Below are 141752 nucleotides of genomic sequence, written 5' to 3' on the forward strand. Positions count from 1 at the left end.
GCAATCTCCCAAAATGCCTCATCACACGGTTTGGCAAATGGATTTCAATAATGAAGAAAAAATAAGTGACAGAACAGAATGCCAAAACTCCATATCCCATGTGCATAAAGGGCTAAGTCCCATGCCTAGGATCTCTTGCCGGTTATATGGCTCCCACGTCACCTAAAAATGAATAGCGTATAACAACGACATCAACTGACATGTGCAACTATTTCAACCAAAAATGACCATCCATTTGCACTCACGTGGCTTTGCATGATGCAGTCAAGCTCGTTGGTGTAGAAGAGGTATTGCATCCCTACGTTGCCAGTCACGGCCTTGACGTTTTTACAAAGAAAAGCAACAGTCGGCATCAAGCCCTCATCCTCGAACTCCCAAACCTATAGTTAAAATACAGCATATGACATAAATAACAATCTAAGCAGAAATAACAATGCAAGCAGAAATAAAAATAACAATGTAAGCACAAATAAAAATACATAGCCCGGGATGGAATCGATCGGGTCTACCAACAGGCAGCCGCTCCCACATCCAAACTTGCAGCAGGTACGCGCATCCTCCAAGGTTGTCATGGTCCCCACTGCGCCTGGATGCATCACATAGCTATTGGTATAGCCATGTGAACGTGGCGGATCTCCAACTGTACAGTCTGATATTCTCCCAAACCTCGCCAAGTATCAGAAAGAACATCCAAGAAACTATGTTGCCACTCCCATCCGGAAACAAGTAACCACCAACAAGGTACCACAACCGCGCGCGAGCGTACCTCTCAATGAACTCCTCTGCTACATCAGGAGTGCACTCCCAGAAGTTTGCAGCCAGCCAGGTGGAGTTGACACTAGATGGTTTCTTGTATTTTGTATCTTGCTCTGGCTCAGGAGATCTATTACCAAGGAGCGCCTCCACCATGTCGTGCCATCCAGCAGGTTGAACATTCCCGCACATAAGCTGCCCATCCACTGGTAGCCTGAGTATCATGGTCACATCCTGCAGCGTGCCCGTGAGCTCACCGCAATGGAGGTGGAAGGTGTGTGTCTCCGGCCTCCAGCGGTCCACTAGTGCAGTCAGCGCTACGTTGTCGACATTGGCAACCCCGCCATGACCAACCTGGCCAACGTCAAGAAACCTTTGCGCTGAATGTATGGAACGTACCTCTCATCCCACCAGAGAGGACTGTGCGTGCGTATCCGAAAGGGTTTTAGTACTTGAAAGATACAATTTAAATTGAAATTGTTATTTACACCTGAATATTACTTAGCAATTATACGTAGCAGTTATGGGCAAATCATACCTCACCGTTGTCGACCATCAGGTGTGCTCGGTGATCCCTGTCGTAGTACGTCTCAAGGAGTGGGTAATCGGGGTGCGCTATCACCCTGCAATATGAATCGTCACACAGTAGTTAGATAACGAAAAAACAACAAAATTGCCGGCATATATAAAAAATTTGACATGGAACAAAATAGAATATTGAATAGTTCACCTCTATCAAACAGTAATTTAATGCACCCCTTCTAGAATTCCCCTTTTCCTACGAATTGGCTGATTCCTCGGGCCCTCCTTGTGTTGTTCCATCCTGTGGCCAAACCTGGCATATGGCGCAACGTATTTTAATAGGCACCTCATCAAAGTTTCCACCTTCGTACATGTCATCACCATAACCATTATTGCAATCATCCATCTCATTCTGGAGATGTTTTCTCTTCCTCCTCCCTGATTTTTGTTTCAGTAGACCACAATTTGGCACATATTCATCACCATTGTAATTAGATCATTGTGAAGAATCAAGTAAAGGCTCGAAGGTGGACTCCCAAGTCTTCAGAGTCATTCTCTTAGAATACGCTGGGGTCAAATAGTCAGGGGATGTGTGATCCACTCTTCTCATCTAGCATGCTGTGATAACATGAGAGCATAGGACATGCAGCAACAGCGGGGTCATGCACGTGCACTCTGATGTAGTTAAGTCTACTTTACATATCCTACCACCAGAGCTCTCACCCCCGACGCTAGTTCGAAATGCAGATGTAACGGTGTAAACATAGTTGTTTGGATCAAAGAGCTGTGCCTCTAAGGTAGTAGATATTTCCTCCTGCTTCATGACGTACTTAGCGATAGTTTTTCCCTACACCTCACCAGCATCAAGTCCATTGTGTGTTTTCTTCTACCGATCAACAAAATAGAAGTTGCATTTGTGGAAGGTGTACTCCATGATGGCAAATACCGGCATTGCACGGATACCTTTAAGGACATTGTTGAATACCTCTAAGATATTTGTGGTCATTGTTCCATACCTAAAACCACCCTCATCATATGCTAGCACTCATTTGCACTTATTAGTCATTTCGCTCTTCAACCACTTTGTCGCAGGCTCGTTTAAGACCTTCTCCAATTCTACAAGCTTTTTGTTGAATTGTCTCTCCTCTTTAACTTTGTAAAGTATCTTCAGTTTTTTATTACCTCCTTGCTCTTCTGTCTTCTCTAAATATTTGCAGCAAAATGACACATGCACCACCGGTGTACAAGAGGAGGGTAACCCTCCATTTGTTCTGTAGCTGTATTAAGGAGACCCTGGTGCCGATCTGATATCATATAGACTTGGCGTGCCACTCCAATTATGTGATGGTGAACCAGGTACAAGAACCAAGACCAACTATTGTTCCTCTCTCCCTCTGTCAGCGCAAATGCTAGGGGTACCAACTGATCCTCCACATCAATGCCAACAACAATCATCAGTGCACCCTTGTACTTTCCTGTCAAAAAGTGGCATCGACGCTAATCACAGGCCGACAATGCTTAAAGGCCTCCACGCATTGACGAAAGTACCAACACACACGCTGCATGACAGACTTCATGACACCACTATCGTTGTCCATCATGCCACCAGATGAAATGAACCACTTAGTCCTGGGGTTGAAATGTGAAATTACCTCCAAGATCCTAGGTACCCTCGCATATGCCTCCTTCCAATCTCCCCATAGTATTGCCATGGTATGTTACTTTGCCCTCCATGTCTTGTCATACAACACGTAGTAATTGGTAAACCTAACTATAAACTCAATTAGAGATGTCACAGTCATGTCTGGGTTTGCCCAAACGATAGGGGCGATGCATCGACCAAGGTACATCGTCATGCAATGGGAGTGCACTTGTTCGGGCCTCGCTGACCCGTAAGTGTGACGTTGTCGAATATTTGTGACCTTTCATCATCGCTTATTGCTTGGAATAAGATGGACCTATACACCCCATCTAAAACCTCTCTAGATTTGATAGTGCACCTCTCCTTCGTATAAGAATGAACTACGTTGTACGGCCTGTGGTGTCGCACTAAGTTATCCCTGAACCAAAACTTTACTTCCTCAAAACTATCAAATATCATCCCCTTCTTAATCAATTCCTTCTCACTGTCTCGTTCCTCCTCCATAGACATTAAGTCATTATCACAAAGAGCATTCTTGATCAATGAAATGTCCACATAGCCCGACACCTTGGGCACATCCACATGTACAACCTTAAATGTCCTTATCTCCTGCCCTATGTAAATTCCATCCTACCAAGCCTCCTCATCCTCGTCCGCTTCTCCTTCCACCTCATCACCCACGTGTCGTTCCTCAACAACAGACACATGTTCCACTTCTTCTACCTCATCATCTTCATCTTCGTCCTCACTGTCCGACAAAAAGATTGGTGTATCCTCAATATTTCCTTAGGCCTCCATATCTAAAAAAAGGAATAAGTCCATTTTACTCCCTCAAACTATCACGTTTGTCCGGATAACCCCTTGAATTTTTACACTGTCCATTTTACTCCCTCGAACTATCAATACCGTCTATTTTACCCTCCGAGTGGTCTTTCTCGGTGGTTTTGATGATGTGATGGCGGTTTCGCCACGTGACAGTCCTAGTAAGCGTGTCCAGTCAGCGTGCTGACATCAGCGTTGCGCAACAATTCAATTTTTCTTTAGAAAAATAATTCATAAAAATAGATTATTCCAAAAAATAGGTTTTATGTGAAAAAAATCCAAAAAATATAAAATGATTTAGATAAATGTTTTAATATGTTTTTAGCTCTATTTTTATTTATTTAAATAATATTTAATGTTTTTCTACTGTAAAAATTATTCCAAAATGTTAGAATAAATGTTTTAATTTGGAAAATAGTTTTAGAAAATATAGATTAATTCTGATAAAGTTTAAAAATATTTCTTTGATAAAATAAATACTTTTAATATGTTTTTTGTATATAAAATTAGTTTTAATTCTAGAAAAATTAGGTTTAATTCCAGAAAATAGTTTTCGTCATTTTTTGCCGTAGTTTTTGCGTCATTTCTAGCCGTTTAAAATTAGTTTAGCCGTACTTTTTGGACATATTTTGGGCACATTTGAGCACATTTTGAGCACATTTTGGCATATTTGGACACATTTGGCCATATTTTAGCCATATTTTGGTCACATTTGGGTAAATTTTAGGCACATTTAAACACATTTTGAGTAAATTTTTGCTAAATTTGGGCACATTTGGCCACATTTTAGGCATATTTAGCCATATTTGGACACATTTTAGCCATATTTGAGCATATTTTTGTCATATTTTGGGCACATTTTGGGCACATTTGGACAAAATATGGCCAAATATGCTCAAATATGCGAAAATGTACCAAAATATGCTCAAATATGTCCAAAATATGGCCAAATTTGCCTAAAATGTGCCCAAATGTGACCAAAATATATTCAAATGTGTTAAAAATATGCCCAAATATGACCAAAATGTATCCAAATATGATCAAAATATGGCCAAATGTGATCACAATGTGCCCAAATGGGACCAAAATGTGGTAAATATGCTCAGAATATGCTAAAAAATGCCTCAAATGTACCAAAAATGTGCTTAAATATGACCAAAATGTGCACAAAAGTACGGCTAAACGAATTTTAAACGGCTAGAAATGACGCAAAAATACAACTAAAAATGACAAAAACTATTTTTCTGGAATTAAACCTAATTTTTCTAGAATTCAAACTAATTTTATATACAACAAAACATATTAAAAGAATTTATTTTATTAAAGAAAATATGTTTAAACTTTATCATAATTAATCTATATTTCTAAAACTCTTTTCCACATTAAAACATTTATTCTAACATTTTTGGAATAATTTTTACATAGAAAAACTTTAAATATTATTTACGGAAAATAAAAATAGAGCTAAAAACATATTAAAACATTTATCTAAATTATTTATATTTTTGGATCTTTTTTTTCTAAACATAAAACCTATTTTTTTTGGAATAATCTATTTTCATGAATTATTTTTCTAAAGAAAAATCGAATTACTGCGCAACGCTGATGTCAGCACGCTGACTGGACACACTGAGTAGGACTGCCACGTGGCGAAACCGCCTCCACATCATCAAAACCATCGAGAAAAACCACTATAGGGGATAAAATGGACGTATTGATAGTTCGGGACAGTAAAATAGACGGTTTAAAAGTTCAGGGGTTATCCGAACAAATGTGATAGTTCGAGGGAGTAAAATGGACTTATTCAAAAAAAAATCATCATCGAAGTCATTACATACCACAACCAAATCAAGGTTATTGCAACCATTAGCAGCTACCTTTTGAACAGAGGCATGAGGTACCTCTGGAACAGTAACATGGACAAGTTCAGAGACACTGGTAACATCTGGGACAATAGCGAGAATTTCCTAAGTCAAATACTTAACAGGCTCCACTTCATGGCTAATACTGCTCGGCACATCTTGAACCGATGGCATCAAGCTTCCTTCGATACCCACATCAACTACCAACTCCACGCAACAAACTTGTGAACCATTCACACAATCCTTATACAACTTCCAATCATTCTACGACGTCAACTCCATAATAACATAGTGAGCCCTACCACCCCGGTCGACATCAAACCTTTCACGTACAGTTACATTACATATATCCACATCAACATTCATAACTAACCTAACTCGAGCAACAATTTTATCAAAGCAAGGAGGGTTCCCAAATACGAACAATCCGATCTATCTACACAAACATCCAAATATTACACATGTACAAAAATATCATTGCTATAACACAGGAAAATCCTACATATTATTATCCAATTCAATCCCTACGCCTCATCATTTCATCCCAACAATTTAAAAATACTCATATATATATATATATATATACATTAAGCCTAACCATATATGATTTAATTTCCTACACTTGAATAATTGCATGCAACAAATTCCACATAATACACATGCATAACTATATATACATAGCATGATATATGACCTCCAATCTAACTCGAAACGTACAAATTTCATAGATCAACATCAACATAATCTTAAACTCTAACTACCCTAGAACTACAAATACAAGCCAAAAATCCCCAAAAAAAAAAAAACTTAAAGAGAATGGAGGAGCTACCTTGCTATGACATGTTCCCACGAAATCCCCTTCGAATCGGGCCTGATTGGTGGAGAAATGGAGGTCGCAGCCGCCGCTAAAGAGGAAAGCGTCGCTTGTGCTCGTGCGTGGCTGGAGGAGGAAGAGGAACTGTGGGAGAGAAGGATCGAGGCGCCCCCCTGTGTGGAGCTGAGTCACGCCAAAAGGATTGGCATGACAAGCGGTCGCGCCAACTCCCATAGCGTGACTCAGGGCTGCCACATCGCGACGCGTGGCACGACATCGGGGTGGCCGCCAGCGTGGCTCCTTAGTCATGCCAACGAGATTAGTGTGACCAAGACAGGAGTCACGAAAAAGAGTCAGCGTGATCAAAGAGTCTACTTCCTAAAATTTTAGATTCCCATGCCAAAGAGTCTGACGTGACCAAAGGCACACTGGCGAACCTTGTGCTCCACCAGCAGCACCATCTACCCCTCCCTTCTCACTGCCATGGCCTGCAGGGTCCCTCAGCATGCAGTGGTCATGCGGTACCGCCTCGCCAGTGTGCTATCCTCCACGACGATGTCATACTGCACGTACCCGAGCCCCATGTCGCGCGTGAGCACCCGAAAGTCCTACATGGACTTCTTGTCCAGCCCGCACCACCACGGCCCCCACGCGAAGGAGCACTAGGTTCGCCAGCCCTGCGCCATGCACGCCCACCAGCACGTCGCACGAATTCACCAGCCGCGCAAAGGAGGGCAGGTCAGCTTGCTACTCTGCATCGCCGCCGACCACCTTGTACCCCAGAGCGGTGGCTGTCCGCGTGATGGCGCCAACGTTGGTGAACGTTCTGGTCACCTTCTGGGTGATGATGAGCAGCCTGGGTGGGAGTACTGGTTGTCGTCACAGCCGTGGAGCTGAATGGCCGTGTCTCTCGTTAGGTCGTAGGATCTCTAGGCGAGGCGGTCGAAGTCGGACATGGAGTACTCACCGCGTCGACGCTCATTTCCTTGTGGAACTCGAGGCCGACAATCACGTGAGGGTAGCAGAGCACGCTCCTGCTTCCTCTCTCCATGTCGATGATGTCGTGGCGGGAGAACCCATGGAGCATCGGCCAAAACTTGTTGAGACACCACGGTTGGGCGTCGCTGATGAGGAGATGCACGTCGCCGCCGAACCGGCGCGTCGTGATCAACAGAGGGACAAGGACATCGGCGAGGTCATGGAACATGTTGCCCGCGTAGTCGCCAACTGAGAAGACGACTGCAGGGGTGGCGTGCTTGGCCGTGCACCGAGGAGCAGCGTGACCGGTACGATGTGATGCGGCGATCGTAACCTCAATGACGCGGGCGAGCGCGTGGCGATCGTTCTTCCTTGCATGTGGCTTCATCCTCCATGACTGATGCCTCGCCGAGGGATGGAGGAGGATGATGGTGGAGTTGGGAAGGACACAGACGTCTTCTTTCAGCTCCCAAACATCCGACCTTGGGCTTAAGAAGTCACAAAGCTCCGGCCCTCTGTTTCTGTCTGCAGCATGAAAAGCACTTTAGCCTTCTAAATGACATTCCTAAAATTTCTTCTATTTGATTCTCGAGTGGGAGGTCCAAAATGTCATATTACTAGTATATATATTTGCAGAATATGAGCCATGAATGTAGAAAAAATTCAGATATGAATTTACAGCTTGTATATAGCTAACAAGAAGCATATAATTTCTCTGAATGTTCTGGGTCTAAATCTGATTATGCTCAAACATACCTGAAAGATGAGAGCCTATCCTACCGTGTTCCCACATTACTGAAGAAACCGAACCTACTGAAAACAACAAGCTCACTACAAATGCAACGATACAAGAAAGAAAGTAACATCACACTGGTGGAGAGATAAGCATCTCATGGGTGATAGAATGGAGCCATTGAGGGGCTCTGGCAACCGGCCACCCCCATCCTCTCTAACCCAAATCCTCTCCAAAATCCACACTAAATCTCCACAAAACTCAGCGCAGCTCCAATCCATCCTTCCTCCTCACCACCAGTTTCATCCCTGTCCAGCTCATTTTGGGAAGATGAAGGCGAGTTCGTTCCAGAGATTTCAGAAGCTATGCAAGCTGTCGAGGTGGAGAGGGCAGATCCAGCAGATCTGTGGCAAGACCCGGTAGCTTTGAACCCCCTAGCGCACCAGAACCGCAGCACCAACCAAGATGCAGTTGTTGGCTTCGCCTTCGACGCCGGTCATGGAGTTTCTATGGTGTCAAAAGGAACATACCCCTATGATTCGCAGATCTTTGAGCTTCAACCCCACCCCCACCCCTATGATGGTAACCAACTAACTCCACTACATCGTGAGGTCGTCTTGCTCCAACTTCACCGGATGGAGTCCCTGTCTGTTTGCGAAGTAATGGAACTAAGCAGCAGCAGGAACAAGGCCAAGCATGACTTCATTGTAGTAGCAGGAACAAGACCAAGCAGCGGGAGGAGCAAGACTACCCACGCGAAAGGGGAAACATGCCTCCTTCGCAAACAAGTAAACATCAAATCCAGCAGACATGCTCAACTATTTTTAATCAGCTCAAGTCTGCCCTACGAATTCAATGTCTGGCATATTGCAAGCAAATGCCTCTAGAATCTAGTCAAGCAAAGAAATCCAAGAAAGGCAAAGTGTAGGATTTCTCTATTTCAAGGAGGGATGGCAACACCTCAGAGCCAAGCCTTGCATATCATGCCCATGCTTCTACATGCACCATTTCTAGGCTACCTTGTGCAGAATCATCAGCTGCAACGAAGCGAAGGGCTCGAGGAGAACAGGATAAGACCATGAACATTGAAGAGTGTACTATAGTAAAGCCAAAATTTTGGTGGAGGAAATACTTTTCACATTCAAGTCGCTCCATGAGAGAGCATCACACGGTTAGCAGCTTACTAAAGCAAGACCACTATTTAAGAAGTTTGCATGGCAGAAGTTTTAATTGCCTCACAAGAGATCATCGTGTAGCTGAGTGCAGGGACCCAACAAAATGCTAGAAGTGCAGAGAATCAGGCCATCTTGCAACAAAATGCCTTGAAGTCTCTAAGAAAACCCAAACACCTCAAGACCAAGCAACCCACAACCAAACCCACCATCAACAAAGAAGTCATTCGTATCTTCAAGTGCTCAAAGGAAACATCCAACATCAACACTCTGTTTCAGGCAACTACTCTGCTCTTGCAAATCGATCCTACCTCCAGACACTTTTGAACAATCTGCACCAGCCCAACCTCTGCAGAGATAATCCAGGTAAGGTCCCAGCTGTGAGCTTGAAGATGTTGGCGCCGCTCTAGGGGGACCCTTCAGCTGTGAGCAAGAAGTTGTTGGTGCCAGTCGACAGGGGCCAATCTCCTAGGCTGCTTGTCCATCATTTCGGCAGACAGCTGGAGGCACGCTGGGATTGCAACAGAGACATTGAAGACAGAGATGATGACACGAGGTGGGCTCGACGGCGCAGGATTTCTTCACCCCGGTCATGTGCCACTCACTGTGACCCTGGGTTCGCAGCACCACGTAGAGAGGAGCGGGGGAGGCCACTACATTGCGACTTCGGAAGGCGTCATGCTCATTCTGGCCCATCCTTGCGTAGTAGTTCGCTGTCGTGCAAGTGGGTTCAATCCAACGTGCTGCAATCCTCCATTAAAGGTGGCTCTTGATGGAGGATCTGAGGTCAAACAAGCGCGTCAACTTCGCCTCGCCGGTGGCATTTGTGTTGAGAGGTGCAAGTGGTACGTGGGGCGCTGAGGTACTGAACGAGGAGAACAACTGCTCTTTGAGCAACAAGAGCAGCCACATGTCTGGCCTGGTGCCGGACAAGGCTGTGGGCTTACACGCTGACAAGCAAACATAGATTATCAACAATTTGCTGGCAGAGCTACACAAGGGGTTTAAGGTGGAAACAAAGGTTTGAGCAGAGCATAGACCATGCCTATCGCTGACCTGGTTCCCTGTACCACCAGTGCAGTTTGATCCCAAAGCGAGGCGGGATGGTGGGCCGCACCATGGTGGCTACCTCTCAACATGTTCATTTCGCTTCTCCCATCGCCACTTATCTGGAATCCAGAACAAGTGATCATAAAAGGAAGATTTCCACTCTGATGCATGATGCTTTTAATTTGTTTGGCCAGACAGACCACTTCCCAGTCAAATTTTACAACCCCATGCTAGACGAGTGCTGTATTTTTTCTGTGGTTCTAGGATTAATAGACTTACCTTCGAGCATCGACGGCCCTATGGTGGCATTCTCAGCCTACACCCCTGTTCTGGTGCCTCTGGAGACGGCCATAGCTTCCGGTCATTGCTCACTGGAACACGCAAGTCCCTAGGACGGCTGCGGTGATAATGGCCATGCAACAAAGGTTCATGAGACAACGGCTCCATCCGGCAAGTATCTACTACACTCGACCTTCCGCTCTTGGCCTAGCCTCCTACCTCCCCAAAATCACCGATGCCACGATCTAAAAAATCCTCTTCTCATCCATCCAGCATGGTCCGATGTAGAGATCGCATAAAACCAAGATCCAGCTCCGACAAAACAACCTTACAACTAGCAAGCGAGGTGCTCGCTAAGAAGTTGGGTGTCCTTTTCGAGCACTCCTCTGGACGGTGGTCCTACGTGTGCCACTCCGGTTAGCGTGCCCATGTGCAACGCCTCACCCTACAAGCTCTAGTGTGCCACGTTGGCCAACATGCTAGAGAGTGTCACTCCGACCGGCAACCCTGCAAACGTTGATCAAGATGATGAACCTGTGAGCGATGGCCTAGCTTGTGACCTCGTGTGTGCCATGCCGGCAAATGCTTAGATTGCTTCACCAGTCATCTTCGCGAGCGTCACACTATGCACCCCCACATGTTGTGGGTCTACTCCAGAAAGCGACGCAAGATGGGTGGAGGTGTTATGGTACCTCCAGTTGATGCAGAACCCTCCTCCCCTCGCACACCGGCCGCTGCTCATTTCATCTCAAGTGTCACCAGGCTGGTGGACTACATCCTGCCCCAACCGATCATCCAGAACTGACAAAATAAATGTCTTCCACCTGCTTTAGTGCCTCGATGCAACCAGTAGGTCGTCGGTGCTGGCCCTTGTTCTGTAGGATCAGCAATCTCTAATGCTAAAAAATGTGTGATGAGGAGCATGGTCTTTATTACTAATAGGTATCAAGTGGATCAACAATCTCAAGACGCATATAGTAGGGTGTTTGAAGGGACTCTCTCTCAGACGCATCTTATTGCGCTCGCTACCCTTTTTGGTTGGATGGCAGGTGAGGCCGAGGATGTCATGTCCACTGAAAAGGTCATAGTGTTGAGTTGAATCCCTCCTCCTCATTTGGTGGTCTCTACCTGTAAACTTTCCCAATGAATCCTTCAAACATTTTAATCTAAAATGCGCGTGGGCTTAACCAAGTGGACCAGTGAAACTCTGTTCATGATGTGGTCTTGTCCTCCAAGGCGGACATAGTTTGTTTACAAGAGACAAAGACCGCTACAATCTCTCGCCGCCTCTTGCTCACCGTGTTGGGTCTGATTTTTATCAACATGTAGCCCTACCGGCTGTTGGCACAAGAGGGGGCATCTTAGTTGCATGGAAAAGATCAATGTGCCAAGCTATCAGTATCTGGATTGATGCACACTCGGTCTCAGTCCAATTTGTCGAACACGAAGGTTACAATTGGTGGTTCACAGGGGTATATGGGCTTCAAGAAGACGCTGAGAAAATCATGTTCCTACAAGAACTCCATGATCTTTGGGCTTTATGTGATGGTCCATGTCTTGTGATCGAGGATTTCAACTTGATTTATCAGGCGGCGGACAAAAACAACACAAACCTGAATAGGGCTATGATGGGTTGCTTCTATCGTTTGATTGATGACAATGAGCTAAAGGAGATCCCTCTACTGGGTCGCAGGTTCACATGGTCCAATGAGTGTGAGTCTCCTACTCTCATTCGGCTCAACAAGGCTTTTTTTTCTGGCAGACTAGGAGGAGATTTTCCCGGATTCCATTCTACAGAGTTCAGCGTCCATGGTCTTCGACCATTGCCCTTTGATCCTAGGCCTTCAGGTCGACACACGAGGCAAAAGAAGTTTCCATTTTGAAATTTTTTGGCCTAAAGCGAAATTGGGAGGCTACAGTTGATAGCTCTTGCCCGGTCGAGCGAGTTTTCATCAAACTGTAGTGCCTATGCAGAGGCCTACAAAGCTGGAGTCGGTGGAAGGTGGGCAACATTAGAACTCAACTTGCAATGGCAAAAGAGGTGCTCCACTGTTTGGAGATTGCCTGTGACTCCCAGTGTTTGTTGCGAAAGAAGCTAAAGCATCTTTGTCGTGGACTGACCTCCCTTGAGCACACGATCGCCCAATTGCGCTCCCGCATCCTCTATATCAAGGAAGGGGATGCCAACACCTCCTTTTTTCACAAGCAAGCCAGATTTCGAAAAAGGAAGAACTTCGTGGCAAAATTTCTTATGGATGATCAAATTGTCACAAGTCAAGAAGCGAAGCAGGCTGCTATTTTCAACTTCTCTCAATCTCTTGGGTACAGCCGAGCAAAGGGAAATTTCCTTGGATCTCTCTCTGTTTCATGCACACCACCATGATCTGGTTTTCCTAGAGGAGCCTTTCTCCAAGGACAAAGTCTGGGCTACCGTTAAGGACCTTCCTTTGGATAAGGTCTCGAGCCCGGACGGTTTTACCGATCGGTTCTACAAGACCTATTGGAAGCTTATTAAAGACGATATTATGAGCGCATTGTTGGCTGTCCAGCAGGGGCGCACCTCCAAAGTAAAGGATTTTGCCCCATAAGTTTGATCCATGGTTTTACAAAATTAGTTGCAAAGCTATTGGCTAACTGGCTAGCCCCTCATTTACCTTCCATGGTTTCTACCAACCAAAGTGCTTTTGTTCAGGGAAGATGCATACACGACAATTTTCTCCTTGTCCAACAGACGGCTAAGTGTTTAAACCATCGAAAGGAGCCTCATATTCTTCTCAAATTGGATATATCAAAAGCGTTCGACTCCGTCTCTTGGCCCTTCTTACTAGAGGTTTTACAAAGTTTAGGTTTCGGACATCGGTGGTGTAACCTTCTATGCAGCTTACTAAACACCTCTGCCACTTGTATATTGCTTAATGGTGAGCCGGGCGATGTTATCACTCACCGGTGAGGACTCAGGCAAGGAGATCCCCTCTCCCCCATGCTATTAATTTTATTCATGGATGTGTTGAACTCTTTGATTTGTCGGGCCTATGAAGAACATTTGCCTCAGTCGCTCTCGATCCGTGGGGTGCAGCACAATATATCTATGTTTGTGGATGTAGTTTTGTTCCTCCGCCCAACCATTGAGGACCTAGACTTGATCAAACAAGTGTTTGGTATCTTTGGTAAAGCTTTGGGCCTCAAGACCAACATCCTTAATTGCTCAATGTCTCCAATCCAATGCTAGGATGAAGATCTGGCTATCATTCATGACCTCCTACCATGTGAGGTTAAAGCTTTCTTTGCACGTATCTTGGGATCCCTTTATCCACCAAGAATTTGCCCAAGGCGCAACTTTAGCTTTTGATTGACAAGGTGGCGGATCACCTGCCACTCTGAAAAGCTTCTCTGATGAACCAGGTTGGGAGATTGACTATGGTGAATGTAGTTCTTACAGCAACACCTATCTATTCCATGATCACAATGGATCACCCTAAATGGATCTTAAAGGCGATTGGTAAATTAAGGCGTTGTTTTCTTTAGAAGGGCCAAGAGCAAGCTCACAGCGGCAATTGCTTGGTTTTGTGGCAAAGGGTGTGTCGGCCTATTGAGTTTGGGGGACTGGGCATACTTGACCTCCCTACTCTTAGTTAGGCACTTCGTATCCGTTGGTTGTGGCTACGAAAAACAGAGCCGACTTGCCCCTGAACTGGGTTGCATTTGCATATTCATCCCAATGCAAAGGCGCTCTTTGACATGGCTGTAATGTCCACGGTTGAAGATGGCACAAATACTAAATTCTGGACATATATGTGACTGCATGGTAAGTCCATATCAGAAGTGGTGCCCAACCTAGTCGCTTTGATCCCTCGACGAGCTATTAACATGAGGACTGTGGCACAAGCTCTCCATCAAAGGAAATGGGTGTCTGACATTAGAGGAGGCGTATCCGTGCAAGCTCTTGATGACTACCTGCATCTATGGGAGTTTTTAGAAAAATTTACCTTACAGCAAGGTGTTCAAGATTAGCATGTTTGGAGGCTGAATAACTTGGGTATGTACGCAAGCAAATCAGCCTACGGTACTTTCTTTGTTGGGTCCATTAGATGGATGCCTTGGAGACGAGTATGGAAGACTTGGGCACCTCCTCATTGTAGGTTCTTTATATGGCTTGCCACCCTTAACCGGTGCTGGACAACGGACCGACTTGCGAAGTGTGGGCTACCGCACCCGGTGGTATGTCCTCTTTGTGATCAAGCCGATGAAACAATGCAACACATTGGTTTCTTGTGTGTTTGCTCAGCAAGTTTGGTTCTAAGTCCTGCAAAAGTCTGGCCTACAAGGTGTGGCACCAACACCAGACACAAAGGTATTCTCTAGCTGGTGGTACCGCACGGTTAAGTGGTTGGACAAGCAATCCCGCAAAGGCCTCAACTCACTCATCATCTTGGTGGCTTGGGAACTTTGAAAGCACCGAAATGACTGTGTCTTTAATGACGCTTCATCAAGTGTGAATGTGGTGCTGCTGACTGCGGCTGATGAGGGTGCTTTGTGGTGTGCTGCTAGAGCCCCACACCTCTGCAGCCTCCTACCAAGGTAGAATAGTGGGGCCCTACATCTTGCATAGGTCACTTTTAATCCATTGTGGTGTGAATGTAATTTCCAGTTTAACGGTGTGCGTGGGTGTGTTTTTTGTTTTTGTACTTCGTACTTTTCTTCTTCTTAATGGAATGGCACGCAACTCTCCTAGCGTTTAAGAAAAAAACATCACACTGGTGGAAAACTAGAAATAAGATTAAGAGGCCAGGGTCAGTGCAAGAACTTACATGTTTGCAGAGGAACCCACATAATGGCCGAACATTGGCACAAGAATGCATCCTGCAAGCAGTACCAATCCAATCTTGACAGTAAAATTCCTGATAATTTTCTTCTCATAAGCCATATCCTGCAATGCTAAGACCTTCATCTATAATTGGTACACAAAATGGTAAGGACATTCTCTGAGTTATTGCTATGCTTATATTCTTCTCCATCAGATCTAAAGAACCTTCTAATGTTCCTCTGTTAGTTCAAACATCTGAATTATAAAAGTGGTGTTTGTTGAAGAGAGGTTCTTCAGGAGTCAACAACAGAACAAGTAACGCGTGCCCTGATTGGGATATCGTGCAAAGTTAGATGAGCAAACTCAACGAATAAAAGAACAACAAAAAAACAAACTATGTGTCTCCCTCACCTTTTGGTTTGATAGGAATGTGGTTATTGTGCATTGATGTTGAAAGGCTCCATGTTTGTTACAGTAGAAAGAGAATTTAGCAGAATACTCACTCAAAAGAAGCAGAAAGGATCTGCAGTTTGTTTGCTTATCAAAGTGTATCCCGAGATAAAAATTTCAAATTAAACTACTGAAAATGGTTTTTTGGAACTTATAAGAGTACCACATGGGTAAATAAAATCTAGTACAGGAAACAGAGCATGATGCACAAACAAATAAGAACAAAGTAATAGCGAAATCTGAATGGGTACCTGTTCAGAATTAGTTGCAGCAGAATGATGGACACAAAAGAACCAGATCGCGATAAAAAGGTCAACATCAGTGGTTGTTAGGTGTTAGACTGAAGAGTCTGGTTCCGGTCAAGGTTTACAAAACTGTTTGGAGCACAAAAACCGATATCCGGCGGTAACCGAAAAATCGCGGTTGTCACGATGACTGCTCGAAATTCGACAAGAATTCGCTCAAAATTTACTCGGTCAAATTTAAAATTTGGCGAGAATTCGGACCGAATCGACCGAACGGTAACCGCTCGGTTTGCACCGGTTACCGAGCGGTTTCGTCGATTTATCGAGTGTATTTTCCGTATTGTCAGTAACCGCTCAGTTTTATCGGTAATGTTCAGTTTTAGCGATTTATCGAGCGGTTTTCTCGAATTTTAGTGATGTTAAAAAAACCAAAAAAAATAGTTCAGCCTTGTAAAATCAATAACTAATTCATCTTAGCTTCAAATCAAGTAAAATATTTTTTTGTTGGTTTTCTTGTAACATGATCTACAAGATAAAAGTATTTATACTTATAAAAAAAGTTGAATATTTTCTATAAGAAAATATATTTGCTAAAGCAAGTTAAATGTATAGTTTACTCTTTGCTAATCCGAATCATGAAACCAATTTTGTTAGTATTTGTACATGATTTATGTCTTTTAAAAATACAAAAACTCATGGAATAGTTATTGTAATATGTAGGATTATATAAATATATTGTAACTAGATTAATTCATAACTAAATCATCACACCTCTAAAATTAGTGAAGCTACTTTTATTAGTTTACTTATAATATACTTTATGTAGAAAAAATAATGGTAGACATGAAAAAGTTAATTACAGTGTTGTTTCTTAACATATTCATTTTATGCCTCTGAACTTTGTAAAAATCATGGAGAAATTAATAAAATTCTAACCAAATTGAAACCAATTTTAAAGATCCTCTTAAGATACATCCTGCACAAGAAAAATATGTGTTTGTATGTTAGGCTTTTTCTTAACATGAGTTAACAAATGAGTTGCGCGCTTCAAATTTTTCCTTTTTTTTCAAACTTCCTCCCTATGGAATGTGATGCAAACAACAATATTTTTGAAAGAAAAAAATTCGCAAAAGTTCTTAGAATTGTCTCTAGTTTTTTTAGAATTTTTTTCTGATTTTTTTTAATTCAAATTCAGTAACCGATCTGTTTATATTATCGGAGCGGAACGTTAAGGTTGGTTACCATGAATTTTGAGCGGTAACCGACGAATTTGTTAACCTGGTTCCAGTTAGGTAGTCCAATCCTTTGTTAGTGAAGAACTATATGGAGGATTCTGCTCATAGTCAAATCCTCCTTGCCAACATCTGAAGCAACATATGGACCGAAGAACTGAATCTCATAAACTAGTAATAAAAAAAAACTTAACCACAGAGAGAAGACATCCCTTAACTTTATTTTAAGAGAAGGGAGTACCGAACTCTTTAAAGAGATACTCACATGACTTGAGAGCACCCGGATTCGAGCCTACCAACCGAGCTATTGTTCGGTTCGCACTAGTAATGAAAATAGATAGCATATTGTGTTAGACTGTTTGGTGCAACAGTACTTTTAAGTTTTAGCATTCCCAACAAGAGTAACCTTGAATTTCACTTTATTAAAAAGCTTCTTCTGATCTCCAATGGAAATTGTATTCCAAGAGGACAAAAAAGGTTCCTTGCAAATAAATCATGATTCCACAAATTTGCAGTAACTGCAAATGTTATAAAAGGATCAGAATTTACAGATTTGTTAAGTCTCCATAATCTCTACCAACTACTCCTCAAGGATTCTTAGCAAGGTCAACGGAAAAGCAAGAGCAATTATCAGGTCCTTGCCTTTTGTTGATCTAGGATAACATTCAAGATCCTTCCAGGCACATAAATTCTCTTCCGGATGCCCTTTCCAGCAAAATATTTGGAGAGTTTCTCATCTGAGGCTGCTATTTGGAATGCATCATCCTCAGAACACGCTTTGTCAACAAGGATTGTACCCCTGGTCTTCCCATTGATTTGGACGGGGAGTACAAGCTTTGATTCCTCCAGGTACTCACTTTTTGCCTAGGCAAGAAAGAAACAGCTCAGTAAAGTTTTCTGATTTGCCACAAAACACAAGATTTCACACCCATGGGCAAGCCATTGCTGTTTATGCTTATTCAAATTAGGTTGTTTTGGTGCCTAGCAATCCATTGCTGCACAAGCAGTTCACACTTTCTGACTAAATCTTGAATCAACAACGTATGTCACTTAGCAACAAGGAGATGATGCGCCGAAGCAGGGTAGATTTAAGCTTACCTCTGGAAAGTGTTCATAGGCCAATGATTGTGAGTGTCCAAGGCGGAACCAAAGCTCCTCAGCCAAGTGTGGTGCAAAGGGTGAAAGCAGCAGAACAAAGGATTCAATAACAGACTTTGGTTGCGTTTCCCACTGTAAGAGAAAATAAGAGTTGCATCAAGTTATAAGTTCTTTTATAAATCATCGAATATACACTTTTATGCTCCCTCTATATATAAATGCAGGTCATTTTGGGCATGGCGTGATCTAATAGAAGAAACTTTGACTAGTAATTTCTATTTCTGGTAAAAATAGTAAAATATAGAGCATAACAGACATACATGGTGATAGGTATATTAATTCTACTTTCACTCGATCAATCCAGATATATTTTCTAATATTCGTAGTCAAATTTTGAAAAGTTTGGCTCCACCTTGTATGCAGCATTCACAAACTCCATCATTGCAGAAATTGCAGTGTTAAATCTTGTTTCTTGAATTTCCTCTGAGACCTACAAACCAAATAATAGTCAGAGTTGACATCAACCACAATCAGTCAATCACAACAGCACAAATTGGACGAAAAAAATGATCACCGAATAACCATGTTCTGCAGCAGGACCACACTGAAGATTCTGATAATAAAAACTTGAAATAGGAATGCAGAGCCATATGTAACGACAGAATCTGTTTGTGTCAATACCACTTGTGCATGGGAGCTTTTCAAATGGCAACTGATAAAGAAGTATAAAACTAGTCCACCTCCATATTAAGGTCTAATAACTTTAAAATAACTAAAATGGCAGGTTGCATGAGTTATGGGATGAATTAGTGCATATCCTTTACTCCCACACAGCAACCTGAATGTTGATTTTCTATCTTATTGTGTACTTGGAAGTTGGAGGACATTAGTGCTATGGCCAGGAGTTACCGTGCATGCACACTATTCACGTGAACAGTAAACGTGACAGTGTTGCAAAGTGGAGGAAATTTTCTTCATCACCAAGTTCATCTATTTCCTAAATAGCTTGATTAGTTTCTTGTTAGAGATTAGATTGATTTGATTACATTAGAAGTTCCCAAAACAAATAGCTAATACGCTCAACATTTTGCATGGTTTACAATTCAGAGTGCATGAGTGAAAAGAATGTTAACTGACCATGGTGGCAATTGTGACCTACCCTTGCAATACATTTGTGAAGAACTCGAAGCTGATCCAAGGTTGGTTCATCTCCAGTAGTCATGGTACCATCATTATATGATCCATCAGGTAATGGTGGGCCAACTATGAGTCTCCAAGTCCTTCCCAGAAACCGATGCACACCTTCAATTCCCCCGGTGCTCCATGTTTTTGAATCTCTGTAAGTATCAAATATCTCGTTAGCTTTCTATAAACAGTTGCATTTTCATCTGTAAATAATTATACACACCTTAATGGCCCCATGAACATTTCATATAAGCGAAGAGAATCAGCACCATATTCTGAAACCACATCATCAGGGTTGATGACATTCCCTCGACTTTTACTCATTTTGTAGGCACGGGCATTTAGACGAATGTTTGGATCATCCTTTAGCACATAATGATCTCCAACTTTTGTAACCTTGCAAAAATTGAAGCAGACAAAAATCAAACTCCAACCTTTTATCACACCAATTGAATAGCGAATACAAGTACCAGAGCAGACCTTATCTGCAGGTACTTTTTCTTGGTAGCAATCAATCAAACTTGAGTTCGAGTCTGCAGAAACCCATCTGCCTTCGTTGTGTCTATATGCAGTATACTCAACCTGTTACAGCATTTATTAGGAGCAATTGAAATCATTGGCTAACATGTGGAAATTCTGACAGAAAGCAGTGTCACCTACTTCTCCTAGTATTAATCCTTGATTTATCAGGCACTTGAAGGGCTCTTTAGTGGAGACTATGCCCATATCATACAGAACCTAAGAAACACCATTTAGTTAGAATAGGGAAGGCCAAACAATAATAGTGTATGGTAGAATAAGGGAGAAAAACAATTGGAAAGCAGATAGCAACCACTGGTCCCTAGATTTCGTGAGAACAGCGAAATTTGGCTAACAGGAGCCAAATTTCTGCTCTACATTGTATAACTTCAAAAATAGACAATTCAGGCTTCATGGTTGTTTTCAGGACTTCATGCACCAAAAACCCTACTCATCTTCAACCAGCAAAACCAAATAGTATTGCAAAGATGTTAGCACTCATAACAAGATATCAACAAATTAAGCTACAAGGTCTGCATAGATTGGCACAATAGATAGCAAATTTATCGCCTTTAATGAAATTCAAGAAGGGTTAAAAGTTTGTATTTTAACAAAAAATAGAACCTTATGCCAAAATCTCGCATAAAGCAAGTGCAAGACAGAATGTTCAGCACCACCAACATAGATGTCAACTGGACCCCAATACCTGTATGATATCAAAAACAGAAAAAATAGTTAGTTTCACCATACAGCACACCCCTTAATGGAGATCACACATGAAACAAGGATGTACCTTTCTTTAGCCTTATCAACCAAAATACTGGAATTTTTGGGATCCATGAATCTCAAATAGTACCTGAAATAATCATTTAACACCATAAAAGATATAAGGGTTTACAAGCCACTCAAAAACCAGAAAGTACATGTTTCAACGATTTGGGGACAGAGCTTTTCAAATGAGAGGATGATGTTGGCAATTAATGCACTCTTCCATGAGCCAGTATGTACATTGCAAAAAAGTTCCTATTATAAAATAAAACTTCTCCAAGCACTCACTAGATTATTATAGATACAGCCATTAGATTACGACAGAAGTTACCAGCATGATCCAGCCCATTGTGGCATGGTGCTTGTTTCTCTTCTTGCAGGCTTCCCAGATAAAGGATCGATGGTTCTAACCTGAAAAGGCAGTAAAACAGTTAAATAGGTGTGCTCGGTATAGGCAAGGGTAAAAGAAACTTAAATGCAAATTTTGCCAACAGAGAAAGAGGCAAACTTTTACTGACAAGCAGTAGTTTAATTAAATTTCATGACACCGGTAGGCTGATGTTTTTTGTAGCTTCAAACAATCAATGTTAACATCAACCAATTTCTTTCTGGCTAACTAAACGACACGGTGATGAATGATGCAGGATGGGCAAAATAACAGAGATGAAATGCAACTTTTGGGAACTAGGCTCTACAAGTCTTCTGTTTGCAAGTTATACATTTTCTAATGCAATTTTGGGATTCACAAAATAAAAATATAATATCATTTTTTTTTCCTTTGCAAACTTCCTTTTCTTAACTTTTGTGCAAATATTCTTTTATGGGGACTCCTATCTAACTCAAACAATGGTTGCCTCTTTCTTCCACCCTTCTACATCTCAAGCAACCATGGCTCTGTACTCCCCTTCCCCGTTTGACTTTCTGATTTGATTCCCTTTTCTTCCATTACGATTATTTTAGATTTCCACTGATCTATTAGCATTGCACAAAGGACAATATTTCTCAGTATCAAACAGCTTATACTCATACCCAATTTGTTGCTTTGGTCAAAGGCGGCTCCCCAGTACCAGTGGGAGTGAAGTCATCCAATTCAGGAAGAGTTAGAGGCAACTCATTTTCTGAAAGAGGCACCATTTCATTGGTATCATCAAGGTAAATAACAGGAAAAGGCTCCCCCCAATAGCGCTGTCTGGCAAAAAGCCAATCTCGAAGCTTGTAGTTTACCTGGTAGTTGATTCTGCTCAATTAAACCCTCATGAAAGTAGTATGCACAACATTATTATATGGTGAAGTAGGATGAAAGCACCTTTTTCTTTCCAAAACCATTACTCTCTACCCACTCAATAACTTTCATAGCAGCATCTTGGGAAAGAATTCCGTTAATATCTAATCCAGATGAAGAGTTGGATGAGTTTATCATGATACCATCATCTGCATATGCCTCCACTGGATCACAATTGCCATTGGGCGGACTTACAACCTTAATGATTGGAAGTTCATATTTCATGGCGAATTCATGGTCACGGGAGTCATGTGCAGGCACTGCCATTATAGCCCCGGTGCCATAGCTGCAACAAGGCAGTTAAAAATTAGAGAGCGCAAACAGTCAAAGACAAATTAAAAAACTAAGACTAGTCTACAATTTTTTTTATTTATTTTTCCCAGTTATTTCTTAAATTTACAGAGATAAGTCCCATAATTCATTGATCAATTTTATGAGTAGCAACAATATTTTTCCAGTTGATCAGGTATCTTACATGTATCTAAATAACAAAAACAAGTTTTATGAAAAAAAAAGAAACGATACCAACCAATATTGAAAAGAATATTCATGGAGAACTGAAGTAAACAAATTCTATCATGTAGCAAGATTCTTGCCTTTAATATTACAACAAGAAGCATAAAATGTTTACTATTTAGATGTTAAAACACAGTTCTTTACCAAACTAGTCATTCTTTCATTGAGTTTCCAGCATTTGATTTATATTTTCTTTAGAAGAAGATGAAGATAACAATTGTATTGCACAACACAACATCAGAATATACAGAGAGACATATATTGACAAACCTTCCTAAAACATAATCTGCAACCCATATTGGAATGATTTCCCCAGTTGCTGGGTTCTTAGCATAAGAACCACTGAAAACACCCGTTTTTTCCTTCTGAAGATCAGTTCTTTCTAGTTCACTCTTTCTTGCTGCAAGTTCTTTGTATTCCTCTACCTGTTTCTTTTTCCAATTAGTCCACAATTTACTTCAAAGGTTGATGATGCTTAGTTGATAAGGGCAAAAGGGCATACGTGTACTCGTTGTTCCTCAGATGTTAGAGATGACAACAAATCATGCTCAGGTGCCACAACAAGATATCTGCAGCACAAAAGGTCAGCTCTATATTGTCCATCTGGGTCAACAAACTGTAGTAATATGCACAAGGTTAAAGAAAGAGAATTCAGAGTACACACGTTGCACCAAAAATTGTGTCAGGCCTTGTTGTGTAAACTAACAAATTGGCACCTAGGTCATGTCCTTCCTGGTCAACTGCAGAAAATTCAAGCTCAGCACCTTTCGATCTCCCTATCCAATTTCTTTGCATTTCTTTGATGCTATCAGGCCAATCAAGATCATTCAAATCTTCAAGAAGTCGATCAGCATAAGATGTTATCTTCAGCATCCACTGACGCATTGGCTATACAACAGAGAGGAAAATGGATAACTGTAATATGCCTTTTCAGCAGATAGGTGCTTTGCAACCATGCATTGACAAGGCTGAACATAGCTTAAAAGGAAAAGCTACACTCGCAGCAGAAACAGTTCCGCAGATTCTACAACATACCTTTCGTATAACAGGATAACCACCACGTTCACTCACACCATCTACTACTTCTTCATTCGCCAGGACAGTTCCAAGAGCAGGGCACCAATTGACCGGTACCTCGGCCTGATTGTAAGATATCAATGCCAGCCTAAAAATCATTGAAAGCCACAAATACAACACTAAGAACATAAAAACAGAATCCTAAGAGTGAATAGTACAAAGTGGTTGATCACTTGAAATGAGGGAAGTGCGAAACAGGAAGTATAACAAATGAGAATTATATTTGTAACTTAAGGTTCAACAAGCATGACAGGAACTAGTAATTCTGACCTGATAAGCCAGTCCTCTTTTCAATAGTTGAACGAAAATCCATTGTGTCCACTTATAGTAAGTTGGCTCTGTCGTAGAGATTTCACGATCCCAGTCATATGAAAAACCTAACGATTTAAGCTGCAAAATGAGAAAACATCTTTCTAATGAACTACAGGTAATCAAAATATAATGAATAATGTTTTAACTTCTCTTACAGTAGGCACATCAACATTTCATCCATGGTTCACGGTAATTACGAATGAAGTGGTAGATTAACACTTTTTTGTACTTTTTTCTCTAAATGGAATGACATAGAAATTCTTTAGTTTTCTCAAATAAAAAGGAAGTAGCGCATTATTTGCGAACTGCTCAACTGCATAGTTGATACAAATCAAACATTGCTTCAATACTGCATCAATAATTTTCAGGCTCTAATACATGCAATATGCATGATGGAGGCTATACAAAGAAGCACCCTACAAGGATTACCAAAAAAAAAAGGAATTTTCTACAAAAGAGTTACACAGGTTACTATTTTTACATCTTAACACCTGCATGCATGGTTGTATTGCTCTAGAACACTACCAATATCTTATCAACACATTAATTTTGCTATATTCATAGTGTGGCTCAAACATCAGGGCACCCTTTTAGCATAGACTAACGCAGTGAATGACTCACACTGTCTTTTTTTTTTTTTTGCAACCTAGTGGAAAGTGCAAATCATATCTAATTAGGAATGCATAAATAAGCATGAGACCGCTGTTTACTTGCTATCATGATATATACTAAATGCTAGAAGCAAAATGCACAGCAAAGACATGTATACGTGGAGTATATTACCTGTGTGCGGAAGCGTTCAATGTTCCTTTCAGTGGTAATCTTAGGGTGGGTTCCTGTCTGTGCACAGAGTACATCAGTCAGATAATAATAGTAGCACATCATAACTCTCAGAGAAGAATTAGCTAAATGAGAACATCCAGGGAAGGTCTAAACAACCTCAATAGCGTACTGCTCAGCAGGAAGACCAAATGCATCCCATCCCATCGGATGCAAAACATTGAAGCCTTTCATGCGCTTGAATCTCGACAGAATGTCAGTGGCCGTGTATCCAAGTGGGTGTCCAACATGCAACCCAGCCCCACTGCACATCAATTTTGCAAAATCATGTAAACAACAAGTAACGTGTAACGAGCAATGTGATGCTGGATGGCTTCAGGTTACTAGATAAGCCAAATTGCCGATTCCTAGTACCCTAATTCATGAATTCAGACCAAGCATGGCGCAATTACACAGTTGCACTGTTACCAATACATAGCGCTAACGAAGAAGTCGTGATGAACTCGAACAATTGAAGCACACAAATTCGCGCGGTCCGGATACATGAATAGGGCACCTGGGGTAGGGGAACATGTCGAGGATGTAGCACTTAGGCTTGGAGGTGTCGAGGCCGTCGCCGATGTCTGGGGTGCGGAACGTGCGGTTCTCCTCCCAGTGCGTCTGCCACCTCGGCTCGATCTCGTCGTACGGGTAGGCCCTCCTCGCCGCCGCCTGCACCTTCCCCGTGCCGGCCCCGGCGCCGGCGCAGCAGCGAGCCCGGAGCGGCGGGGCGCGGCGGACGGGGAGGAGGAGGATGCGGCGGCGGCGGTGGGCCGCGGCGAGTGCGGGAGGCCGCGCCTGGAGCTGGAGTTGGAGCGGCCATTGCAGCGTTAGGGCCATCGGGTTGGAGAGGAGAGGGGGCAGGAAGAGGAGTGGCCGCGGGAGCGGGCTGTGGTTGCCAAATATAAGCGAGAGGAAGAAGACGAGTTTGGGATAAGGTTTTGGAATTTGCAGCGAAAAATAAGAAAATAAAAGGCAAAAATGCAAAAATGGACAACATATGTTCATATATTTGCTAAAATAAACTACAGATCAATGTATTTGTAAATCTAGCATCTGTATTTGGCAGCTCACATACCAAAAATCCAACTTAGAAATCTCAAAAAACGAAAAAATGATCCGTATTTGGTACCTGAGGTGTCGAATATGAGCAACAATGATATATTAGGTGCCGAATACGGCCTGTGCAAGCAATTGTAAATTCTCAAAAATGATAATTTGTTTTTTTAAAAAAATAGTCTAACAATTGTAACCCATTTTAATTGATTTGATCTAAAGACTGAGCCAATATTTAATTAAAATTTTCCAAATAACCCAACTTTATAAAATCTAAGAATATTTATTGCCTCAAATAAATTCTCAAAAATGTAGAAAAAATTACTAATACTCTTCTCATGTGATATACTAATTTATTAAAATGTTTTCAACCCTATATGTATTTGGTGAAAAAGTGAATTTTTTTTAATGCTCCACTTATATGTACTTTTATCATTTCATGTGATACTCTTATTAATTCAATGTGAATAAAAATAATTTAACATGCACAAATCCTTGGTTGTCATATTAATATTAAGCATTTGTAATATTCTATTTATATGTAATTTTTATCATTTCATATTAATATTAAACCTTGTTGGAAAGAATTATGTAAGGTAATTTTGCAGTGAATTAAGTTGGAAGGATACAAATTCTAAATTATTGAACATTAATAGTTGTGAAGACCAAATAAACCGGTATAGAGATTACATACACTGATAAATCTTACATTTGATATGAGATTTTTCATCAGTGTGTGAATGGACAGGTATAAACATTTTAATAAACCGGCATAAACATTTTAATAAATTAGTACATCACATGAGAAGAATATTAGTGATTTTTTCTACATTTTTTAGAATTTATTTGAGGCAATAAATATTCCTAGATTTTATAAAGTTGGCTTATTTGGAGAATTTTAATTAAATATTGGCTCGGGCTTTTTAGATCAAACCAATTAAAATGAGTTACAATTGTTGGACTATTTTTTAAAAAATAAATCATGATTTTTGAGAATTTACAATTGCTGTCACAGGCCATATTCGGCATCTCAATTGGACCATTTTTTAAAAAATAAATCGTGATTTTTGAGAATTTACGATTGCTGGCATGGGCCAGGTGCCCAATACGGTTGTGCCTATCTTTTTTCGGTTTTTGAGATTCCGAAATCGGATTTTTAGTATTTGAGCTGCCGAATACATATGCTAGATTTATAAATACGTCGGTATGTTGTCTATTTTAGCAAATGCACGAGCATATGTTGTCTATTTTTTCATTTTTGCCGAAAATAAAATAAAGAAAGAAATAGGGGCCTAGGTACCAAACTATCACAAGTTTTCCCTTTGCATTCCTTTTTCTCTTATTTTGGTGCCAACAACTGCACTGCCATTCAGACTAACAACTATACATATGTTTCACACACATGGTTATACACATGGAATCAATTCAAAATATAGCAACCTAAAAAAGTAAAAGAATATAGCATAACATGGTCATGTAATTTTAGGGGAGAGGAGAATGATGAGTACTTGACAGGAAAAAGGGCGGATCGTATCATCCAAAGTTGCTCGTCCATAGCAACACTGTGAGGATCAAAATGACGACCGATTTGTGAGGGGATGAAAATAATTCTCATATAGTATAATAATGTAAAGATAGCACGACAGAAGCGACCTCCATAGTAGACGACGGTGAAGGCGACGTGTAGGTCGTTGCACACCCTCTCCAGAAAGCCGACATTGTAGACGAAAGTGCGGGAGACGGTGTATCCTCTGGAGAAACCCGACGATGAATATATAGAAGGTAAATATTAGACGTGTAGATATGGAAGGTAAATAATAGAAGATTAAATGTATTTTTTGAATATATGAAAGGCAAATATTAGACGTTAGGTACGTAATACAAATAATAGGAGATTAAATGTATTTTTAAAAGGAGAAATGGGGTCCAAATTTGCACGGTGTCCGCTTGATCAGGTGGGCGATAGAGATCGATTAGATCTATCATAACTCGTGTATTTTATAGGAGTATAGATTAGAGAAGAAAATTAGACCCTAATTTTGAAAACTTGGACGAAGGGAAATCTGGTAATTTTATTACAATTTCATAGGTATGTGATACATGAGAAAGCAGAACTGCTGCTCTGCTATGACAGACACAGGATACAAGAGGAGATGTTTCCATCAAAGAGCTAACCACAAATTTTCAGAGTATTAACCAATACAGGTAAATTTATGAAGCCACTGATATCAGCCTTCTGAATCACTTAATCTTTTCCCATTCATTTCTCTGACAAGTTCAGTTCCAAGAGTGAGAAGTGCATGAAAAATCATGTGCTGATGCTGTAAGAGACTTTGGTGAGGCCTTTCTTGACTCGTATATTTGTCACCTGAAGCACAGCAGATGAGATCAACCTAAGTCCAAGACATAACATGGGACGCAAAGCAAAATGTCAAACAAGCATCTGACCAGAAAAAACATCAAGGTAAACGTGCTAATTTCCACTTAGATTTTTGCACAACAAATGAAATCATGCTTTCTAGCCTTGAAATGCCCCAAGAAAACCAACTTTGTGCCAGGTCGAGAACCGGTCCTTGGATAAGCAAGTGAAAGCACGATAGTACACTAATACTGCGAACTTTATACGCCTAGATGGTTTTCATGCTGCATAATTTGGCATGCACAAAACAATGTCAGATCAAGTAAACATACATCAAAGTTGATCTTACACACTAGAATGATACAATACACATTGACTAACACATCTAAATGTTTAACTTCCATGGCCACCACTCAAATGTCAAAACCATCATTCGCGTGATCCAAATGATCAGCATCAAAAGGAGTTATTTGATGTTTCATTAAATTTCAAGTTCAGCTATACAGAAGCCACTGTACTGTGCCTGTCTTTGTACTTCGTCAAAGTTTCTATGGCTTGTGGTTACTGGTTAGGTCTGCAGGGAATTTGGATAAGTCTGAGAAATCCACCTTGTGGGACTAACATAAAAAACGATAATTACCTTTAGGCTATTGATGATTGAGATGTCCGCAACATGAGTACCACCACAAGGACAACCAGGGTAATCACCAAATTTCACAATTCGAGGGGTGCTATCCTGAGGTAAAAAACATTAGGCCACGAACAAATGTTGATGACATACACAATTGTAGAGCCACTCCCCTCAAAAAAGAACTGTAGGGCCACCATTAAATTAGGATTGATGTAATAATGCAGCATAAAACTTGGAACAATATGACAACAATACCATCTCAGATAACATCTTGAATATTGACACTAGATTTCTTTGATAATTCAAGATAGGCTCACAAACAGAATTTTCACATTTTACATATGTTAGATGTTATCACTCATGCTTTTGCGTTGTTTTTGCCATATATCAGACAGTTACAAATGTAAATAAATCCAGAGATACAAAATATTTCTGCAACTGTTGAGAAGGAAGTAATGGAACATTAATCAGTGACAAGTCATTCAAATCAAATATACAAAAACTATCGATGACGTTAAGGGAATGTAAATTTAATACAAGCAAAGACAATACGGCTAAAAGAAGTCCACAACTTTTGCATTGTTTTTGCCATATATCAGACAGTAACAAATGTAAATAAATCCAGAGATACAAAATATTTCTGCAACTGTTGAGAAGGAAGTAATGGAATATTAATCAGTGACAAGTCATTCAAATCAAATGTACAAAAATTATCAATGATGTTAAGGGAGTGTAAATTTAGTACAAGCAAAGACAATACAGCTAAAAGAAGTCCACAACTAACCTTTGAAATGTAGCTAGGCAGATAACCACCACATAATTGAGCTGCCTCATCATAAGGAAAAACGGAAGCTAACACCTGCATCAAGGGTAAACAATTAAAGACAACAGAATGTATAATATGTATTTGAATACAGCTTGTTTCTCTACCTTGGCTCCTTCCGAAATTAGCTTATTAGCTTCTCTTTCTAGCTCATTTTGCTTATCTTGTAACTGATCTGGTGGAACAACTCCTTTATATTCAACAAAAGCTCTATAGTGAACACAGACACATAAAAATTGTTTACAATTGGAGTCCAGTCCAACTAAGATAGTAAAAGCTAACATGCACTAAAAGTGCCAGTAGTTAGCAAATCAAACTTAAATGAACGATGGTTGGATTGATACAAAGAGCAAAAGTAAAGAGCGTTCAAGAAAAGTAAGCCACACCCATCAGGAAAATGATAGCCTTTCCCAGGTTCCAGATGAGACAGGCCTACATTACGCATACAGATGTCCAACAAATGGCCTGCAGAATGAAGCCTGCAGCATTACACAAACAGCATAATGAGAAGTAAAGATTAATATGCTTGGAATTAATTTTGATCAGACAAAAACAGAGTGAAAAAAGCTAAACTGCTAATTGCAATGACCTTCTTGGGTGCCAATACAATATCATTTCTACAAATATGCATAAATGGATGGCCTTAATCTGATTGAAACTGCTAATTACAGTGACCTTCTTGGGTGCTGATCACAAGGACTTGTGGAAATACAAGCTGAAGTCATAACAAGTATGGATCATCTATCAGGCCAGGATGCCAGCAATGAATAAATGTTAGCTTTAAGTATCTTAACCAGTTGATTGTGGTTGCAAATATGGCCGATAAATGGGTGGTATTTAACTGATAGATATAGGATTTCGCCTTAGCCATTTGAGTAAACTAAAAACTCAGCTCCACGAAGCTAAATCTTGTGCAAAATAGAACACGAACATAAGGGAAGCTTTCATTCGGATTTTTCCATACGCATCATGCACCACCCACACCTGGAATTCAACGTACGCCGTTCTGCGTCGACTTCCAAGCTAACGCTTTCCCCTTCGTTGAATTCATCCTTGCATCCTTCTCCAGCACCCTCAAATCTTCCATAGTGGAAAACCTGGATAGCAATCACGAGATGAGCCTCGCATGGCCGACCAAAAAAAAAATCAACAATCCTCCAACACTCCCTTGAAGAAGTTAGCATCTTCTTTTGCGGATCATGAAAACCATCGGGTCCTCACCACTCCATCCTTTGCCCGCACATCGTCGACGAGGAACCTAGCGCCAGCGGCGGATATGGCGCCGGTGTCCGCTGGCTGGCCGCCGCCCTGCGGGTGGAAGACCGTGGCGTCCAGCACCACCGCTCGCCGGCCGCCCTCCTCCTGCAGACACCAGGAGCTTACCTTAGCCAGGGCCCGGCCTAGGGTCTGAAACCTACGGCGTCTTAGTTCATGTTCGTGTGCTGCTGTGACCCTGACGCGGAGAAGAGGGGAAAAGGGGAGACCTGGTGGACGGCGAGGACGGTGGCGGGGGAGCGGAGGGCCCACATGTCATCGAAGTAGGCGAGCCTGGTGGTGCCCGCAGCCCTCTCCGGAGCGCCCTCCGTCGTCATCTTTCTGTGGAGGCGGTGGTGCGAGTGATCGCCGGCGGCGGCAAGGGAGTGGAGGCGTTGGGCCGTCACGGAGCGCCAAGTGGTTCAGACGCCAATTGGGAAGAAATGAACAGAGCCTAACAGTCAATTTATAGCAGACCATGAGAGAAACGGCAAGGAAGTCGATCAGTCAAAGCTCCCAGATGTGTCTAACTTTTTTAGTTAGATATGGCGGATTTTGAATTGTATTTTGCATGTTCAGATTATATTTACCGAATCGAATATCTAAATTTGAGTTAGACTTTAACACCTATAGGATAACACTCGACCAAATATGATGTTAGGTTTTTTTCCTAACTTCTACTAAGTCCGTTTTTAAATAATTGATACTGTTAATGTAACTTTGATTAATAATAATTTTTAAAATATTTAAGCACGTAAAGTCAAATAAACTTACTTGTATAAATTCTAGCAATTTTTAATGCCTCAAATAAATTCTCAAAAATCTAGAAAAAAAGTCACTAATATTTGTCTCATGTGATTTACAATTTATAAAAATGTTTTCAACCCTAGGTTATTAGTTAAAAAAATGAGTTCACTTAAGAAGCATCAAATTGAATTAAAAAGAAAAAATCACATGAAATGATAAAAATGCATATAAATGGAGTATTATAAAGGAATTCTTTTTTTCACCAAATAAACCAGGGTTGGAAATATTTTTATAAATTAGTACAACACATGAAAATAATATTAGTGAATTTTTTCTAGATTTTTTAGAATTTATTTGAGACATTAAAAATTGCTAGAATTTATACAAGTAGGCTTATTTGGAGAATTTTAATTAAATATTGGCTCATACTTTTCGGATAAATCAATTAAAATGTATTGCTAATAAGCTTTAATTTGGTAATGAAAATGTTTAAATATTTTAGACTACTTTATACTTATAAATAAAATCGAGAGTTAAATAGAAAACATAAACAAACGTACAACACTGTGCTTCTAGCTTCTTTCTTTGGGCACGTGAGCGTAGCACAACAACGAGTGACCGTATTTGGTACATGAGATATTGAATATGATATTATACACTGTATTTGATATATGAGGTATCGAAAATAGCTGTATTCAATATATAAAGTGTCAAATATGGTGTACGGTACCGTAATACGATGCACAATACAATATTCAGTATATGAGTTATTGAAAACACATTTTGATAAAAAAATTGCCGAATACATATACTATATTTGTAAATATAGCTACATATTATCTATTTTTTAATATGTAATACACATATTATCTATTTTTAGATTTTTACCTGCAGTTCACATAATAAAAAACGTCTCCAACTGGACATTTCCAGAACAAAGCAGCAAGTAGAGACTCGTGATAAACAAGAAAAGCAGCCTGCCTCAACTGATCAATAGAAGCTGGGCAACTGCTCGTCGTTCCAAGTAGCTTCCGAAAAGTTCACTGATCAATACTTCCTCCGTTTTTAAATAACTGTCACCGTTGATTTCAAGTATCGATATTTGTTCATCTATTTTTCACAAATACACAATACAAATCAGTCTGGTCTATTGAGAGGTTAAAACAGGTTGCTAGTGAGCTCTAGTTTGCTTATGAAAACACTTAAAAATTTTGGACTACTTTTGTACTTTCAAATAAAATAGAAATTTAAATAAAAAATATAAACACACACGTACGGCACTATACTTCTAGCTTCTTTCTTCGGGAAAGCAAGCTCATGCCGAATACAGTACTTATGTGCCGAATACAATGCACAGTTCCGTATTTAACATCTGATGTGTCGAATACATATATTATATTTACAAATATGGCTACATATTACCTATTTTTGTAATATACAATGTGTATATTATCTATTTTTGAATTTTTGCCAGTAAACTGCCCTCCTACTCCTAGTTCCAACCACCGACGGCGCTGTGAACTTTCATGATGCTAACAGCTCCCAATCACATTAAACCATGTTTTCATGTAGTTTTTTGTAGGTGGGATACATATTTCCAGGCATGTGATGGTCCAATTTTGACCATCTGCATGCAAGGATGAAGAAGCATGCACCAGATCAAGAACAAAAAATATGGTCTGTCAAGAAACCAGGGAAAAACAACAGTGCAGAGGCATTGCTAGACTTTGATGTTTCCACAGAAGACAAACGTGCGATTGAGCAAAGCAAAGTGAGTGGTCACTGAGGTATGCTCGTATGCATTCTTTCATCTGCATTCAACTCGTTTGGGATTGTACTCTAAGACAATAGGGCAAAGTTATCAGCAAAAACACAAGTGTATCATTTCAATATTTCATCATTTGCACCTCTTTTTTCTTTTTCTTTTTTCCTTTTCCAAACAAAGCCCATATGTACCGATGAACATTAGCTATACAAACTACAGAGAGAGATTCCAGACCTTATACAACAATGACTGAAGCGAACTGAAACTTCAGGGGACGCGCTGACATCTGCACCAGTAAGCTACTCCCCCGCCTCTGCCTTGCGCGACAGCGATTTCCTCATCAACATAGAACCATACAAAGAATGGGTCCTTTGTGCTGGGTTCCCTGCCATCATCACCGCTTCCGAGGCCGATTTCCAGGGGACCAAATGGTCCGACCTTTATGCGAACCCGCTCGAAGATGAATGCAAGTATTTTCTTTTTCCATGATAGCCTCCCTTCAAAGGTTAAGCACCCAATGGGGCCCAAATACACACCATTCTCGATCCTTTTTCCCTGGAGATAATGAGGATTGCAAAATTAGACATTGATTCAATACGGGTTTGGAAAGCTGCGAACAAGAAAATTTATAATGGACCACAACAGTACACTGCAAATTTCAGTTGCACTTAAGCACATACAGTCATGTTGGTTTAAGCATAATGTTTTTAGCAGTTTAAAACATGTCTCAGTGATTCTGGCCGGTTAGATGTCTTGCTATTGAGATCGTGCATCAGGAACTCAGGATATCAGTAGTGCTTAAGCTCAACTGAGCATTGCGCAAGCGCAATGGTGGGCACGTTGCTGAATTGCTTACTTCTGACAGGAACGTGAGCATATGATGCATACCCACAAAAAAAAAAGATGTGAAGAGGTATCGATACCCAGTCCAATAGCCATGAAATAAGATGCTTACAGTGTCAAACAAGAAATGGTTCGAACAGCCATAACAATTGTCAGGTTTTCTAGCAGGGCAACTCAAGTACTCCATCATATCATAACATCTCAAGCATAATTGTTTATCCGAACTACTCCATCGTATCATAACATCAACGTGAGGAGCCAGAATAAGAAGCTCACCGCGGCATCGAAGCGCTGGACCGCAGTCACTGGGAAATACTGCCCTTTCTCCAGCCGACCCTAAACAGACATTAAACTTATTTAATCAGCCATCAAACCGAGACTTAATCCATGACACTCATCAACATATCGGTAACTCAATCCTCACCTTAGCAGTGAAGATGAGCATCCATGTTCTGCCCGGAGACTCTGTCCCACCGAGTGTCTCAAAGAATGTCGATGTGTCGAGCTTTGCCTTCTTGATCTTGGACAATGCCGAGAGAACCTCCGGTGCAGGTACCTTCTTTGTTTTGGCCGCCTCCTTGAGCAACTTCACACTGTCCGCAACAGCCTGCGCTAAACACACATCACCAAACAGGTTTTTACTAGTTCCATAAAAAAGGAACACTAGAGTTAAAAATGGTATGTCACAAAGCACCATGAAACTAGAGTGGTGTATTCCTAATTTCAGAAAATTAGGTGGCATACTCCCAAATGCTATGCTAAGTGGTATAGATATGCTGACAGCTGCAGCTTTATCATTGGGACTGTAGAAAAGCAATTTTTTGTGAGGATTATTCAAGCAATTCATCACTAAAGCTATAGAAAAGGACTAGAAATTTATGCGGCAGATATACAGGAGACAGTGGGGGTGGGGGGGGGGGGGATAAACACCAAAACTAAAGGTGCGAGTAAGGTAACAACAACTCCTGTCATCCTGTGGTACTCACCGACAAAGGGGACTCCTGCGGCGAGGGCGAGGGCTCCTTCTGGACTTCCGGCGACGCGGCCGAGGAAGCGGCGAGTGAGACGCCGCGGCGGCGAAGGTGGGGGGAGCCGCGGAGGTGGAGCAGTGGCGGCGCGGGCTGACGTCGGGACTGGAGCGGCGAGAAGACTGGGGCGCAGGCCGTGGAAGCCTGGAGCAAGGAGGCAGACGGCGCCATCGTCGTCTCCTTCGCCGTTGGACTCGAGACACGAAGTGGCGAAAGAGAGATGCAGCGCAGGCAGCCGTCAGGCTGTGTGGCTGTCGAGGAGTGAAGAACACTTGGACCGTGGCGGCCGCACAGACGTGGGCGAAGCTCTAGCCCTTGGCCAGTGGCCACCACCTGCCATGAAATGTAATAGGAGTACTCCTAGTAACCACAGTCGTTAGGATTAACCAAATCTTGCAAGATGCAATTAGGCAAACCAGGCAAGATCAACAAAAGAAAAAGTTCCAACTCAGAGCATCTAATTAGGAAAATACAAAATTTTGAACCCTTGGCACCTCCTTGCGGGGCGACGCGAGGGGCGAAACACTACCTCTAACCACTCTGCCACTCGATCCTTGTCGGTCGGCGAAGGCCTCCCCTCCCTCCCTTTCATTTTTTCAGCGTGGCGGCCGTTGATCCGGCCGGTGGTAGCCGAGATCCACTCCCACGTGTGGAGTTCGTCACCGATGAAGATCGAGAAGGTCTCTGGTCGGGTGCTACGGTTCGGCGCTGTGCCACGTAGGGGTTGTCGCCGCCGCGCTCGTGGTGGTCTTGTGGCACTGTGGCCTGAACGTGGCGTGACGGTGCGGCCACGGTGTAGCAGCGTGTGGCGGCTCGGCTACACGGTGGCACGGCAGCTCTCCTCGCTGCTAGTGTCGGAGTGATGCCGCCTCTGCACCTGTGCAACCAGGATCTACGTGGTGCTGGCTTGATGCTGCTCAACGACGTGGATGTGGGGTGGTGATGGCGCAACTGGGGTGCGGCCGCGTACCATGGTCAGTGTCTCGGTCTCCCCATCACCCATGGCAGCTATCGCTTCCGCTTGCTGCTGTTCTAGCAAGTCGGTGGCGTAGCGGGCTAGTGACGTGGCGTAACGAGGCTTTGTCCAGCTTTGCCTTGGGTTACCCTCTGCCCCTCAGTTTTATGTCGGCTCCTCCCCTTGTTGGGCTACTTATTTTTTTTCGGTCCGACTCGCGGGGAGCCTTGTGGCGGGTGGGGGGCTTAGGGGCTCCACTGCTCGCGGAGTCTTGGACGTTAGTGGGGGTGTGGGTGCACTGAGTGAAAGCTTTGCCCAGCATTTGACCAGGTCGACGATGGTAATGTCGCTTTCCTCCATGGAGGTGTTGTTGAAAGCGCCTCACCCATCTTACTCTCGTCGTGAGATCTCTCGGGTGAAAACCTTGTCCATGCCTGGATGAGCGATGACGACGTTTGGACGTTGTTTTCTCCCTGAAGACATGACCTTGGAGGATCTCACATCGCGACCTGGTGACCACCAGCTTTGTTGTGACGGGGACCTCCTTTCGGCGTTGGTTGCAACCACACCGGGCCACTGTAGGGGCAAGTTGTCAGTGAGGTCTCTATTTCTGTTGGTGCTGCGTCTGTTCCTCACGGTTGCCGTCTGACATGCGTTGGATCAAGTGGGCTACGGTGGAGTTAGAGCTGCTGCGTCGAGACGTCTGACGAGCTCGGCAACGATGACATGTTGCAGCTCTCTCCCCTGACATTGTTCTGTGGTGGCCGTGGGTGGGAACGAGAGGAGACTATGACAGAAGCTGACGTCTGTGTTGGCTGAGCTTGGCGACGATGACACAGTTACAAACTCCGTTTGGTTATTCCGATGTGTAGTAGAGTTTGACTTTTGTTTATCCAGGCACTCAAGTCATTAGGTTTTTTCTTCGGTTGGCCCTAAATCAACCGTGTCGTTGTTAAGCTTTTGAACCCGATTTCCCTTTAAACTAGGTTAACTCTCTTATTTTTTAATAACATCGGTTGTAAACTGGATCAACTCTCTTATTCTTTTAATACATCAGCATCATTGGTGCCGTCCTTTCGAAAAAAGAGAGAATCTAATTAGACTTTATCTGAAAAAGCATGGATTTTGCTTTTTATATATACAAGAACTAGCCTATTTCTTCCTAATCAAAATATTCATTTGACGAACATACGCTTTGAATTTTTTTTATTTTTTAGAAATGGGGAGCAAAATGCTTTGAATTCTGGATAATGATAAATCAAAATCATTTTGCATGGTCTAAACAGTAAAGTTGCCGCCTCTGCTAAACCCTTCTCAGAGACATCCGGCAGGCCCATGGAGCTGATCAATAATGTAGCAAAGGCCCATGGTTTATTCATCAGGAACTTCATCTGTTGCAATTTTCATTTGACATCTCATTATTTTCCCGCTGTGATCTGAACTTCCTATTTATAGGTGGTTTCTCTGTGTTTGCTGGAGTTGGTGAAAGAACCCGTGAAGGTAATGATTTGTGCAGGGAAATGATTGAGAGTGGTGCCATTAAGCTTGGGGATATGCAGGTCAGTTTATAAGTGAGATCTCTTTTCCTGATATGCGTCTTTTTTCCTCAATCAGCTGAAGTTTTTTACTTTTGACAATTCACCGTTGGCAGAGTGAGAGCAAGTGTGCTCTTGTGTACGGACAAAAGAATGAGCCTCCTGGTGCTCGTGCCCGTGTTGGGCTCGCTGGTTTGACAGTTGCAGAGCATTTCTTGAAGAACAGGATGTGCTCCTTTTCATTGATAACATCTTCCGTTTCACTCGGGTTAGCCTTCAGTCCTTCACATTTTTTGTTTGGTGTTGTTTTGGTCTATAGATAGTGACTAAATCTTCGCTACGCGGTTTTTTTAATGGAACTCGTGGATTCCATTAAACAACTGAAACAACTAAATCACCGTCCAACAAAACAGTTATATCAGATGACATACTAGTCACATTGAGGAACAATTAGTGATCATCAGCTAGAGCTATATGGCTCGCAAGTGCATGGGCGACCTTATTACATGCATGTGGGCAATGAGAAATAATAAATTCAATCAAGTAAGTAACAAGAAAATTCTTAGCCTCACATATAAGCACTGCAGCCGCTAAGAGATTGAAGGTCTTAATGTTTAGTGTTGTAACCACGTTCACTACATCGACCTCCAAGATAATGCATTGAACTCCCATATTGCGAGCTACCTTGATTGCTTTCGAACATGTTGGGATTTCTACATGGAATGTGTCAGGAATATTTTTTAGACTTCCTGCACCTCTTGCCACGAAGGCTCCACTTTTAGCTATAATAATAAATCCCTAACCACCCTTCTTGATGCATCTCAGAAAGTTGCATCACATGTTAATTTTTAGCCGTTCAGATGACGGTTTTTCCCAAGCCACTTGGTTGGTCGATGGAGGTTGATGTGATATTCCAAACAAAGCCTTGTACTCATTGATATGTTTGTCCAACTGGTAAGCCAATGCATGCATCCACGCTACTACAACATTCTTTTGCGTTCACTTTGTTTCTTTCATCTCAAAGTATCCATAACATCACAATGGCTCGTATTTGTACTGTTTCTTCAAGCTTCCACTAGTCTACAAACATCTCATGTGACGTTGGAGCACTTGCAAGTGCCTCCCATTCAATGTATAAATTATGCCTCCCATTCAATGTATAAATTAGCCGCTGACCATGTAGATTTGACATGTTTGCATTTGAATAATGTATGTCCAGCGTCTTCATCTAATCGCCTACAAACTGGGCATAGTGTATCAAGTTTAATCCCACGTCTCTTGATATTCATCAATGTTGGTATACATTATGTGCCAATCTCCATAAAAATGATAGAATCTTGTTAGGGACCTCTGAGGTCCAGATATGAGTCCATAGAAAAACTTGAGGAACGCTGCTTGAACTCAATGCATTCATATTGCATTTCTCCTCTCTTAAGGCCACGCCGAGCTTATATGCTGATTTCATTGTGAAGGCCCTTTTGGTCATAATGCCAAGCAACCCAATCTTGCATATTATCTTGAACAGGGATTCCTTCAATGATACGCAAATCATTTGCATTGAACACTTGAGTAAGTAATTTATGATCCCATTGAAGGTAATATGCCCTAGAGGCAATCATAGAGATAATTGTATCATACGTCTATGTTCATATACTGCCGAATAATGTGTTGTTCCAAGAATGACTATTAATTATATTGATTGGAAAGTATGTAACTTATTCATGAAACTCTTTGTTTATATCATGATGTTATTCTTAGTCGATCCCTAGTCGCATATCATTGTAATGATACATAAGATCAGCACATGTATTGATTGATGATTACGTTTTATATATCATAGGTATAGAAATACCAGGTCAATAATGTGGATATTTATGTTAGAGAACATGATGTTGGATATACCCATATTGAGATATTGTTGGAATTGTTGTTTATGATGTGCCATCAGTTGTTATCTCAAATAGTGTACATGCGAGATCCTTAGATTTGAGATCGTCATTGATTCCTAGAATGTGTAGTGGTATATTTTGGGGCTACCAAACGCTATTTCGTAACTAGGTAGTCGTAAAGGTAGTTTTCGGGTTTAACATAAAACATGTCATGGGGTATGAGCGATCAAGATGGAATTTGCCACTCCTTAATAACAGAGATATATCTTTGGACCCCTCGAGGTAGTTGGACTAGGAAAGTGCATGGCTATGCCAATATGATTAAAGAGTTAATCATGATGAATCCACTACTTGATCGAGTGAATGGTCGGGCTATCATAAGGGTGGCACGTACCTCGCCTTGAGCTTGACTGGTATCATGAGGTGAAGGGATCGGTGTATGTGTATATCAAGATTCAGCCGATATGATCTTTTATGTATATCGGGAGTCAACATGTCCTGCTAGGGACCGCTTTTGATTTTGGTTTGGAAAAGGTTTTCGAGTCGTAACCGTTTGTACATGAACCTAACAGGTCACACACTTAATGGGTTGGAACAAAACATATGAATCAGATTCGTATATGAGTTTTGATTGGATGGTGATCCATAAGAAGTTTGAGTCATAAAGGGATTTCAACGTGGAAGCTCATTGGCGAGCTCTATATAAAGACGTGGGTAGGACGTAATGAGGTTAAGCCACTCCGAAACCCTAGACACGGTCTTTCACATGATCTCTCAAAACCCTAGTCACGCATGCGATGCTAGCACATTGACACTCGATGTTTCTACCAATACGCGTGGATACCGTAGAGACGCTACTGCTATTGTGGCGCTGATCTTCTCGGCGAGTTGAACACCACCTGCTCGGAGTTGGTCGAGGAGCACGACCACCAACTCAGAGTTGGTCGAGGAGCGTGACCACCTGCGCAGGGCTAGTCGCGGATCTGATTGAGAAGCTGCTCGAGGAGTTTGATGCGCACGACGTTAGATCGGTCTATTCCAACTCTTCTTTCCCCGCACTGCGTGTCGAGCGGTAACGATTTATGATCTCCTACTAGCATGATTTCCTAGGTGAATGCAGTAGAAATTTTTTTATTTTAGGCTAACGTAGCCTGTCCGTTCTCCAACACCCATTGACCATCAATCGGACTAATCAGGTCATGTACTCTTTGTGATGACAGTTTGCCCACGAATTGAACTTGGTTTGATCCTCTCGGTAGCCAGGGGCCATCCCAGATATCAATCTAACTTCCATCACCAGCTCGCCATATTATGCCTTCTTTGAGTAGCTTTACTCCTTTTAGTACACTTCGCTAAGAGTAAGATATGCCTTGTCAAGCGGTAGCTTGTAGAAGGTTACCATCTAGGTAATATCGCGCCTTGAGAACTCTAGCACAAAATGAGTCCAGACTTTGAAGTAGTTGCCACCATTGGCGTGCTAGCATGACCGTGTTAAAATATATGTAGATCTCGAAACCCCATTCTTTTTAGATGTTGTCAACATCTCCCAACTGAGCCAATGCATTTTACCTTCATTGTCTTATTGACTCCATCAGAACCGGTAGATCATAGAGCTCAATCCTTCACAGAAGCTCTTCGTAAGATCAAACACTGAGATTGCATAAATCGGTATTGTTTGGGCCACCACTTTAATTAGAACTTCTTTCCCAGCCTTCGATAACAGTTTTATTTTCCAGCCTTGTATTCAAAAGCCTTTCTTCGATTTACCAAGATAAATAAGTAGACCAAGATATCTCTCCTTCTTCGCTTGCCCTTCTATTTGAAGCTCAGATTTAATAACCAATTTGATACCCGCTGGAGTGTTAGGACTAAACATGATAGATGTTTTATCCTTGTTTACAAATTTTCCAGAGTAAACCTCATATAAATTTAATATTTTCTTTAGTTTCCGAGCACCTTTTGGTGTTGCTTTCATAAATATCAATGAATCATCAGCAAAGAAAAAATGGTTTATGTGCAGTGCGCTTGGGCAAATTTTAATACCCCCGATCTCACATCTATCTTCAACCTTTTGCAATAAGGTCGATAGTCCTTCAGCGCAGAGAATAAATAAATATGAAGACAACGGATTACCCTGCCTGAGACCTCTCTCCGGTTTGATAACATTTGTATAGCAGCCATTTACCTTTATATAATATGTAACAGAGGAGACACATTGCATGATTAGCCCAATCCATCTCTTACAGAAACCCATCTTCCTCATCATGTCCCTTAAGAAATGCCAATCAACTCTATGGTACACTTTACTCATGTCAAGTTTGATAGCAGCAAGATCTTCTTCATTGTCCCTTCTTTTCTGAGGTAGTGTGTAGTCTCATATGCTAGCAGTATATTATCTATAATAAGCCGGCTCGGAACAAACGCATTTTGCTTGGAGAGATGATATCCGGTAGTATTTGTTTCAGCCGGTTGGCGAGCACCTTTGAGATGAGTTGGTACAACATGTTATATAAACTTACAGGTTGTATGTCACTGATTTTTCCTGAGTTTCTCACCTTTGAGATCAAAACCACCATTGTATCATTCCAGCCCATTGGCATTTCTCCTCCAGCACCTCTTGTTTAACCTGAGGCCCAACCAAATGCCAATTTTTTTTAATAAAAAATTGATGGCATACCATCGGACCCTGGAGCTTTCAAATTTCCAATGCTTTGGAGCGCTTCCCAAACCTCCTTCTCTGTGAAATCCTTTATCAGCTCAGAGTTCATACTCCGGGTGTTATACACCAGTTAATATTAGCCAACAATTCAACTAGAATGACCCCTGCATGAGAAGTAAACAAATTTGTATAGTGGTTAGCTATAAAATGTTTCAACTCCTCTTCCCCCTCTACGTGGTTTTGAAGAAAAAAAAAAGATGTATGGAATAAGTACTCATGAACAATTTATTTTTCGCATCAATTGATATGTATGTAATGTCTTCGGCTTTATGTTGGTTCATTTCATTTGCACGATTATGACGGTGTTTCACATTCATTTGCTATCATGATGTTATGTGGCCACTGAAATTTAGAAGATGCTAAAGCAGAAATGCATACCTGCTGTTTATTTTTGGGAAATATGTTTCAAAGTTAGTCGACTTTTAATAATATATTTGAAGTTCATTATCCTTTGATCATATATCCCAAAGAAACTACTACATTTTATTACAAACTAATTATTATAGAACATATAATTAAAATATGATCAATTTCAAATATGTTATCAAAGTTGATCAAATTTGAGATATATAATCATTTTTCCTTTATTTTTTCTAGTTTTGGTCGAAGTTTCCTTCTCTGCTTTGACGAGGAAAAGGAGAAATCAAACATGTACGCTTCACAGTTCGACAACTTCCCAACCTCGCGGGAGGCCAACGGGATCCGCCACGGCGGTTTCCCTCCCTCTCCGCACGCACGGCCGCACGCGCTGCAGATCGCAGACTGCCCACGCGGCCTCGATGCTTCTGCGCTCCCCGCCGCACCACCTCCGCCTCCTCTCCGCCGCCGCGCTCACGTCCGCCGCCCCAGACCCCCACCTCCGCCTCCTCTCCGCCGCCGCGCTCACGTCCGCCGCCCCGGCGCCGGCGCCAGCCCCGCCCCAGACCCCCACCGACTGGGCCAAGGCGCCCCTCGCCTCCGTCCGCCCGGCTACAGCCGATGCCTCGCTCTTCCACGTCTCCCTCGACCTCTCCGCGCACCATGCCCTCCTCTCCTCCCACGGCGCCGCAGGCCAGTTCCTCCCCTTCCGCCTCCCCGCCGCGCCCTACCCCATCTTCCTTGCTATCGCCTCCCCTCCTCCTCTCGCCGGGTCCTCCGCCGCCGCCTGCTTCGATTTCCTCATCAAGCGCCTCCCTGGGACCCCCTCCGCGCGGCTCTGCGACCTCCGCCCCGGCGACCTCGTCCGCGTCGGCTCCAGCGTCGTCGGCCGCGGATTCGAGGTCGCCAGGATAGCCGACGCTCGTGACGTCCTCGTCTTCGCCACCGGATCCGGGATCAGGTGCCTTACGCTTCTCGACCATCATTTATTTGTTTCTACTCCTCAATAGGGGATAGGGTCAAACCCACATCTATTACACTACTATGCGATACACAAGTGTTCTATCCAAGGTCTCAATGATCCGCAGCCTGTTGCTATTCTGAAAGGAACAATTTTAAAACTGTGCTAAGCATGTTGAGTTCCATCTGCGTTGTGTTCTATTTATTACTATTGTCTGAGCTATTTCTGTAATTAATTCAGACCTGAGTCTACATTATTGCTTCTTTAACTGACCACAGACTGCTCTTGGTCATACTCCCTTCGCCTAAAAGAGAATTTAATTTAGCGGCTCTTTCTAAAAGGCGTAAATGCAAATAAAAAACATCCCCTGGATAAGCTTCGCGGCCGGGTGGTCTTCTTAATAGAAGGGACATTTGGTGATATAATCAAAATGCGCGCATGCCCAGTGGTAGAACATGACAGGCATAAACTGTACGATATTTACTTAGGTTTTTGCTTATTCAGATAAGTAAGCTATTCATTAGATGCAAAATATTTGTTTTATGCTGCCAAATGCCGTGCCGAATTTACTGACAATGTCCTATTCTTGATTTTTTTTCCTTTATCGCCTTGGTTGCATGAGCAATTTCCGTCTCATAGATAGCTTTGTCTGGTTGGTTCTATTGGATAATATATGGAATCCTGCTCTCCAGATAAGCTGTATCTATGTTATCAAAGCAAAAAAAGAAAAGAAAAACTCTTTTCCTAAGACTGTATTTACTACACCAATTCGTGGAAGGTGCAGCTGTAGAAGACATCACAGATGTATTAACATAGGAATGTGTAGTTCTTCTCATAATATCTCCTTCATACTCACTTTTTTGCAGTCCGATTCGATCACTTATCGAGTCAGGTTTTGGTGAAAAAGGTAACATTGGTGTAAACCTCTTTTATGGGGTTAGAAACCTTCAGAGGATGGCATATCAGGTAGGTTTAAGTCAGTCTTAGCCATACAATTTGTGTTATTGAATTATGTATATAATGGTTGGTGACTGTGCACTCTTACAGGAGAGGTTTAGTGATTGGAAATCCAGAGGAGTCAAAGTTATACCTGTCCTCTCAAGACCAGATAGTCAATGGACTGGCGAGCGGGGCTATGTCCAGGTGCTGTTATCTTCTACTCTTTGTTTATTTCTAGCTGTTGTGTTTTCTTGTGCTTATAGTGTTTGTTCTGCATTTAGCAGAATGTTTTCTCAAGGATGAAGAAGGTTGTAAATCCTTCATCCATGGGAGCGATTTTGTGTGGACATAAACAGATGACTGAGGTATGCTCTTATTGCTAGCTTTGCTCCATTTCTGATTCTAAACATTGAAGCTAATTATTGGATACAAGTTGCCACTCGTAGCCCCATTTACACCCAGCACATTTTGATTGTTTGTCCATGTGTCACAATGTTTTCTTTGTTCAGATGCTATTTTGTTCTCTTCTTTGAACGTGTAAACATCATAAATGTTCCAACGTTAGAGATCAGCCTTGACATGATCACTTTAAGGGCCCGTTTGGATTCACAGCCGAATCGGGCGGAACGGCATCCAAACGCTCGGCATCGAAACGTTTCCGGGTGAAACGATCCCGTGAATCAGCACGAAACACCGAAACGGCTCGGAGGCCATTTCTCACCGTTTTTGCGCAGATAAGTTCGAACATCCCTCTAGGATTCAATCGATTTTACACGCAAATGCGACTAGTCCACATCGACTCGCCGGAGTATGGGAGAGCTCACCATGGATTTGGCTTGGACGAAGATGGCCAGCGGTTGCAGTCTTGCAGATCGACGACGTATCATGAAGCTCGGCATATGGCCGGCTCGGATGGAGACGGCGCACGCGCACTCGGCTCAGTAGCGAGAAGAAGGGGATGGAGGAGCGGCGCCAGAGCTGAGGAAGATGAGCCTGAGTGGCTTGGTCCAGCGGGGGGATGGTGGAGCAGCTCGGGGAAAGTGGCGGAGAAAGGCACAGTGGGCTTCCTGGAGCTCTTGGGCGGTGCTGTGCGTGCTCACCTGGGCTATGGAGATGTGGAGGAGGTTTGCTATGTGTTCGGCGTGGTGCTTAGTGGAGAACAGAAATGGAGACAGAGAGAGCAGCGAGGAAGAAAAAACAGGAAAGAGGTGCTGGAGTTCTACTGGGAAGAGATAAAGGAGAGAGAGCAGTAGAAGAGGGAGGTGAGGCTCCTGTTGGTCGGTGTGGACGGTGTGTTCCTGTTGTCACCACTCATTCCTAATCTGTTATTACAAATAAAACAAACAAACACCATAACAACACAAGGGCAAAATGGTCAATTGCACCACCATCCTCTCCTTCAAGAAACTGAATCGAGACAGCTAGCCAAACGGTTTCCAGGGGTGATTATAATTCACCACAGAAACATTTCTAGAAAAAATCCAGAACCGAAACGTTTCTGAGAGAAACCGGAACCCTACCAAACACACCCTAAGTTTTCTCATCACATAGCTACTTCATATAAAACACACAGTTGCATATCAGTACGACTGTGATTCGCAAATTATACTGTCCGTGCTCTGGATTTATAGTTATTAGTTTCTATTTTGAGGCGGACCATTCTGTCTACAAGTGGAAGTTTTGCAGCATAGTAAGGCTATATTGGTTCCACATATGAGGCACCAATTACCATATAAAGTTTGTATACCTAGTAATTATGGCTATATTCGTTACACATATGATGGTTGTCAAGTTGTCATTCAGGAGTAATAGTTTGCAATACTCCGCCTCGTCCTTTCTCTGCAATAATATTTCCTTCTTATAAATGTTGGTGACTTGATTCTGTACTTCCATGCTGATCTTCTATATATTTGTATGTTGCAGGAAATTATTAGAGTTCTTGTTGCTGACGGTTTGTCAAAAGATAAAATCTTAACGAACTTCTGAGTACTACTAGGGTACAGTTCTGGCCCTTTTTGGATGCTGTACCATTATTACTATACAATCCATAGCTATTCTTTCATCTCTATAGCAGTGCGATTGATGATCGCAACAGAGATACAGTTACATACTGACAAATAAGGGCTGTTCTTGTTTCATTCATGCCGCCGTATCCACTATTGCGTTTGTTGAATGTATGATGTATTAATCTCGACACCCATCGGGCACTGGAATCAAGAAGGCCTGTGTTGAGAATGTTTTGTAGTATTTTGAGACAATGCCTCTTTTGAAGGTGCTGATGTACTCCAAAGGCCGCTCCAGAAAAATAAGAGGGTATAAATAGAAGATAGTAGGATCATTTTTGGTTTGTATACCCTCAGATATGAGCGCTGCGCACCTTTTGCGCGGCTGAGATTTTGGTGTATCTGAATGCTATATAATTTTTTGAATGGCTTGAGTGGAATGATGTGTTTGTATGCATGTGTAAGTTCTGGATGTGCTCAAAGAGATATGTGCATCGTTTTGCACTGTACAGCCTCGTTCTTCTACTCCTGGCGTATTGATGTACTACTTGCACCCAGAAAAGACTACATCAATCAGGAAATAATGCAAATTTGTAGGATAATGAGTAGTATAAATCCCGTAGTCACGTAGCACTATCCTCGAGTTTGATCACCATATAATGCCTTAAATTATCAGACGAAGCTAACACGGCTCAACAAAAGAAAATATGGTGGCAGATATTGAGGTGATACAAAGGATAGAAAAGCCTGGTTTCTGTTCTGAATTCGGACAGGCAATCAAATCCATATAAAAGGTTGAAAGTATGCATTCACAATCATCTTCTAATAATCACCAAATGCGCCAAGCTAACACAGCTCGTAGAAACAAACAAGTATCTTCATAGGTTCAATCATCAACTCGGCCAAATGTATTAGTACAACAAGTTCGGAATCCACACAGTTAAACTGAAACAGTAACACTAAGAAAGAAAATCCAATTCTTTCTGCGTGCCGAAAGACCACTCAGATAGTTCCACTGGAGGATCTTCTATCCTTCAGTCCACATTGTCACCTTCAAGGGCTTTCTATTCTTCACCTTCAAGGGCTTTCTATTCATTCAAGATTTGCTTTTTGTCGTTAGGTTCAGCAGAATTACTACGGCGATCGTGATGATGGTGATGATGTCGGTGGTGATGGTGATGGTGGCTATTCTTGTGAGACCTTTTGCTATTTCTTGCCTTCTCGGATTCATCAGCAGCTCTGCCATCAGATGACTCCTCCAAGGATCGGCTTCTATGACGCTTTTTGTTGTTGGAATCCGATGGTGCATCCTCATCACTTAATCTGTGGCACTTCCTATGCCTCGACCTGACCTTGTCCTCAGTGTCAGAGTCATCTGATGATTGATGACGGCATCTGCGGCTCCAAGAATGGTCCTTCTTGGTAGATCTCCTCTCTTCATCATCACTGCTATAGTCTTCAGAGTCTGACCTTGAAGAATGTCGACGATGCCTTCTCCTGTGTGAGTGCTTCTTCCTTCGACGTTCTTCTTCAGACGCACTCTCATATTCATCACTGTCACTATCATCACTTGAGCTTGAGCTCCTCCTTTTAGACCTGTGCTTGCGTCTCCTGGCATCATCAGAGTCAGAGTGACCGTGCTTCTTGTGCCTTCTGCGGTCCTTCCTCTTCCTGTGTTTCCGATCAACATCACTGTTGGAATCACAACCAGAGTCTGAGGAAGAATCTCCTCTCCTCCTGTGCTTTCTTGACTTAAGCTTCTTTGCTTCTGCATCAGCCTTTGCATTAGCTGCTGCTTCCAGCTTCTGCTCCCATTTCAGTGGGGCTTCTTTCTTCTCAAGGATTCTCTTTTTCTTATCTTCAACCAGCTGCAGGAACTTCTTGGCATCCATCCCGAAAAATCAGATAACTCTAAACCTGTAGGGCCGTGAAATGATGCAAGGAAGTGCATCTCATAGAAGAGAGACAAAATCACTGTTAGTTTTTTGAAAATTTGGAATATAGCACCCTAGTAGATAAGTAAATCTTATCAGAAAAAGATCAGAAAATTTGGACATCTACAGGCACATACAATACAATGAATCTAATCCCTCAAACCAGAAAAAACGAGTGACTCACTTTCCCGCAATTTAAAATTAGACTCATGCTGTTGATAATTTAATATTCAATTCAACATAACCTTCAACCCTTCAAAGTTTCTAAGCTTTCAGAGCCTTATAAACTATGTCAAGCAAAGGGATTTCACAGCTCTTGTAACAATGCAATATTCCCAAATATTGACTGATGTGAGAAAGCTAAGGTAGGCAAAAATGGTTGCCCTTAATCCATAAAATAAGCTTTTCATTTGGCATTGGTTTAAATATAATTATGATTCTGAATCTAATGGTGCAGAAAATAGAGGCCTACAACTAATAATTAATATTACATCCTGAAACTTATTCCAACATGAGTAGATTACTGTAATGCAAGCTCGATACCAATTCTGATTAGAACTTCAAACAAACTACACTGCACAAGCATTAACTACTACTAGGAATAGCTAGGGATAACTGCAGCTGCCACTAACAAAAAAACAGAGCATGCATGATGATACACTTTCTTACCTTGTCCGGAATTTCCAAGTTCCCAGAAAGATCCTCCCTTTTCTTCTCTTTGCTGAGCTCTCAATTTTACCTGCAATAACAAAAACAAAGTAAAGTTACAAAATTCATGGAAGATGCAATGTAGCTTTTAAGGAACATTCTCGGAGCTGTCCCGATTAAGACAGTAACACATCTGCACGGAAAAGCAACGGAGCGTATACACAGCTCCGCCGCATCCAATTCTGATTCCCAGTACGAGCGTCCCCCACGACGTGAGGTCACGAAACTTCGAACCGATACGCCCGAGAATTCTGGAAAACGCTACAGATCTGAGCCGCACCGAAACCCTAGAACAGCTCAGAACCACCGCGCCCAAACCTTAACGGCGCTCTACGAAATTCAACCCCTGGAGCCCCTAGATCCGGCTCCAGGCACCCCGATCTGGAGCCTACGCCAACGAAACGGGGGATCTAAGCCTAAGCGCCAAACCATAGCACCAACAAATATAGAAAAAGAAATAAAATACAGGAGAAATTTGGGAGAAAAAGGCAAGCATGCGGGTCTCGGGCTGGAAGAAGAGCAGACTCACCTGATCAGGGAAGCGCAGGCGGCGGCGGCGGCGGAGCTCCTGCTGTCTCTCTCGCGCAGCGCGTGCAGGGGAGGGGAGGGAGGCTTCCGGTGGACCAAGCCCACCCCTTTTATAAGCAAAGCCCTCTCAACGGTTGCTTCCTGGTGGAGTGGTGGGGAGGGGTTCTGACAAGTGGGCCCCGGCGTCGTTTTTCTTTGTGCCACTGCCACACGGCATCTCCAGGGTATCGGAAGCTTCCATTCGGAGTTGAGGTCGGCGCGTACGTCGTAGGGCCAACGTACGTTACGTACGTACGTACGTACAGTAGAGTGTAGACTACACATCAATTCAAGTGAGATAACCTACCAATGTTCGTGTTCGACGGCCGGCTTGCCATGCCGTGAGTAACAGTGGTCACGTCCATCAACACATCAGCTACTCCCTCCGCTCATGAAAATACGAAGATTTGAACTTTGACTAGTTATAACTTTTAAACTATTAGGGTATTAATATGAAAAACCATATGTGTGTATTTGCCGTGAAAAGGTAAGTCCACGATACAACTATTCGACGGCTAGCTCTCTGTATTCGAATCCGATATAAATATCTGAGATTTGATCTGATATCTGAGATTTTTTTTAATATTCGATATTCGAGATCCGATTAGTATATAATCGAATCAAACGGATAGAAAAATTTGTCCCTTTTTACCCCTATTATTGATTAGTTCATAACTAATGGTTGAATCATAACTCGACTTCTATCGAGAACCTATGTATTGCTAAGCATTTCGTTCAACCTTTAAAGTTAGACATCAACAATATTCTACACAGGTTACAAGGATAAGAATCATCAACAAGATCAAGTTAGAAATAATACAGCAACATATGTCCTGCCTATATAACTTGACATTGAAACGCTAACATGCTGAAAGGATCGAATGGCCTAAGAAGAGGGGTGAATTGGGCAAATAAAAACTTCTATCAAAATCTAGAATAAATAGCAACCTTAGCGAAGATGAAAAGAAATGTGACTGCCCGAACAAGTTAGGAAAAGACAACAAAACAAGTAAGCAAAGACACTAAGAAAATGCGGAGTTAAAAGCTTGCAAGAATATAAATGCTCAAATTAAATTATGGAATAGTAAAGAGATGGACAAGAGAACACCAGATTTTTCCCGAGATATCGAGGAGTTGGTACTCCCCCCTAGTCCTCGTTGGAGCATCCACCAAGGATATTACTCCCCTTTGAATTACCAAGACTCAAGTGCTCTCTCATGATTATCACTTCTCCATCTCCAGATTGGCGGGCATCAAACCAAGTACATAGCTCTTCTCGGAACTCTCACAAGAACTACAAGAGCTCACTGAGACACCTCCAATCACCAAAGACCGGCTAGGTGTTGCCAACCACCAAGGGTAACAAGTCAATAGCTTCACTTGACCAGGATCAAGCCTAGACTACAGCTAGATGCACACTTGCTACTCTCCAAGCACTAATGATGTCCTTAATCTTCAATTAGGAACTTGAAAATCAACTCAATTGCTCTCTCTTACTACTTGATGACACACACAGTGTATGAACTCCTTTGGGTTGCACACACGCAAAATTAAACCAAGTGGAGAGGTATTTATAAGCTAGAAAGCCAAATTATAGCCGTTGCCTAACCACCCACTTTTTCTGTTATCACCGGATGGTCCGGTGAGTATATCCTTACTCACACCAGACAATATGGTGAGTATAATTTTCATACCCAAGTGCCAGCTATCATTAGCCGTTACTGCTGAGAATTAGTTCGATGATAAGCATCATGTGTTCAATACACTAACACCGGACCATCCGGTTAGTTGAACCAAGCCAAACTTCACTTTTCAAGCTTCTCCATTGAAAATGCTCCGGTGCTCATACATATCCATCACCGAACAATCCTGTGAGAAGTCCACTTCATACTGCCTGAAGAAACCTCTCTGCAGAAATTAGTCCGGTGATATCAACTTTCAATCACCGGATAATCCGGTGAGTTCAAATCTCTTTGGTCACCAGAAAAGCTTCTCTACAAAAATTAGTCTAGGGAGTATATCTTCCCATCACCGGATAATCCGGTAAGTTCAAGTTCTTTTTTTCCCAAAAAAAAATCTCTTTTGCTGAAATTAGTCCGGTGCTTTAAACACACTGCCACCAAACCATCCGGTGTAACACTTCTGGAAATTTTGTACATGTGCCAACTAAAAAATTATCCGGTGATACCATGGCCTTGATCATCGGAGCATCCGGTGAACATATAAGTGTTTTTCTGACTTGCAAATAATGCTCCGGTGAGACCAATAACACAACCACCGGATCATCTGGTAAGGCAAGTTTTTCTGAGCTCATCCAATTCAAACTTTCCTTGAGCTCTAACTTCTCAAGATCTCAACCACAAACTTCTATGAGCTAACTAGTGCTAGAATTTCATAAGTGTGCATCAAACCAAGTCTAGACTCAACTAGGTCAAACTACTACTCTTAGCCCCTCTTTATAGTATGGTCAAAAGACTAAGAAAGGAAACATATACTACTCTAAGTGTCCTTAATCTCATTTGTGACACTTAGAACTAGAAGATCCTTAATCTTGATGCACATGTCCTTTGATCGACCAGATTATCGTTTTAGAGACCAAGAGTACCCAAATATCATTGTATACTAAATTTTTTATTCCCTTCAAAACAAATTATTAGTCACAATGATATGATTATCATTAATCACTGAAACATTTACCAGTTACCTAGTGGTCTAAATGCTGCTACACATGCATAACTTACACAAGCAATAATTTGGCAGTTTAGACTCCACATGATTCAAATTATAAGGTGAAATATGTTTAGATGCTTGACTTGCTGCTCCGACGCCTGCCTGACACTTCATGCGCAACACTCACAAAACTATGGTGATTCGGTGTCGCCTTCGATCACTTAGATAATCAGCGCGTCACTCTCTAATAAACCAAGAATTTGTTGCATAAACCAAGAATTTGTTGCATAAACAAATAAACAACGGAAAGTGTGCATATGATGCATGTTTGAATAACAATAAAGCGTCATGTTTCAAAAACATTTGCAAAACATAGACAAACGACTCGGGTTGGAAATGGTTTGAACCTCGGATAAGACGTCCTAAGTTCATAAGGCTTCGAGCAGCTAGCGATCAGACTGACGGTATGACGGTAGTTAGACCAGCCCTAGTGGTGGTCTGACTCATGAATACATAGTTTGACTGAGATTTTAGCCTACAACCGGCGGTCAAACCGCCTTGAGTGGTAGTTAGACCATGAGTGCCTGTCAGCAGCACCTTGGCAAGGTCGCCGGCGAACCTTCGACCACGAAGAGTACCAAAGTGCTCTATGATACTAGTTGAGTGTTTTTAGAGTGGTTTAGATAATATTCACCGAGCCAAACTTGGAAAGCTCTATGGATGGAATTTAGGTTAGAGTGGAGCTTAAGTCTAAACGGAATGAGAACCAATTAGGGCTTGGGAACTCGGAAAAATGTCAAGAGATATCTCACCTTAGCATAGGGAAGCTTTCTATTAGAATCACACCAGGAAAGCTTTAATTTGGAGATCAGGCTCCCGAAGTAGTGTACGGGCTTGGGGTGGATGAATCTGTGTAGAAACGTCTTCGACGAAGAGGAGGAAGGGGATGAGATCGGGGAAGTCCCGAGGAGCTTAGGGAAGTTCTCCCCGTTGATCTTTGGTCGTCACATTGAGGTGGATCTCTCCTTCTCTCTTTAGGGTTAAGTGAAGAGTGTGAGTGAGAGTGAGAAGTGGGAGAGAGATCAAGAGAGTTGGCCGATTTCTTAAGTGAGCGCTCTGCGTCTTGGCGGTCGGATCGCGAGAGCTCCCGGTTAGACCATGGGAACGGTCTCTTTTTTCTTTTTCTATTCTTCTTCTTCTCAAAAGCCGGGGGGGGGGGGCTCTAAAGATCTCTAAACCATTTTTACTCACAAATATACTCACATTTATGTGGGAAAATGCATAAAGGTTTTAAACGTAAAACCTTTGAAATCCGATTGAAGGTTTAAAATAATAATTATACATGTAAAACATAATGCTATGATGATTATGTATACTTAATTACATAATTAACGTCTTGGGATGTAACAAGGCGTTTGGTGGGAGACCGGGTTATAGAATCAATAGCCGTACTATCAATAGGGGCGATCGAAAGTGTTGCTTGATTGTTGTGTCGAGTGCTCAAACCATGATTAGTGCGGGATATGTTTGTGTTGAGAGTTTATTTTAGGAATTCAGGCTATCTAAAAGGGTGTTTTAGATTTAACCCTTTGTGTTGTCGGCTTTAGTAGCAAAAGGTAGTTATAGCCAAGGCTTAGTGGTGTTTGGTATGTTCTATGTGGTTCCTAGTTTAATCTCGAGGTATTAAGCTTTGGAGCGTATCCTCTTGATGGGCGATTTTGATGTGAACACAATTTCTTCCCAAAGAAAATAAGCCACACTGAAAGGAGCATGATCGTTGGACATGGTAGCGAGGAGATTCCTTGAGATGCTCTGCACTGTGGTCGCATCCCCGCTCTTTGGTGCCAATGTGGGTCGAAACAAAGAGTTCAAGCATCTGTAGAATGGCCTCATTCCAGTGAGTTTTCTAAATTCGACTCGTCCGTGATTAAGATACATGAACCTGAGCTCTTCCAAGGTAAGTTGATGCTCGTTATGAATTTGATCCTTATGTATATCTCGAGTATCAAAACGGAAATGATAAGCAAAGCCTCTGAAGCTCACCTTGTACTGAACTCCCTCGGTCATCCAATGCATGAAGGGATTCTCCGATCCATCGAACCAAACTGTGGCATAGAATTGTGCGATGACTTCCTCGCACCAATCATATTTGAATGCCATTATATTCTTTACCTTCTTGCTCTCACATGCAGCTATGACTTCATTAAACACAGGGTCATTTTTCTGTGCCTTAGTGGTGTTAGGCATGTAGTTCCAATTAATCTCGAGGTGTGTGATGAACTATGAGCTCTATTTAAATTTGTAAGACTTTTCATGTTAGTGTGATGCTTGTCGTATTTCTTAAATTAAGTGTGATTCATATCTTGTCATATGTATCTTGAATACTTGATATTGCATCCCACGGATCCTAGGATATAGGGGGGGCTCTTGCAAAAAATTTCTCTTAAATATGTGCATTTGAGTGTTACTCAATCCTAAATCAATGCACACATTTAGGGGGAGCTCACCATATCTTCTAGAATTCAAAATCCTATTTCAAATATCTTTTGTAAGCTTCAATCGTGTTGTCATCAATCACCAAAAAGGGGGAGATTGAAAGTGCATCTAGGCCCCCCTAAGTGGGTTTTGGCTTATTGATGATAAAATGATTAAGGATCTAATATGTTTATCTAAGTCATGAACATGTCTAAGTCTAAATTGAGAAGACATATGACGATTGACGCCCTTCGAAAAGAAAAGACAAGCAACGAGGAGTACTCAATAGGATTTAAATTTCTCTATTTTTGAAATTGAGTCTAGGATAGTCGCTCTATTAAGAGGGTTGTATTTGATTGCTTGTTTAGTGTCTCAATGCTCAAGATATCCTTTAGAACCAATAAGTTGAGAGACACACTCACCCACAGACACTGGGATGTTAGACAGAAGTTCACTGAGTCCGGAGTCTCCGGTGTCACCGGATACTCCGGTACTCAGTATTTAGTCCGGAGTCTCCGAGTCAGACTCCGGCAGAGGGTGCTCGGTTCCGTTTTATTTTTAATTATCCGGAGTCTCCGGTGTTCACCGGACACTCCGGTAGTTGCTGAGTTTTAAGGCCGGAGTCTCCGAGGGAGACTCCGCCAGAGGTCGATTGGTTAGGCATTTATTTTTGTTGAAAAAGACCGGAGTCTCCGGTGTTAATTGGATACTCCGGTAGGAGAAAATATTTTCACCGGAGACTCCGACAAGGGTGGCTCGGTTAATATTTATTCTTTTGATAAAAATACAGGAGTCTCTGGTGTTCATCGGATACTCCGGTACCTGGAGAAGCCGGAGGGTCCGACAAGTCTCCGGACTTAGTCTGAGTAGCAGCCCTGTCAGGACCGAAGACTCCGGTGTTCACCTGAGACTCCGGTAACTTAAACAGAACCGTAATGGCTAGTTCTGACATATTTCTGTGACCGTTCTAACGCCGTTTTGGAATTGAGACCGGATACTCCGGATTAGGTCTGTCAGAACAGTAACGGCTAGTTTTTGAGAGATGGCTATATATACTTCCACACCCCATGGCATTAAAGGCTTGCTGTTGCTGCTGAACTCTACACTCCTAGAGCATTCCAAGAGCATTCAAAGTCCCTCCAACCATCTCTAGTGCTAAGTTTTGCGCAAATTTAGTGAGTTTGGGTTTGGAGTGAGATTAAGGCACTTGAGCATTGAATTCTTCATCGAGCATTCGCTGTGATCATTTCTCTTGGAGCTTTATGCTTCTAGACGACAAGGCGTCGCCCGTACAGCACTCAATCTTTGTGGAGTGCCACGGGAAGTTTGTAATCGACTTCAAATTAAGTAAGAAAATTCTAGCTTGATCTTTATGGTCGCTAGAAGAGGATAGGGTTGGAAAAGACCCGGCTCTTTGTGAGCTCCTCAACGGAGACGTAGGCACTTCTTTGTGAGGTGGCCGAACTCCGGGATAATCCCTTGTGTTCTCATTTGTGCAATTTACTTAATTGTGTAGCTTTGTGAATGTTCCATATAATTAGTCCTAGTGATCATCTTGCTAGTATTTATTGTTGTTTAAGCTTTGTGATAACTAGCAGACTTAGTATCACCTTTAGATTCTAGCTATTCACGTTAATTCTTAGTTATTCTCGAAATCCTGTATAGACCGGAGACTCCAGACTAGATTGGATACTCCGGACAGACCGGACCGGAGTATCCGACCTTCACCAGAGTATCCGGCATCTTTTAATCCGCTGTTTAGTTTTAATTTTCAAAAAAAATCTATTCACCCCCCCCCCCCTCTAGGCACTTTCACTTTCCACCAAAGAAGCTGAAGGCAAGGCATGCAATATCGATGTCCTAGAAAATAGAGACACCCCTTTTATACTGAGATCATAGGGTGTATGCTCTCGAAGATACAATGCCTATGCACCAGTCGTAGGGCACACTATGATAAGCACCCAAAGAGCAGGAAACACCACAATAGCAGGGGCCCCAACACCAGGCTAGGGAGGTTGTTGTCAAGCACCAGAACGGGATAGCAGGCGTCAAGGCGTGGTCACCACAAGCAGCGTGTGCATGCGACGTGGTCACCATGAACAGAGCATGCATGCGATGCAAGCACCGCGCACCAGAGTGTGCACGCGTCACAGACACAACAGCCAAAGCACGCACGTGACATGGTCACTTCGAGCACAGCGCGCCCGACGCAACACCCACATGCAAACAGAGCCGAACACGAAGACATGAACAAAGCACCATCACCACCACAGCTACAGTGCAAGGCACCACAGTCTCAGCTAGCGCGAAGGGGAGCAGACAAAGCCAAGAGCCACCGCACTCCGAGGAGGCTGGCGGCGCATAGCACAGTGAGGCCCACCACCGAGGGAAGCAAGTCGACAAATTTGACTCCAATTCAAATTTAAATTTAAAAGGGAAATCTCTAAAATTTCTAACAGCTTCTTCTTAAGATTATACACATATATTGGGCTAGGCTGGGGAACATTCAGGGAACCAAACATAGAGTGTCTATTGCACACAAATTCTGCTAGCACTTGGGCGTGAATTTTCCCGGTGCACTAAAATTGAGTCCAGATCAGTACGTACGTCCAACTTTGTCTGAACTACAATACATATCGACATGTTTCACAGTCTTCTTGAGAATTATTACTAGTAGATTAGTCTCATTGATGATGAACGATCATATCGGAGGAGATATCTCCGCGCCAGCACCAATGACGACGATCAGTCCACCGCAGGAGCGCGTCGACTGGTCTGGCCTACCCGACAATCTCCTGACATGTGTGCGCGAGCTCCTCAACGTCCCCGGCCACATATGCTTCCGTGCCGTGTGTCGCTCGTGGAGGGCAGCCGACGTCCAGGACCAATGTGCATCGGTGATGCAACTGTTGTGGGCGGTCATCCCTCGCGTCGACTTTGGCGGCAGCGACACCTTCACCCTTCTCTCCATCCTAACCATGTAGGTGTTCCATTGGATGCCCCTAAGCGGTGCGAGGCTATGCTGCCTTGGCTCCAGTGGCAAGTGGATCGCCGGTGCGTACAACGACGTCGACCTCCAGTGTTACAGGATCTCATGAGTTCGAAAAAAGTGTCCACATCGACATGTATCCTCGCGTCGAGGCACACCGGACATGGTGTGACACACATTCAACGTGTCGTAGCCATGTCCAAGGCTAACGAGAGGAGGAGAAGACAGCGATGACATAAGGGGGAGAGGAGGAGACGAATCTTGGCCTTGAACTCCACGTAGCACCTGGCCACACGCATATCTCAACCTTGATGTCGGGAAGAGAACACAACCATGGGGGAGAGGCTAAGGCGACAGCATGGGAGAGAAGGAGGCGGAGGCGGTGGCAAGGGCGAGAGGGAGGAGGCGATGACGGATGATAGCTGTTGGGTGAGTGGGTGGAGGAAGTGGCATTTAGGTAGGGTAAGTAGATATAGATGGGCTGGATGAGTTATAAAATGACAGCCAACTAGCTCATCTAATCATTTATTCATTTTTTTTCTTTTCTTTTTTTTATTAAACATGTGTTGCATTTACTTGTGAATTTATATGAATCAGTTATGAATGTAAAAAAAATAGTAGTTATAATGCAAAATTAGTTGCACCATATATATATATATATAGACACACACGGTAATGATATACTACACCCCACCTTACTCAGCTCACTCGTCCACAGTAAGCTGTCGGCCTAGATCTCAATACTATTTTTAAGGATTTACTGAATCATAGTATTATTTTGATAGGGGGCTCGGAGATATTCTACACTTGTACTTGGACTCGGAGTGTGATTCGGCAAATTCTAAAAAAATAGTACTTGGACGAGCAGAAGGTGGCCTTCTCCGTAGCCCCACCGAGCAGGATTTTGCTATCGTAGTAGTGACCTGTGTCGACAATGCCCTGGCGTTCGCCAGGGCTGACTGCAAGGGCTGGTACGCGACCGCCGAGCTTCCCGACCCACGCAGCAGCCACACCAGGGCCTAACTGGACGTCGTGTACCACCACTGCAAGTTCTACTACGTAACCATGTGTGGCCAGGCGTGGGTGGTCGATGTGGCCACGCCGTCCCCCTCACCTGCGCCGCTCGCCATATTCGAGCCCACAACGCCCGGCCTCATCCACCGCCGCTGCGGCTACCACCTCACCTTCACCGGCAATGACGCGCTCCACGTGGCGTGAAGTACGATCCAGGACTACTCGCCGTCCGGCTTGGATATGCTCGCGCAACGGCACGAACCGAACTGCGCACAAGGCTCGTCGCCGTGGGCACAGGCGACGCACCTGTACGGCCATGGCTTCCTCATCGGCAACGGCGGGCACAGGCGACGCACCTGTACGGCCATGGCTTCCTCATCGGCGACGGCGCATGGCTGAGGCCTGACTCCGTGTACTTCACCAACATCCCGCTCTGCAGCGTGGGAGAGCTGGAATTGCATCCTGGAGCTGGGGGTTTATGCCTTCCATGCGATGATGCATGGTTTCTTTTTTTCAATATTAGTAACCTCTCGGCTTAATCCATATTATGTTTTAAATATAGCTTTTTTAAAACGAGAAAAGGAGATTTGTCTATTATACAACCAAAAAAGATAACAGGTACACTAACCGAGTGAAGACATGGCAAAATCAAACGATACAATAAATCCACATAAACTCAGATGCGTTAAGGACTCGAGAGTAAACCAACCCAGACCGGAAATAGTGATTGCATTTGGCAAAGCACGGGGAAAGGTGCACCAACAAAAACATCAGAAGTTCGAGTATTGGTAACAAATAGTGATACAATATGTATGGGGTACTGCGACTCAGAACATCAAACAGCTTGGATAAGGTGCCATGGCACTAAGAGAAGTCCTAGCTTCAAAATTTTAGGAGCATTAGGTGCGCAATAATCAAACAAATTCAACTAACCACGCTTCCCAGGATCACAGGCAGGGTGTGTACCAAGGGTCTCAACCTTGACGGACGGCAAAAAACTCAACTGGGGCACATGCATCAGTTCCGAGACCTCCCCCAGGTCGACAAAGAGGATGAAGAATTCGAGGGAAGTCTTGATCCGCGCCAGCGGTCAGCAGCTGGAGGCCCATCCTGGCGGGCTGGGGGAGCATCTGGCCGTGCAGGAGGGTCATCTTGGCGGAGAGGACGCACATCAGGGCGAGGGCGATCTTCGCGTGCACCCCACCTGTCATGTTCAGGTGGCACTGCTATCCTCTGGCTGCCACCAGCGCTGCTGCTATCGCCACCCCGTTTAAACTTGGGAACATATTTACCAGGAGTCGGTGCTGCCGCAGAAGGAACAGGGGCTGCTACTGGCTCACGAACTGGCTGAACAACAGGAGCAACATCAGGTGCACGCGTGGGCTCAGCTCTTAAGAGAGCCTCCCTCCTCTGCTTTTCCTTTTCCTCTAACTCCCTTTCTCTCTGTTGCTGCTTGGCGGCAATAGCGTCAAGCTTAGCTTTCCTCTCAGCATCTTCTCTTTTCCTCCTCTCTTCCTCTGCAAAAGCAAACATTATAGTCAATAATATGGATAACCTGGATTTTGACCCCTTTTTGTCAGTTCCATTTGGCCAAGTATAGAATCGCGAGATAGCCACAATTAAAGCACATTCAGTTACACAATATGTAGCGTCTAGAGTCGAAGCTATTAATTGCCTAAGTATCAGAAGTCAATGCTAGGGGTCAGTTTTCAGTCAGTTCAGCCTGGTTGGTTTTTGTAAAAATGTTAACCAAAAATATTTCAGTTTTGCATTGTCAAAACCAAGTAACCAAACTGAAATTTGACTAACAAGATATCGATCCAATGAAATACATGGTTTGCCTACACAATCATAAACAAAACATATGTAAATTGCTATTCAAACAATGGTTTAGTTAAAAACAGAGCATGCAAAATTAAAACACTGTTAACATAATGAATGTAACAAACATCTACCAAGTCAAAAATTTAGGTGAAAAAACTATGACCATATGATCCTTCAGCTTATTAGGTTATTTTGGCTCAATTAGGTTCATCTGTTTCTGCTCACTCCTAGTCAATACTTCACTGCAGTCATTTAGCTTTCAACACAGGGTAACAAACAATAACTATGTTGCCAAACTTGCACTTCCAAATTTATCAAAGAACAATTAATCACACACAAGTAGTGTTCCACCCAACAAGTACAATGAATGATAAAGCTAATTAGTTCAGAGTTCACTTGCCTTCACGTTTTCTAGCTTCCTCTTCCTCACGAAGCCTTTCGATCCGCTGTTCCTCCAAGTTCAGATAATACATCAATTTCCTTACTGTCTCCCTTTCACGCTTTCTTGATGATATCAATTGACTGATCCGTTCGTCCCTCTCTTTCTTCAGACGACTAAACTCAGCTTCACGACGTTGGACAATTCTATCCTGGAAAGCATTCTGCAACAGCAAAACAGGTAATCAAAAAGAATAAGGGAGATGAGAAGGTAGACAAGACCAAAGATGTGGAAATATAGTTTGCTCAATACATCTCGTAAGTATTACTTGAACTTCATGTTCTTCAAATGTCAACTAAAAGTTACACTAAATTGCCAGCAATTGATCCTGAGCAATCTTATTCGTAGAATAGGCTAACACATTCTATAAATCACAAATAAAAATAACCAGACCTTTGTAATGCTATATGGCGACAAATCATTTGCAGTATATATCAAAACACTCCACTTGCAATTAGAAAAGCTGGTTTTGGACCAAAACAGTATCGTAAGTCAAATATATAATTCTTTAGTTACCCAAAAAGAGGCAAGCTATACTGCAATGCAAATGCTTAACTAAGTCATAAGTAGCATACATACCTTGTGTTCCAACATTCGAGAAAGTCTGTTTTTCTCTTGCAAGTCACCCGCATGGTGTTGCTTGCTGAGCTCAATCTCTCGCTACAACAGTAATTAATAACAAATATGAATCCTGACAGTTATCTGCACTTTGTAAACAACAAAACAATAGTAGAAAACAGACCAGCTGCTCTTGCTCATGAAGGATATTCTCTTCCTCAAGACGTTTTTGGAAAGCTTGCTCAATCAGTGGTGCCTCTTCCTGTCTTTTTGCCCTTTCCAAGTAATCCATTGTTTTTGCAAGCTTCTGCAGCTTTTTCTCCATCTCCTGGCGCTCCTTCATCTGCTCACTCAATGCCAATTCCATGATGGCTTGTTTAGTAAGCTCCTGCATTCAAACATTCAAAATATTTTAGTGGTGTAAAGCTAAAAAAATATCAGAAACGATAAGATGTACTATTAAGTATTCTGAGTTCCAACCAACACTGGTTTATAGGATTTTACCACAAACAGTGTGGTTGTCTATATTAATTCTTCAAGCTACAAGGTGATGGTTGGTTTTAAATGTCAACATGCATACCATAGTGTGGGCTAATGATAATGCAAATATCCAAGTTAAAAGAAAAAAGGAGATGGAAAAGATATAGGCTGTTAGGAACATGCAGCCAGATAATAAGAAACTGAAGATTAGGAAGCTAGTTTAAAAATACCATTACCAGGTTCAGAGCCATTTGTATTAGCACCTATGTACAAAATTTAAAACTTAAGGACTTTTAGTTATATTACTTTCCATAAACTTACTTACCCAAAATAATATTCATTTGTTGCTTGCATCTTATTGGACAGAACATTCTAAGGTGTCTACACTAACAAAACAGAAAGAGCAAACATGTGCCCACATGTTTGTAATAAATCCATACTGAAACGAACCAATGGTCTAAATCAGCGACGGCTTCCTAAGTTTACATCTACATCACCTACTATTCATTTATAGCCTCCATCAAAATTCAGAAGTGAAGAACATAGAGAAACTTGATCTTCTACCCTTTGAATAAGCAAAGGGTGCACCGGTGTTCTCAAACACAAACTAAGCTGTTGTAAGGTATAAGCAACTATACATAGAAATACTAAGGGATCCCGAATACTAACATCACATGGAGACAGTTGGCAAGCAAACAAAGTTACTGGAAAGAAATCAGTGGTTCTTACCCCATCAATGACAGGTTTTTTCTTTCCTTTTGTGCGCTTCGAAGCATCTTCTAGCATCTTTTGTGCTTCTAGTTTTTCTTTTTCCTCTACTTCTTTGCGGATCCTTTCCTTCTCCCTCTGCCTTTGGTCATTGATTAACCTTTGCCTTTCATCATCTGCAGTTTTCCTCTGAGCACTCAATCTCTTCATTTCCTCTTCTTTTTCCTGGAAATGAGAACACAAACAACAACAAAAAACTAAATAAAACAGCCAAGAGCTGAGAAGATTGAAGAGTAATCAAATAAGATACCTTTTCCAATATTTGGCGCTCAAGCTCTTCTTTGCGCTTTTCAATGATGGATTTTCTCGCAAGAAGCCTCTTATGTTCATTCTCCACAACTCCAGCTAAACTAATCAAATTTTCACCAAGTTTGGACGGCTTTTTCACAGGTGGATGAATAAGATTCCTCACTTTATTTAAAGAATCAGCCAGAACGCTAAGATGATCACTTAACCCATCAGATTCTAGGTCCTACAAAGATAGAATGATCGTAATAAAGTTAGTGTTCAAGATCACGATCATAATAAAATTAGTGTTCAAGATCAAGCTTTATGAAATGATGGATATTCTGCATTCAATAGCAAATGAAATATGATGGATATACTGCAATTCAAGTAATCACACTAGCATATAGGAACCCAAAAGAAGTCAGCGGTCATGATATTATGTATGCTCAGCATGACAATAAGATTTGGTGCTTTGCACTATGGCACAATACCATCAATGAAAATGGTGACATTTCTGAAATAACATAATCAAAGTAGATCCATAGTCCTATTGAACATGGTGATTATGTGAACCCACTGTGCTAAAGCTTGAACGTGTTTAAAAAGACGATTCTCTTTCTAACTTCTAAGTTTGAACCAGGTGGTACTTCAAATACTTATATTATCAATCAAGAAACATACAACAAAGAAACAATAGTGAACAGATAATTTCAGTGAGAATATGAGACACATAAACAGCAAAAGGGCAGAGCCAGGGCTACATACCACAGTGCCAAAATGAACAGCTCCTGATAAATGGTTAACTTTCAAAGCAACAAAATTGCGTTTCACAGCATCAACAGAAATCTTCTCCACGACAGCAAAGTCAAAGAATGGGATCATTCTTGAGATCATATCGATTTTCATGGACTGGAAAATACAAGAGGCCTGCAAAAGTACAGAAGGAAAGTTATACCTAGTATGCAAAATCATACAAACTAAAGGTATGTAAAGTGACACGAAGGTATATTTCCTACAGTAGTGAGTATAGAATAAGACCTGTTGCAGCACCCTCAGTGTTGTCAGCTTTTCCAAAGCAGAAATGTACTGCAATAACTTCACTTCTGGAACAGAAGAAGCTGATGAAAGCTTCCCTCCAACCTTTGAAATCTTCGAAAGAAGTGGCTGTACTTTCGATGCAAGGTCCAGAGGAAGGAACTCATGTTCCAAAAGGTTGTACAAATCCTTCACTTCTTGGGAAGCACACGAAATCACCCCTTTGGATGCCTACAAGTCATCAAATAGATATATGCATTTCTGTAAGAAAAATGGGATGGACTGTATACTCATGGCTACCAACAAAACTACAAGAGCATAGAAAGAAGCAATCTAAATGAGGTTGCCTAAGACCATGTTTGGCAGAGCTCCAGTTTCCAACTCCACATCAGATCTTGCATTTATAGTCTAAGATAAAGTGGTTTAAATCTCTATGTTGGACTAAAATAGAAATAAAATGACTCACCCAAACATCTTCGTTGTACCCACAGAGCTCTACGAAAAAGGCCCTAACTCTTATACTTGCAAAACAAATAATGGCACAGCTTTAATATTTTTCAGCTATGCAAATGACAGAACAAAAGGTGGCAATGTTAAGTGCTGCAAACAAGCAGTTTATTATCACACAAACACAACAGCAAAGCAAAGATGACATACTAGAAATAACGTCACATGGGCTGCAGCAAAGCCGAACTGTTTCATGTAATTCCGTACATAAATTTACTTGTGCTGAGCTAGCCAACTTTCAGAAGTGGTAAAAACACATACTATAGGCACCATATAAGACATGCAAACAAATATATAAACCATAAGTGATTGATTAAAAAGTACATATGTGATAACAAAGAGCACATCCAAAATATTAGGCAAAACAGCTTCACAAATAACAGTGCCCAAAAAAATGATCAGCACATACCAACTCAGATAGGAGAGCTGCTCTTGAAGGCTGCAAAAGGGGAAAGGAGATTTGTTAGGACAGAAAGAAGTGCTACTCAAAATAATCTTCAATTCACAAGCAGATTGAAGGACAAACCAGTTCTCTATTTTCGCGCTTGGAGTCGAGCGAAAAGTTGACAAGGTTGGCCATTCGAAGGTTACGCTCTTTCTCATTTTCTGTCTCAAGATGAGATGCACCATATTTTTGGTCATACGGTGGCACAGAAAGTGCAGCAAGCAAGACAGAAGATGCTATTAATTGTAGATCCTTCTGGGATAAGTTCTTATTGTAGCTCTTTTGCAAGTTGAAAAGCTTGAGCCACGCATACGCATGATAAAGGTGGCTATCAGATATCCAGAAAATTTCAGTTAACTTGGCATAATATACAACCAGAACAGATGGTTTTGGCATTTTCTTCACCATGCTCATCAAACCATGGATATCTTCCACCGATCGGAAGGCCTCCTGCAAGAAGTAGGTTCAGTGATGATAGAGTGAATGTAACATTCATAGCATAAAGAAGTAAGATATTTAAGTTCTGGAACAAACCTGCCATAGGGATAGGTCAGTAGCGACTTTAAGTTGTTCAACCCGAGTATCAAGATACAATTGTAAGCTTTCAGGGGCAGTCAGATCAGGTCGATCTCTTTGATCACGATATTTGTTCAAATTAGCAAGATGGTTTCTGATAATCTCACACAACCTACGGAATTCAGTTGTTCTCTTATACTGCTTACAAAACTGAAAAGCCTTATAAGCAGTCATCTGCATATTAGGAAGTTAGTCACAAAAGCTCCTTTACAAGTATTAAGCGGAGCACAATATGTACAAGGAATAAATTTGGTACTTCTGAAATTAAAGAAAAGCACAAGAAAAGATAGGTACATGATCCAATGGGTAATCAACAATGCTAAACACAACTATTTAACCAGGATATAACAGATGATACATGAAGCTATTGCATTAAACACTCCAAAAGAGAAGTTTCTGAAAAGCAGGTAGCATTTAACAGCAACAAAACTACAAAAGGATGAAATCAGATAGAAACTGGTAACAGCAAGGATGAAGGGTTTGGTGTTGAACCGGTTGGGAGAGAATGAAGCCTAGAGAAAAAAAATGATAAAAGAAGCCTTGAGAATTCGTTAACATAAAAACTAAAGGAACTACAACATTTCCGTGAATCATAAGTGTGTTATACCACTACCCATGAAAAATTACTATCACATCTAAAGTAAATTCATCATAAATGAATAATTAAATACATATAGATATAAGGGGAAAGCATGTAGAATAGCTTACAGCATATAAAGCTTCAAGCTTTGAATTGTTCCTTAGTATCTCAAGCACCGTCCTGTATGTCTCCCAGAGGAACTTGAACCATGGAGTCACAACCTCTCTGTCTGATCGGTCCTTTCCTTTCTCACCACTAACATAACTAAGCATCAAATCCTCCGGTCGCTTATCCGCTTCCAGATCTTCAACATCAAGAGCATCTTCCAAGGCCTGGGCTTGGCTCCGAGCTTGTTCAGCTTTCTCATTGGAAAGATGCATGAAGTGTTTTATCACATCCTCCAAGGATGCCACGTTAACTTGCTGGCAGACAATTCTATACTGAATAAGGCCATCTTTTGCAAATCTGCCTTTCCTTAGGTCAACACAAAGGTCCACATACTTCATCATAATCTTTTCAAGAGGCTTTTGCCATGACCTGTATCTCTTAGAGGTGATGAGATCATGTAAAGCCTGCAGCGCCGCCTGCTTTTGCCCAACATGAATCAATTCTGAAATATGGCAGAGATAATAATCAGTGTGCAAATCTTGTGCCCAAATATCATGTCTATGAATTTGCAACTGAAGAACAATGCATGCACGAAACACACAATATCAATACTGTAATGCTAAAACTCTGCAGAGAAATTCCCCTGAAGACATCTAAAACGAAACTGAAGTCAACAACTCTTGGTCTTGGGGTTTCTATTATCCTTTTTGAAAACTTATTGGTCCAGGAGAAAGCAATAAACAACTTAAACACCGCATCTTATCGCTATCCTAATCGCCTAACAAACCCTACTTGCATACGCATCACTGCAACACTACCGCGGCAACAGTCAGTATCACTTAATATCAAACTGAGCCACCGAATTAAAGAGACTCACCTTCAGCTCTCTTCAGCGCGTTCTCAGGCTTCGCGAAGGTCGCCATGGTCGCAGCGAGGGCTCTGCGGAGGGCGGAGGCGATCTACTCCTGTATTGCACCCCCAAAAGAACACCAAAAACTGGATAAGCTCGCAGATTCACGAAACAGCAACGAGGAAACCATAAACCAACAGCTCCCCACGCAACAGATCGAATCGACCTGTAAATCCACAGAAAAATTTCCCAAAAAGTGCCCTAAAAACCACTATCGGATGAGACTGAGCGCTGGAGTTCGACGTTACCCGTAGCTCGCCGGTAACGTGCGCGGGGGGCGGCGACGTGCGGCCGTCGGCGTAGGGGGAGGGGATCTGGGGTGGAGGCGGCGGCGGCGCGAGGGAGGGAGGGGTTTATTAGGGTTGCGTGGGTGCGCGAGGGTGATGACAGAGATACGATGCGAGGAGGTGGAGGATTTTGTTTCTACTGCGCGACGTGGAAGGATCTGTGGACGTCGGTTTCCGGGGTGATGGGCCAATACGGGCCGTCTGATCTTCGGACGGGCGGTCAGGATCAAGACGTGAGAGCGTGGGAGAGCCCTTGTTCTGCAGACGGACGGAACGAATTGGATAGTGAAAAGTGTGGCCCAAATTCAAATGGGCTCTGCTAATGGAACCGGAAGCCCACAAAAGATGGGCATCCTATCCAACAAATTTTTGGCTTTGCAATCTCTTATCTTTGTCTACGGTATAAAATACAAGTTAGCTCTTACGTCATCTTTTTTTCTATTATTTTCTTATCTAATAATTTTTTTAAAAATTTAAATAATTTATTTAATTTTGTCATCTATGCTCATCATACAGTCTTTCCCCGCCTTGAAATCGACTATAGATATAGGACATATTTTACTAATAAAAATAAATAAAGAAATTAGTGGGGAAACTAGTGTATATTTTTTTTTCTTTTTTAATCTTATCTGAAATCAAACTACGATATTTCTCCTAATGTATTCATTGGACGGTGTTCCTATAAGACATCAATATCTCTATACCTTAAGTTTATATTTATGTTACCGCATCTAATGTTTATGTTTTCGTTGCAACCTACAGACATTTAGCTATTTTAAAAGTGTTTTGTCTAAAAATTAAATAAAGGTATCTTGTTCGTGTAAACGGATGTGTCGAGGGGACTTTAGCTCCTCTCTCTCTCTCTCAAGAAAAAGTGAGAATTTCATGCTAATACTACCTCTGTGGCCTCTGTCCTTTTATATATCTCTTTTGTGACATGGACACGACCTACAATAAATATGTTTGACCACTATTTTCTCTAGTTATTTGTTAGTAAATTCACAGATAGAAGTGTTTGCATGCGTTTTACGGTTAAATTTTGAAATTTGATCGCATGAAGATGGGTAAAAGGTAAACCAGGTTATTAAGGTTAAGAAAAAGAGGAAAATACAAAAGCTACCTGAAAAACACTTGTTGATTATGCTTTTATAGGAGTCTAACATACACGCCGGCGTCTTCTCAACTCCCAAGACCCATATGTGCCTTTTGTTTAGTTATCTACTTATAGCAAGATAATAATAATAAAGAAAACCCCGCAAAAAAATAAAGAAAAACAATGTGTTGATTAATCTAATGTTTATGCTCCCGCGAACTGGAATTAGTTAGGTCTTCAGCTCCAACGACCGCTGATAATCTATATAAAATCCATGGTCCCCTGAAAAAAGTCAGAGCGAGGAATATGAAGTCCTTGCGATCCTGGTAAAATTGTGAAATGTTCTTCGCGACGATTTTTTTGTGAATTCTAGAACTTTGCTGATCGATCGATACTGCAACCTGCAATTTCTTCTGCGCAGCCATCCTATGCAAAATTGCAGGTACCCCTGCTCTTCCGATCCCTATATGAACGGATTCTGCATTATTCTCTGTTCATTCTCTTTCTTTTTCTGAACAAAAAAGAATCCTGCTTATCGTGGAATTTAAACAGCTGAGCCGATCAGTTTGTGGCCTCCAGCTAAACAATCGCCAGCCAACACTGCAGTACCAAAGCGGTCGTTGGTGCCGGACTTTGTTAGGATATGCTCGTATTCTAAGCAGCAGCCTGCAAGAAAGCGATTTGTTTGATTAGCAAGCAGCTGGCGTTCAGCTGAGCCCTGCGAGTCTGTGACACCCTGCTTGATTTAGAACGGATTAACATATGCAGCTAGAGCGGCAGATACAGTGGCATCCCTCCAGCCGAGATGGTCCTAATGCATGCATGACATGCTTAGCTCGATCCGAGTTTTTTTAAAAGTAATGTTAATTTAGTGGAAAATTCCAAAAATATTATGTATTTTGAAAAATTATAAAAATAATACAATTTCGGTAATTGGCTTGCCGACAAGTTACAGGTGGAGAGTCTGTCAGCAAATCAATTGCCGACAGGTATTATGTTTGCAATTTTTCAAAAATGCATAATTTTTTGGGATTTCCATTGAATTAATATTATATCTCGATCCTCCACTGGATCAGCTCCCTTTTGCCCGATCGAGCAGATAGCTGTCTCGCGTCCTCTCGCTGCCACGTACAAAGGCAAGGCCGCTGATTGATTCTTGTTAAGCCGTAAATGGCCCGTGGCGATTTTCTAATCAGGCTAGCAAGCTGCGCCTAACCTCTGCATCCGACTAATCATTTGCTTGTCCTCTTCCATGCATGCACCGCACCAACTCTTCCACCCTGGCCTGCTTCGCTGCTGCGTCGTATACATGCCGCCACCGCCATCTCCCTCTCACTCTAAGCATTCCCTCCTCTCTGGTCTCGAACTCTCGATCTCTCTGTGATCTCTGACTGAGTGAGCTATGGGGAACACGCCGTCGTGCATACCGCTGGTGCCTGGCGGCGGCTGCTCGCCCTCGTTGTCGACGACGACCAAGGTCATCCACGCGGACGGCACGGTCACGCGGCTGGCGCGCCCGGTGCGCGCGTCCAAGCTCATGCTCGACCACCCGGGCCAGTTCGTCTGCGACTCCGGCCGCCTCGCCGTGGGATGCCGCGTGCCGGGCGTGGCCGCCGACGAGCTCCTCCAGCCGCGCCGCGCGTACTTCCTCCTGCCCATGGACATGCTCTACTCCGTGCTCACCGACGAGGAGATGGCCGCCCTGTCCGAATTCCACGCCGCCACGGCCGCCGCGTCGTCGTGGAAGAGGATCACCACCGCTCATGGCCGCGACCATGACCGGAGCGCGAGCAGTTCAGCGAAGGACAGCTGCAACGATGGCGCCAGGGTCTATCCGATGCTCGGCCTGCTAGAGGCCGATCTCGGCGCCGCTCAACCCAAACGCGCCGCCGCTGGCGTCAACAAGTCGAGTGGCGCCGCCGTCCTGAGGCGGCACCGATCGTGGCAGCCGGCGCTGGACACCATCGAGGAGGTTCCATGAGTCCATGACGCGGCGGTCGGTAGACCGGTCGCTGCAGGAGTAAGCAGCTTTGGCTCCGCTGGTGGTAGGCGGGCGGCAGCTAGCTTGAGCTGGCTGCCTGGCTCTTGAGTGTACAGTAGCTAGCTCCCGGATTTTTTTTCTCACTTTGCCTTTTCGATTTTTCGAAAGCCAGTTTTTTTATCTACACATGCACTTCTGGCAAATTTATTGTCAATTTCGTGCTAGGAAAATAAGAAAATATAGTGTGCGTCTTTATGGTCCTGTATGCCCGGTTTTCTCCCTTGAAAATGCTGGTATATAGCGAGAGAGATTTTGCCACTGTATGCCCGGTTTGGATTGGAACTTTCCTGAACTATGTTTTTTTTTTCATGTTTGAAACATAGGAATTTTCGGTAGATAATTCAACCATCGAAACTCCAAACCTTAATTGAGTGAAAATGACGAAACTTTTAATCGATGTTGTCATCCAGTAAACTGAAGGGCGAGGTATGGCACTGTCAGTTAGATCAATAGGGTTCTGGGCGGGTACATGAGGTGTGGTTGGATCAATGGGGTTCTATGTGGGTACATACACGATTCACATCAAAATGCTAGAAATGAAGTGGTTGATACCACATGAATTTTTATTTGACCGAGAAAGTGGCAATCCTATTGGCGGATGCATGTGTGAAGTGTAGGGGAGCCTCTTTGGATCCGTCCCTAACTACTACAGGCATTGAAAATCTTCTTTGAGCATCAAACATGCCCTTTTCTAAAACAACATCAGCTTTTGTTTCAGCAATGCAGCTCTAGTTCCTTCTGTTATGTTTCCTGCAATATGGAGTGTTAGTGTTATATAGGGTGCTACCATAATAGTGCTGCCAAAGATTAGTTCATAACAATATATCTGTAATTGAATTCGAGTACCTTCAAGATTAGAAATCAAACAGAAAACAAGACACGCGATGTATACATATTCAGACCCCCGAAGAGGAGTAATACCACGTGTCTTATGTGGTACATAGATTGTCTCGAGTACAAGAAGGTGGCTAAACCTATTACAATGTGGTAAATCGGATCTAAACTAATCTGGGGTTGAAGTTATCGAGTATCTCCAAAACTAAGGTCTTGGTGCTTGCGTCGAGTTGTGTAGTCGTTGATCTATCGTGAGTTCCGGGGGTCAGGTCCTCGCCTTATAAAGGGGTTCTGATGTCGCCTTAGTTCCAGCTATAGTCGATAGGGAGTCCTTCATCTTGTCAGTCAAGACAAGACAATTGAATCCAGCTTAGATACTAGTCATGCTCGAGTAGGTTAACCCGATTGAGACCTTTCTAATACAAATATTCGTGATCTCCAAGTATATCAGGTCCCGTAGATTCAGATCTGCGATGTCCGAAGGTGTCCATTAGGTATATGGTATATCCTATCTATGTATAGTATAATCCTTATACGTATATACCATATAGTTAGATATTCGACAGTAGACCCTAACTCTACTCAGGATGTAGGATTTCCACAAACGCCTACTCGAGTACTGCCAAGTCTAAGCTTGGTCGAGCAAGTTAGATCAAGCTTACAATCAAAAGAATCAAGCAAAGGATTTCTTGTTGTCACGCCCGTTTTCAATACCAAACCGAATGTAAACTATATGTATGCTAGCATCAGTTTACATATACATATAGCGATGCCATTAGTGAATAACAGACACAATGCTTATTATTACAATATTATTTATTACAAAATGACCACACGGGTCTAAAGAAAATTGCATAGCATCGGAAAAGAAACACAACATTGTGCCCACTCCTCATGCAGTCGACCGGAAGCTTCACAAACTTAGAACTCTACACCGTCTTCAAGATAATCTTCATAAGCTTCACCTTCTAAAAAGAAAGTATGAGTATTTTCAATACTCAACAAATGGGAAAAAATATGACATGGATCTTGAACCAAGATTTCCTATTCTCTAGGATTTTATTTGCATAAAAGCCAATTTTTAGCCTAAATCTACGGAAAAAAAACAGTTTTATTTTAAAAGGGAAAGAAGTGCAAAAGATCTCCTTTCAACCTCTGAGAATTCAACCATTTATTAACCATGAAAAACATCCACCTAACTAATCATGCGAGGGTCCATACGACTCATAATCGTGAGCATGACTGAATATTCAGTTTGACACTCTGCAGAGTTGGTACACTTTACTCACGAGTTACGATCAACTCTTTTGCCGATACCCGTCGATACCTTACACACTTCTGAGGTATGCGTTGAGAAATCATTACGAGACTTTTTCAAAGAGTCTCCCAGTATACACTGCCTACTGAGGTTTCACCGCCGTACATAAGTGGAATAACCCTCCACCTCAAAAGCCCCCTCTTATGCCAGGTAGATACGGGAAATACTCCTTCCTTTTCTACACATCGAACTGGCTCATACAACACTGGAAGAGTATCTAATTACTTAGCCAAGCCATACCATACAGGTCTCATAATTGTATTGTTGTCATAGGTGGTCGCTCCACGAACCAGTCCTTAATATGGTATGGGAAAGACCACCAATTAACTCACAAGGGTAAACACAAAACATATCCATCCAAGATAATCATGACCAGAACACATCAACAGGCACATACACCAACCTTCCCTTCTTGCCTAAACCCTAGATTTCTTATTGCTAAATCCCTTAACAACATCAATTATCATAACATACTCTCTATCTCAACTTTTAAGTTCATAGGTCAAGATTCATCACCTATATACTTACATGTTTATCTAAAAGCATGGCCACGCAGCACCATGACATTAATGAGACATGGTCATCTACAAGTGTAAAAAAGAACCCTGCATATAAAGCTAGCGTTTTCTATACTACCTATTTCACCATAAAAACTACATGCATGTTTTTGTAAAACTGACTTTATATGAAAATTGGGCTCACAACATTAAAGGTCATGGCTGCCGAATGAGACAATATGACTGCTGAATAAGACACCATTGCTGTCGCATTAGACGTTATGGTTGTCAAACGGGACACCATTGCAGCCGCACGAGATGTTATGGCCATCGAGCGGGACACCGAGGTCATCACGCTTTCAAAAAGCTGAAGGATCAGACATTTGACTGCATGAAGGAGTCGACCTCTGTAAGTGTCGAGACAATACTTGGTCTCCTCAAAAGCTACAACCCCAACCTCGGCACATCAATAGTGACAGAAGGGTTTGATTGTTCAGTAGAGGAGGTAGCAAATATCATTCAAAGCATCAAGCCTCTAATCTCTGCCTTCGTCGAGTCCCCAGGGCTCAGCTTGCTTAACGAAGAAAGTGAGGACAGTCTTTCTAGTTGATTGTCCGCAGTTTTTAACTTGAAACACTCGAAACTTGATCCATGGTTTGGGGATGTCTGTAAAATATTATTATTATTTTACTTATCTAATATGCTCTTACCACTATTCCCTTGTTGATGAAATATAGTTAGCATAAGTAGATGCAAAAATCGATTAGTACATGCTAAAACAATCCTCAAAACCTATTTATCAAATACCAATCGATACCTGAAAACTCAACTAGCATATTATTAAATGCATTAGACCTCAAGTGACTACTCACTCAACAACAAGAAAAAGAGTAGAATAAAACTAGAGAGAGAAGAAAAAACATGGTGATTTTTGCAAACTTTTAGTCAACTCGCGTTTTTGACCAGCGGGTGAACATGAACTCGATGGAGAAGGATAACTTACAAGTGGATCCCGCTTAGTATACCCATTCCTGACTGGATATTTTACTCTTAGATCATTATTATGTAGAATTGGGTGATCCCAACTTGCTCCGAGACCTCCACGTGTCTGTCCCATCCGTGGAACACCTCACTTTGTGGACCCTGGATCTTCGACCTGTCCCATCACCGTGTGCTGCAACATCGTCTGCCAAACCGTCCCGTCCCCTTCGCTCTGCAAGTCTACCTGCAAAATTGTCCACTTGTCTGGTCGTCTTACATACCCCGTCCTGTCCGTCGTGCGACGCTAGGTTGGCTTGTAAAAGACTCATCTTGTAGTATTTAATGCTACAAGATGGGCAATACCCAATTACACTGACCATGATTATGTTCATCGGATGGGGTGCATGGGGAAAGAAAATACTTGAGTAGACAATAATAAATGTGATTAGACGAGTTAGGTAAGGACTAGTCCTGCGATCAGCAAGAACTGATCGTAGGATTGCATAATATCTCAAGGAGACTGGTCATGGTATCGCATAATATCGCAAGGAGACTGGGCGTACAAGCCTTGTCCTAGTCGTACGAGTCTCCGTCTGGTTGTGCAATAGCCATAGGTCAAGAAATATCTCCTGCCGTCTGACATATGCCTCATGGGTCTTGTCAGTCAGGATGCCCCCTCACCCAATACTCCGACAAATATAGTAGATCGGATCTAAACTAATTTGAGGTTGAAGTTGTCGAGTATCTCCAAAGCTAAGGTCTTGGTGCTTGCGCCGAGTTGTGTAGGTGTTGATCTGTCTTGAGTTCTCCTCGAGAGTCAGGGTCCCCGCTTTATAAAAGGGTCCCCGCCTTAGTTCCGGCTATAGTTGATAATGAGCTCTTCATCTTATCGGTCAAGACAGAGCTGTCGAATCCATCTTACATACTAGTCGTGCTAGAGTAGGTTAACCGGATCGAAATCTTTCTATATAGATATTCGTGATATTCGAGTATATCAAGTCCCACATATTCGAATTTATAATATTAGAAAGTATCCATCAAATATATGGTATATCCCATCATATAAGGTAGCAATGGATACGTTCTCGCCTTTCACTTCTTCAATAATTTGTATCCTACAAGTGTGGTTGGTGTGTTACATGTGCAACTGTATGGGGTTCTAGCCAGACGGCACACAGGTTGCAGAGAGCATATATACTACGGGGAGTTAAGAGCTAGCTGTATACCGACTTGCAAGATATATATGCTTGCCAAATGCCAGTTGGACATCAGCTGTACAAGCTACTTGTTACGGAACAACAAAGGGAGCATATCTCAAAATGGTCCTTATATAGTTTAGGTCATGTTGCTTTGAAGCAAACAAAGCGATATCATAAGATATGCCAGTTTATCATCTACCTGTAATGATATAAAACACTCAACACACTGGTTCTCATGGTTGCAACTTGCGAGATAAACTTTTATATAGACAAGCCAAAGAGGTCAGATTAAATAATCGGAGACTCGTAAAGTGTCAATTTACCTACAGAATTTTCTTTCCAGCAATATTCCTTTGTTGAGAAGAAAATGTAGACATATACAATTTATCAGAGGACTAATCTAAACTCCAACGATTTTGCTTTTTGTAAAAGAAAATTTTCTCGGAAGTATACATAACCATTTATTTTTTGTAGCGAATATGTAGTAGCATTTTAGGGGAAAGTAGCATATTTTTTGGGGGAAATATAGCAATTTATTTTTTCGAGAGGAATATAGCAATTTATTTGTGAAACCAAAGCCCAGCTATTCTAAATTCGGCCCAGTCCACCTAAAAAATTAGCTGATGGGCTGAGTCCGTTTTTCGTCAACGAAAAAAGAGAAGTCAGCCCAGTCCCGAGGACGAACGGCCTTCAACCCGAACCCGCGCGCACCGCAGTGTTTCTACCGTGGTAACTGCCGCGTGGTCCCACAATCATCTGGCCCCGCGATTCAGCGGGTGTAATCTCCACCACCCGGCATTCCTCTCAGCGTCCCCGCGCCATTCCAACCAACACCCACGCCGACACGTCGGGTGTGATGGGTTGTCCGTATAAATATTGCTGTATAATTATATATGTAAACATATTTTATTTGTTGTATTTGTTTGGATTAGTTGATCTGAGTTTTTTCATCGAATCTGATGTTATATGAGCGTATCTAAAATTAAAATTATGATCGGTAACTCATATGAAGATTATTTTTATAATACTAATAGGTGATTTATATAAGTGGTAAAAAAACTTGTATTTATCGGCTAGACTGGGAATATATATTTATATTTACTCGTGTACTACCACTTGTATAAAAACGGTTACTCGTGTACTACCAACCGATCAAACCCGTAGGCTCTCTACCCGGACCCACCTGTCATCTCCGACTCACCTCGCATCCCTCGTCCCCGTCCTCGCGACACGACCAAACACGCCGGCAACCGACGACGTCACGCGGCTAGGGTTCAGGCGAGGGCGAGGCGAGCGCCATGGCGGGGATACGGTGGCCGCCGGAGGACCCGGAGATCTTCCCGACGCGGATGGTCGGCAGCGGCGTCTGGGGAGGCGTCGGCGGCGGGCCCCCCCCTGGGCCCCCGGGCGAGATGGCGTCCGACGACGACCGGTCCGTGGCCGCGGACTCGTGGTCGATCAAGAGCGACTACGGAAGCACCCTCGACGACGAGCAGCGCTACGCCGACACCGCCGAGGTCCTCCTCGCCTCCGCCTCCGCCTCCTCTGCGGCCGCGCCCTCCGCTCCGGCCACCGCCAACCCCTCCTCCGACTTCAGGTGAACTGATTTTGTCCGATTATCTTCGTTCATTGCTTCTTATGCTGCGAATTGTTCGAGATACTGTGATCTGGTTCCTCGTGTTGGGGGAAAAGGGCCAATTCACTTGCCCTAAAAGCGTGATTTAATCCAATGGTCTCTCAGTTGTTGCATTTTAGTCTTCAAAAGGATCTTAATTGTTGGTGCTGTGAATATTGAGCAGCTTCGATAAGGATGTCCCTGACTCCAGCGATGTGGAGCCACAGATACTGGGCTTGCAGAATTTTCAGGATGGCGCTTATGCCGAGGACCTTGCTAATTTCCACGAACGCAGCCACGCTGATGACTGGTAAGATTCTTCAAGCTATTTTACCAGCATGTAAACTTGTTCTCATATGCACAGAATTTGGAGTGGCAGCCTTCGTTTCCTGGATGATGATTTTTTTGTGCCATGGGCATTTATACAAAAAATTGGTTTGGGCTTTGCTGAGGACACGATAGTGAGCAATCAGGAGAATGTAAAGCATGCTAACACTATACCAGTACAGCAACTTAGCGATGTACAAACTTTACGGTGGTTTTTCAAAATCACTTTTTTTTTTCTAGACCTGAATGTCGCGGTTAGTTAGAAGCATCTTTGATTTATAAAAGCAAAATCTTACTGGAATTAGTGAATATTCCCGTAACAGACTAGATTTTGGCAGCCGCAATGCAGTGCATCACAACATTACGATCCCAAATCGCCCCTTAGACCCGTCTTTCCAAGGGAATTCACTTCAGGATGGGAATAAGAAACTTTCTCTTATCCATGTTTAAACTGTACCATGTGTCCATGTTTACTTTCAACTTTTTATATCAGGCAATATGGGTGATTATTATTTTGTATCAGAGGCTTGGCTGGTATAAGCTATGTTCACCATCCATTGGTGAAATAAAAAATTGAAACCTGCAGAGTTGTCTTTTCCCTCTATTAGATTACTGATTTGGAGTTTGGACAAACAGATGTTTTGCAGCCATCTTCCCATTCAGGAAGAGATGCAAATATAAATCGTATATTTTTTCTTTGTTTTATGGATTGATTGGACTTTCAATGCTTATATTGCTGTCGATCAAAACTCGTGTGAGTTTGCAGGTTTGGCTCTGAGGTCATGAATGTCCGTGTAGGCTGGACCAAAAATTTGTGTTCAAGCAAGGATTTGCCCGGCTGCAGCGTACTGGACATTGGGACCAGGAGTGGCAGACTGTTGCATCAGCTTGCGAAGCAAGGGTATGCTGAGGAAATGAGAAACTGTTACTTGGCATTTTAGTACCAGTACTGATGTGTTAATATACAACATACAGGTTTTCTGATCTGACTGGGATCGACTACAGTGAAGGCGCAATTGAGCTTGCTCGAAATCTTGCAATTCGTGACGGGTTTGAGCACATTAATTTCTTGGTGAGTCAGTCAGTGGAGCATATATATGCTCACATCAACATGCATGCCCATCATTACATGTTCATATTGCGTGCCTGTATTTGCTGTTCTTTTTGTGCTTCGGTATATAATATCCTCAATGACTATCTGGTTGTATCTTAGGTACAAAACTAGCCTCAATATTGAAAGAGCAGAAAGAAACATTTCAGTTTATATGAACGATCCTTTTGCAGGTTGATGATGTGTTAGAGTCGAAGTTGGAGAGAAGATTTGAACTTGTCATGGATGAAGGGACTCTTGATGCAATTGGGCTCCATCCTGATGGACCTGTGAAGAGGTAAACACATGCTTACTGTATAGATGTTGATACGACATTGATGCTTGTGCAGTATCATAAACATTAGGTTTTCACACCAATGGGGTATCAACATTGATGCTTGTGCAGTATCATAAACATTAGGTTTTCACACCAATGGGTACATATTTTTAATTGTTTGAATTCTTTAAATGTGAATGAATGAGATCACTTGTTTGCACCCATGCTCTAATCTATTTTCATCTTCTGAATTTCAGAATGATGTATTGGCAGTCAGTTGCTAGCTTGGTTTCCCCAGGTGGCATATTGGTCAGTTCTTCTGTCCAAATTGAACCTGGATTTATTTTTCTTTGTTGCTAGTACATTTGTGGCAGAATTAGGAACTGTCAGTTTTACATTGATGGTGAAACTCTTTATATCCCAATGCTATCTACTCGAAATTGCTATCCAAATATGATATGCTGTTTAACTGTGTTAACCCTCCTTTTGCTATATACTTTCACCTTTTGTAGTAACTATTTGTTGGAACTTTTGTTACAAAGCAGTCTAACATATCCCTGTATGAGAAATATGGCTATTCAAAAGAGACCATCAGCCTCTGATGTCACTTCTACATATTTTTTTAGGTCATCACATCATGCAGCAGAACCAAGGATGAGTTGGTGCAGGAGGTAGAGAACTTGAACCAAAGAAAGCTTGGTGCCATGGACTCAGAAGGATTGCCAGCCAGTGATGCCGCGGTGTTTAGCTACCTCGACCATGTCCAAAGTTACCCTAGTGTGGATAGTTCTTGCATCACGACAGTTGCTTTCCTGCATAAGTGAAACATACATGTATGCCCCGTTTATTTCCATTGCCCCTAGAAACTTACCATACCTGTTATTAACAATGTACCCGCACGGCTGATGTTTCTGCACGATATTTTAGTATTTGACTTTGTGTGATAGGTTCTTCAGAGTTCAGATGTTATGTTTTGACATGCCTAGATGGCTGTTCATTTCGAAAGCATGTCAAGCTACTGATGCAATCCGACATACAGATGTTGTAATGCGCAAAGACTGGATAAATACCCGACCAATGATACATTGAGCTGCACTTATCTTGACGTAAGATCTAGCTGGAGTTGCTCACAATAAAAAAAAAACAATTCGACCAGCAATACAGCTGTCTTCTGGCCAAGTTATCAAACTGACAACAAAAAAATGTATAATATGACTGCAATCAGTGATGCAAAATGCAAGACTATAGAAAGAAAAGGAGAGGCCGCCAATTAGAAATTCGGAAACTGAAACATAATATCTTCGGTACATAAAGTAATTTGACACCATAATATCTTCGGTACATAAAGTAAGCTGAACTTGCTGCAGTAGAGGCTCACAAGTTACAGCATCCGGGTTAGTAGACTTGCTCTTTTCTCATATGTACAGAACCACTACATTCTTCTCTGTGCACATAGAAGCGAGTGGCTTCAGGCTATCTTACTATGTCTCATCATATACCCATTTTTCTTCCATTTTTTTGGATTTTTTGTGATCCTTGCTTTTGTCAGCTGAAATTTCCGGTCAGATTGGAGGTTGGAAGGCATTATCTTGATCATGTCAGTAGACTGGTATGGAGCGTGGCGGTTGCAAGTAATTTGGTCGTGCAGAATTGGTGACCGTATCCTCCTCTTCTTCCTCTTCCTCTTCCTCTGTGTCTGACGAAGACATATACATTTCCCGGCTTTCCTGCAGTTTTAAGTGATCTAGATCCGAGAGTTATGCCTGAGAAATCTAGGTTGTTGCTACTACAAATGGAGAAATCTGCACAAGTGTGACATGCTATTATGCTATGTCTGCTGCTGCTAAACTGAATGGGAACAGGATCAGGACTGCATTTGGCACAGCAATTGTAACGATTGTCTACACCTGTGCAGGTTCCAACAATGGCAAAACATTCAGTGATGAAGTTACCTGCTGCCGCCGTCGACGGTGGAAGCTTGCCAATGCTCTCACCATCACCAGGATTGGGAACAGAATTCCCGCAGTCCTCAGCACAAGAAGCTTAATTTCCAGAAGCAGAATGCACAATAGGATACATCAACTCAAGAACAATATCATAAGTCATAAAAGATACTGGTGAATGATGACCATCAATCTTACCGAGAATAAGGCCAACGAGTACTCCCCATTTCCACCGATCATTAGAGGAAGAGTGTGGCGAAGGATCAGGAGTGCCATGAACTGTTCAATGATTCAACCGCGACGACGGATTTCATCACAAAGGGGATACAGGAAACCACAACAAAGGGTTGGACTTGAAGTTAGATAATTGTTAGGAACTCACAATTACGGCGACCGTCCGGCAACACAGGGTGCTGCTTCTTGTCCTGATAGGCAAATAGTCCTCGTAACTGTCCATAAAATCACGCTCCGTCGGCACCATTGTAATTATCTGGGAATCATTGATATCTTGCCGGCCAATCTCCCAATTCCCTCTGTAGAGAGATGTTAAAGCATTCATAGAGTGAACTAAGCAAGAACACAGACTAACTTGCTTAAGAGTGCTTAAGATGAGTACCTGAAGTTCATTGGTATACTTCCATAGTGAAACAGCTCCTTTGGGGCAGTATAACCTGGCCTGAATTGCTGAAGAAATATAGCAAACTTTAAGTCCATATTAGTCACACATTTGTTAAAATTGTATCACCATCGGCCATATTTTTTAACCTACAACTAACATGCATAGTTCACCCAAGCATTATTACCTGCAAGCATATTTCGCATATGGTGTCGCCCTTCTCATTGCACCAACGCTGGATGCATTTCCGGTGAGCGTACTGCAAGAAAGAAGCTAATAATTGAATTTGGTATAAATCACTGTATAGCCAAACTGAAATAATATATATTCTTAGTACATTCATCACACAGCATGGCATATGACTATTATCAGAACAAGAACGCGCAATAAGATCAAACCCAGGGAGTTGCACTTAAGTTTCAACTACATTTTGGCCTTGCATACAGCAGAATGTGAGTTGTCCCACACATTGCGTAAAGGTCACACTCACACAGATAGCTCCCTGCATTTCCCATAGCTTTGGGAGAACACCAACATCTCCCCTTCCCTATATTTTTCAACACTCTACTATGTCACTGTCCAATAGGAAGGCCAATACATACTAGGCAGTGCCGTCCTAGCCACATTGAGACAAACACAGTTGATTTGGTTCATAGCTCTTGTCAAGTCTATAATTGACCCTCAAGTTAACATGGAACCCCCAAGTCCTAATTGCACAACCTACTACATCAAACCCTATTACCCTAACCATAAATGTCAACAATTTCTCATGCCAAGTCAACTACATTAACCAGTGTGGAATTAGAAATCTAAGCCGGCCCCTAAAATATAAATCAGGGACAACGACTAGTCACTTATTCCATCTTCTGCTCTAAAAAAAAGGAGAGCACCTTTTCATGTGACAAAAGGAACTGCAGCACTTTTTTTTAATTCTGAAAAACAATTACATAATCATCACGTAGTAAGGCCATAAATCTGCTGCAAAATCAAGAGCAATTAGTTTGGTTGAAAATAAGAAGAGCATGATCATGAGCATAACTACCTTGAGGCTGCCACAGCAGGCGCAGGGGGCCTCCATGCTGGTGTCCCAGTCCTCCTCCTGGCAAATCCTGCACTCCACCACCTTACACGCGGAGCCGCCACCGTCGGCGCCGCGGCAGTACTCGAGCGCCACCGTCTCCGGCTGCAGATCGACCATCTGTTTCCCCCCGCCGATCGCCGCCTCCAGCGTCGACTCCGTCAGCAGCCGGTCCACGAGCAACGCGAGATGGTCACCCATAAGTCCTGCGCGCACACAATGAATGGTTCAGCAAAACCGAATGCCGCCATCTGGGCAACTTAGAGAAACAACACCAATCTAACGAAATTACAATGGCTAATTTTTGTTAGGAAAATTAATAGAAGGGACGAGAAGGACACCAAGAATCCAAGGAGGAGCATGCGGTTGCAAGAAGGGATCCAATGCGAGTATGCAACTGCTTACATTTGGTAGGAACTGACAGAAACCAACTGCTTGGTGAAAACTGATGACAATAACCGCTCGAAATGGAGGATGGATTACTGGAAATATAGCGGCGGTAACGAGAGAGGCCAAGATTACTAGCGCTGGATTGAGCGATCAGAAGTTCGTACCACCAGCTAGCAAGTGTACCAAGAACAGGTAAAACCTCCACATTTCCGAACAAGGCATGATGGATCAATAAAACTGCCACCTTTTAATGGGAAGAAAGAAAGGGAACTGATTGATGAGAGCTGGCAGGAGAGGGTAGTTGCTAGCATTACAGCGTGCGTAGCAGCGCCAAGAAAGCGCATTTATTAGTGCTGGATCGAAGAAACACCATTAAAAAGAAACAAGAATGAACACCAAGAACCAAAAACTCACCGAGGGAGAAAAGAAGGAAGAAGAAGAGCAAGTGGGCGAAGGGGGAGGAGAGGATGGTGGCTATGCAGCTGATGAAGGTGGCAAAAGCACTCTCAAATCTCAATGCTCTGATGGGTTAAACCAAACTGAATAAACAGCAGCACCAACAGGAAGAAGCAGATGACGAAAAAACAAATCTTTACCTTGTCCTATGTACCAAGAACAGAACTCCGGGCCCGGGAGAAAGAGGAAGCTTTGAAGGCTGGATTTGGGGTGGGGTTAAGGCACGGAGGGGAGGATTGGATTGGGGCTGGGGGAGGGGTTAAGCGAAGCAAGAGATGGAGTGGAGGAGGATGTAATGCAACGATGGAGGGGAGGCCAAGCCAAAGGCTAAACAAGCTCTCACCTCCTCTCCCTTGCTAGAGATTTAAATTAGAAGAGAGGCAAGGTAAGGGGAATAAGTACTGGTCGGTTTGTTCGAACTTTTATTTTTAGTTATGTTTAAGAAGTTATATTTTTGGCTGGTCTGAAAAATTAATTCTAGAAATTACTATTAATTTTTACAATAAATTTTTGACTTCTTAACACATAATTTCTCAAAAGAAACATCTCAATTTTAGTTATTTTTTTAAAGCGTCCTTCTATCTTGTATAAAAATATTTTTTAAAACCCTATTTATTCTGTCTTCTCATTTTTAATAACAGTTGAAGCAAAATCAAAAATAAAGCAAACAGGACTAAGATCACCTTGCACGGGCAACAACTTCACTGATACTACTGCTCTCTTGTAGGCTTCCCTGGAATGGCCTCTGTTTCCTTGTCACTTTCCAAACGCTCTTTCTATTTTCTGGAGATTTGCAGGAGGTGAAAGGCTCACCTTTTCTTTACTCCTGTTTGTCTAAAGGCAGCCTTCTAGTGCAGAATTCAGAATGCTTGCGAGTGCTTTTAGCTAGGAGTAAACAAGTAAGATTAAAGTACAAATGCATCTTCTCGAGACACCAATCAGGTTTCTTCGGATTTCACCGCTTTGAACCACCCTCATGTTATGGCTTATGACGTGTCCCAGGGGGAGTGGTGATAATGCTACAATGATGCCTGTAAACTCATTACGATATTCAGGCAAATGAACAAACCTACATGATCTGCAATTTCAGTTTGCAGACGAACTGACCAGGATGTGCAAATTGCGTGCCGAAGAACCAGCTTTTGCATGACCGCTGCCAAAGCTAAGCCACATGATTAGGAATTAACGAACGGCTGGGATCTGACAGCTTGATAATTGCATCATTAGCCCTGAAGATTCTCTCTGTACTTGGAAGAACGCAAAGGTCGAGGGAAATGCGGATTCCTTGTAGGTGGCCCACCACTACTGCAACAGCAGACGGTGAAGTTACGGGAATGCCCATCTGGGGACTTGTTAGCTCCACGCCCTAGGAAGTAGGAAGCAGTAGGCTACCCGCTTTGCACAATTGCACACGTTTGCCGCGACTACTACGCCCACTTCTTTCCTATTTGCCGCACTACCACGATGCCCACTCCTCTCTCAGGATTTCCTTTTCTTCTTCGTCTTCTTGAACAAGTGAATTTTTTTTATGACATGACCAGTGCAAATCACGCAATCTTTTACGTACTAAAATATTTAATTTACTATGCAATCTATTCCATTATTTACAACTCCCACCCAGCATGTACCCGCAGGCCATGTCACCCTGCTGCCGTCCTATCCCCATTGCAGGCGTGTGCGCGTGGGGTGCTACCGTGCGGATTTTCCTACCGAGAGCGTGTCAGTGTCGACTTCCCGTTCGTGAGGGGTCGCTAGTGGGGTAGCTGACGCGTTGCGGTTCATTTGGGATAAAAAATCTACTTCCCTTTGTGTGGTTCACCGTCCTCAACTCTCTCTTGTGTAAAAGGTAGTGGCGCATTCGGGGGTCCGGCCATCCACTTTGTTTCTCCGTCCATGGTTTTCGTGGGTGAGCTCTTGAGCTGGTCGTCCTAGCGTTCGCTTCCGTCTTCATACTTTCCTATGGATGTTGCCTGTTTGTTGGGTCGATTCGATTAATGCTTCTTGTCTCTGGTTTATGGATCTGGTCATCGGCTTTATTTTCTTTGTTTGTGCCTTTCCTAGGTGACCTTTTGCGTTGCTCGTCCTAGCTTTTGCGTCTCCATTCGTTGTTTCCCTAGGTGAGTTCTTGCACTGGCCGTCCTACCCTTTGCTTCCTTCTTCGTAATTTGCTATGGACCTTGCGTGCTTGTTGGGTCGATTTGAGTTAGTTTCTAGGTTAGGGTCATCGTCAGATGGGGATTCCATGTTGTAGATTTGGTGCTTCTTGCCTCTGCTTTCTGGATGTTCCTTGTTTCTTGGTCTTGCAGATCTAATGCTTCATGCCTCCGGTTTATGGAGCTTCTTTATTTCTTGGGTTGATTGAATTTAGTTCTTAGGTTAGGGTCATCGTCAGATGGAAATTCTGCGTTGTAGATCAGGTTAGGATCATCGTCAGATGGGGACCCTATGTTGTGGATCTGGTGCTTCCTGTCTCTAGTTTGTGGACGTTCATTGTTTCTTGGGTCTTGTAGATCTAATGCTTCCTGCCTCTGGTTTATGGAGCTTACTTGTTTCTTGGATCTATTAATTTTTAGGTTACATTCGGTTCTATGCTAGAGGCGCTCTTCTTTATTCCCTTTTTCTGGTTTTGTTTTGGTTTGTCGTTGCTTTGGGTGTGGGTTTGGTGGGTGTGCTCGGTTCTCCGTGGAACTCAGCTAGTGGTTCGAACCCAAACGTAATCGAAGGAGTTGGGTTGCTTTGTGGAGGTCGCTTCCATCTGTTAATAAGGAAATCCCATATTTCTCCTCATCCGGCCTGGGAGTCCCCATCTCTTGCCGGAATTCCAAGAAAGCCGCCACCTTTTGGCCGCCATCGCTGGAGGGATAAGTGATTCCTGTGTCTGATCGGAGGCCTGCACATGTGGTTTTGTCTTGTTTTTCCTGGCGCGTGTGTGCTTGTGCTACTGGCTCTTCCGGTTCTCCCACTTTTATTGCCACCTATTTCATTATTTGGATTTGGTTTTCATATGTAGTTGTTTCTTGCTTGTTAGCTGTTGGTTCTGGCGTTGGTCTCAATTTTTTCCTCTTTTTTGTTTTCCCCTATGGTTGATACTAGGGTTGATTGTGCCGTTTGTTTTTTGGTTCCTCTTGGGTTGCTTTTGTGCACTCACTTTGTGCGTAGTTCTTTTTGGTCTATTTCTCGTGTTCGCCCTTTGTATGGTCCAACCTGTGATTTGCATTCGGTTCTTTTTTTTGTTGGCCTTAGCTCCGGAGATTAGCGCTTGTCATCTTGTTCCTATCTTCGTTTCTGGTGGTGTGGGTGTGGTCTTGGTGGTTGGTCATGACCTTTTCCACTGACAGTAAGTATGGAAGGCATTGGATGAGATTGGTATTCCTTGCACTTGTTTTTGTTTTTGTTATGTTTTTTTTTGTTTTGGTTGCTAACGACACGCCTTTGCTTATGTTCTCCTATTAGGGTGGACGCTTGTAGTGTGCCTGGCTGTTTGGTTGCATCACGGCACCTGGTCTACTAACAAGGTACATGTTTTTCTTCCTCCTATCGCTATGCCTCCATTTGATAGGTTATGGCTTCATTGTTTCTTATCTGATTATCGATTAAATGTTGGTAGGAGCATGTGTTTCTATGGGTACCTTCTCGTGGTTGTCTTTGTATCTTGATGCCTTGGTGTGTGTGGCAGGTAGGCTAATCTGCGAGTTTTGGTTGGAGATTCTATTGCTTAGGTAGCTAGGTGGGTTTTGTTATTGTGTGTGTTCAGTCGGCTGGAGGCTTGGTAGAGCCTGTATTCTTCAGTTATCGAATCATGGTTAACTTATTCTTAAGTTATCAAATTATGGCAGACTTGTCATCTTATTCTTGTCTTCTTTTTGGTGGCTACCAATTTGTGACCTATTTAGATTGTTATTTAGATTAGAGAATGCCATTTCATTCATTCTTCAGGGGCGTTTGTAAGTAAGGGCAGGTTCCCTGCTATTTTTTCCTAGGTTCTTGTCAGTGCCTTGTTAGGTTCTAGTGCGATGGTGCCAGTTGCATGTTACCCTATTGACCTTGTCTGCCTATATCATTGGACCCGTGTTTGTGTCTTGGGTTTGTCTTGGACCATTAACTCTTGTTGTTCCCTTTTTTCAGGATTGGGACCTAGAATCGTGCAGGTCTGCCTGTTATGTGTGGTTCTTCTACCTAGTGCTTTCTGGAGGGCCTGGTTTTCTGATTCCCTTCGGGTGTTTTAGTTGCGGTTTAATCTGTTGTGATCAAGGTGAGGTTCCGTATGTGCTTGTTCACTTGTTGCATAGTTAGTGATTTATTCTTGTTTGTTACACATGTTGGTTGTTATGTGGCTAACTGACGGCTTTGTTTTTCCATTCCTGCTTTTTTCGCATTGTGTTTTTTTGGAAATCGTTGTTGTTTTTTGCATGTCCTTTTTCCATCGTCCGCCTGCCAGTTTTAAGTTTTTGTCTACTATGTTTGTGGTGGGTGCATCTTATGTTTCTTTGTTATAGGTTGCAGTTAATCTGTTCGACTCGGTGTCTGTTGCTTACTTATGTGAGGTCATTGATGATGGAGTTGTACTAGGTGGCACAGAGATAGAATTGCCCCTGTTGAATGTAGAGCCTGCTCCTCGGCATGTTTTGTTTTGGAGCTATCCTCATATCACTTGCATGGCCCCTTAAGAGCAGGCAGCATTCCAGGCTATTAGCTTCCTACAGATGTTGTATGGCTTCCTTGTAGTCGATTATAGCTACCAAGGTCTTTTGTATTATAGGGGAGTTGCACAGTCGGCTGTTGATATAGCTACTAGTGTGATTCGTTGGGTGCGTGCAGTTAGCTCGTTCATTTGTGGGCAGGCCATGCCTCCTACCGACATGAATGGATTTTGGCAGGTTTTCCTTGGTGACTATTCTTCTTGCCTGGTGACTTTAGTGAGGTGCCATGTTTCCCCCTCCTTGTTTGGTAGTGTCCTTCACTGTGTAATACTTATTATTTGTTTAATGATCAAACAGATAAATAGTGCCACCTGCCTCAGTGTGTCCTTCTATCTTTTCTTAGAGGTCTAAGTCCCCACCCGACCTGTCAGGTCTCCATCCGCCTCACCTTGGTTGGGGCAAGATAGGGCGGGGCACCGGTCAGGATGGGGTAAGACGGGATGGAGTATATGTTACATACACATTTAGTGGGTTTATTAAGAAGTTTATTATCCTTTTATAATGAAACTTTTAGTAAACTAATGCATGTATGTAACTATTGCTATATTATGTTAGGTCTCGTGAATCTTAGATGCAGTTTTTTTTTATTGATTTGTATGTTGTGGTAGTTATTATCTCATAATTAAACTTGATCTAGAGCTTTTAACAATTTTAACACGCCGGTCTCCACTAGTATATTTCAGACTTGAGAGAGGAAAAATTAGAGAGTATTGTATCATGCATCACCTCAGAACCTTTCTCTGTGTCCCAAATGGATTTCTCTTTTATGGTCAAACGATCTGATAGATAAATTTGATATCTTACAAGGTTAGGACAACCGGTTAATTTAGTTATTACTACTAACCAAGTACGTGTTCCACGAGCGACATCAATAATATTATGATAGGGGCAAAAAAAATTCATATAAAAAATAATTAAAAACAAAAGGTTGAGGATGCACCCCTATAGATAGAAGGAAATAATGATGTACTAATATTTTTTAATTCCAATATCGCCTATTAACTGTAGGTTTCTAAATTGATTGAAAGTTTCCAAAAAATTAAGAGGGGATGAGATGGGGAGATCAACTTCGATTGTTGACCGTTTAATTGTGTCACATGAACTGTTTAGATCGTTCAGATCTGCTATAACTCGTCTATTTTATAGGAGTATAGAAATATAGATAAGGCTCACAAACCACAAGCAAGTACAAAATCCACACAAATAACCCACTTGAATTGTGGTTAGTGAAATTTGAACTCTGAGAGTTGGCCTATCCAATAATCAAAAAATATATATTTGTTGATTTGCCTTGGATTTGGCATCCATCATGTTTAAAATATTTGAAACGAACGGAGGTTTGATGTTCGCAATGTCAAACAGCTATATCATAATTTACAATGTTAAAAATACACAAAATTACTCCCTAGAGTTTGTATTTATGCTCTATTTGAGGTTGGCCCAACAATGTTAAAAAAACACAAGAGTACTTCACTTCAAGGCCACAACTGTGGCCACAATATTGCAATTTTTCTTTCAAACTCCTTATCATATATTTCTGTCTTCCCCCCCTGAAGCGCCCCAGGTTAACCCCGGTGCTTAAAAACTATTTTATACTAGTCTCTGGATCAGTCGCTGGTAAATAAAAATCTTACAATAAATATTATCACAGTCATACAATACGAGGGGCGCTTCAGGTGAGACCACCTGAAGCGCTCCAGATTATACTCGGTATTTAAAAACTATTATTACTAATCCATGAATCAGTCGTTGGTAAATAAAAGTGTTACAACAGATGTTATCACAGTCATACAACACGAGGGGCGGTGAATAAACTACACCAACCTAATAAAACATAGAGCACTAAGCAACAGTGCATAAACAATAAAATCCACGACATCAGAGTACATAGTAGAGATAGCATGAGGGACACACCACTCCGCAGACAACTTGGGTGCAGACGCGATCAAGCCTACTCATATGCCTCACCATCTGCTTCGGTAAAGTTCGGGTCATCCTCTGAAAGCATAAGCATGGGTGAGCACTGCAACCCTTGCCCTACGGCAGAGGTATAAATAGATACATATGGATAGACAAGGAATAAGCTATAAGTTAATCTTTGTGGAAAGGCTCATTTTACTCATGCAAGGTTCATTTTTCATAAGGCAAATTTTTGTGAAAACATTATATCAGCACCATTATATGAAAGGGGTTTTCGGCCATGATGAAAAGTCACTAGGGTCCAAGTTTTATTGTTGTCATACATCCCATCCACGTTAACCCACGACACACAACTGGATCTAACTTTCCAAAAACGAGCACACCTTGCTCACTCACACACCAAGGGGACACCCACAACCCTTGCTAGTTGCTGTGACCGAACCATAGCTCATCTATGATTGTGGACATGGCTATTCGAATTGTTTAACCTCTGCAGAGTAGTAAACTTTACCTACAAGCCGAGTTTGGCAACATACCACCGTCGTGACAATGTGACTCAACAAAGCCATTACCTACAAAAACATCATCTTACTAGTCGCCTACAGAAGCTAACTAGGGTGTCATGACCTTAAACTAGGCCAACAACTGGGTCACCAAGCCTGCACCTACTCCTGGCCTCCTGTTGCACACCTGCCTCCAGACGACAGTAGACTAGCTGGCAGGGTTTAAGCTAAGCCATGCCCATACAAGATTGAGTGGTTGTACTATAAAGACTAGGTAGGATGTCACATCAACTTGGCCCTTAAGCGAGCCAAGACAAACATCTCCACATGGAGCCTTCCACACAGGTAGCACTCCTCACAAAGTCTGCCGCACAGGCAACACTTCAACTCCTAAGCGTTTCCAATGGAACCTTGATTTGCCCCAGCTCTAACCTGATATTGGTTGTTATCATTATCCGACAAGGTCTTTCCCATCCCACAACTCACACACACCAAGCACCACGTTTTACACATTTTGAAAAGCTAAATATGATTAAGGATGAAATACCATTAAAGATTATCATCCTAAGCATACTAGTAGCAAGGTAATCGTCTAAGCATAAGTAGTCGAGATGAAAGTCCTAGGTCTACAAAGAGGGTATACAAGTTGATCACAAAAATATTGCCTAATCTACATTAGGTCATAACTAGATCAAAAGTTTAAAATATGCCAACACATAATACTTCATGCATTATATCGGTGAAAAAGGCTGCCACGACCGAAAAAGGCTGCCACAGGTCGTGGTGATAAAACTTGGTTCAGTATGATCAAAGGAAAATGGAATGAGACTCGTTTTCGTTGAAGTCTTCGGAAGGGTCCTGCTCGAACTCCTGCGTTCCTGGCTCCTCCTCCTCCTCGGCAAACTCTCCGAATTCTAAACACGACACACAACAAAGAAAATACACAATTAAATTCAAATGAAATATAAATAAATTTGAAATAAATAATTAACTGATATTAAAAGATAGATTTTGAATTTAGATTAATATCGGTGAAAGAATCATCAAAATTGAAGTTGAAATGACGGAAATATAGGCTTTGGAAGTTTGTTGGTAAATTAAATTGAGAAAAGAAAAAAGGAGAAAATTCTTGGAATATTTTCTGGAAAATCCAATTTTTGGGAAAAGGAGAAATGACACTGTGCATATGGGCTCGACTTTCGTGTGGGCTTTGACTAATGGGCCGAATTCTGGGCCAAGGTGGCCCATTCCCAGCTCGAGGGTCGGTAACAACGGTGATGGTGTCGGTAGCCAGGCCTGCGTGTCAGTTTTGCACAGAGAGAGAGAGAGAGAGAGAGAGAGAGAGAGAGAGAGGAGATGGCGGTGGTGACTCGGGCTGACGGCGCGGAGACGACGGGGCTGCCGGGCAGCGTAGGACGGTGGTGCTAGGAGGACCCACGGCGGAAGCTTGCTAGAACTCACCGCTGGCAGCTCCTAGCCTCAGCTGGGGTCGGGGAAAGGCTCTCGTTGATCCTCGTGACACAATGAATGTGATGACGGGACACGTTATTGACGGCGATGGTCGGAGTAGTGCCAATTGCACACCGAAGTTGGCGGCGATGATGATTGATACGTGAATCGCACATGAAGTGATTTGGCTTGGGTTTTTGGGTTTTGGCAGCACGTATGCAGCGTGTGGAATCGTTATGTGTGTTTGGTTTGTCCAGTAGAGCACCAATGGTGGCTGATGACGGTGGAGGTGCTCTAGCAGCCATGGTGGCTCAGTGCTGGCTCGGGAGAGGGGCGGAGGTGAGAGACAGAGGGGCTGGGGAGGTCAACTAGGGCTCGGTGAATCTTGTCGTAAGGTCAATTTGACCGACGATGGCTATGGTTAGTAGATCGGCAGTGAGCTTAGACGATGGAGGAAGTGAGGTAGGGGAGAGAGGAGGGAGAGGAGAACAGAGCACCTAAAGCTCGAATGGGGCTGTGGTGGAGCGCGGCGAAGCTTGGCGTGGGCTTTTATAGGCGGAGGAGGGCGAACATCGCCGGTATAGAGATGGGGTAGTGAGGATGATGAGGTATGGCGTGGCTCAGGCGACGTGAATGCAGTCTACCGGCATTTACTCGCCATAGCGGCTTCATACGTGGGCATGTAAGTACGGCGAACGGGAGAGAGAGAAGGGCAGAGAGAGGATACCGGACGGCGGTTGGGAAATGACCGACGGTCGGCCTTACCATGTGCGATCATCGCCAGTGCAGCATGCGGTGACTGAGAGAGTAGGGAGGGGCAGAGGTGTGAGCTTAGTGGGGCACGGCTGTCGCGCGTGCTCTGGCACGCGCAAGTGTGTGCGCAAGCGTGAGTGCTAGGAAGGAGAAGGAGCGGCTGGGCCGAGCTGGTGCATGGCGCAGGAGGGAAGGAGGGAGAGGTAGAGCGGCCCATAGACGGGGAGAGGACCGGGGCCGGATGTGAGAAAAGGGAAGGGGGGCCGGACAGAAAAGAAAAGAAAAAGAAAAGGAAGGTGGGTTGGGCTGAGGGAAGAAGGGGATTGAGCCCAAGGAGATAAGGAAGAGGTTTGACATTTAGAAATTGATTTGGAAATGCATTTGCGATAGTTTTGAATTAAATTTTTGAAAAGATTTTGAAATTTAGTTTTTGGTTAAAATCCGGGATGTTACACCCCCTCACAAAATCAACTGCATTTTTGTACATGAGAGAATCAATGGCAGCTTGACAAGTAACAAATGCACAAAATTAATTTGATGGCAAGTCTCTCAAGTGACATTGATTCGTTCATGTATGCTAGTCAGGGTTCGAAAAATCATCGGTACCCGCTCAGTTACCATGGTTACCAGCCGATTTGATTTGCACCGCATTCATAAGTTGACTACTTTTCGATCAAAAATCAAAAATCAAAAAAATCAAAAAATTGACGAAATTCGTCCGGTTTTCACCAAATTACTGTGCAGTTGCCGCGGTTACCGCACGCGGGTGGTTTGCGGTGGTCAAACGCATTGGTGAACCATGATGCTAGTGAGATGGCTGCTTTGGCAATGCCGGCTTGCATTTTGACCCTATCATCTTTGTTCCTCATATTCTTCTTGCTGTGAAATGAATCAATTGATGTTGTCTAGTGTTGCTTTGTGCATGATTCTAGCATTAGGAATTCTAACTATCTGTGCCTATATATTCAATTGAAGAACTCAAGTTCAAACTAGAAAATGTGGCCGACTTGTCCCTTTCATCACCAACTCTCCCTGAAACTCATCTGAGTCGTGCCAAACCAAAATCATCTCTGGTCTCTAGTCAACGGAGATGACCCAAAAGCTGGCCAGAAAGGGGGCTCATCTCTGAACTGTTGTTGCAACTAGGTCTGGTTGGTACTTTGGTTAGAGTTGGGTTGGTGAACCCCACAACCCACAACCAAGCTCCATATGGAATCGTGCAAAATAAACCTGGTTGTTTAGGTGTGCGTGACCTGTTTTGGTTGGCCTATATTCTGGTTCCATGCATGATCTTATTCATACAAGCACATCTCTAGTGCTAATGGATGATGGCCTTTGCATCTACCCCAAAAAATAAGAACTGTGTGATTTTTTTTCGAATGATGGAGTGAATTTGTTACACCTGTTTTCTTTACTTTGTACCCACGTTGACTGAATCGCATAAAAATGGTTATAATCCCAATAGAGCAGAATAGATAAGGTGCACATGATTCTAAAACAAACTAGTTTGGATACAAAGAACGTTTCGGAGATTGGTACTATCAACAAAAACATGGATACCACTAACTTCTATTGTAAGTAATTTATGAAACATGGGGAAATTATAATATTACGAAAGCAAGCATGGTGAAATCGCATGTGCAATATCAATATTCAAAGATATATTAATAGCAAAAAAGTCGAGAGAGAAAAAGGCTTGAGTGCAAGCATCCAAATACAACAGTCTTCTTGTGATAAGAGGGAACGAATCCCAGTGAGGGTCTCGGGGACTTGTTTCACGTGGAGCGGAAGCAAGGAGTCGTGTTTAAGTCAGAAAATTTAGTTCGTATATGGTTCGTATACGGGTCGGATGTTGTATGTGTGCAGGAGTACGTATAGTTAGAGTTCGAGTCAGAATTGATTTAGTTTAGAGTTCGGTTAGCAGTCACTTAAATATTGAGTTGTAACCCCTAGATTGTAGCGAGTTAATAGAGTCTAAATTTTCCTCCATAGAAGTTTTGATCCGCTCCTGAGTTATGCTTGTTCTCGACAAGATTACAGGAATACGTTCTCGTCAAGTTCGAGTTACGCGTGTTCGATCTGTCTTTGCATCTCGCCGAGTAAGTCGCGACTCATGTGTAGATACATGAGCACGTACTCGGTGGTCACGTGCTCAAGTGCCCGCGTGGTCAAACGCCTATGTGGTCGAGAGATTACGTGATCGAGCACACACTGCTGGCCGCTCACGTGGTCGAGTGGTCGGGCATAAGCTGGTCGTGGACGGGCACGAATTGATCGCACACTTACTCATCGTGGTCGGGCGCGAACTGATCGCACACGTATTGATCGTGGTCAGGCCTGCGTGTGATCTTGAGGTAGAAGCCAACATCTAGTATCAGAGCCTGAAACAAACCCAACACTAACTCGTGAAGATGTCTATCGTTCCTCATGGCGAGGTGGCGCAGGAGAGCGGCGGTGGGTTGTTCCTATACCCATAGCTGATGACGACGAATTACACTAGCTGGGTAATTCGAGTGCAAGTGACGATGGAAGATCGAGGCATCTGGGATGCAGTCGAGTTGATGGCCAGAGCGGCTGTCAACAAGAAGAAGGATAAGAAGGCAAGGTCGCATCTTTTCCAAGCTCTCCTGGAGGATCTCCTGATGTTGGTGGCAATGAAGAAAACTGCAAAGGAGGTCTGGGACTGTCTCAAGACATGGTTCGTTGGAGCAACTCACGTTAAATGAGCGGCTGCAGATGTTGAAGGGTGACTTCAATGCCATGCGCATGCAGGATGGAAAGACATTGGACCAGTAGGAAAGCTCAATGTCATGTCCGTGAGGTACGCCGATTTGGGGGAGATGCTCAACGAAGCTGCGTTGGTCAAGAAGTTGTTCGACATCGTGCCAGATCGATTCCTGAGTGTGATTGCCAGGATCGAGCAGTTCTACGACCTCGACAAGATGTCATTCAAAGAAGCCGTGGAGGGCGACTGAAGGCTTTTGAAGAACGTGCTTACCCGCGTGGATCCGACATCAACCAACACTGGTGATGGCCAGCTTCTAGCACTCAGGTTGAGTGGCAGGCGCGACAGAAGAAGGATGACGGTGACTCCTCGTCAAGCAACAAGGGCAAATACCACCCTCCTGCAGATAGCAACCGCGATTGGGTGGTTGTGGACGCAACAGAGGCTGTGGCAAAGGTGGTCATGGTTGTACGTCACGTAATGATGAGGAGAGCGGCTTAGGCGGCAGTCCTTGCAACAAGAGTCACATCAAGTGCTACAATTACTACAAGATGGGGCACTACACGAATGAATGCAATCCCGCGTGATTGCTGATGAAAGTGAGGCAAACTCCAAATCGCCTCTACAAGATTGAGTTGCATCAAGCAACGTCAGTGTGTCTCTTAGCCAGCCTTGAAGACCCAGCATGGCTATGACATGCGAGGCTCGGTCACATCAACTTCATTGCTATAAAGCTTCTCGTTGACAAGAAAATGGCGGTAGGAGTGCCGCCGATCACACACCCAAACCAACTATGTCAAGGGTGCTTGGTGGCGAAGTAGGCAAGACAACCGTTCGTGATAGCGGTAAATTTCATGGCAGAGAAGCCACTCGAGCTGCTACATGCTGACCTTTATGGGCTGATCACACCTTCGACTCTTGCCAGTAACAACTACTTTATGTTAATTGTTGATGTTTACTCACGGTGGATGTGGGTGTACATGATCAAGTCAAAGGATCAAGCCTGCTCCATGTTCAGAAGGTTCAAGCTGCAGGCTGAGAACACGAGCGAGCAGCGTGTTAAGACGTTGAGGACAGATCACGGTGGGGAGTTTCTCTCTGTCGAGTTCACCCGGCTATGCGAGGAGGCCTGGATTGAGTGGCACCTCACCACGCCATACACGCCATAGCAAAATGGCATGGTGAAGCGGAGGAACAAGACTGTGATGGCAATGGTGAGGTCCCCTCTCAAGAGCATGAACGAGCCTAGAAGATTTTGGGGGGAGGCAGTGCGACACGCGGTGTACCTACTGAACCACTTGCCGATGAAGGTGCTGGACGATAGCACTCCGTTTGAGGTCTCGAACGGCATTGAACCACATCTAGCACACCTTCGTGTGTTCGGCTGCACGGCGCACGCAAAAGTGACAACACCACACTTGAAGAAGTTCGATGACTGAAGCCAGCCGATGGTGTATCTTGACGTCAAGGATGGCTGTAAGGCACATCGTCTCTTTTCTTCATAGTGCAGGAAAATTCATGTAAGTCATGATGTCAAATTTGAAGAAAACATGGAGTTGAGTTGCAGTACAAGCACATGTGACAGGGATCCATCGGATTTCACCGTCGAGGTGGAGTTCAGCACCGAGCTGGTAGTGGGCAGGTCTGTGCCTCACGAGTGTGACCCGGCAGGCGTGCCAGCGCCTGCGACACAAGTCAATCCAGCTCCTTCATCGACTACACTAGCCGGCGAGGTGACACCAGGTGGACCAGTTACTAGGGCGCGGGGTGCAGCATGCATGGCACTGAGCGCTCCAACATCTCTTGCCACATAGATGGTGACGTTGACCCCTGAATCACCAGCGGATGATCAGGCTACACTGCTGATGAGCGGCAGCAGTAGCACAGATGAATGGCCTGTTCGTTACAGGCACATCGATGACATCATGAGAGATTCTTGAAAGATGGACCTTGATGAGGAGGACATGGAAGAAGAGGTCATGCTCGTAGAGACGAAGGAGCCGTCTTGCTAAGAAGATCGAGTCTATAAAGAAGAATGACACATGGATTCTCTCGACGCTGTTAGCTGGTCATAAGCCGATTGGACTCAAATGGGTTTACAAACTGAAGAAGAACACTGAAGGAGACGTGATCAAGCACAAGGCGAGGCTAGTCATGAAAGGATATGTGCATCGGCAAGGAATCAATTTCGAAGAAGTGTTTGCTCCGGTGGCTAGGCTAGACGCCGTGCGTGTCATCCTTGCTGTTACAACCAATCGAGGTTGGCAGGTTCATCATCTGGATGTCAAGTTAGCATTCTTAAATGGTGAGCTCGAAGAGGAAGCATACGTGGCCCAGCCAGAGGGATTTTGTAGTGAAGAACAAAGAGCACCCCGTTCTCAAACTCAGCAAGGTGTTGTATGGACTCCGACAAGCGCAACAGGCATGGAATATTCGACTTGACAGGAGCTTGAAACAAATTGGTTTTAGCAGATGTTCACAAGAGGATATTATGGGATTCAAGTAGCAGATGATGAGTGAGTTCGAGATGATCGATCTTGGATTGCTCAATTACTATATCGGGATTGAGGTAGTGCAAGAAGGTGGGAGAATTACAATCAAGCAAACAGCATATGCAAAGAAGGTCATTGGTCAATTTGGTATGCTGGATTGCAATCCCACAAAACTCCTCATGGAACAGAGGATTCAACTACATAAGGATCCAGATGGGTAGCTGGTGGATGCAACTGAATATCATCGTATCATTGGTTGTCTAAGGTATTTACTCCATACAAGATCTAACCTTTCGTTTGCTGTTGGGGTGGCAAGCAGATTCATGAAGAAGCCCACGGTGATGCATCGCAAGGCATTGAAGCAGATTTTTTGATATTTGAAGGGCACCGTTTGTTATCGGCTTGTGTTTTTGAGAGGAGGAAGAGAAGAAGTAATCACTGGGTACACTGATAGTGATCTGGCTAGTGACATGAATGACAGGAAGAGTACATGAGGTATGACTTTCTATATCTGGTGTCATAGAACTCGCAAAAAAACGGTGTCTCTGTCTTCATGCGAAGCTGAATTCATCCCCAGCAATGGCATGGCATGCCAAGCTTGTGGCTTTGTAGTCTGTTGGAGGAGTTAAGAGGAGAAGGGTCTAAAGCAGTGAAATTGTTGGTTAACAACAAATCGGCCATTGCTTTGATCAAGAATCTAGTGTTTCACGGCCGCATCAAACACATTGACACCAAATTTTATTTCATTCGTGAGTATGTTGAAGGAGACCAGATTGAAGTGGAGTTTATCTGCATAGAGGAGCAGCGAGCCGATGCTCTAATGAAGGCAATGTCGGCGATGAAGTTAGCGGTCATGCGACATCTACTAGGAATTCGTGATCTCAGCCCATGTCAGGATTAGGGGGAGTATGTTGGACTAATCCCAGCGTGGGCCTCGGGAAATTGTTTCACATGAAGCGGAAGCAAGGAGTCGTGTTCAAGTCCGAAACTTTAGTTTGTATATGGTTCGTATATGGGTTGGATGTCATATATGTACAAGAGTATGTATAGTTAGAGTTTGAGTCAGAATTAATTCAGTTTAGAGTTCGACTAGTAGTCATTTTAAATATTGAGTTGTAACCCTTGGATTGCATCAAGTTAATAGAGTCTAAATTTTCCTCTAAAGAAGTTTTGATCTGCTCCTGAGTCTTGCTTGTTCTCGACAAGATTGCAAGAATACGTTCTCATCAAGTTTGAGTTACGTGTATTCGATCTGTCTTTACATCTTGCCGAGTAGGTTGCAACTCGTGTGTAGCTACACGAGCACGTATTTGGTGGTCGCGTGCTCGAGCGTCGTGGTCGAATGCCTATGTGCTCGAGAGATTACGTGGTCGAGCATGCACTACTGGTCGCTCACGTGGTCGAGTGGTCGGGCGTAAGCTGATCGTGGTCAAGTGTGGTCGTGGTCGGGCATGAACTGATCGCACACGTAGTGATCGTGGCCAGGAATGCGTGTGATCCTGAGGCAAAAGCCAACATTTGTGGTATATTTTGTTAGTACAAAATGATCTGCACGTTGTTAAAGAGCAAACTGCCCATATATTGGTCAAAAATTAATCTTTGAGTAAACTGTGGTAGTGTATGAAACTCGACACATAGGCTAAGAACTAAGAAGATAGTGTTGGTTTGCAAGTTTGCATGGATATTGGATATCCACTACCCAGTTGGGTTTCTCAGGAGCTTAGATACACATAGAGATCTGTGTTACTCAGCAAATCTCTTGCATTATTTTAGGCCCTAGATACATGTCCAAGAGCACAACTACATACAGGCATGTCAAAATTTTCAAGATTGACCATCTCCACGTGCTCCCGTTTCCAATGTATCCTTGCCTACCAGCTATATCTAGCACCCATGCATCTATATCTACTTTTTTTAGACAATGAAAAAGAGTTACGAACTTTTGCGTCGTGTGATACATAAAGCTCTTATTCATTATATTACATCATCTTAATTTATAGCTGAATATTAAAAAGAAATGAAAACATAAAAGATCATATGAATATAAATTATTGAGCACATAGTCTAGTACTAAACATCTGTATCTACTTCGCTGCTATGCTGCTTTCGTATACAAGCACACTGACTATACTCATGTGATAGGCTGGCACACACATGTCAACTCTGAACCATATTGCCTCACAACCTTTATTTACTCCATCCATCTCCTTATTTATTTTGCATGCATGGTCCTACGTGCAGCAAAGTGCTTTTGTTAGGCTGCAGCTTGCAGAGGTTATATTAGGTCCTCCCTTTTAAGATCAGGCTAATCATTGTGTAATCTCATTCCCTTGTAACCCTGAAGTTTTAGTGGATTTTGGGAGGTTCAATTGGTGGCAAGAAAACATGGCATGGTGTAATGAAATGGAGAAAAGATCGTAGTATTGATTGCTGTTGCCGAATGAGGAAGCTGAGGTCGAGCTGACGAGAAAATGCGTGAGAGAGACAAGTGTTTTGTGCAGTTTTTCAACCTTCCTCTTTTCTGTTCTTCTTCCTTTCTATCTATTCTGTGATTACAACTAACTCCAGCTAAATTTGGGCGTTGGACCGAGTATGCCGGCTGCGCCATCCCACAGCCACTCACTCCTCTTCCCCTACAATGCCGCCATGATAGCTTGAGCCGTGCCATCCCACAAAGCAATCCTGGCTGCCTACTTCTACGCAACAGAAAATGAGGGCGAGGCCAAAGTCGTATACATGCACACACTGCATGCCTCTTAACAGAAATAACGAAACAAGCTAGGAAAGATCGCAACGGGATTATAGGCTAACAATTCACCCCCCCCCCCTAATCCTGTTGCTTTGGCTTCACTTCTTCGACTCCGAGCTTCTGCCTCATCTCGACGAACTTGACACGCCCGAGCCCTTTGGTTAAAATGTCAGCTAACTGAAGATCAGTGCCGACGTGATCCACATCCAATTTCTCTGACACGATGCACTCACGAATAAAATGGTAGCGGACTTCAATGTGCTTACTCCGCTCGTGATGCACTGGATTTTTGCAGAGCGCGATCGCCGATTTGTTGTCCACACGAAGCCTGAACTTCGCTGGTTCTTCTCCTCTCATCTCGGCGAGCAGGCGACTGAGCCATAGTCCTTGGTAGGCAGCTGCTGCAGCTGCAACATATTCCGCCTCGCACGAAGATAGCGCCACGATCTTCTGCTTTTGCGAGGCCCAGGTGATGACGCTGGAGCCGAGGAAGAACAGTGCCCCCGTCGTGCTCTTGCGATCATCGGCGTCACCGGCATGATCACTGTCGCTGTAGCCGATCAACGCTGGTTCTGACAACCCCGAGCGGTAGACGCACTCGTAGCCGATCGTCCCGCGCACGTAGCGCAAAATTTGCTTCACCAGCGCCCAATGCTGCACTCTCAGCGCCTCCATGTACCGGCTCGTGATCCCCACCGCATATGCGATGTCCGGGCGCGAGTTCACCAAGTACCGCAAGCTCCCGATGACGCTGCGATAATGGGTGGCGTCGACCGCGTCGCCGCCGTTGTGCTTCCCGAGCTTGAGCCTTGTCTCCACCGGCGTGTGTCATGGATTGCAGCTCCCCATGCTGGCGGTCTCGAGAATTTTCTCAGCGTAGCTTCCCTGGCAGAGGGTGATCTTGCTAGGCTCCTGACACACCTCGATCCCTAGGTAATAGCACAAAGGGCCGAGATCGCTCATCTGGAACAGATCATGCATCTGTACCTTGAACGCGTTGATGTCCGCAGCGTCGGTGCCGGTGATCACCAGGTCATCGACGTAGACGCCGACAAGGAGGAACGAGTCCGCGCCCCCTCTCTTATATAGAGCGTGTTCGAGAGGGCATCTCTCAAAGCCGAGCGACACCAAGGAGGCGTCCAACTTGGCGTTCCAGGCGCGGGGCACTTGGCGGAGCCTGTACAACGCCTTCCTCAACCTGAGCACCTTGTCCTTGCTGCCAGCGTCGACGAAGCCCACTGGCTGGTGTACATAGACCTCCTCGGCGAGGTCCCATTGAGGAACGCGCTTTTGACATCCATGTGATGGACTTGCCATCCACAGTGCGTCGCCAGAGCAAGCAGTAGCCGCACCATCTCCATGCGGGCCACTAGCGCAAAAACCTCTTCAAAGTTGATGCCCTGACACTGCACATAGCCTTTTGCGACCAAGCGAGCCTTGTGCTTCACCACATTGCCGGCGGGGTCCTTTTTCACTTTGAAGACCCACTTGAGTCCAATGGCGCGGTGACCGGCAGGGAGTGCGGCCATCTCCCATGTGTGGTTGTCGAGGATGGACTCCATCTCCTCCTCCATTGCTTTTCTCCACGGTGGCTCCAACAGTGCCGCCTCGACGCTTGCGGGCTCCTTGGCGGCGAGGAGACACAACCCGCTGTACTCAATGGTGCACGGTGGTTCCGCTTCGGTCACCTCGTAGATGTTGCGGTACCGCTGCGGCACGCCTTCCGAGTCAGACGTCCCGCCGATGGGCGGAGTCACGAAGATAATGCCATCACCCCCGGCTCCTCCAGACCGGGCATCGGTGTGGCCGGTACGGTGTTATCAGGTGCTGTTGCGCTGGATGTCACGGCTCGCGTTCCTGCTGTGGCTACGTCGATCGAGGGAGCGGTGGTCATCGCGTCGGTGGCGTGATGGCATCAGTGGAGTACACCACCGTGAAAGAGTCGCTGCTCATTGGCATGTCGCCGTCGGACTCCCAGTCCCACCGACGATCCTCCTCGAAGGCCACATCTCTAGTGACATAGAGACGGCGTGTAGTGGGGTTGTAGACACGGTAGGCCTTAGCTCCGTCCTCGTAGCTGACGAAGACCATCGCCGTGGACCTATCGTCGAGCTTCTTCACACCAGGCCCGACGTTCTTCACATGAGCGACACATCCAAACGTGCGCAGGTAGCTCACGTTGGGCTTCCGCTTGTGCCATGCCTCGTACGGGGTGATGCCTCACAGGCTGCGTGTCGGCGAACGATTGAGGATGTGCACCGCCGCCTTGACCGCCTCTGCCCAGAACATGGCCGGCACGGCCATGCTTTTCAGCAGGCTCCAGGCCATGTCCACGACGGTTTGGTTCCGCCGTTCCACCACCCCAATTTGTTGCGGCGAGTAGGGTGCGGTAGTGTGGCGGCGGACCCCGTGCTCATTGCAGAAGTCGGCGAACTCGATGGAGTTAAATTCACTGTCGCGATCTATCCTGAACGCCTTCATCTTCCGGCCGAGCTCGTTCTCCGCAAGGGCTTTCACTTTCTTGAAGAATTTCAGCGCCTCGTCCTTCGACCTGAGCACTTCCACCCACATGTGTTGACTGGCGTCATCAACGATGAGGAGGAAGTACTTGTTACCTGCTGGGGTCGCCGTACTGATCGGCCCGCAGAGATCGCCGTGCGTGAGCTCCAGCCACCCCTCCGCACGATACGCCGTAGCGCGCGGGAACGATGCTCGGTGCTGCTTCCCAAGAGCGCACCCCTCGCAGAACTGCTCGATGCGGTCGATTGCTGGCATGCCAATGACCATGTCCTTGGCGACGAGATCGTGCAGGGCTCGGAAGTGTAGGTGCCCGTAGCGGGCGTGCCAGTGCCACACCGCGTCCCCTGCCTGCGCCAGTAGGCAGACCGGCGTCGTCAGGTCGAGGGAGACGGAGTAGAGGCGGTTTGGCATCCGCCTCACGCGCGCCAGCACGGTCTGCTGCTGATCGAAGAGGCACATGATGCCTTCCTCGACCACCGTCTTCACGTCGATTTCATCCAGCTGGCCGATGCTGACGATGTTGCTCCGGAGACGAGGTATGAAGTACACCTTGGTCAGCACCCTGTGCTCGCCGTTCTTGCACACGAACAGCACGGATCCCTGACCTTGTATGTCAATCACCGAGCCATCGCCAAATTTTACCGTACCTGACACGTGCTCGCCGAGGGTCGTGAACATAGATCGCGTCCCGGTCATGTGGTTGCTAGCACCTGTGTCAAGGTACCAGCGATCGTCTACGGACGGCACCGAGACGACGCGCTCCTCGTTCAGGTACACGCGCTCTTCGATAGCTCCTGCCACGGCGACAGGAGGTGCTGCCATGGCAGCCGTCGCTACCGTTGACAGTGCAGGCGTCGGGTCCAGCATGGTGGTGACGTCGCCGGCCACCGCCAACAGGAGAGCGGGCGCGTCCTCTTATCCTTGCACGAGGTTGGCCTCCTCGCGCCGTTCGCGATCGCGCCGCGGCTTGCGGCACTCTTTGGCCCAATGACCCGGGATGCCACAGTTGTGGCACTTGCCCTCGCGACGCGGCGGCTTGCCACGGTTGCTGCCGTCATTGCTGTTGTTGCCGCCGCCGCTTCCGCCACTTCTGGTCGGCTTGTTCTGGGGCCTCCACTTGCCCCGTTCGCGTGACTTGCTGCCTCCGCCAGATGAGCCCTCGCCGCCCTCGCGGCGAGCTTGACGCGCCTGCCACTCCTCTTTAGTAAGGAGCAAGCGAGCGCCACCTGCGCCCTCGCCTCCTTCGGCGAAGCGCTCCTCAACGGCGAGCAGCCGACCCGTGAGCTCCTCAATCGAGAGAGTGCTCAGGTCCACGAGCGTCTCGATGGAGACCGCCACCTGCGCATACCGAGGCATACCGCGTCATACCACCTAAAACCCCGAGCACCTACAGGTCAGTGACGAGCCCCGAGAGACGTAGCGCGAAGTCCTCGACTGACTCACCATCTATGAACGCCAGGTTCTCGAATTCGCGACACAGCTTTTGCGCCTTAGCCTCCCGCACGCGCTCCACACCCATGCGCATCGTACGCACGGCGTTCCACGCGCCCTGGGCGTTGTCCTTCGCGGCGATGACGCGCATCATCTCCGGTGGCACTGACCGGAGGATTGCTGCCAGCGCACTCCTGTCCTCTCGCTCGGTGACGGCACCGTGCTCGACAGGCTCCCAGATGCCCTGTGCTTGCATGCTCACGCGCATCAGGATCGCCCACTCGGTGTAATTCGTCCGAGTGAGCATCGGGTAGGAGGCGGAGCCCGTGGACTCCTTCACCACGTGCTGCACCACCTGCAGCTCCCCGCCTCGCCTTGTTCGGCTCCGCCCACGACTTACAGGATGTGTGCGCGGAGGAGTGCGCGAGCCGCCGGATCGGGATGCAACCGGCGACTTACCGGACTACGACTTCTCTCTATCGTCAACCATGTCGCCAGAACTTGATCAAGGCTCTTATGCCACTTGTTGTTGCCGAATGAGGAAGCTGAGGTCGAGCTGACTAGAAAATGCGCAAGAGAGACAAGTGTTTTGTGCAGTTTTTCAACCTTCCTCTTTTCTGTTCTTCTTCCTTTCTATCTATTCTGTGATTACAACTAACTCCAGCTAAATTTGGGCGTTGGACCGAGTATGCCGGCTGCGCCATCCCACAGCCACTCACTCCTCTTCCCCTACAATGCCGCCATGATAGCTTGAGCCGTGCCATCCCACGAAGCAATCCTGGTTGCCTACTTCTACCCAACAGAAAATGAGGGCGAGGCCAAAGTCGTGTACATGCACACGCTGCATGCCTCTTAACAGAAATAACGAAACAAGCTAGGAAAGATCGCAACGGGATTATAGGCTAACATTGATGTGTATGCACTCTCTGTGTACGATACTGCAGGATGCAGGATATATTGCATGTGGAGTATCAACCTTCTCTACGTAATAGGGGGCATACGGTATATAGAAGTTAACGCCGATACTGCAATACATGCGTATCGTCAGATGAAATGATGATCTAAAAGAGATGGAATCATTCGTGCACATTCGGTGATTCAGACCGGTAAAAACATATCATAATTTGTGCACATGTGGTGTGTTCCTTCGAAATTACTATGTTCCAAACATAACCTCGATTTCCAAACAGAACTAATGGTGCCTCATGATGGTGGTGTATACTGTGTACTGAGTACTGACATAGTTTCTAGATGATCTGCAGGCACTCAGGCAGAACTAGTCACAATTCACTCGTTGCAATTGGAAGTACAGCTACTGCAATGTCTACCTCAACTTCTCAAGTTAAACTCTTCTACGATCATGTCAAGAGATCATAGTTAAAATTCAGCAAGGGAAGGAGCTGTAGGCCTGCACCTGCTGCTGCCGTGGTACAGCGACAAAGGAGACATCCTCGTGGCAGATTGTCAAATGGACTGCATTCTTGCATGGATAAGCAACAATCAAAACACAAATGCATTGTTACCCAGTTTAAAGTTGAAAGTTGAACAGATGCAATACTACTATTCTATGACCTCTGTCTGCCACTTCTGATGCATTGTTGCCCAGTTGGAAGTTGAAAGTTGAACAGATGCTATACTACTATTCTATGACCTCTGTCTGCCACTTCTGTGTCAGCCTGCTCCTTTCATCATGTCCTACTGAATGTATGTTATCGGGGCTTGAAGACTATCAACTCCATCACATCCCCAACGAAGGGCCCACAATGGAGGCAGGTCAAACACTGCATTACGTGAGTTGTTCAATCCATTTTGTATTGTTCTTGTGATGTCAACGTCCAATATCGTGACATGTAACCTCGAGAGAAGAAAACTGTGAAGCATCGGCATGCCTGATTACATGGGAGATTTACACTGAAGCTCCAGCTTAGAGATTGGATGACTCTCTGTTGGCATATCTTCATTCCATCTGCTAAACGAGAAAGTTTTGAATCCATTTTTTGGTCGTTGGTCACAAGTAGAATGGCGGTGAGAGGCACACGTAACAGGTCAAAGCTTGATCGCTTGAGCTCAGGGAAAACACAGTTCTTCATTAGCTGTGTAATACATACAGGTCGACCACTGTAAAAAAAAAAGGCATAGAGACGAGATCATTGTCCATAACGACCATACCCATCTCAGAAAAAAAATCAGAGTAAGCATAAATATGCCATCATGAATTCCCAGCTAAGTGAGCAAACAACACACATACTGACGCTTTTACCACATTCTGTGCCGAGCTAATGCCTAATGCAATGATGCAATGCACCCACTTCAGTACTGAAAGAGACAGAGGAACTCATGCGCACTTGCAAACTTTGCAATCTTGCAATGCACGGCAGTAAGTTCTGTGACCACTAGAAGTGCGGTAAAAATGGTAGGGTGTTTTACTTGAAGTTTAAGCCAATAAAAGAGATCAGTTCTTTCCCTCTCTTTTTTGTTCTTGCTCCTGCTTTTCTGAAGATGGATGCTTTCTGGAGATTGACTTTTCCATTTGCCATCTGTGTCCCAAAGAAAGGATAGGGAATTGGGTAGCAACGGATGGAACGATTTGCTCTCACACTCTACAGTCCACACAAGAAACAATGAAGTTTTCAAGCCAATATTTCTATGTTAGAGAAACTTATGCACTACCCAGAAAGCCAGACCTGGATACTATAGTTGTTCTGAACGTCCCTCCTGTGCTCATGAACTGAACTGGCATGGTCAGCAGAATTTAAAACGCACAGAGCGTTTCTCCAACCAAGGAAACATGAAACAACGATAGAGCATTATACACGAAAAGGGCATCCACATGAGATAGAACATGTCCAGATGAACATCAAGAATTACAGAAACATAACTCTTCTCATTCGCAGCGTGTGTTGAAGAATCACTCCCTCTCCTTATGTTTATCACAAACACACGCACACACTCTTGCCTCTCAGGATACACGCACTTAAAGAGACCGGAGATAGCAAAGAGGCTGGACACAATGCAACTAGTACCTCACTTCTCGTATTCAGCAATGAACAAAAGATCGAGTACAGATATTTAAACACAGTGAGCACATACGTAATCTCCACACATCCAGAGCTCACGGAACGCACGATCCTAAACTCACGCCACCCACCTGTGCATCCACTACTTGCATGTAGACATGCAACAACCAACTTCCAGGACCTATGCTTCCCTAGCACGAAATCACTTCGTGACCTTGGACTTGGATTGGAGTTCCTCATGCCTTTCTACACGTACATGCATGCACTAACTAGACTAATCTATTGACCCGGCTAACTGAACATCGGCAGCTCGTGTATCTCGTTGGCTTCACAACTCTCCTGCAACCGCTTCACACGATGTCGCCTGCTTCGCACGACCGTTGGCATCTCACCATGCACGCTCTCTAGCTGAAACCGGTAGCTTCGTACGCATCGCACGTACAGCCGCACGGCTGCCTTCGACAGCCTAGCCTAACGATCGATCTACATGCAAAACGAAAACAAAGATGCAGATACATGAATCAAGATTAATTCTAACAGTTTCCCCCTTAATCTTGATTCTGAATTCTTCACACAGCTTCAAAGAAGGGCTGGTTCGTCGCTTGTGTAGCCTTGAGCTAACAGGGCTTTCTCCTCCTTTTCTTTCTTAGGACATTCCCAAGCATAATGTCCATACTCTTGGCAGTTATAGCATTGTATCTTGCTCTTGTCTTTGCGCCCTTCGCCCCGGCCACGGCCTCGTCCTCGCGACGAGTCATGTCCTCTTGCCATGAGAAGTTGCTCTTCCGTTTGGACCTCCCGTCCCTTGAGCAGCTCTTCATGTGCCTTCAACGACCCAATGGCCTCCTCCATTGCCATAGAGTTGATGTCGCTGAATAACATCATCGACGAAGCAACGTTGATGAATTTGTTGGAGACAGCTCGCAGCAGCTTCTTCACGATGTACTTCTCTTCCATCGCGTCTCCAAGCTCCCGGATGCGCCCAACTAGCACCATGAACTTCTCCGCGAAATCATCCACGGACTCTGCATCACTCATCTTAAGGTTATCAAAATCCGAGCGCAATGACTGAATCCTTGCCTCCCGGACGCGCTCAACGCCCACATGCATGGAGCGCAACGCCACCCACACATCGGAGGCGGTCTCCTTCTCCGCAACTCGCAGCAGCGTCTCGTCGTCGATCGACTGGGAGATGATCGTCAAGGCCAACTGGTCCTTGCTCTCATCGACGGCCTCGGACGCCTCCTCACGAACAACAGCACCCCATGCGCCGTTGGTTCGTAGGAGGTACTTCATCCTCATCGCCCACGCCGCGTAGTTCGTCCTTGTCAGCATCGGGTAGGGGAGCCTCCCCGCCGTTGCAATCGCCGTCGAGTTGCCCAAGCCACTGCTCACAATGGCTTTGTTCGGTGAAGCGTCGTCGCGCGGCATCGTCTTCATCATAACTTGGCTCTGAATACCAAATGTTGGAGAATCACTCCCTCTCCTTATGTTTATCACAAACACACGCACACACTCTTGCCTCTCAGGATACACGCACTTAAAGAGACCGGAGATAGCAAAGAGGCTGGACACAATGCAACTAGTACCTCACTTCTCGTATTCAGCAATGAACAAAAGATCGAGTACAGATATTTAAACACAGTGAGCACATACGTAATCTCCACACATCCAGAGCTCACGGAACGCACGATCCTAAACTCATGCCACCCACCTGTGCATCCACTACTTGCATGTAGACATGCAACAACCAACTTCCAGGACCTATGCTTCCCTAGCACGAAATCACTTCGTGACCTTGGACTTGGATTGGAGTTCCTCATGCCTTTCTACACGTACATGCATGCACTAACTAGACTAATCTATTGACCCGGCTAACTGAACATCGGCAGCTCGTGTATCTCGTTGGCTTCACAACTCTCCTGCAACCGCTTCACACGATGTCGCCTGCTTCGCACAACCGTTGGCATCTCACCATGCACGCTCTCTAGCTGAAACCGGTAGCTTCGTACGCATCGCACGTACAGCCGCACGGCTGCCTTCGACAGCCTAGCCTAACGATCGATCTACATGCAAAACGAAAACAAAGATGCAGATACATGAATCAAGATTAATTCTAACGGCGTGGTGGGGCTTTCTCCCCCTGATCGATTATTTCATTGCTTTTACAACAATCTCATAGGCCATAGCGTGAACATACAACATAAGGAAGCACTCATTCACCTTACTCTCCACTGCAGAATGGGGATTTGCACTGGTGCTTCGGTCTTCTTGCTTTTCCTAACTATAACTGAAACTTGCTATAGTAATATTATTTTACGTAGCCATGGAACTGTACTAAATTTTTTGTTAACCATGGAAGTAAGCACTCTCATCCACTTTGTATCATGGAGAGTTGTCTACTGGTGTGATCCTCGACCCTGGTGGCAGCTCGGACACCTCCTCCCTTTGGGGGCGGTCCGCAAAGAGCATCCAGAGGAGGTAGAGTACAAAGCTTGAGGCAATGAGCGCCAGGCCTGCGGAGACTAACCCAAGGTCACGCTCCAGAGGAGGGCAGTACTGTGAAGCAATGGAGCTGAATGTGGCGCGGACGAACTTGCAGTCCTGGAGGTTGAGCAGGACGGGGGCATAATGGTACAGAGCGTAGCTTACATTTGCAGCCAGGACAAGTTGGCCGTAGATCCCGTAAGTCAGGCTTCTGTTGCCAGAGCACAAGTCGCTGTCTTGAGCCAAGCATGTATAATTCAGCCAAACCTGGAACGTAAAAATATTGTCAAGCAAACTATATGAATGACCAGAACTCACTCAAGTAATGCAGATGATTCCAAATAACATGCAAACGACCCAGATCAACAACAATGATACATTATGAAAAAAAGAACTTCAGTGGAAAAGCATTGACAAAAACTGAAAATAGTAACAGAAGAATATCAACACTTACTGTTGTTGCGTTTTCAAATGTGACCTCCCTAGACTTGCACCGACGATCATTGAAATTTGAATCATATGGAGAACACAAGTAAGGCATGAGCTGCCCTGGATGCTTATGATGTGGTCTTCGATTTGAAAGAGCAGATATAGCTCTATTAACTATCCTCACAAGCATCACCACGACTTCTTTACTCTGGTACAAGGTTCGATTGGTTGTGCTTTCATCCACACATGGAAGGATGTTGCTGAGAGCTGTCTCTGCTTGAGGATGTTGGGCCCATTGGTCCATTGCTTGGCAGGTATCCTTTGCAGCACTGTTGCAAGAAATATCGTAATACTGTTAATACTAAATTGCATCCTCCTTATAACAGCAGAGAGTTGCCTATGTGTTTTGCAGGGAAAACAATTGATGCTAGCTACTAACATTATGAAACACAGAGCATATATCAACTTACAAGCAAAATTACTTAACATGGTTCTACAAAGATGATTCCATTTGCTTTGATGGTTGCATAACAAATAACTGACAAAACTAAAGGAGGTTCAACAATGGCACACTGAGTACTTTAGTCTTACCAATCCTAAACATATTCACATCACAACAAAGGCACTAGCTCAAGTAAATAATACCTGTTTAGTATCAGGAAAATTCCTAGAAGAATAAAGAGAGCTGCCACCGCTTTCCAGCATAAGGTAACAAATCTGTAAAGTCCAAATGGAAATGTGTCAAAGTTGCTGCAGTACATGCCACTGAAATACACAATACTTGGTAAACGAAAAGAAGTCATACATGTAAACTGTATATCTCGGTCCATATAGCTCTAACACTGCAGAAGAGAGGGGGAAACGGTTCAGAAGAGAGTGGTAACACACACGATGTTAAAAAGAAAAGGAAGAAGAAAAGGAACAGAAAAACTTGCATATTGACTAACAGGACTGCATACCATATCCAAGGAATGCAAGAACAGGCAACAACACGGCTATGCAAACCAATACAACAGACCTGTAAGGAAGTAGGAGTAACATTTTTAAGTTGGAAGTGCAGGCAAAACATTACTAAAAGAAGCAATGCCATAATTAGCCATTTTGGCATGTGATCATGCTTCTTGCCAGTTGCCAGTACAGTGGTGTCATTTTCTAGGAAAGGCGGCCTACTGATAAAAGATAGGACATGCATAATTGTCAAACGCTGATTCTGAGGGTCAGTGAAACTAGAAGGAATCTCGCGAAAGGGCAGTTCTGAGACGTACATGTTATGAAGAACTTTTCTTATCCTTTTGTAATTTTCTGTTGTCTTCTGAGATATGGTATCAGCTGCTTTATTTAAGTCCACCTTCAAATTGTCAATTTGACCTTGAACATCTGATGGAAGATAGAGTGCTGCCACAGTGATTGTCTTTGCAAATGACAAGTATTCTGTAACATTCCTTAGCGCCTGAATAGTGAAATCAGATTGGTTTACAACAAAATCCACGGTCCGAGTAGATTCTTCACAGAATTTACTCTGCCCATACAAAAGGACAATGCATCCAGCTCTGGTACCAAATGAATAATTAGAAGATAATGGAATCAGTGATGATACAATACCAGAACTATGACTAAAGATGTATTAGATCTGAATAATTAGAAGAGATTTACTGCATTACATTAAAGTAAGCACAAAGACCACGATCAACACAGGGAGTACTACATTTGCATGAGAAGCCTTTCCTTTGGCCGTTCTTGATTCAAAATAGCATCGCCCAGCCGCAGCTATCCCAAAAAAAATGAACCACAAGGCAGCAAGAAGAAATCCGGAAACTCCTATGAATGAAACAGACTGAAACAAACTTGATTCAGCTAACATAGCAATGGAATATGAGTATTCAGCAAAATGGAAAAAGGATGGATTGACAAATAGCAGTCCCGTCCTAAGTAGACAAACTGAACACTAGCAAGTTTCATTATTCTTGGTAAATGCAGAAGTCCAGGCTTGGTCAAGTTTAACTTGGAAGTATGCTATGCCATTCCATGATGAAGGCACTGTCATTTTCAGATTCGCACTAGTTTCTTTTAGCAAGAAGAAGCCCAAGAAAATAGGACAGCCCTACAATATCTACTGCAAATATCTGAAACTGACTTCTCCAATTATTTCTGAACTCTGGACAACTAGGCCCGCAATTCTGAACTCTTGGACATGTGTTATGGCCTTATGGGCAAACTTTGCCTATCAAGTTAAACATTATAAGTATCCAAACAGTGAGATCCCATATAGTCTTGACCCATGCAGTGTTTCCTCTTAAAGGAAGAAAAGAATCAGGCTATTCCAGCTCCTTTACCCCTGATCTTCCAGATTCATCAAAGTATCAGTATACAATATGCAACTGCCTCTTTGGTGCATATAAAGCCTGTACTAATCAAACCTAACCTACTTCCAACAACCACATAAGTACCACCGGCATACTACAGTGGGATCTCTAACAAATTGAAGCTTTATAAGCATGAGACTTTTTGAAGTTTAAACAACGACGCATACCGCCCAATAGTGCTTGTTGGTGACGTTCCACCCTCCCTCATACATTTTGAGACGATGGAGGACATCAGGCCGCCGCGTCCTCTCCTCTGCCAGAACCAGCGGATACTTCGCGACAGGAGCCATTGCTGCTGGTCCCGCTGCCGCTGCGGGCATACCTTTCAGCAGCCCCTTTGCCCATGGCCCCAAGTTCTTCACATCTAAAGCAAGGGAAAGATTATCGTACAACGCAACCCGTAAGTACAATCATGGCTGATAGATTTATCAAGAACTAAAATCAAAGTTCCCACTTGCTTACACAATACGGAAGGCATGAAAGTGCACAATACCGCGGAAGTACGAAGATTGATTCTTTTGCCGTAAGAACCAGTGAACGACGCTTTTACAGACACAGAAAAAAAAAAAGACGGTTCTACTGCCTAGGAAGAAATGCTTCGTGTGAACCTGGCCCTCGCGCATCAATGTGTGAACGAGACGTGAGACAGGGGCAGATGAGAGCACCGACATGGCTATTAACTACAGCATTTGAACAGCCAGTGTTGACTTGTTCTAACCGAGGCACTAAACAACAAACTAAAATTAGCATACTTGAGGTATATACAGGTCTAAGATACAATCCGCAGTCAGAGAAGATCTACCGACAAGATCAGTAAAGATGAAGCAACTCCGCACCGCACGACACAGCGATGAGCACGTTAACCGAATCCACCAGAACAGTATTCTAATGCTAAGCACTTGTACGCAGAAATCGAGCAGAAGAGAAACAAACCCCAATAACTTGGGCTTCAATTCTCCAATCGTAGAAACGCCGATCGATCGAATGAGCTGAGATCGCCTGAAACTGGCGGTTCTACAGCGCTGGCAAAAACAGTGCACGTATAAAGCATCGAATCGCTGAAACGACTCTTAAAGGATAACATAAATAGATGTCAGCACCAACATCGCAAGTTCCTTGACAACTCGAACGGATTGAAGGCACTGATCAACCCGATCCACCTCGCTCGATCGCTCAGAAACGACAATCAATCAATGAAGCCAGGCAGAGATCGCCGGAGCCGGCGGTGGGGGCGTACCTGGCACGCTTTCGATCTCCCCCGCCGCGCCGCCGAGGTCGGTCGGCGAGTCCCCAGCCGCACCGGCGCCGACCACCAGCGCCGCCGCCGCAAACACAGCCAACGCAGCGGCGGCGAGGACACCCATCGCGTCACCTCACGGCGAGCGGCGACCCCGCCGCGTCTAGGGTTCCCGCAGGGTCGAGGGGAGGCGCGCGCTGGGATAACGGCGGGGGTGTGCTGGCGAGTGGAGAGACCGCCGCTAGCGACAGGAGTGCGCGGCGCGCCACTACCACTGCGACCCGAGTGGAACCGCGTGTGCGGTTCGCCGTGTGCCCCTAGCGGCGGGATTCCGGATGACGTGGCCCGCCTTTTCCCAGCCGCGTGCGACGCCGTGCAATGGCGTGTGGGTCCCCCTGGCGAACACGTGGGTGGGTGGCCCGGCGTATCAGTGGGATTGGGACTCCTGGGTGGTCGGTGAGGTGGTGAGCGTAGCGCTGGTAGCAAAGGGCGCGAAAGGGGGAGGCGGTGACGGAGCCTGGGGCCCGTCGGGCCCACCCGGATCTCTTGAGGTGCGGTGGTGGGGACACTGGTGCTTGTGAGACGAGAGTGGGCTCAGATGTGCCTATAATTACGAGATGCGCCACCAGCGCTGACAGGTGTCTAATGCTGTAAGCGGGGGTAGTTTGGGGATTAATGCTTGCCGGCGGCGGGCGGGTCCCGGAACGTGGAACGGGCGTCTCTGTCTCAGGGAAACGGGCCTCCGTGCACGTGTAAATTCAATCGGACCGTCACTAGTGTCTAAGGCCATGTGCTGTATGTTTTAAGATCTGTTTGTGCTGCGTTTGAGATTTTTGAAAATTAAATCCAGATTAGACTTTAAGGTATGCCATCTTTGAAAATAAAAAAGTCTTAATGAGGGCTTTGGTTCGCGATAGTTGGTATGTAGTGGAGGAGAGAAAGAGAATCAATATATGAATAATATTTTATTATTTGAGATCTAATATAGCAATATAGATATTAAAATAGGTTTTTTTAATGTATAAGATCATGTTTAAGACTTTTTTTTTTCTTAAAACCCACTTTTTGCACACACTACGGTGCCCTTATGACTTGTGTCCGCCAGTCCGGTGGTGCACTGGTGCTAAGCAATAATAGCCAACCCTTTTCTCTATTACTTGTAGACCAACTTATCTTGCTTTTTTGATTGCTTAGTCGAGAAAGGTGACCACGTGGATGTTTTTTTTTTTTGCACTAAGCAGAGAATAGAGATGGGCGTTAATCTTAAATATATTCCTTAAAAGACGCCATTTTTTCTAATACTAGCATATCCTAAAGCCGCCGCCCCTTGATCACGAAAAGAAATACTTCTGCTTGGTGCTAAAGCAACCACAAGCTTGCTAGCCCAGCATGCACGTCATATCACCAATATACCTATTTTTTAAAAAAAAATCTAAAACTAGATAACATACGTGATCGTATTTATCGAAATAGATAACATATCATCGTATTTATAATTATAGCATGCGTATTCGTTACCTCATTTACCAAAAACTATTTTCGGTACACGAGATGCCGAATATAGACTGGCCCACCATTTTCAGCACACGAGGTGCCAATAAGACACTATGTGCTGAATATGGTCGGGATTGTCGTGGAGTCGCACTTGTGTGATGACTGCTTTTATACACGTGTGCTTATATGGTAACTGTTCTTACAAATTTTTACAACACGTGTGCTTATGTGATAATTGTTTATAATGAATTCTTACAACGTGTGTACTTATGTGGTACATACTCTTACAATGTGTGTGCTTGTCTTATCTAAAGGCTAAGTCAAAACATAGGTATGAACATATATCATGATTTGAGCCTAGGCACATTAATGTTAGCAATTGCCAATTTTTAACAAAATTAGAAATTATTTACTAATTTAAATGTACATTTCAAAATTTCTAATTCACCATGTAGTCTCAAAGGTTATGAATAGCCATAACACTTAGCCATGTTTAAACATGCACAATTTAAAATATAGTAGTGGCAATATTCACTATTGTATCATTGATCCCAAGATGTATAGTGCATATCTGTTGATTTACTAGATCATCTCAAGATGGTGGTAGAAAGTGACGATGTAAACTAGTAAAAGAATGTCAGTTTTACCAGTCCACATTATCAGGGTAAGATAGTTGTCATCTTCGATATGATGATTGGAAGTTGTGAGGAATGGTAGAAGCAAATCCACCATCATCTTCAGGGTCAGTAAGCAAGACACTCTCGTAACACGGATAGCAAGCGAGACTCTCTCGTCCTCATGTAGTTCTGGAGAGGGTTCTGATCCCTTCGCGTTGATGACCCGTTTGCTTCCCTACAAGCTTGCTCTGCTTGCGTATGTATTCATATGCCGCTTTAGTCTGTATAAGATGAGGGTCATATCAGTAATACATAGGTTTAACTAATAAAAATTATTAGAAGTATCACATCACTTATCACAACATGAAGAAGACGGGCACGATCTTCGGGGAAGGGTCTGGGAGCCGGCTCTACAAGTCCGCTGAGTAAAGTGGTACACGTGCGCAAATGGTACCACGAAAGGTACTCCCAATACGTGTCGTCGTCGTATTGTTTAGCGAGAACAACGACATTCACCACGGTTGACTCCGTCCACCTGTTTATGTGCTCGGCATTAATGGATGACCGGTCCTACATGCCTACGGACCCTTGTGCGCTCCTCAAATACGTGACATAAATAATTATAATTTCTTAACATAGATCACCTAATATAATAATGGTATGTACAATAACGCACTTACTCGTGCGTCCGCCAGCGTTTCGTGAGGGAGATACTAAAACTAACTATCGGTACTGAACTGTCTCTATGCACGCTCAGGAGAATATATTTCCACATTGTTCATGTATAACAAGAAACATCTGGTCATCCATAAGTATGAGCCACACAAACAAGAGGATGCGATGATGCCTCATGTCGTAATTTCGATCATTCGTGCCATACACTATGGATCCTAGTCCACAATATCAATGATGAGAACATCCAGATCACTGATTACTAGAGAGTAGTTGCCATGTTCTTGCTGCTGACTCCATCTCAACCTGGCATGAATCCATCGATATCCCATCGCATGCCTCATATCATCTGCAACGCTATCGAAAATGGAGACTGGATAGTAGCTCTTGCTCACCTAAGGTCGACAAATCGGGAGGTACTTTCAGCTCTATAGCTGTAACAGGTGTAAGCGGCCTGAAACATATCCCTTCTTCTTTAACCGCTGGGTTACGACAGACAATCCTCTGTACGTAGCAGCTAGCATAGTTGATCCTCAACTGTAATATACCGGCTCATAAGAACGTAACACGAGCTGACGTGCTAACCATACAATATGAGGGAGGACATAATCGTCTGCTGTGTTGCAGAACATAATGTCTTTCAGTATGATGTATAAGTACATCTTATAATGCTGCATAACTATAGCCTCGTCTGCATCTGGTGGACATAAACCGAACTGTGATAGGTCATGAATCCTATGGAGAGGCAAACATCCTTCATATCATATTGCACACCAAACCTATAAAATACAAAGGGTTAGTGAAGCATGAATAATACTAGAACATATGAAGCGTATTACATAACAAATAATTATCTGCTCTAAATGTAACTCTTCCACTACTCATTTATTGATCATAAAAATACTAACGAGATGCCCCTGATCGATAACCCGATCAATATGGCCACGTCCCTCGATGTGACGATCATCGCGCTAAAAGAAAAGTGGAACTGGTGCGTCTCAGGACACCACTAGTTCACGAGAGCTGTGAACAGTGACGCCTCAATCGGCGGGAGATGTGTCCTACCACCACCCGCCATGGTAGCTCCAGCTATCATGAGAGAGAACGGTAGTAGTTCTACCCGTGCGAGTGGCTTTTGGAATAAAGGGTCTAACTACTTAATCGTGTGCACACTCCTGGCACGCAACATAACCAATTGTAAAGGTATTTAATACATGTACTGAGTAAGCAACTAATTATCGTGGCAATTCAAAACCACATATAATCGTTGTACTTGCTGTCTATGAAAATCATCCTCCCCTATGGTTCTCGTCTGCCCTGTGAAAATCATCCTCCCCTGTAGTTCTTGTCGTACTGCAGCTGAAGAAGCTCGAGAAGATTATCGTGAGGCATGGAAATGATTTCAAGCTTTAAGGTTTAATAAAAAAACGTAAGACAACAGCTATTATGTGAATAATAACGGTGTCAGTACCATATAATATATTACATGAACATGTATGTGATGTCGGTACCATACAATATATCTATTTACTGTAATTACTATTACTAATCTATGTATTAATTACATAAATAATCTACGTACTCTAGTTTACCAACTTGTTATAATTTATCAAATGTGATTGAACGGATTAAATAATTTACTTACCCTAATTACTATTAATAATCTAAATAATAATTACCTACATAATCTAATTACTTACTATAACTGATCTCATGCTGCTTCCCCTCCTCTCCCCGCGTTGTTGCTCCTCCTCTCCTGAGTTCTGCTACTCGCCTCTATTGCTTCTTGCCTCTGCTCCTCGCCTGAGCTCCACTGCTCACCTCTGCTTCTCCTTGCCTTTGTTGCTTCTTCTCACTCCTCACTTTATAGCTGGCAACACGTGACATAATTAGCATAAAATCTAGCACCACTCAAACCGGCTGCACCAAAAGTACCGACAGCACCAAAGTAACCCATCGACATGATGTGATGGGACAACGAGACGACATGATGCGACCACACGACAATCTATGTCATATTCGACACACAAGGTGCCAACTATGGCACTGTAGACTATATATCAAATACACTTATTTTTTGACATATGATGTGCCGAATATGGTATATAGTGTCATATTCGGCACCTTATGTGCCGAAAATAGTAAGACCATCCCATATTCAACACTTTATATATCGAAAAATAATTTTTGATAAATAAGATACCGAATACATATATTAAAATTATAAATACGATAACATGTTACTTACTTCAATAAATACGGTTATATATATTGTTTACTTTTAGATTTTTAATCATTCTTCGCTAGTGATGCTCAGCTAAGCGACGAAGACGACTACGCGGCCGTGTTCCGACCGTGAGTCCAAACTCCAGTCAATCTACGGCCTCAAGCAGCACCGCTTGTTCTTTTCTTCGGATCCGGTTCCTACACAATCACCAGTGTGACTGCCGGATGCAAATTGAGAGGCCCAGTTGAGGCCAAAATACCGTAGCAACGAATGTACATATTTTACTAGCAAAATCAGTGTAGTATAGAATGGGCATCGGAGTTCGCATGCAGTCACCTGTTTGGTTGGCTGCTTGAATGGCGGGGCCAGCCCCGTGGGTGCAGGAGTGTGTGCCCCGCGTAACAAATTCGCTATGCTGGCCTGGCTCCACGGCAGAACCTGTTTTCGTCGGGCCTGTCGCTCGGTGCGCTGTGTACTGTTATACGTGTGTATTTTTTCATTTAATTTTCGATTTTATTTAAGGTTACAAGAGTAGTCTAAAAATTTAAACATTTTTATGAATAAATTAGAGCTTACTCATTTTAATTAGTTTAATTAAAAAACTTAAGCAAATATTTAATTAAAATTTTCCAAAGAAACTTATTTTTATAACTTCTAGCAAATTTTTATGAGTAAAATAAATTGTAAAAAATAGAAAAATTCATTAATATTCTCAGTATATGATGTACTAATTTATAAAAATATTTTTAATATTAACTAATTTGGTAAAAAAGTAAGTTTCTTTATAATAAAACATATACTCATAAAAACTATCAGATACAATTTCTTCTTAACTAAACTAAACATATACAATCAACCAAATAAATCATATTACATCTTCTCAAAACTCATTTAGATACAAATCAGACTAAATTAAACATATACAACTAACCAAACAAATCATATTACATCTCCTCAAAGTTACCGGAGGGACTGCGATCTCCGTCCTTTTTCTTCCCCAACACCAGCGTCACGTTCCATGGCGACGGAGTAGTAGCACGCAGTTCACGTGTGTCGAGGTCCTTCCAAATGCCACCTGTCCAGTGCCGGTTGATGCCTCCACGCGTCATACGCTCATAGGGGCAATCAAGCAGGGCATGATGATCGACGGATCACCGACGGATGTTTCTGGTGTGCACTGCCACCACGGCACGGCTAACCATGATGTTGGAGATTTCCTAATTAGCAATAAATTCGGAACAAATCATTCAGTACAAATGTCATTGATTTTCATCTGTCTGATCTTAATACGAAGTCCATCATCGCACATAATTTGTATTGATTTTTTATGGGGATCGTACATGTTTTCTTTAACAAAACGACTTTGTGAGATAGCGGGAGGAAGAGGTGCCTTCGTATATGAGTAATTGGCTTCACGGCAACCGGACCTCAGTGAATGTGTTAGCCAAGCAGTTGGTGGTGTTTATTTACTCAAGACTGCATTTCTTTGTTGCAATACTTGCCTTGAGTTGAACCATACTGATGATCTAGTTGAGCTGCCAGTATTGAGTGATCTCAGTTCACCAATTTGTTGTGCTTCCAATATTTACAGGCCTGTGATCAGTTCATTTGCTAAGAAGCTATGGGTTGTTGCTAAGACTCAGTTACTGGGCAGAGTGCACCGGGAAGATCATGGATTACTTCCTTGCTACGAAGCATACAAAAATTATTAGGAATTTAGCGGAAGCATCATCAAGATCATCAAGCCAAACACAAGATCAACACACAAGACACGATATTTTTTAACGAGATTCGGCCAAGTTGCCTACATCCTCGGGGCATGACTACGAGCGCTCCTCCCCAACTGTTTCATCTTTTTCTACGGTTACAACGGTGGTGCCTTCTATTTAAAGGCCCGGAATTAGAGTTCGACTACAACTCTAATCCTAATCCCACCCAATTACAACTCAAGTCTATCTGTAACCTACCATGTACACATATTCGACACATATTCCAACAAACTCCACCTTGACGAATATGCACGCCAACTTGAGTCTGCCATGTGTGAATCTCCGTGTACCTAGACTTGAGCCGTTTATCTCTACTGCTCATCCTGAACAGTCCGACGAGGATGCCTCGCCGTTAGGAACGTATTCCGCAAAATTTGCAGCTCCCACCTTCATGACTTCACCTTTCAACTTATATTGATGACCTCCCATCTTCTCACCTATCATCACAGTCTTGCCATCCTGCATCACATTCAAGGTCTTCTTATCTGACATCGCCTGATATAGCCAACCTTCTCCATGCAGAAATCCAAGCGATATTAGATTTTTCGTAAGTCCCGGCACATGCCGCACACCCTCAAGTAGCACTTCTTGTCCATCATACATCTTCAGTTTGATACTGCCGACTCCCATAACACGGTAACCCGTGCCATCTCCCAAGTGAGCAAGACCAAAATCACCTTCAGAGTATGAAGAGAACCACTCCTTGTTTGATGTTGCATGATATGAACTCGCCGAATCTAATAGCCATGCTTCACCACAAGACTTTTCACTTGATAGTACGAGAAGATCACCATCGCTATCCGAGTCATCTTTTTTGGAAACCACAATATTTGCCACGCCCTTCTTCAGTTCTGGACAATCTTTCCTTACATGTCCCCAATCCTTGCATTTATAGCACTGTGGTCCCTTCTTCTTCTTTTTCTTGTTAGTCTCCCTGCCTCGATCACCTTTGACGAAAAAAGCATCTCCAGATGAACTCTCACCAGCATTGTTCTTCCTCCTTTGTTCATGAGCAAACAATGCCGCAAGAATATCATCCACTTTGACTGCCTCTTTACCATACGTCAATGTTGTGACCAAGTGCTCATAAGACCTTGGCAAGGAACACAGAAGAATAATTGCCTTGTCTTCATCATCAATTGTCACCTCCACCTTCATAAGATCAGCGACAACTTGATTAAAGACGTTTACGTGCTCAGCAAGATCTGACCCCTCCTGCATCCTCAACCCATATAGTTTTTGCTTCAGATACAGCTTCCGAGTCAATGTCTTGGACATGAATTGATCATCTAATTTATCCCAAATCTTCTTAGGTGATGTTTCATCCATGACATGGTACATGATCTGATCGGAGAGACACAACCTTATTGTCGCCGTCGTTTGTGCTTGCATCTCTTCCCACTTGTCATCATCTACCGTGACTGGCTTCTTATCGCTAAGGACCTTCAAGATCCCCTGCTGCGCTAGCAAGTCCTTCACTCTTGTTTGCCAAAGCCCGAAGTTGCCAGTCCCGTCAAATCTCATCACCTCGAATTTGGATGCCATCGACGCCATCTGCTTGTTGCCGTAGACCGCCGAATCCCGCTCACGTGTACCTCACGTGTGCTGAACGCGCCTTCGCACGCTCGTACCCACGTCCCGCTTGGACGCACCGCCACGCACATGCCGAACCGCGCGTATGCCCGCCTCGTACACCGCCCGTGCACGATCTGCCGCTCTCAAGCCCTGTCGACAACCACGCCGCTTGCACACGACGAAGTCGACCCGCTCGATCGCCGCCCGCCGTTCGCCGTCAACCGCCACAAGCAACGGTTCACGAACAGTCTGATTGCAATTTTCGCAATCTCGTGGACTTCCTTCTCTGGTTGCCTTGCGTTCTGCTCTGCGCTATTTTTTTTTTTGCGTTCACGACTTCTCGTTCGAACACTTGTATTTATTTCCCAGACCACAACACAATACCGATCCGAGCAGGAAATCAGATAGACTCCTGTACTCACACGAATCGGTCTCCTGTGCTCGTATGCCGGTAGTAGTCGGACTCAGCCTTTGAAACAATTTGCTCGATGCGCCGAACGCTGCACGGGACCCACGCCTCCACACGAGCCACCGACGCCCGTTCGAGCCGGTTGCCAGCGCCCTCCACGTGCCTGCTTCTCGCACGCTCCCCCAGCTTGGGCCTCATCCGTGAGCATCTCCCCGCGTGCCCCGTCAATCTCCATGTAGGCGCGTCCACACACGTCTCCTCTGGTGCCCACAGAGCCGTGATCGACCAGGACTTTAATGTCCGACTGACCGACCCCCGCCCGGCACCTGGCGCTTCGCACAAACGTCGGGTTCGTCACGGCTCCAGCCGAGTCTTCTTACCAAACGCGCACGTCTTCAGCCGAGTCCAATCCGCCAAACATGGAGTTGATTTTTTAATCCAAGTAGTCACATGCATGCACATCACATCAAAAGCCATGCAACACACATACACTTGATTAATCCAAGTAGTACTATGCATGTCGATGCATACAACTGCATGCACCTTTCTTTCGTTTTTTTAATTCACCAATGTATGAGATCACAACATGCAAATTTCGACCCCACCAGCTGCTTGAATTTACTACCGTCCAGCATGCATGCCAATGGCCCAAATTTCCATGCCATGCATGCAAGCTTATTTTATTTCTTTATTGATCAGCCGCACAGCAGTACGAGGATCACCCAACCTCGCCGAGTTGGCACGACTGCCTGCTGCTCGTCCGCATGCATCTTCTAGCCGCGCGAGCTCCTGCTGAGCAACCTGACAAGCTACGTCACATCCGCCGTATCGCATCTACAACCTCCGAAGTCCACCATAGCGAGTCAAAGCCGTCGCTCCGATCTGCAACGTCTTCCAGCCACACCGTCGAATTTGGCCGTCACGTCTGACCGACCCCTATCGAACAGCAGCCACCGGCCGCCATCAACCCGATCTCCATGTCTGGACGGATCCCTATTAATGCAGCCCATCAGACGGTTCAAGCCACCACGCTCGAAGTGTCCGAATCCACCGATCGAGTCGTCAATCGCCGCCATGCTCCACCTTGCGCCGTCCTTCCTCGGACCCGTGCAAGCCTTGCGCGGTGTGGAACATATCCTCGTGTCTTCTCTTGATCTTCCAACATGGCTCTGGTACCACTTGTTAGGAATTTAGCGGAAACATCATCAAGATCATCAAGCCAAGCACAAGATCAACACACAAGACACGATATTTTTTAACGAGGTTCGGCCAAGTTGCCTACATCCTCGGGGCATGACTACGGGCACTCCTCCCCAACTGTTTCATCTTTTTCTACGGTTACAACGGTGGTGCCTTCTATTTAAAGGTCCGGAATTAGAGTTCGACTACAACTCTAATCCTAGTCCCACCCAATTACAACTCAAGTCTATCTGTAACCTACCATGTACACATATTCGACACATATTTCAACAAAAATATCTACTATTGTAAATTCATAGCTCTGAAGCGTCTGGAGGGCATGAGCTCCGTGCAGCTACTGAATGTTGAAGGAGTACAGACCAAGAACAACTTAATCAAACATGTGATACTACCATGTATGGGCTGCGAGCTATACCAAGATTTGTAGCAGCGGAAGTGTGGTGGTGATACACTCGATTCCTTCACACTGTTAATTTGGCGAGATTTGTTTCATTATTGGCAGTTGCAGTTCCTTGTGTGCATCAAAGATCTACGAGTGCTATGGGATCACTGAATTGGTTTGAGGGTTAAGCCAAAATTGAAGGAGAGTAGGTTAGGGCCCAAGTGTATGGATGAGACAGAACCATGGGCTGTGTGCAAGGCCAAGTTGCAGCCCACACATGCCGCATCATAGTACAAGAAGAGAGCAACATCACAGGAGAAGACATCAAAGAACAATTACGAGAAACCGAACTCCTTAGTCCGTGTTCCTCTTCTTCCTTCTTCCTCTGTACCACTTCCACTTCTTTCCTGAGTGCTTGTCTTCCTCCTCTGCCCCTCTTCTAGAACTTTGTAGAACTGTCCCCTATTCTATATTCTTTTCTCCATTCTACTACCTCAAATGTACCCGGTGCTAACTGTGCTTGATTAATGGAGAAGGTCGCTAACAGTTCCTACCACGCGTCAGAATCGGGATGGTGTCCGCTGCGAACTCATGTGGCGGGTAACCTCAAGCGGCTGCTCGATCTCCAGGCCGGAGTCCGGACTCTCTACAAAGTGCCAACCCGATGCGAAGCCCCTAGTTCCAAGCATCACGCGTGGAGTGTTGCGGTCGGCAGTACGTACGCACGCCACCAAAATAGAGATCGAGATTAACAAGTTTTCGGGAAGTATCTTTTGCATGCTTGGGTCTATTTGGTAGATAGTACTTGTCAACGAGTCGAGCTTAAATGAGTTTGTTGCCTTAAGTTTAAGATGAATAAAAACTCGAGTTGAGCTTGTGAGTTAAAAGATCTGATCGAGCCTACAATAAGATTTAAGTTTGGCTCATTAGGGTCTTGAGTTGAGCTCAAATTAATGAGTTGAGAGCTTTTTTTGATAGCACTATCTATAAATCATATGTGTATGCGGTCACTTGTTTTTGAGGTTGAATAATTGAACTTTGTTTTAGATAGTGAATTTTTTTTAAAAATAAATTTGGCTAAAATGAATATAGCATCAACTTTGCCTCAACCAAAAAACAGTTTTATAGGCAAAGGTAGAGAACTGGAGCTATAGTTATATTAAAAATATTTAGATAAATCATTTTATTTTTATTTTTATTTAAAAATATAGATTTAAATTATTTTATTTTAAACTACAAACATAAAATCTAACGGGAGCTGTAGTTTTACAAACATGGACTACATATCCAGGCAATCCCGTACTAGTAGTACTCCGAGAAAACTTGGAGCTACACCATTGGGCCGGATTTTACCCCGATCTAGAGTATATCTGGATCTGGAACACTGGAAAATATCCCGTACTAGTACTAGTATATTATGGAGTCGATCTGAACATGTGAGTAGATTAGCTTAGCATGCTTGCAATTACGGGCACGGCACGCTTGACGATCACATTTACAGATAAGCTTAATTAATTGACGAGTCTTAGTTTTGTTTGTTTTCTGCTACAGTATATAGAAATCAGAAGCGAGAACCAACAGAGTTTTATAGAAGTGATTTCTGAAAAAGCTTATTTCTAGTAAAAATAAACTAAATCTATATAAAAAACACCACTTTTAAAAAACTAAAAACAGAAGTGCAAATGAAGATAGCCTTGATCTGCGAACATGGATAAACTCCAGCGCTCCCCAGACAGGCAGGCTGCAGTGACTCGACTCGAGCCGAGCGGTGGGCCAGCAGACACCCAATCAGATCGCACTACATCCGTTGGGCCCACACATCATTGACTGGTCAAGGTCCGGATGGGCCCGGTTCGGCCTGGCCGTGATCTAGCCAACCGCTAGCGTCCGATCCATAGCATTAACTCGGCCCGCCCATTCACTGGTCCTCTTCCTCGGGAGACAGCGACGTGTCAGCCAGGTCAGGCAGGCTCCCGTCCGCCTCCAGATACGCGCCGCGGCTTGAGTTTTTTTTAATATATTTTTTAACATAAAAATTTATTTAAATATACTCTGGATAAAAAGATTTAAAAAATAGGCGCTACCGCCCTCCGCTGTAAACCCCCGTCATAAACAGTACTCGCTCCGAATTTCAATTTTTGTCCTATATTTATCTGTTCAAAATAGTGATATTCTGTTGCTTAAAAAATTCTAAAACTTTTTGTACGTGTTACATAATCCATGTGCAACCCATTTTAATTGAATTTACCCAAAAATCATGTGTAGAATTTAAACTAAAATTCTCTAAAAAAAAATCTACTTTTATAACTTCTAACAATTGTTAGTGCCTCAAATAAATTTCTAAAAATCTGGTAAAATTCACTAATATTCTTATTATGTGATGTGATAATTTCTAAAATTATTTTCAGCACTAGGTTTATATATGTTTGAATTCAAATTAAGTTAAAAGAAGAATATCATATGAAATTATAAAAATACATATAAATGGTGCATTACAAAGGAACTCACTTTTTTACCATATAATATAGGGCTGAAAATAATTTTAGAAATTATCACATCACATAAGAAGAATATTAGTGAAATTTACCAGATTTTTAGAAATTTATTTGAGGTACTAACAATTGTTAGAATTTATAAAAGTAGCTTTTTTGGAGAATTTTAGTTTAAATTCTACAGATGATTTTTGAGTAAATTCAATTAAAATGGGTTGCACATGGATTATGTAACACGTACAAATTTTTTTAGGATTTTTTAAGCAACAGAACATCACTATTTTAAACAAATAAAATAGGAAAGAAATTGAAATTCGGAGTACTGTTCACAGCGGGTGCTGTTTATGGACGGGAGCTTACCGCTTCAGGGCTGTAAGGCCTATCCGACTCTTGACAGGGCGGTAAGCTACGGGTCGATTACTTACCATCTTTTAAGGATCTAATTGCTCTATAAGAGAATGATAGTCATTTATTTTTATAAATTTTTTCATTCGAAGTATATTTAAATAAATTTTTATGTTAAAAAATATAAAAATAAAAAAGCTCTCGCGGCTTAGGACATCTGCGATGGATATCTTTAGCTGCTGTCTCTCCATTTCTCATATATTTTTCTTAAAAAAATTCTATTTTTTATATTTTATAATATTTAAAGTTATTTTTTTATTTTTCTCTTTTAGTAGCTAGCTCTTTAAAATTCTTTTTATATTAACTTCATCTCTACCCCTCTCGCTTCTCTTCTTTTTACATAGTACAGTAATAAGAGTTAGCTAAATAATACTCCCTCTAATTATAAATGTAAATCGTTTTAGTCTCCTTAACTATTCTCTAAATATAAGTTATTCTCGAACTTCTATGCACTTTTTTCTCTTTTATTCTCTTCTTATCTTTATTTAATAAATGCTACAACTCTCATAAATGAATGAGTTATCTTTTTCCAATACAGAATAAATAAAGGGCAATAAGGTCATTTAATCTACTTTCTTAATCTCTGTATATAAGTCTAAAACGATTTATATTTATAATCGGAAGGAGTATGCTAGTGCTAGCTCTAATAGTAAGAGATCATGCTAGCTTTTAAATAAGAGAATATTTTTTAAAAATTTATATAGATCTTCCTATTCATAATTACCGTACAATAAGATGTTAAGATGAAAACTGCTCATACTACAAATACAGTCTCACTGTCGGAGACTGCCTGTACACCATGCTACAAGAGTTGGTACTATCTCTAATTATTGATGCTGGTGGTCGCACATAGCTCGCTTCCCTAGCTCCCTCGTGTTCTGTGAGACTGTGACTACTCACTTCGCTGCTGCTGCCGCGTCGTCTTGGCAAACGATGCCATTTCGCTTGCACCGATGTGTTGATCTTCTCCAGAAGGGACCCAGCCACCGACCGTGAACATGGCTGCAGCGAGCAATGGGCAGAGCTCCACCAAAAAGCACAAAGAAATGAGCGAAGAAACGGGTCGAGATGCAAGAGAGAGAGGGGGAAATGAAGCTAAACAATGTGCTCTCATTTACTCATTGGAATATTTTTAGAGAATCTTTACAGTACATCATGGTACTAGATGGTGGAGAGTATTATTTTAATGATCCAATCGTCTATTTTAGTAGGTATTATTGTAATTATCTTGATACCTTTAGGGTAATTACGTCATTGACTGACCGGACTTCGGACCTTCGCCACCCATCGACCGGCCGATGGAGGGTGAAAACCCTAATAAATGAAATGAACAGAATAAGTGAAAGCTTATCCGAAGAATAAACTAATATTTTGACCTTCCCTAATTAAACATATAATTTACAAGTTTATCATATTTTTTTACCAATCCTACCCTTATGATACCCATGATACTCTTTAATGATATCTATGATACTGATGGACGATAGAGTATTATTGGACCAATCTAAACCATCGGATGAAAAAAAATGAACAGCATACACTCATTTAGGTGTACCGTAAAAGTCTTCTATTCTTGTACCTGTAAGAACATCTAAATTTGTACTAGCACGGGTTCATGTTTTACTCGTCCCCGAAAATTCGACTCTCCCACTGAATTTTAATACCACTTTTCAGTATATAATAACTGGAAAGGTTACGTACAAAAACGTCTAAGAGTTCTTGTTTCAAGCATATCATGAGACTGTTTTTGAAAGGTTCTTGTGAGAGACTTTGTTTTCTTTGCATTCGAAGGATGTATTTGCTTTTGCAAACAAGCAGTTAGGTAAGGGTCAACTAATCAAGATGCTACTGCTGGTAGCAATGCCTCTTTTGCCTTCTACTACTAAGTAAGATTTCTTTTCTTTTCCTTTACCGAAAGGGAGCCGCCATCCGCAAGTGAATAGGATGGGAAAATTTCCCATTTGCTTCACCTAAACAATTCCTTTACCTTTTCGAGACGATGGCGACATGACTTTGAAAAAACCTATAGAAGAAAAAAAAAAACAAACAGAACATGATATCATTAGAGAAACTTTATGCTTCTATTGCAGACATATGTTCCATGAGAGAATAATAAGTTCATGTGCCGGCAGGAAACAAACGTCGAGAATATATTCATGCGAGTGAACGACATTGAGATCTAGAATCTAAAGATTTCTGAGCCCGGGCTGAAATTTTCTTTTCTGAAAGGACATGCAGCTAAATTGATGCTGTTGCCTGCGCAAAATTTCTTTGCACTCATTCACGTTCTAGGTGCTACGTATTGTTTAAGTTTTGAAATAGAAGCACTTCTTGGGATCGTGGAATCCACATATAATCTCCATACCATCTTCAACCATATCCTTTACATTTTATTACTTTCTCGGTTTCTTTCCTCCTTCATATTTCTTTTATTTTATCTCATCTCCAACAGCTTCTCTTCGAGGGAAATCACGAAGAGAAAGTAGAGATAATCTCGTTAGGAAGGAAATGACCTTGAAAATCCTTTCGTGATAAAAACCATGATATAAAATCGTTGGAGTGCTGAAGAGAACGAAAATCCCTTCATAACGGGTATCTGGGCCCTGAAGGTAAACCCTTGACCATGGTCTCAGAAGAGACATATTGTACGAAGCTACGAGTTTTTATCTTTGTCGTTTCCTTACATGTTTCGTTACAGCATTTTAGGGTTTGCTTTCCACTTAATATTTATTGTATGGTTGACGGTTATACTCGATCCCCTGGGTTAGATAGAGATTATACTAATTTACCTAGAATATGAAATGTTAAGATATTATGCTTCAAACAGGAAATAGAGTCCTTGTCGGATACTGTCAGAGGCTAATCCTGATAATTTTCTGAGGTGTATAGAATGATGAGTGTAATAAATGTTTCCGATGAATATGTATGTCCAAGGAAAATCAAGAGCATAAGTAATTATCCATCTTCAGTTTTGTTGTTGTCGGTGCTTTCGTTATGTCGCCTGTAGCCCGCTACAAAATGAGGAGTGAGGAGGAGCAGCAAAGGCGAGCAGCGGAGCGTGAGGTGAGGAGTAGTAGTGCAGCGAGAGGCGAGGAGGAGGAGAACAACGCAAGGCGAGGAGCAGCATCGTAAGGAGAGGAAGAGCAACAGTGCGAGGAGAGGAGGAGTAGCAACACGAGATCAGTTATAGTAAGTACTTAGATTATGTAGAGAATTAATATAGATTATTAATAATAATTAAAGTAAATAGATTATTTAAGTTGTTCAATTAGATTTAATAAATTATATTAAATTGATAAATTAGAGTCCTTAGATTATGTATGTAATTAATACTTAGATTAGCAATAGTAATTAGAGTAAGATTATTTAATCTATTAAATTATATTTGTTAAATTATATTAAGTTGATAAATCAGAGTATTTATATAATTTGAATAGTTTGATTATATGAATTTAATTAGTCTATGTAATTATATTATTGACTTAGTTTAATCAGTGTTGTCGATGGATGAACACCGCGAGCAGGGATCCTGAGGGACCCCTTTGAGATTCGGCCGGGGGGCTGATCCTGAAACTACCTCGTACGTGGGGTTAATGCGAGTCGAACTTAGGCGGGATGGATCATCATCAGCTAGTAGAAATGAATGCACCAAGCATTTAGACAGGTTCAGGCCACACTGAGACGTAATACCCTACTCCTGTATGTCCAGTATGTTATCAATGCTTCTTTCCTTTTCTCCTATCTCTTCTTCGGATGTCTATCTCTCTCTGGATGTCTCTCTCTCTGTGGATGTCTCCCTCTCTCTGGATCTCTCTTCTACAAAGTGCTCCCCCCTTTTATTTACCGGGGGGAGACAATTCAGAGAATGCCCAGAATGAGGGCACAAGTTCCCGTAAACAATAAATGGAAAGTAACCATCATTAGTCTACAGTTGATGTTACAGATGGTTGAAAATACATCCCTCGAACGGTCCTATTGGTCTTCACGTTCCAGCTTTTGCAGACGCAGGGGCGCCCACCAGCCAGTTTCTGAGTACTCTCTCATGCCCGTTTGGTCAGAGTAGGTCTGATGCAGTCTGATGTAACAGGGCGATAAGCCTCGTGCCCATCAAAGATATTTTCAAACTATCTTTCTTCATGGGCCCCGCGAGGGGACATGCGATGGGACACGCCGTATTAATTGTGCCCACGCCTTTGTGCCATGCGACGGCAGGGACTGGCGTATTTAATACGGCAGGCGTGGGGGAGAGTGGTTGGATGTGACCGTCCACGCTCCCTATTAAATGCGGCATCGGGCTTCCCACCGACAGACACCTCATCGTGGAGTTCCTGCGGGGTCCATCGGCATGGGGCTTGTTGGGTGCTCGAGGCTCTATGGGTGCTCGGGGCCAAGCTGTTATTGGCCTCGAGCACCCACTCCCGGACCTTGCTTCCCTCGGGTCCTCGGGGCTCTTTGGGTGCTCGGGAACCACCTGTTCTTGGCCCCGAGCACCCACTCCCGGACCTTGCTTTTCTCGAGTTCTCGGGACTCTCTGGGTGCTCGGGGACCACCTGTTATTGGTCTCGAGCACCCACTCCCGGACCTTGCTTCCCTCGGGTCCTTGGGGCTCTTTGGGTGCTCTGGGACCACCTGTTCTTGACCCCGAGCACCCACTCCCGGACCATGCTTCCCTTGGGCCCTCGGGGAGGTGGTCCACGAGGGAAGGCGCTATGTGGCACCGCACTGTCCTGGTCTCGGGACTCGGGAACCCCCAGATCCCATATCCATGAGGGCAGGCGATGGACTAGAGACTGAGGGTGGGGCCCTATTTCTTCGAGGCTGATCACAGCATTGGTGCCACGTGGCTTTCTGTCGTCCGGTGCCGAAATCTTTACAGGCCTTGCAATTTTTAGGCACAAGCTCTTGGTATAACCCAAGGAGGAGCCGAAAGGGCGCGTGCCCTTTCGACTTTCGAGGAAGGCTATGATGAGGCGGGAGACGCCCAGGCTTCTGCGCGGACCGAGGAAAATGTGCCTCGCTTACTGTACCGAGGAATAAGGCGTTTGAACTCCCAGCAATAAAAAAAAGAGGAGAGGCAACGGACTGTCGCCTTCCTTAATCACCATTTTTGCCTTTGCCATTCTTGAGCACTGGGAGCCTCTCTTCAGCCTTTAGTGCACCTTGACTCCATCCACTTCCAGCGCATTTTCCACCCCTGAAAATGCCAAGGGCAGGAGACGGCTATCGGGAAGCGTAGAACGACGACGCCATTCTGCCGAAATCCCGCCTCCTGAACGAGGAGGGCGCGGAGAAGGTGCGAAAGCTTATAGTCCCCGCTGGCCAGCGGGGAGCATCGGTGGTGACACCGGCCACCCATCCACCCGCCTCGCGTGGGCCTGGACAGATCATCATCTTCGCCTCTTTCATGGCCGCCGTTTTTGGCATTCTTCATGTAGGTGCTGGACACCTACGGCGTCCAGTTGGCCCACCTGAGCTCGAACTCGGTGGGCCAAAAAACATGTAAGCCCCTTTTTTGCTCGGTTTGCCCGTGTCTTGGCTGGGGGTTGATGTCTTTCCGTTCTAGGCCGCCCAAGGGCTCTTCAGGAAGCCGAACGTCTCTCGAGCAACTGAGGCCTCCCCCTGGCCCCGAATTGAGAGGCCAGGTTGGCTCTGCCCTAAGCGCTCCGACTGGGGAGGAGCTACCAGTTTCAGGGGAGGCCGTCGTGACAAAGGTGGCGCTGGCGCGGCTGTCGTCGGGGTCCCCAAGCGCCTCTGCTGAAAAGGCGCGGAGGGGATCTAGCTCTCTGCCATCCCCTGGCCAGGCCTCGAAACCCCTCCCCGAGGTGCTGGGGAGTGCTCGGGAGGTCATCGGGCGGCTTGAGATGGCCATCGCGGCGGAGAGGGTCGAGCTCGAAGAGGAGCGCGCCTCCCTTGTTGACGAAAGGGGCCGGCTAGAGGAGGCCCGCAAGCTCCTGTAGACCGTGTGGCCATGGCCCGCACGACCTAAGAGAGGTCTGTGCAGGAGCTGGCCATGGAGCGGGAGGCCTTGGAGGAGGTGCGCGAGGAGGCCGTCGCCGCACAGAAGGAGGCCGAATGCTTAGGGAAGCTCGCGGCGCTGCTTCCCTGATACCGGCAAGTGTAATTAGATTATTCCCTTAGTATAATTGTATGCATGTTATTAACTAGTATAATTAGAGTATTTACGTAATTTAATTAGAGTTATTAGAGCTATATAATTAATCAAAGTAATTAACTTAATAGAACTAATTTGATTAATTAGCTTAATCATTTAGGTTAATGTATTTATTATTTATTGAGGGATGTAATTAGTTATGTATCGTATATACATCTAAGTAGTTATTTTATTATATGTATTTTTGTTTAGCAGATACACTATGACTATTCATAATTATTATGGAGAACATCTTGCTGTTTTGCACGGGAGGTTCGTATCAATTCAAAAATATCAATACATAGAGAGTACGGTTGAGGTACCTATTGATCTAGATGATCTAAAATCACATGTTATAAGTTTTTTGCGTGTGAACCAATAGTCCTGTAATATTGTCCTAGAGGGTGTGCGGTCACAGCTTGTTCTAAACAACTCGGTCATTGTCCATACGTTGTTCGAAATGAGAAGAAACAACACATGAGCTTTGTACTCACACAAGGCGTTGGAGGAAAACTTTGAAATGATGGTGTATGTAAACATAGTTCCACGACTAGTGTAAAGTGATGCAGTGACTAACATGGAAGGTTAATACTAGCATGTGATACATAAAGAGGAGGGAGGGCATATTGTGGAGGGTAGTTCCGGTACAGAGAGAGCTAGAGTGGACCCTTCTGAGGTTGATGCAGGATGCATGGATGATGAAGGTGGTGGTAGCGGGGATGAAGAAGATGCTGACAACGATTACCTGATACCGGCGATCCACCCTATCTAATTGGGACACCAAAATAGTGATATCCAGATCGGACAATGGTTTCGTAACAAAGAGGAGGTCATCCGCTTTATTAGTAACTATGCTGTAATCGCAAGAACGGGTCATAAGTGTACTCGGTCTAATCCTACAGAGTATAAAGTCAGGTGTATCAAACATATGAAATATCCTTACTTCGTACAAACACATAAGCCAAAATATGAGAACTATTTTTTGCTCAGTAGACACACCCCACATATATGCAGCGAAGAGGCTATTAGGAATGTGAGCCATGTCGCTGATGCGAGGTTCATAGCCTAACTCCTCATTACCCTTGTTGGCATGGACATATTTTTGTCTCCAAAATTCATTATGGAGGAGGTGCAAACTAATATGTGTATGCTGATTAATTACCACACCATATGGCAAGCGAAGCAAAAGGCGTTGAAAATGTTGTTTAGACGCTTCGAACAATCTTACAACTATGCTCTGAAGTTGCTATAGAAGATTACCATGACGAATTCAAGGATTCAGTAGGCCATGACGGATGAGTCGATCAAGCTGGAGGATGTATCTTCTAGTATATGCTTTTTATGGACACCTACAACGATTGATATAACATTAAATACCTCATTACAGGTTATGCGTGGAGGGAAGGATGATCCCTTCAAGTGGAACAACCTAATTCAAGTTATGTCCAAATTGCATACAGGGCTCTTCTGTTCCGCATTAACCGCTCCGCTCCAACATGTAACCATCGACGACCTTAGGGCCCTCTTGCACGAGCGACGTCAAATGTATCTTAGGGTGTGCTAACTAGCGGACCATCCTTCTGTGATAGGTTTCTCTATAAGGCAAAGAAGGATGACAATGTTACCCGACCAGTATGCATCTCACATCCAGATTTGTCATTTTCTATTTGGTCACCCTGCTTATCTTTTTTCTATTGATTAGAATGCTTATCTTTTGCGTTAGGCGTTCCCAGAAGACGCTGAGTTGATCAACAAAGAAATCCTAAACTTTTTGGTGATGTATATGCTCTTCCGGGGGAGGGGGGAGGGGTGATGTCTGGTTCGCGCAGAAGACGACGAAGATCTATGAACCTAAGGGGTATAAGAGCATCTTTTACTGTTCAACCAAAAAATAACGAGGCTGATGATGACGATGATTTTATGCCACCAATGCCTTGACGTTCCAGCAACAATACATGAGAAGGTTTAAAAAACACTGCAAGAGGACATCCACACACCACATCGACATGACGTACGACCAACAAGGAAATATGATGTTCTCCTACTGTGATAGCTTAAGATGACGATGAGGACAACAATTTTATGCTACAACGATCCCTCCCTTCGAGGCCTCCATCTCCGGATGGACACTGAGGATCTTGAAAATTATGGTGGGTTTGCTTCTACCTATCCTCAAAACTTCCAATCACCACATCAGAGATAACAACCATCTTACACTAATAGTATGGACTGTCACAACTGATATTCTTTCGTTAGTTTACGTCACCACTTTATATGACGCAACTCTTCCCGGCATAAAATGACAACATCAAAGTGCCCGTAGTCGATCTCGGCCATATTCAGCACATGAGGTGCCGAATATGGTCCACAATATTCGGCACCTCATGTGCCGAATACACTTGATTTTCAACATATGAGGTGCCGAATATGGCTGGGTCCGTGTTTTTCGGTGTACGGTGTACCGAAAGTCAGTTTTCAGTAAATAAGGTACTAAATACGAATACTAAAATTATAAATACGATGATATATTATCTATTTTGATAAATACAATTACGTAAGTTGTCTAATTTTAAATTTGTGCCCTTTGGTTGTCTACACAAGTTACCTCTTACGATGCATTACACACCTTCGATGACAAGTTCATTTGTGTATGACATAGAGCACCCATTCCTTCTATGACTTCACCGTAATAGAATTATTATACTCCCTTTGTTCATAAATACTTATCATTCTAATCAAAATCCGATCAAACTTTTAAAACATTGGTCGTCAATAGTTTTTAGAATATTTAGTTTGGAAATATAAAAATCATATATATAAATTTATTTTAAAAATACTTTCATAATATTATATTTTATTAAATATTATAAATATATTCTAATAAAAAACAAAGTTTCAAGTTGTATATCAAAGATAAAAAATCAAAAATATAAATATTTATAACGAAGTGAGTATATAAATAGAACACCATACGGATTGATTTCTTTAATAATCTGGTAGAATGTCAAATGTAGTACGGTACATTAATTACGCTACATTGCTCTTGGGATAAACTATCAGTCATTTTAACTTTATGCATACACAATGAGAAAGAGTTGATACACTATTTTTCTTCTTCTGTCACATCTTGAGTCTATTGAATGTATGTCTACGTCTCTAGCTCCATTGCCGATACGCAATTGACAATTTCTACTCGTCCCAACGAAATACGATGGCCAGAAAACTAGAATATCTTTTACATGCAAATGAAACCAACCTCCTAAACTAACATCTAGTGGTAGGTTTAAGCAGTTCAAGAATTTCCTAAAAAGGAAATACCTCAAAAACATAGCTTTCATTGACATTTAAATTAAGCTAGCCATGCTTGCAGTTGTCATTCCACAGTATAGATTGCTTAACTATTAAGGCAGCCCTCAAACTTCACCTAAAATCAGTGAATTGTTCACACAACGTGGCCACGTGAGGTCCCTTTCGTGTTTGGGGGAGGGGATGGGTTTTCCGGGGCTAGGTCGTGTTCTCCAGGCTTAGTGAGATGCTCAGATAATAGGTGGAAGGTGATAGGTTGTGGGCAGGGTTGGCAGTGTTAGCGTCGAGAACCAATTGGTTAGTGTGACAGCAGTGGATCCAACGGTGCGAACGCCGTTAGAGATGGAGGTAGACCGACGAAGCGGAGATCTCACTGTTGATTGAAGAGAGAGAAAGAATAGAGGGTAGAAGAGGCAAGCATGACTAGAGGTTGAAGAAGTAAGATCTACTCTTGAATTCAAATCTAATGGTGTCACATGGTTGACCCAAAAAACTTCCATTTTCAAACACCTGGAATATAGCAACTTCCTTATTAAGGCAATGTTTGCAAAAGCACAAGCATTTCCTCTAAAATAGTATGGACCTAATCTTGGCAAAGACAGCCGTCAGTGAACAACTACGTCACTACCAAACGTCATTGATCCTCATCTAATCTCACCTGTTACCACCAATAAATTGATTAATGCAAATGGCAAGTAACGCTACGCTAATACAATGAATCGATTCATCGGTTAACAAATAAGACGACCCTGGCGATTTGCTGAAGATACGATCTACTGGCAAAGCGCGTGCATTCATGGGATAAATAAGAGAAAAATAGCAGCAAATATCTACTTCTTTTGCTCCACGCATCCTGCCCAATTCACACACAATAGGAATTTTCCCCGTGTCTCAAACGGTGCCTTAATAATACTACAGGCAAATACTCGATGTTTTGATCAAGACTCGGTTAAAATTTTAAAATTTTAATAATGACTTTCAAAATATTTAATCTAAAAATATCAGAATCATACGGGTAGATAGATCTTAAAAATACTTTCATAATATTAATTTTTATTAGATATTATAATTATATTTTAATAAAAAATAGTGATCAAAATTGTATATAAAATGGCCATGGATAACGCATGCACGTGCATGCATTAGTTGATCCGTCCGCACACATCTAATTAGAAAAATTTCTAATTAGTTAGTTTCCTAATCAAGCAAACTAACTTAGATTGTTTTCTCCCCACGCGCGGACAATAATGTATCACACATATAAATATGATATGATCATAGATTCTTAAAAAATGCAAATTTTTATAACATAAATCTGGGCACAAGTTCAAAAGGCTACCTCAAATATTTCCAACCATATATATGCACAAATTCACATACCTAACATGGGCACAAGTTCAAAAGGTTGCCTCAAATATGTTTGACCATATATCTGCATATATTCACATACCTAACATCTGTTGCACATAGCACCATCGTTTGAACTACATGAGAAATCAGATGCATAGCTCACATAATAGAGTTTGAACTACAAAAAAGTAATTATAACTAGACAAGGTCTGAAAAGATCACCTATCCATATCATCGAAAATCTGCACAACTTGATTTATTCCAAATGAGTAGATTCTTCTTCTCTTACAAAATGTATATACAACAAGTATTAGAGTGACCATTTGAGTATCTGCTTCGCAAACAGAGAAAAAAAAGGATGTATGAGCAATTAACTTTGTAATCTACCTATTTATTTACTTTCTACTATATATTTGGCAGAAATGCTTATTAGTTCATAATAATATGCTTCTCTGAACCACTTAAGTAGCCTAACAGTAAATACAAGTAGCGGAGGTATATTTTACTTCCTCTAGGATATATACTTAGACAATAGAAATTTTTCTTCTTATTCATTATATATATACTTATGTAACTCATAAAAATACTTGCACGTCAAATTGAATGAAATTAAAATTTGACAAAAATAAAACTGAGAGATTGTAACTGATACCTATTCTATTTTTAGCTTCAGCTTCCAATTCACTTGAATAAAAACTGCATGATGATTATGAAAGAATTGCTTCTAGATTTCATAGAACTTGCTTTCATATTTTCAGAAAAAAAAGCACCTTAAATATTATATTTATAACTACTTTTATTAGCTTCATCCCTACTACTCGCAAAGAAGAAGAAGAATATAGCAGCTACTAATCACTTGGCCTATATTTTAGATAACAAGCATGAACAAAGGAGTGATCAGAAGTAGAAGAAAAATATGCTCTATCCCCACTGTATATGTACAAATGCACAGGGCATAAACAAATTTCTTTAGATAGTTAGATGGGTGAGTGATGCTATATTTTAGGTAACAAGCATTATGGAAGGAAATTAGCTAATAGGTTCTGGTTTAGGTTGAAAATTTCTAGTGAAAGATTTCGTTAGTTCTAAAATGATCAACGTGGCTGAATATGGGACACTCAAATGAACAATAAAACACAAAAAGAGGATAAAACTATAGCAAGTACTGATTTACTGATCATAAGATATATGGGGCAATAGCTATTCATTTACACTCTGCTATACATATTAGCAAGTTTTTACTTCTTGTTTATGAATTTTTGCTTCTTGTTTATGAAATCAGCAAAGAGATTAATTTAACTCAGCCTAACTAAATCTAATAGAACCTTGGAGAAATTTGAAAATAAAAAGGAAAAAACTGAGAGACATGAGAAAGATTTCCATTTGAGATAGCCAATCCTTGGATCCCCATTTCAATTTAGTACTGCACCGTCTACCCACGAGAGAGAGAGAGAGAGAGAGAGAGAGAGAGAGAGAGAGAGAGAGATGCGATGTACCAGGTTGGGTTCGAGGCAGGCACAGCCCAACGGGCGCAACAGCTAACGAATCGGTGACAGGACGGAGCACGCTGCCACAGAGATAGCCACGGACCAACGAGCTACGACCGCGTTTCAGACATAGCGGGCCGTGGGCTGCATGCGCACCGGCTAGGGTGGCTCCTCGGCCAGCACCACACCACCCAAAGTGAGTTCCTCCCGCCTCGAATCAAGTCCCAAGCAGCCTCCCAACTCGAAATCGTCCGTCATGGTGGAGGCCACGAGTGGTAGATCTGGCTCCGCGTCCTCAAGCTCGAGGCAGTCCCAGGAGATCATCGTCCGCATCCTCGGTGAACCCGAGGTGCTTGATCCTAGGCGTGAAGAGGGTGATATCCATAGAAAGGAATAGAATACGGATACAGTAGGCTGCAGCGGCCACCGATAAAGCCGAAGCAGAGGAGGCCGAGGGAGCCTAGGCAGCATTAGGCAAGCTAGGGATCCGGTGAGCCGCCACACCGGTCAAAACCATAATCCCCTCTCCTCTCTCCAGTCTTCTCGCGTGAGGGGAGGGATAGGGTAACTCAAGTGGGAGTAGCAGGTAATTATTTTCACGACTTCTCGCGTGCGGGGAGGGATCGGAGTAACTTAATGGGAGTAGCAGGTAATTAAATTATGGGTTCAGACGTAGGAGTCGGTTCGGATGGCTGGAAACGACGTGCGCGCTGAAGTGACAGCATCCGTATGAAAAAAAAAAGTCTTTACCTATAAAAATCGTAAAAAATAAAAAACATAATGTATTTTTAACCCGAGGAAGTACCTGCTATCTTTTTCTCCTGGATCCGTCTGTATCTTGGAAAATAGATTCCACGCATTCAAGATGGCAGGGAGGGAACCCATCGGCATCACTCCTCTAGACCATTTCACGATCCACGCACATGAAACGCATTTTTTATTCTGCCGAAAAATAGAAAGGAAACTGATCTGCCAAACCAATAGAAAAAGGAAACCCAGCAGAGAAACGGAAGAAACTAGTGTGTGTGAGAGAGAGAGGGGGGAAGGAAGAAATTGTGGAGTACTGTAAATGGCAGGCAATAAACACCTTCCAAGTACGCTCTCCTTACCCCCTCTATAAAACCACCCCCTTCGTCCTTCACGCTGCACCCCACCAGCAGCAAGAGAGAATAGTTCTCTCTCTAGATAGATTAGATTCCACTGCCATGGTTCTCCTGCTGGTCTTCAACTGCGCATAGCTCTCTCTCTCTCTCCCCCCTTTTTTTTTTGCTCTTTTAAGTTCCTTGACTTGATTGATTAGTTTATTTCTGCAGATCTCGTGGTTTTGTTTGATTTGCGGTTCTTGTTCAGTGTGATTAGCTGGGTTGGATTTTGAAGCGGAGCTCCCATCATTCCAATGAAGGGTCGATTTGAAGGGCGGTACAGCTGCTTGTTCATGGTTCCCACTATCCTATCTCATCGGAAAGAGAGAGATTTAGAGAGACATGAGTGATCTGTTGGCTTTGAGATAGGCTTGTGGTTTGCATGGCCGAGGAGCTGCTTCGACCCCTTGCTGGCCGCTCTTTGGATTGAAGGGAGCTCTGCATCTTGATCTCACAAAAAAAAAAACATAGGTTCTCAATGAGTCCATGAACCTAAAGTCTTCGTTGCACAGTGTAGAAAAAACCTTTTTTTTTTTTTGAAAGCATCCTTTTTCATTTTTAACCATTGAGCTTGCTTTTATGCTATTTGTTTTCTTGTACTTGATCAGAGATTCAGCTTGGGCATATCCGTGCTGCAGGTTGGC

The 141752-nt window shown here is 43.4% G+C and overlaps 10 protein-coding genes across 23 annotated transcripts; 3 read left to right on the forward strand and 7 right to left on the reverse strand.

The window, feature by feature from the left end:
* Positions 1 to 17760: 17760 nt before the first annotated feature.
* On the reverse strand, positions 17761 to 25842 carry LOC133895507 (leucine--tRNA ligase, chloroplastic/mitochondrial). Its single transcript, XM_062335890.1, has 20 exons — positions 25452 to 25842; positions 25055 to 25199; positions 24899 to 24955; positions 24074 to 24193; positions 23762 to 23866; positions 23391 to 23614; positions 23229 to 23295; positions 22997 to 23151; positions 22235 to 22496; positions 21958 to 22152; positions 21260 to 21339; positions 20954 to 21016; positions 20785 to 20866; positions 20302 to 20379; positions 20122 to 20223; positions 19865 to 20037; positions 19616 to 19793; positions 18869 to 18946; positions 18457 to 18588; positions 17761 to 18222 (listed from the first exon to the last, which is right to left on the reverse strand). Exons 1-20 carry the CDS (start codon positions 25772 to 25774, stop codon positions 17989 to 17991), a joined length of 2853 nt encoding a protein of 950 aa, XP_062191874.1. The 5' UTR covers positions 25775 to 25842; the 3' UTR covers positions 17761 to 17988.
* A 2202-nt stretch (positions 25843 to 28044) lies between these two features.
* Positions 28045 to 31513, reverse strand: LOC133895511 (uncharacterized). Of its 3 annotated transcripts, none has more exons than XR_009905619.1 (8): positions 31288 to 31513; positions 31025 to 31210; positions 30788 to 30900; positions 30190 to 30282; positions 29911 to 30013; positions 29765 to 29839; positions 28990 to 29162; positions 28045 to 28358 (listed from the first exon to the last, which is right to left on the reverse strand). XR_009905619.1 is itself a non-coding variant. In XM_062335902.1 (8 exons), the coding sequence occupies exons 1-8, from the start codon at positions 31393 to 31395 to the stop codon at positions 28299 to 28301; spliced, it is 834 nt and encodes a 277-aa protein (XP_062191886.1). In that variant the 5' UTR covers positions 31396 to 31513; the 3' UTR covers positions 28045 to 28298. The 3 variants fall into 3 exon arrangements, 2 of the variants coding, with proteins under 2 accessions (XP_062191886.1, XP_062191896.1); XM_062335902.1 differs by having other exon boundaries at positions 28990 to 29085; XM_062335912.1 differs by having other exon boundaries at positions 28990 to 29085; positions 31025 to 31165; positions 31288 to 31512.
* A 2155-nt stretch (positions 31514 to 33668) lies between these two features.
* On the reverse strand, positions 33669 to 35756 carry LOC133895527 (uncharacterized). 2 transcript variants are annotated; one of them, XM_062335925.1, is made up of 4 exons: positions 35399 to 35756; positions 34837 to 35019; positions 34689 to 34748; positions 33669 to 34124 (listed from the first exon to the last, which is right to left on the reverse strand). In XM_062335925.1, the coding sequence occupies exons 1-4, from the start codon at positions 35609 to 35611 to the stop codon at positions 33837 to 33839; spliced, it is 744 nt and encodes a 247-aa protein (XP_062191909.1). In that variant the 5' UTR covers positions 35612 to 35756; the 3' UTR covers positions 33669 to 33836. The 2 variants fall into 2 exon arrangements, with proteins under 2 accessions (XP_062191909.1, XP_062191918.1); XM_062335934.1 differs by having other exon boundaries at positions 34837 to 35024; positions 35399 to 35676.
* A 7424-nt stretch (positions 35757 to 43180) lies between these two features.
* On the forward strand, positions 43181 to 47255 carry LOC133895538 (fruit protein pKIWI502-like). 3 transcript variants are annotated; one of them, XM_062335962.1, is made up of 6 exons: positions 43181 to 43344; positions 43396 to 43856; positions 44723 to 44822; positions 44904 to 44999; positions 45077 to 45160; positions 46719 to 47255. In XM_062335962.1, exons 1-6 carry the CDS (start codon positions 43318 to 43320, stop codon positions 46779 to 46781), a joined length of 831 nt encoding a protein of 276 aa, XP_062191946.1. In that variant the 5' UTR covers positions 43181 to 43317; the 3' UTR covers positions 46782 to 47255. The 3 variants fall into 3 exon arrangements, with proteins under 3 accessions (XP_062191946.1, XP_062191930.1, XP_062191939.1); XM_062335946.1 differs by having other exon boundaries at positions 43181 to 43856; XM_062335955.1 differs by having other exon boundaries at positions 43181 to 43856; positions 45080 to 45160.
* A 402-nt stretch (positions 47256 to 47657) lies between these two features.
* LOC133895558 (uncharacterized) lies at positions 47658 to 50106 on the reverse strand. Of its 2 annotated transcripts, none has more exons than XM_062335981.1 (3): positions 49970 to 50106; positions 49402 to 49471; positions 47658 to 48715 (listed from the first exon to the last, which is right to left on the reverse strand). In XM_062335981.1, the coding sequence occupies exon 3, from the start codon at positions 48688 to 48690 to the stop codon at positions 47887 to 47889; it is 804 nt and encodes a 267-aa protein (XP_062191965.1). In that variant the 5' UTR covers positions 48691 to 48715; positions 49402 to 49471; positions 49970 to 50106; the 3' UTR covers positions 47658 to 47886. The 2 variants fall into 2 exon arrangements, with proteins under 2 accessions (XP_062191965.1, XP_062191957.1); XM_062335973.1 differs by having other exon boundaries at positions 47658 to 48749.
* Positions 50107 to 59867: 9761 nt separating this feature from the next.
* On the reverse strand, positions 59868 to 68012 carry LOC133895572 (eukaryotic translation initiation factor 3 subunit A-like). 2 transcript variants are annotated; one of them, XM_062335996.1, is made up of 14 exons: positions 67862 to 68012; positions 67581 to 67668; positions 66724 to 67205; positions 65974 to 66189; positions 65521 to 65889; positions 65404 to 65433; positions 64491 to 64718; positions 64218 to 64379; positions 63475 to 63696; positions 63186 to 63389; positions 62161 to 62364; positions 61998 to 62078; positions 61380 to 61581; positions 59868 to 60672 (listed from the first exon to the last, which is right to left on the reverse strand). In XM_062335996.1, exons 2-14 carry the CDS (start codon positions 67624 to 67626, stop codon positions 60173 to 60175), a joined length of 2946 nt encoding a protein of 981 aa, XP_062191980.1. In that variant the 5' UTR covers positions 67627 to 67668; positions 67862 to 68012; the 3' UTR covers positions 59868 to 60172. The 2 variants fall into 2 exon arrangements, with proteins under 2 accessions (XP_062191980.1, XP_062191988.1); XM_062336004.1 differs by having other exon boundaries at positions 67581 to 67779; positions 67862 to 67991.
* A 2382-nt stretch (positions 68013 to 70394) lies between these two features.
* On the forward strand, positions 70395 to 71041 carry LOC133909775 (uncharacterized). Its single transcript, XM_062352330.1, has one exon. It carries the CDS (start codon positions 70396 to 70398, stop codon positions 70972 to 70974), a length of 579 nt encoding a protein of 192 aa, XP_062208314.1. The 5' UTR covers position 70395; the 3' UTR covers positions 70975 to 71041.
* A 5968-nt stretch (positions 71042 to 77009) lies between these two features.
* Positions 77010 to 80129, forward strand: LOC133895585 (uncharacterized). 2 transcript variants are annotated; one of them, XM_062336016.1, is made up of 7 exons: positions 77011 to 77460; positions 77663 to 77788; positions 78572 to 78706; positions 78781 to 78877; positions 79090 to 79193; positions 79430 to 79481; positions 79799 to 80129. In XM_062336016.1, exons 1-7 carry the CDS (start codon positions 77162 to 77164, stop codon positions 79994 to 79996), a joined length of 1011 nt encoding a protein of 336 aa, XP_062192000.1. In that variant the 5' UTR covers positions 77011 to 77161; the 3' UTR covers positions 79997 to 80129. The 2 variants fall into 2 exon arrangements, with proteins under 2 accessions (XP_062192008.1, XP_062192000.1); XM_062336024.1 differs by lacking the exon at positions 79430 to 79481 and having other exon boundaries at positions 77010 to 77460; positions 79799 to 79990.
* A 271-nt stretch (positions 80130 to 80400) lies between these two features.
* LOC133895600 (uncharacterized) lies at positions 80401 to 84006 on the reverse strand. 4 transcript variants are annotated; one of them, XM_062336042.1, is made up of 9 exons: positions 83796 to 84006; positions 83614 to 83720; positions 82774 to 83015; positions 81919 to 81990; positions 81732 to 81817; positions 81498 to 81648; positions 81314 to 81394; positions 81125 to 81214; positions 80401 to 80899 (listed from the first exon to the last, which is right to left on the reverse strand). In XM_062336042.1, the coding sequence occupies exons 3-9, from the start codon at positions 83008 to 83010 to the stop codon at positions 80771 to 80773; spliced, it is 846 nt and encodes a 281-aa protein (XP_062192026.1). In that variant the 5' UTR covers positions 83011 to 83015; positions 83614 to 83720; positions 83796 to 84006; the 3' UTR covers positions 80401 to 80770. The 4 variants fall into 4 exon arrangements, with proteins under 4 accessions (XP_062192026.1, XP_062192019.1, XP_062192034.1 ...); XM_062336035.1 differs by lacking the exon at positions 83614 to 83720; XM_062336050.1 differs by lacking the exon at positions 83614 to 83720 and having other exon boundaries at positions 80403 to 80899; positions 81732 to 81799.
* Positions 84007 to 110040: 26034 nt separating this feature from the next.
* Positions 110041 to 114726, reverse strand: LOC133895619 (uncharacterized). 3 transcript variants are annotated; one of them, XM_062336090.1, is made up of 10 exons: positions 114431 to 114726; positions 113361 to 113557; positions 112492 to 112664; positions 112096 to 112380; positions 111790 to 111848; positions 111636 to 111672; positions 111476 to 111547; positions 110856 to 111159; positions 110567 to 110668; positions 110041 to 110430 (listed from the first exon to the last, which is right to left on the reverse strand). In XM_062336090.1, exons 1-10 carry the CDS (start codon positions 114555 to 114557, stop codon positions 110314 to 110316), a joined length of 1473 nt encoding a protein of 490 aa, XP_062192074.1. In that variant the 5' UTR covers positions 114558 to 114726; the 3' UTR covers positions 110041 to 110313. The 3 variants fall into 3 exon arrangements, with proteins under 3 accessions (XP_062192074.1, XP_062192066.1, XP_062192057.1); XM_062336082.1 differs by having other exon boundaries at positions 110041 to 110668; positions 112096 to 112280; positions 112536 to 112664; XM_062336073.1 differs by having other exon boundaries at positions 110041 to 110668; positions 114431 to 114725.
* Positions 114727 to 141752: the final 27026 nt, after the last annotated feature.

This window comes from Phragmites australis, chromosome 2 (assembly GCF_958298935.1).
Source record: "Phragmites australis chromosome 2, lpPhrAust1.1, whole genome shotgun sequence".
NCBI classification, from domain to species: domain Eukaryota; kingdom Viridiplantae; phylum Streptophyta; class Magnoliopsida; order Poales; family Poaceae; genus Phragmites; species Phragmites australis.

Coding starts and splice junctions, on each gene's coding strand:
- LOC133895511 (XM_062335902.1), bottom strand. CDS start 31,395: ATGACGACGGAGGGCGCTCCGGAGAGGGCTGCGGGCACCACCAGGCTC. Junction 30,901..31,024: donor TGCGGGCAAAGGATGGAGTG/GTGAGGACCCGA, acceptor ATTGCTATCCAG/GTTTTCCACTATGGAAGATT. Junction 29,840..29,910: donor TAATTTCGGAAGGAGCCAAG/GTAGAGAAACAA, acceptor CCCTTGATGCAG/GTGTTAGCTTCCGTTTTTCC.
- LOC133895572 (XM_062335996.1), bottom strand. CDS start 67,626: ATGGCGACCTTCGCGAAGCCTGAGAACGCGCTGAAGAGAGCTGAAG. Junction 65,890..65,973: donor CTGACCTATCCCTATGGCAG/GTTTGTTCCAGA, acceptor TACTTCTTGCAG/GAGGCCTTCCGATCGGTGGA. Junction 63,697..64,217: donor CTGTTCATTTTGGCACTGTG/GTATGTAGCCCT, acceptor CTATCTTTGTAG/GACCTAGAATCTGATGGGTT.
- LOC133895527 (XM_062335925.1), bottom strand. CDS start 35,611: ATGGCGCCGTCTGCCTCCTTGCTCCAGGCTTCCACGGCCTGCGCCCCA. Junction 35,020..35,398: donor CGCAGGAGTCCCCTTTGTCG/GTGAGTACCACA, acceptor TGTTTAGCGCAG/GCTGTTGCGGACAGTGTGAA. Junction 34,749..34,836: donor TGCTCATCTTCACTGCTAAG/GTGAGGATTGAG, acceptor ATGTCTGTTTAG/GGTCGGCTGGAGAAAGGGCA.
- LOC133895507 (XM_062335890.1), bottom strand. CDS start 25,774: ATGGCCCTAACGCTGCAATGGCCGCTCCAACTCCAGCTCCAGGCGCGG. Junction 24,956..25,054: donor CTGAGCAGTACGCTATTGAG/GTTGTTTAGACC, acceptor CTCTGTGCACAG/ACAGGAACCCACCCTAAGAT. Junction 23,296..23,390: donor GACACAATTTTTGGTGCAAC/GTGTGTACTCTG, acceptor TTTGTGCTGCAG/ATATCTTGTTGTGGCACCTG.
- LOC133895600 (XM_062336035.1), bottom strand. CDS start 83,010: ATGGGTGACCATCTCGCGTTGCTCGTGGACCGGCTGCTGACGGAGTCG. Junction 81,395..81,497: donor GCCGGACGGTCGCCGTAATT/GTGAGTTCCTAA, acceptor ATCATTGAACAG/TTCATGGCACTCCTGATCCT. Junction 81,215..81,313: donor ACTCGTTGGCCTTATTCTCG/GTAAGATTGATG, acceptor CTGGAAATTAAG/CTTCTTGTGCTGAGGACTGC.
- LOC133895538 (XM_062335946.1), top strand. CDS start 43,318: ATGCTTCTGCGCTCCCCGCCGCACCACCTCCGCCTCCTCTCCGCCGCC. Junction 43,857..44,722: donor GCCACCGGATCCGGGATCAG/GTGCCTTACGCT, acceptor ACTTTTTTGCAG/TCCGATTCGATCACTTATCG. Junction 45,161..46,718: donor GACATAAACAGATGACTGAG/GTATGCTCTTAT, acceptor TGTATGTTGCAG/GAAATTATTAGAGTTCTTGT.
- LOC133895619 (XM_062336073.1), bottom strand. CDS start 114,557: ATGGGTGTCCTCGCCGCCGCTGCGTTGGCTGTGTTTGCGGCGGCGGCG. Junction 111,849..112,095: donor AGAAAAGTTCTTCATAACAT/GTACGTCTCAGA, acceptor ACTTCCTTACAG/GTCTGTTGTATTGGTTTGCA. Junction 111,160..111,475: donor ATTTTCCTGATACTAAACAG/GTATTATTTACT, acceptor TTCTTGCAACAG/TGCTGCAAAGGATACCTGCC.
- LOC133909775 (XM_062352330.1), top strand. CDS start 70,396: ATGGGGAACACGCCGTCGTGCATACCGCTGGTGCCTGGCGGCGGCTGC.
- LOC133895558 (XM_062335981.1), bottom strand. CDS start 48,690: ATGGATGCCAAGAAGTTCCTGCAGCTGGTTGAAGATAAGAAAAAGAGA.
- LOC133895585 (XM_062336016.1), top strand. CDS start 77,162: ATGGCGGGGATACGGTGGCCGCCGGAGGACCCGGAGATCTTCCCGACG. Junction 77,461..77,662: donor AACCCCTCCTCCGACTTCAG/GTGAACTGATTT, acceptor AATATTGAGCAG/CTTCGATAAGGATGTCCCTG. Junction 79,194..79,429: donor CCTGATGGACCTGTGAAGAG/GTAAACACATGC, acceptor TCTGAATTTCAG/AATGATGTATTGGCAGTCAG.